The sequence below is a fragment of the Suillus bovinus genome (assembly GCF_016758785.1).
Source record: "Suillus bovinus strain UH-Sbo-P2 chromosome Unknown EDB93scaffold_67, whole genome shotgun sequence".
Classification (NCBI taxonomy): Eukaryota; Fungi; Basidiomycota; class Agaricomycetes; order Boletales; family Suillaceae; genus Suillus; species Suillus bovinus.
The window spans coordinates 43-117,785 of NW_024542123.1; the positions used below are offsets into that span (position 1 = coordinate 43).

Below are 117,743 nucleotides of genomic sequence, written 5' to 3' on the forward strand. Positions count from 1 at the left end.
TGTCTACCATTCTGCTCGATCGATTAGAATCGTGCCAATAAGTACTATATGCAGGATATGAAAGCTGGCCGTCGTCCTATAGTGTTCCTCATCTTTCGGGATATCAATCGAGATTCCCCTCCGAAGATTGCATATCACTTCGCACAGAAAATGCGTTTCCCCTTCCTCGCCATTGCTGTTGCTATGATAGCATCTATATCTATATCTGTCAGTGCATGTAGCGAAACACCTTGCAAATCAGATAAAGATCGCTGCAGATCCTGGCTTTGTAAATTTAATAACGTGAGTATGAGCAGTGCAACCAAGATTCAACAACACGACTCACCTGAGCGCCTTAGACTGTAAAGTTGACCTGCACATATGGGTCGAAAATGGAAATTTGAGCTGGCAGTTCAAGCGGTACGTCGCAACAGTGAGTCATGTTTCTAATTTTGCTTTGATATCATGGTTGATGATGCAATACCTAGTAGTCCAGAGTCGACCAGTTCTTCGTACTGCTCGAGTAACGTGTCTTGCTTGGTTCTATTTTGGGACTGCCATGGCGCGGCGTATCCCGCAATATGGTAGAAAATCGTGTCCAGGAGTATATGAAGCTGAACGTCGTCCTACAGCGTTCCCTCATCCTCAGAGATATCGTGCGAAGTTCCTTTCAGAAGATTCTATATCACTTTGCAACAGAAAATGCATTTCTCCTTCCTCATAACTGTCGTTGCTTTGACAGCATCTCTGTCCGTCAGCGCCGCATGTGAGGGAGCACCTTGCAGTTCAGATGAAGATTGCTGCCCAACCATACCTTGTGTGAGGATGAGCAGTGCAACTAGGATTCAACTGCGCGACTCACCTGCGCGCCTTAGAATAAGGCAGAGCGGATTTGTACAATGTGGGATGGAAATTGAAAATCGAGACGGCAGTTTGAGCGGGATGTGACAGTGAGTCATGTTTCTGATTTGCTTTGATATCATGGTTGATGGTGCAGTACCTAGTAGTCAGGAGTCGATTTTTTTCGCACTGCTCGAGCAATGTGCATATTTGAACTTATTGAAAAATTGTCGATAGTGCCTAATCTTGCTCGTGGCCCGCTAAACCTGAGTTCAAGAGGCTGTCGAGATGGGCGACCGTCGCCCAGGCTGTTGATTATCAATATTGGAAGTTCATACGAAGATGGAATGCACTGCGCAGCTTGAATGTGTTCTTCTAATGTTGCCCTCGAAGGCTAGCTCATTCGTCTCTCCCCCTCTATGCGATGGAGCCAACAAGACGCCACTTCATGTCTGATTGTGATTTCGTGACAGATGTGTTGTCTTCTAGTATGCAGTGGTCGAAGCCCAAGGCCATCATACGGGAGCGCGCATAGAAAGAACATTGATCTAGCTCATTTCTAGACTCGTTCCAAGGATGAACTATCGGTTCTTGTAGCGAAGAGTGTGAAACGAGTCTGAGTCCGGGATAGATAGATAAATGCGACATATACCCAGACACAGAACACGTCTAACTTTGCTGGTCTTTCCATCTACTCACACCACCACTTCTAGTCCTTCGCGGTTTGAGCCTGGGAGGTGGTTGTGCAGTGATGCGAAAGCGGTCGTGGATAGTGTAGGCAAGAGATCCGAACGTCTTTTTGTCGATGTTCGATTCCAGTAGCTCGCTGGTTCTTTTTGAGGGCCGTTTCAACTTGGGGCGCAAAGATTGAATAAATAACGTCTATGCATGGGCTTGGCACTTGGTTAATCTAAAAATAGCATCAACCCCGTCCAACTGCCACGAGCGTCTGAGCTTGTTCAATGATTCACACTCCCGCCGAGGTATGTTTGATATTGCCGCTGGTACAGCTACAGACACTATCCGACTACTAATAGTCTCTCTGTTCTAGGTAGTACTTAATGTCATAGTGTTCATTCACACTCCCGGGCCCAGTCTCTCTGTTCGAACGCATGTGAGCTTCCTTGATCCATGGAGATGCTACAACGAATTTGAAAATGCTGGGCCATTAGCAGATGAAATCAATGATGGTTGTAATGATGGCACTTCGCTCCCATATATACACAACTTGAGATATACCAATCCATTATCATCATGCCCTCTACATTCACTCACGAGTTCAACGCACCCGCTTTCAAGGGAAAAGTTTCCTTCAGCACCGGTCTCTTTATCAACGGCCAGTTCCTGGATGGATTGGAAAATACCACCATTGAGTATGCTCTACACCTGTCACTTCTTACTGATCTCAACAATTTTAGTGTCATCAATCCAAGTACGTTCCGTTGACATTGGCATCAATGATCTTACACGAACTCGATGCACAGCAAATGGAAAGGTAATAACGTCAGTGTCCGAGGGTACCCCTAAGGATGTCGACCTCGCTGTCGACGCTGCACATAAAGCTTTCGACACTACCTGGGGTCTTCATGCCCCCGGCGCTCAGCGTAGCGTTTTGATGTCAAAGCTTGTTGCCCTCATGGAGAAGAATGCCGATGAACTTGCCGCTCTGGAGGCATTAGACAATGGTCAGCATCCTTGCCGATTAGTAGCAATCTCACTCGTTGACCAAATAATCGCCAGGCAAGACCTTCAATTGGGCAAGAAATATCGATGTTGCCGGTTCCATCGATTGTATTCGCTACTATGCCGGTTGGGCTGATAAGGTCACTGGTCAAGTACAAGAGGTTTGAACCTTTTCATCGATCAATTTCGCTCATTCGCTCACAATTGGCCAGACCACCGAGGACAAGCTCACCTACAGTCGCCACGAGCCCATCGGTGTCGTTGTAAGCCCACTTATCTCAGCTCCCAGATCCCTTCTCTTATACTCGTGTAATAGGGTCAAATTATCCCATGGAATTTCCCATGTGCGTACACATCAGCCGCTTCTTTTGAAGTGTTATGTACTCACTCCTCGCTTCGCAGTGCTCATGGTGGCTTGGAAACTTGGCCCTGCTCTTGCATGCGGCAACACAGTCGTTCTAAAACCTTCAGAATTCACACCCCTGACCGCCATCCGAATGTGCCATCTTATCAACGAGGCTGGTTTCCCGCCCGGAGTAGTCAACGTCCTCACTGGTTACGGAAACACTACCGGGAATGCCATCTCTTCGCACATGAAGATAGACAAGGTCGCCTTCACTGGCTCAACCCTTGTTGGTCGCAAGATCATGGAGGCTGCTGCTAGGAGCAACCTCAAGAACGTCACCCTCGAACTTGGTGGAAAGAGTCCAAACATCATCTTTGACGATGCAGACATCGAACAAGCTGTCAACTGGGCTGTATTCGGTATTTTGTGAGTCCATTATGCTGTCATGCAGACTACACTTATATTTCACCAGTTGGAACCACGGTCAGACGTGTACCGCAGGTTCGCGAATCTACGTGCAAGAAGGTATCTATGATGAATTCTTCAAACGCTTCATGGAGAAAACTCGGTCGCTCAAGGTCGGCGACCCATTTGACCCTGAGACTTTCCAGGGTCCTCAGGTCTCCGAGATTCAATTCAATGTACGTCGTGACTTCCGTAACCAATCATCTGTCTAATGCACGTTCCAGCGTATCATGTCTTACATCGAGTCTGGAAAGGCGGCTGGTGCCAAGGTTGAGATTGGTGGCGAGCGTCATGGAAGCGAGGGTTACTTCATCAAGCCCACCATCTTCACCAATGTCGACCCATCGATGAAGATCGTCCAAGAGGAAATTTTCGGTCCTGTTTGTGTCGTAATCAAGTTCAAGGACGAGGAAGATGTGATTAAGCAGGCAAATGACACGCTCTACGGTCTTGCCGCTGCTGTTTTCACCCCAAACCTGAATCGTGCTATTAACACCGCGCACAGACTCAAGGCTGGAACTGCGTGGATTAACTGCGTGAACTCGTTTAACTCCAATGTACCATTCGGCGGTTTCAAGCAGAGCGGTATCGGTCGTGAATGTGGCGACTATGCCCTAGCTAAGTAAGTGTTGCGTCAATGGTATATTAGTACAAACTCATATGCTCTCAGTTACACTGCAGTGAAGGCTGTCCATGTCAACCTCGGCCACAGGATGTGAGCTGGAGGAAATGAAATATAACCGGGCGCAGGTGTGATCCTAATGCATGTGTAGTATTTTGTACTCTTATTGTATTTGCTGTCATGTGAATTTCAAAGTCTCGTTGATCAGGAGAACTGTGTAACAAGCGCATTCAAAGAACAAGAGCTCATTCGAGCACTCCTTTGATGTCGCCATTCCTGATTTGACTGACCGTTGTGATTTCAGACTTACGTCGAGACTTGGTCACACAACGATATCGACACTGCCATGGGCATCAGGGGAAACATTTGGGTAATTTCTGATAGCTCTTGATGATTGTTCCTAATTTCAGTGAAACCAACTTTCCCAACTCCAGTCGCAGTTGCTTCGAATTCAGTCAAGGTTACTAGTAGCACGTACGAAGTTCAATTATGTAATCTGCAGTCGAACAAGCACTCCCTGCCATCAGCAAACTTGAACATTCGTATCAATACTATGGTATTCACTAGATCGCGCACATCTTGTACAACTTGGTCCATGACGCTGTACTCTCTCGGGTACAAGCAACGGCGTTGGTGAAAGTCACGAAACTAATTACTAACAACCGCTAACGCTCTACCGAGTTTCTTTTCCTCATCGACTCGAACCGTCCCTTGTACCCAGGCTATCCATTGATTCAACAATCGCTAGAATAACTTTCAAGCTCCCCACGTTACTCTATGATGGGAAGTACTCAGTCAGTAATATTCATTCCTTTTAATCTTCACATCTGTCGCTGGGCCTCTTTTCCCACTTTCATCAGTGCACGCTCCAGTATGACCTTGGGCTTTGATTACACACCAGAAAATAACACATCTGTCACGAATCACGGAGACACCAGAGAGGGAGAGATCTATGGCTAGCCTTTGAGGCTAACGTTAGACGAACGGATTCAAGATTGTCTGTGACTTTGCGCGGTGCGTTCTATCTTCGTAACGACCTCCCAGTATTAATCATCAGCAGCGACGATCGTTCATTTCGACAGTCTTTTGAACTCAGGTTTAGCGGACCACGAGCAAGATTAGGCACTATCGACAATTCTCAACAAGTTCAAACATGCACGTTGCTCGAGCAGTACGAAAAAAATCGACTCCAGACTACTGGGTGCTGCACCATCAACCATGATATCAAAGCAAATCAGAAACACGACTCACTGTCGCGACATCCCGCTCAAACTGTCGTCTCGATTTTCAATTTCCATCCCATATTGAACAAATCCCCTTTGCCTTATTCTAAGGCGCGCAGGTGAGTCGCGTGGTTGAATCCTAGTTGCACTGCTCATACTCACACAAGGTATGGTTGGGCAGCAATCTTTATCTGATCTGCAAGGTGCTCCGTTACATGCGGCGCTGACAGACAGGGATGCTGTCAAAGCGACGACGACGACGAGGAAGGAGAAACGCATTTTCTGTGCTGAGTGATATATAATCTTCTGGAAGGAATCTCGAATGATATCTCTGAGGATGAGGGAACACTGTAGGACGATGTTCAGCTTTATATACTCATGGACACGATTTTACTTAATTTAATTAGGCAGAATCGTTATCACTATCAGATGGCACAAATTCCGGTAGAACCTGCAACTGTGACCCAATTCCATTTCTCATATCACCGCATCTCCTGGGATACGCCGCGTCATAGCAGTCCCGCAATAGAACCGAGCGAGTCGCGTTACTCGAGCAGTACGAAGGACTGATCGACTCTGGACTAGAAACATGACTCACTGTTGCGACGTACCGCTCAAACTGCTGACTCAATTTTCAATTTTCAACCCATATGTGCAGGTCGACTTCACAGTCTGCGGCGTTATACCAAACGTACAAGAGTGGAAACCAGTGAACCGTTTGGATGGACAAATATTACCTTGTATACATCGTAAATAATCACCAGCATCCTATGGGTTATATCACATTGACTTTATGGAATTCTTTCTCTTCGACGACAGAATAAAAGTACACAATCCCTAGTGAACCCTTGAAAGCTCGCTGATCGCTTGGTCGTAGAGCTTGTACAACTGCTCATAAGTGATCACCTTCCGCTCCTCCGAGCCAATCTTCCATTGCATCATCTGATCAATTTTCGCTCTACGTTCATTCGTAGAAACATTGGAGGACCGCTGGATTTGCAAAAGCCTCCAACATCCATAAAGTAGCTGTTCCGTTGGCGAGTCCAGGACATCTAAAAGATATACAGGGGGGTTTCTTGCATCGAGAAAGCAGGACCGTCCTAGTTTGATGAGCCGAATAGTATGGCCGCCGAACAAAGTACGGTAAAGTTCTCGTATCTCAAATTCTTCGTCTGGATTCTTGTGCCAAAGTCGGCGCTCCAGACCACGTTTCATGATCGAATAGAAAAGAACAAGAATGAATGACTCCAGGTCATGATGCACCTCGCGTTTGCTTTGGGCTGGTCGAATTTTCTTCTTGTCCGGGAGAAGCATCATGGATAGGAGTTCTTCAGCCATGAACAAAGCAGTACCCTGAAGATAATATTTATTGGAAGCAAGCAAGTTACAAAGTAGACGTACTGTGATCTCTGCGCCAGGAGCCTTTGAGCTCGAAGGAACGGTTTCCTCCAGAAATACACTTCCAGTGTTCAACTGGCCGGCAACGGGGGAGAGCGTATGCAATGAGACTACGGTTTGAGTCCCTGGGTGTGCCACCGAAGCAAGCTCGAGATCTGCGACAAACCCCTCCCATCCTTCAGCGCAATCCGGACCACCGACAAAGATATTGCCTGGATTCATGTCTCGATGAAGAATGTCTTGCTCCACTAGTCCTTGATGTCCTAAAAATGAGACGGTTCAGGAAAACGATCAGCGCTAATTGAATGATGCCGAACCTTTGAGCGCAGCAAGAGACCCTAAAATAAAATCTTTCGTTGTGTCGGCATCCCACAAGGGGCATCCCGCAGTTTCCAGCGCGAGACGATGGAGGACAGGATCATCGGGAACGCCAGCATCATCATTGAGAATGAGTGAACGGAGGGTGCCGATCGTAACACGAGCATTGGTCTCCATTCCTAGGGGAATGCAAACATCAGCCCCAAGACTGAATTCAGCGACGCCTGGCAAAGGTGACTTGATACGGCTATAAATGTTGGATTCGCTTTCCCGAGTTTGCGACCTCCATAAGGTTTTCAAGATAACAACAACTTCCTTCTTCCTTGGCTTGTTCTCGGCCAATACGGCTCTCCACGTGGCTGTACCGCGACCTAGTAAAGACAAGGAAGACCATATAGGGGGACCCTCGGTCTTCCACAGACGCGTGTCACCGGCTGCGCCCATGCTAACTAGGAAGGAGGGATACCTGAACTGGTAGTACGGGTGTCCTTCAAGCAAGCGAGCCGACCTGTCGTGTCCGATATGATAGGCAGTCATGTGTGTTGTGAGCTGAAGGATTACACTGACGAGGATATCAAGATTTTGGAGGATGTCGTAGTCATCACTCGGTCGGGTGGGACCTTCCCGGACGTGGGGTTTCACTTCAACAAACGCTGAAATCTGCCTCCACTTGACGCTGTCACGCCCCACATCAATGGCAGGAGTCAAGGGGCCCGAGGTCGGAGGTACTTCAGTCAGTACTTCAGTCAGGCTTGTTGTCAGGAAAGGACATATTTTCAGCATCAGGGATGTGATCGGCCATTGACACCAGCTGTCGAAACTGTGTTCGTTTATATCCTGTCACTTCTGCAGCTGCACCCTCGATCGTGCGAAATATGATTTGCTATGGAATGTCTCGATAATGAACGAAGGCCAACTTGAGTACTCACCAATGGCGAGTATAAATATTGTTCATCGACGCCATCCTTTACACTTTGGCGAAATTCAGCCAGATCAAGGCTCGCCCTGATGATGGTTTCTATTGGTTTGACGACGGTGTCAATATTGGCACTGAACCATTTTTCGTAAGCTTTGATAGGTTTGGTTGATCGATATTCGATGTTTCACAGGGAAAGTCAGGGGTAGTAACTATAGCTATAGGTGTTAGCCCTTATATAAAGGGAATACAAGACTTGATAGCAAAAATTGAATTTCAGTGATGAAGGCTTAGGTTCGACGTCTGACGCCACATGATCTCACATTGTCCTGTTTTAGGTTTAGACCGAGAACGTATTTGACCACGACATTAGTTGCAATTTGCTGCTCCGCATCCCCGAGTCGACGATGCTTGCAGTAACGTGTACGGTTACGAGGTATCCCGGAGTTTGCAGGCAGAAGAATGGAGCAGTCGAAATGAAGGAGGATGTCGATGATAGCCAAGGGCTAAATGGTCAAACCGAGTGTCACGGTAAGCCGCGCCCAATATCAACCTCTTCACGCTTAATGAAGAATCGTGTCTCGTATTGCTGCGCTTGCCAGACGCTTGTCCGTTTCCATTCGTTCTTCACATGTTTCGTATTCTTCTATGCCTTTACGTCTCAATGTTTTTGCACCCATCATTCTCATGGCACTAGCTCGTTATCGCCATACACATGTTGTATTGTACACAACGAACTGCTTTCCTTCCCGTTGACCCAGTCCCCTCAATATTTAAACCGTGCGTGTGCTGTGTGCCACGAAAACCAGACCACCCACAATATCCAAACACTTCTCCGCTATTGCCCTGCAATGTTCTTCACTTTCTGCAATCAACTTTGGGAGGTGCCGCTTTGAACATGCTATTCTCTCCATTGGTTTCCTCCACCGCACTATGATCGTTCCATGTTCTCAAAGATCTGTCACGACCTTTCGAACATCATGTTGTTCGCTCAAATGCAATACTGCGTATATATAATAGACGATGGACTAACTGTACACTGCATATCGTACTCGACAAAGTATATCTGACGTCTGCACAAATCAATTTAATCGTAATTAAGGGCTATAAGGATCGAATTGATTAGCTGCGAGGAATGTAAAACTTGAAGACTCACTCCCTGCGGCAGCGCTGCCAGTGTGTCCCATGTGCCATGAGACTCAGATCAAGCTCAACACCACCTCTGGGTATCACTAATACTGTCCGAGGATTATAAAACGGTTTTCGAGAAGCGGGTGGCACCCAGAATAAGAGCCGATCATTAGGTCCTAACACCCATCCATCGCCTCCCAGCGCAAATGTGTGATCGTCATGGGGGGTGCCTGCGAGTAGTTCAGCAGTGTCACGCAGTGCATGAGTCGGTTGTGATGAGAAGGAAATGAAGTCATCGTTCGCAGTATTGGGTGTGGGGATGAATGCTGTTGGATGTGGGATGCAACTGCCGTGCGGGGAGGATGATGAACAATCTTCTTCGGCATGGTTCTGCAATGACCTCCCAATGGCTGCGTGCCACACACGGACAGTCCCATCCCATGAACTAGAAATGATGCAAGTCCCATTGTGCGAGAAAGAGACCGAGCGGACAACACCCTTGTGCCCCAACAAGGGCTGACTGATTGGCTTCCTCGTTCTTGTATCCCACAGCCGGACAGTCCTGTCGTCCGAACCAGAGGCAATGCGAGTCCCATCCTGGGAGAATGAGACAGATCTAACGTAATCAGTGTGCCCTTCCAAAGGCTCACCAACTGGCCGTCCCGTTCCTGCATCCCAGAGCCGGACTGTCTTATCGTCCGAACCAGAAACAATGCATGTCCCATCCGGAGAGAATGACACTGAGGTAACCTCACCAGTGTGCCCGCAGAAAGGCTCACCCACTAACTGCCCTGTCCCTGCATCCCACACCCGTATAGTCTTATCTGCAGAACCAGTCGCAATGCGAGTTCCATCTGGCGAGAAAGAGACTGACCAGACATCATCAGTGTGCCCCCGCAAGGGCTCACCAACTGGCTGCCCTGTCCCCGCATCCCACAGCCGCACTGTCCAATCGTGCGAACCAGAGACGATGCGAGTCCCATCCGGAGAGAATGAGACTGAATTGACCCTTTCAGTGTGCCCTTCCAAAGGCTCACCAACTGGCTGTCGCGTTGCTACATCCCACAACCGGACAGTCTTATCTGCAGAACAACTTGCGATGCGAGTCCCATCCGGAGAGAATGAGACTGAGCGAACATAACCAGTGTGCCCCAACAAGGGCTCACCAACTGGGTGACCTGTTGCTGCATCCAACAGCCGGACAGTACCATCCCAAGAACCAGTGGCGAAGCGGGTCCCATCCGGCGATAGCGAGACTAAAGTGATGGGATCGGAATTGGAATTAGTGTGTCCTTGCAAAGGTTCACCGACTGGCTTCCCTGTAGATGTATCCCACAGTCGGACAGTGTTATCACTAGAAGCAGTCGCGATGCGAGTCCCATCCGGAGAGAACGAGACCGAGTTGACATAACCAGTGTGCCCCAGCAAGGCCTCACCGACTGGCTTCCCTGTTGCTGGATCCCACAGCCGGACAGTCCGATCGAACGAACCTGTCACAATGCGACTTCCGTCCGGCGAGAACGAAACTGACTTCACCCAACTGGTGTGCCCCTTCATGGGCTCACCAACACACTTCCCCGTCGCCACATCCCACATCCGGACAGTCATGTCGTACGAACTGGAGACGATGCAAGTCCCATCCGGAGAGAAAGAGACTGACCAGACCGTAGCAGTGTGCCCCTCTAAGGGCTCACAGACAGGCTGCCCCGTCGCCACATCCCACAGCCGGACAGTCCTGTCGAACGAACCAGAGACAATGCGGGTCCCATCCGGAGAGAACGAGACTGACCTAACCCGATCAGTGTGCCCTTTCAAGGGCTCACCAACTGGCTTTCGCGTTGCTACATCCCACAGCAGGATTGTATTATCGGCCGAACCTGTCACAATGCGACTTCCGTCTGGCGAGAATGCGACTGAGTTAACCGACCGAGTATGTCCTAATAAGGGTTCACCAATGGGCTGCCGCGTTGCTACATCCCACAACCGGATAGTGTTATCCTCCGAGGCAGACACGATGCGTGTCCCATCCGGTGAGAATGAAACTGAGGTAACTGAACCAGTGTGTCCCAGCAAGGGCTTGCCTATTGGCTGCCCTGTTGCTGCATCCCACAACCGCACAGTGCGATCCTTCGATCCAGTCGCGATGCGAGTCCCATCCGGCGAGAACGAGACTGAGTTAACTTCATCGGTGTGTCCGCTGATCACAGTCAGGGCAGCCATCCAGTTGATTTCACGTCCAGATGCTACACGAAGAGAGTTCGGAAACCGTGTAGAAAACGTTCCGGATAGTGCAGAGTTGAGAGGCGAGAATGGCAGTGCTGATACATAGAGATGAGGTGTGCTGTGCGAGATGATACGGCCGAAGAGTTGAATGAACCTCTGCACATCTATTGCAGCAGACGAGGCATCTTCATATCCTGTGCGACCCTATAATTGCGATCATGCGTCAGTGAGCATGTTAGCTGACGCTGATAAGCATGTGCTCACCTTCAACCACTTGGCAATAAGCGGAAGGGCGGGGACTGCGCCGCTGAGCGCATTGATGAGGCAGAGTACTTCGATCCAGAAGAACAGTCGCTCGTGGTCGAAGAATGATTTGATGTCTTTGGCGAGTTCTGGATCGAAGTGGGTGGCTTGTACGTGTGAAGGCCAGAATCGACAGGCATAGGATAGGTGTGGGGGGATGCGCTTTTCAACTCGTTCTTGTAGACCGGGATCTTCGGAGTTGGGGAGATAAGACGATTTTAAGTCGCATACATTGAACGAAAGTTTTTCTTTCATCACTCCAAGTGACGCGAAAGCAAGGTCTCGTTGAACCTTAGGCACGTCGACAAAAAACTCTTTATTGTGGGATTTGTCTGTGAGGAAATCGCGGAAGGAAGCGTGAAGAGGTCGAATTGGGGTGGATGAATTGGTGGTGCCGCTGAGCAGGGATCCCATGTGTTCTACTATGTCCTCCACTTTGTAACGCTCGGTTTCATCCGGAAAATGACTTCGCATGGCATTAAGGGAATCCAAAGGCAGGGGTTCGGCCGTGCTAAGAATTTGTCCCATCACGGAACGAAACATGGCTAACTGCGTCTGCTGAAATTCGGGGTCTGTGTATCTATCCTTTGGCATGATCTGCGTCAGAATGAAGTCGTACATATCGTATAACAAGTGCTCCCGTTGGACACCATCGCGGGATACTATGACATTGAAGGACTTAACAGGTGACAAGCCGAGAGGAGGTGCTTCTATGGATTCGCAAGCAAGACGTGCCCACTCGAAAAGACCATCAGCTTTCTTGGCCAGGGCTGTAAACTCTTTGCTCCCAAAATCCAAAAGCCCTTCCAGCTTCTTCGACACGTAAGCGTAGATATCGCGTTCCGCGACTTCAGGTAGAATGTCGTCCATAGAAATTTTTCGAATGTGTTGAGCACCCGCAAACGCATTTTGAATGTCGCGAAGCGGGCGAGAGGTGACGATAAACCGGAAGTTCTTTGGGAGCTCTGTGATTTGAGGAACAGCGGAGTTCTGGAGTTTACCGGAAAGAATGCGAAGAAGGTCGCTTCGTGTCTTGGCCGCGCCGCTCTCGTCCAGTGCGTCGATCACGATCACGACAGGGCCTGTGGTTGACTCTGAGAGCTTCTGTAGTGGTTCGACCAGAAGCTTCTGCCATTGCTGGAAGATGTCAGCTGTAGTCTTGAGCGCACTGGCATTCTGGACTGTATCTGCCAACGCTCGCCTCACCCCCCAATCGCGGTCAGCGAGATCCCGTGCGATGGTAGAAAATATCTTCTCGTGACGACGGTCGGCTTCTCGATCACGGTCGAAGCAATAACATGAACCAAGCCCTCCCGCATCGCTGAACCACTTTGCGACCGTGTGGGCGATGGCCGATTTGCCCTTGCCTGCAGGGCCAGATAGCCACAGCACGCGTTGAACGTCGTCTCCAGTGCTGTTCACCCAATCTGTGATCTGGGAGAGTATTTCAGTCCGCGTTCCTTGGAGACACTCTTTCCTGGTATCTAGCCCCGCGTTCGCTGCATATGTTATGCCACTGAGGTCCAGTAGTTCACCTGAAGAGAAATGTATAGCTGTTGCATCAGAAGCAAGTACAATCCTTACCTATACGGTGGGTGCGAATAACGACGTCCCGAGAAACTTGGTCCCGGAAGTTTTGCATAAGCGCATCCAACGCATCGCTGTACTGTTGAATTTCATTGTTGGTTTCGGTGAGAATGTTTTTCCCAAGTCTCGTCCCTGTTACAATAGAAGACTGAGCATGTGGAACGTGCAACGGCTTGAAGACTCACAAAAGTTCTTAGTCTCTGAATAATCTCTGATGAAGCGGGCGCATTCAAGGGTCTGCTGAGAGATCTGTCCAAGGATACCCCGCATCGGTGAAATCTGGCCAAGCATCTCGTCTTGCATCACGAAGTCATAAACTTGTTCCAACTTGTCAACAAGACGATTGACTGCTTGATCGCGGTCCGATTGGGCGATAACCATCTACACCGATGACTTCTGAGCGGACAAGAGAAACGAGAAAGGAGACAAACATACTTTTGAAGCGCAAGACAAGACGCCCAGTGCAATCTTTGCATATGGATGTACCTGCAGAGCGGGATTAGTTTGGTTCCAGCCAAGAGTAATGGACCCATACATCCGCGAGCTTCCCGATAACATTGTCGAATATCCTGAGGGGTTGAAGATATGTATCCTGGAAATTATATGCGTCCTCGAGATCCCCTGACGCGTTTTGGGTGGTAGATACTGCAGATTGCACTTGCTTCGAAAGTGGTTTCATCCCTTTGACAGCCTCCTTGGCGTGTTTAAGTTCCAATTTGGGATCAGCAGTTTGTTTTACGACAGATGGAGCATCCTGAACCTGTGCGACCATGAGAAGTTAAGAGAGAAAGCAGAAACTGAAAGGTGACCTACCTCAGGCTCGTTGCTGCGCAAATTCTTCATGTTCGAGCGCTTCTGTATGATCTCAGCCTGATCCCAATACAATTCGGTTGCTCGACTTACAGAAAACTTCTTCGCGACACCATCCTTGGCCTTCTTGAGAAACCGAGAAAATTTGCGTGGTGGTTGGACCTGGACAGATGGGTATCAGAGTCAGCGTTTGAGAGTGATGCACAGCAATTTACCGAGCTTCCTGCTGCGACGTCTGGAGGAACTGGGCTCGAGTCCCTCGATTGATTGCTGTCGCTCATGACGAATAGTGAAGGATCAGTCTGAGCGAGGTAGAACGGGCAGAGTAGGTAGCAACGTCGTTTGAATATGATCACAGGCCATACCTTTGACCGCAAGCCTCGAGGCGAGTATTTGCTGCTGTATTGACCGTGGGGCAAGGCACTACGGAACTCCGCGAAACGCCAGGAAATCGGACCGCGGACGGCTCAGCTGACAATCAATCTCAGATCTCACCCAGTACCACAAAAGTTCCGTCGACCGGGCCCTGGTCTTTAATTTGTATCGACTTGAAATCACCTAGCGCTGCTACAAGTCCCTAGTTTTATAAACCAACACCTATTAAAACAAAGGCTCATAACACGCGCTCCCATCTGACCTTGGGCTTTGCTCATTTCGACAGCTCTCAGTTTATCGGTGGACTCACCAACAAGACTAGACACAACCAATCATTCTAACATAAATTTAAACATCAACATTGCTCGAGCATCATGAACATTCGTCCAAATCCAACTGTAGTGATTGGCTGTGAACTAGGTATTGCACCTTCAACTTGCGGATCGACGTTAACCACGATACCAAAACGAAAGCAGAAACATGACTCACTGTCGCGACGTGCAGGCTCAATTTTTTGGAAAGCACAGCATGTCTGGAAGCTAAGGCGCGCAGGTGAGTCATGGTTGAATCCTGGTTGCACAGCGACCTGCTCATACTTACGTCTAGCCGAGTTTCACAAACGAAGCCAGCGCAGCAATCGCTAGCATGTAGGCAAAATCCGAACTCGCCCGCACATGGGCCAGTGGCAAACACAGGTGCTGTTAAGGCAATAACAATGGCGAACACAGATAAACGCATTTCCGTGCGAGGTTATATGCAATCTTCTGAGGAGGTTCTCTCTGAGGATGGGAAAACACTGTAGGACGATCACCAGCTTTTATAACCCGCATATACTTATTGTCACGGTTCTGATCGATTAGGCAGAACGTGCAGGAGCATCGTGTCATAATCTGCCGGCAAATCCTTCATACATGGTTTAATCATTTGAACATGAAGTGACGCTGCCAGCACAGCGACAAAGATGAGAACTTGATGCTCATTCTCGTCGTTACTTCCGATTTATACTCGGTCGACATCTTTCTCACTCGTTGCTCCCTTATACATGGCCGCACTTCAATATTTCAATTTCCAACCGACTATGACGCAGTTCCATCCTAAAGCGCGTATGTGGTTACAGCGAGCTGCTTATACAAACCAAGCCATGCCAGCAATCTTCATCTACGTACTACTGCATGTACGGCTGCGGGTAGAGTCCCGAAAGAGCCGACTTCTGGCCGGGCTCAAGGCCTAGACATAAGCTCGTGTCCGCGCTTTATTCTTTACCCTAAACCAGGTACGATTCAGTTAGTAAAGTGGCCCTACGTACGGTAAACTTCTGCATTTCCTTCCTAGCCCCAAAATACCTTGCGTCCTCTGATACCCAGTCCAACCTGCTTTGGTTCTATCCCCTTGGTCGATTGATAATCGCTCCGTCTAGTGGATGAGGAGATGCAAGATATTCGTTTTAGCCTGTAGACGTGCTTTCGCTGCGTCTTTCTTGCTCAATCCTTTCCCGACATCCAAAAGTAGGTGACCTCGGTTGTGTTGGCCCACGGAGGTAGTGCGAATATGCTGATGTAGTTTGAGGCCTGTGGCTAGCACTAGTACTTATGGCCCTGGGCAGCATGAGCATTTCCTACACTGATCATCAAACATAAGTCGACGACGCTTAAGCTTGAGATCTATTCTACGTGTAGGACCTCTGGCCCCAGACTCCGTGTGGAGGCAATCGAATTAACGCGCGCTCCATCTGAGCTTGCGCTTTGCTCATTTTCCCAGCTTATCGGTGGACTCACGAACCAGACTAGCTAGACACAGTCGATCATAAATTTAAACATTCCCATTGCTCGAGCAGCATGATCACTCGTCCAAATCCAACTGTAGTGATGGGCTGCGAACTAGGTATTGCACCATCAGCTTGCAGATCAACGTTAACCATGATACCAAAGCGAAAGTAGAAACATGACTCACCAGCTGTCGCGACGTGCCGGTTCAATTTCAATTTGCTGGAAAGCACTGCTTGTTTGGATCCTGAGGCGCGCAGGTGAGCCATGGTTGGATCCTAGTTGCACAGCGACTGCTCATACTCACGCCTTGCCAACTTGCACAAACCAAGTCAGGGCAGCATTCGCTAGTGTGTATGCAACCTAGTAACTCGGTCATACATGCACCGACAAACATAGGTGCTGTTAAAGCAATAACAATGGCGAACAAGGATGAACGCATTTCCGGGCGAGGTTATCTTCTGAGCAGTGAGGAGGTTCTGTCTGAGGATGGGGAAACGCTGTAGGGCGATGACTAGCTTTTATACCCTGCATATACTTATTGTCACGGTTCAGATCGATTTGGCAGAATCTTTATTACTGTCGGCTGGCACAAATTTGGTAGAACGTGCGAGAGCGTCGTGTCATATTCTGCTGGCAAATCTCCTACGTGGTTTTATCATTTGAACATGAAGTGGCGGCCATTGAAGTACGTGCAATTGCGTCCACGTCATGCTGTGTTGCTGCGCGTTCACGAAGACTGCGAATGAGATAAAAATGACTTAGAGGAGCTACTTTTCTCTAATAGCAAGGCGGCGCGCTATTTATTAGCCGAAATAAATTTGTGCATCCAATCCTCGGTAGTCATGTCTCGTCTTTTTTCTTCCCTTCGCGCTGCAGATGTCCGTAATAGCCATGCAAGGTTCTCGTATACAACAAAAGTGACGCAAGTTCCAGGAAGAACGCGCACGAGGTTCGTCCCCATCCCACGATAGAATCCGCGAATCCCTTCGCCTTGCCAAGTGCGTTTGATGGTGGTCGGTATATCAGGGTATAGGTGAGTGGTGGCATTGTTCTAAAATGGGGATGAAGATGTCATGCAGCGAACAAGATTCGTCTCACCTGTATTCGAGAGCGAATGACTTGGTATGGATAAGTAAGCGCTAGAGCCCAGAGCTTGCTCGCACCAGACATTAATGTGTATGATGTGTTTGACTAGTCAATGTCTTAGATGCGAAGCAAAGAAAAGGGTCACAGCTCACGAGTTTATCGTCCTCCGGTCCTATCACCTTTCCGGCCTTTGTAAACTGTTTTTGCTTTTGTTCAAAACCCCATCGTTTCATCTCTTCGTATGCCATGAATTGCACCGCACCATTGCTCACACCGACCAAAGCCAAACCAGTCCCTTTCCACAAGCCAGAGAAGCCCTCTTGCCTCCATATTGAAGCAATCCCGTCTGATACAACACGGTGTATTTAACAAACCAAATTGAAGAAAAGAAGACGGGCGTACCTGAGAGGCTACGATATGATGTTGGTGAATCGGCACGCGTCGTAAACATACGCACTTTTACAACCCATATAGGGTTGGTCATTATAGCTGTGACAGCACCTGATAGAATCCAAGTTGAGAGACCATCATAAAAACAAGAGGGAATGATAGGGCGAACTCGCTTGAGCGGAACAAAGTAGGTATGCTCCAGGGGACATTCTATGATTCGGGTCACCTCCGTATGCACGCTTTTTCAGCATGTCGTAGCTGGAGTATATTAGTACCCTGCAAAGAAAATTACAAAACTGATAAAATGTTACTCACAAAAGAAAGTAGAGTCCCCAACTTGACGCGTTCCCCGCAATATTTGGTCCTATGCCTCGGTACAGGCCTTTCCACCCTTCACTTGCATGTATTTCACGCAAAGAGTTCCATATTGCTTTTCCAATTCCACCTTGTGGGTTTTTTGTAGCTACCTGTAGCTTGACTTTGAGAAGATCGAGAGGGTGCATGCATAGGACGGTGGCGATGCCTGCTCCGAGACCTGCTGCTGCATGGTCCTACCGGACCTTTAAGCAGAGACAAATAGAAAGTCCGAAGGATTTGAACATACTATTGAAGTTGTCGGAAAGAAGCTTGGCTGACTCGGATGTAGGGACATGACTGCACTGTCAGCTGCTGAGATGACTTGAAAGTCTGACCAAATGCTGTCGGATGAGTTCGACGGACATGATCATAACATAATAACGCATTTGATCTCGTAGTCATTCTTGTTTACATAATAGAAAACTTGAACTTGAACTTTCAACCCAGAACCTAGCTTTAACCGAAGATTGCCTCTTCATCCCACTGGCATCTCAATGTTTCTGCGTGCACATGCACCAATTCCGAGCTTTCCTGGCATCGTACCCCATGTATGAGTATATGAACATACAACTCGATCGAACGGCCAATTAGCGCCAACTCGAGGATTTCATCCAAGTCATGCCATGTGCATCATGATACCTACATATAAAAACGCTCTCGTTGTGGGCTTGCTACTGCTTGCTACCATCGAAAAGCAGCAGATAAATCGGTGAGTATTGGTAAACTTTCGCCCCTCGTTTGATCATGAACTGTGTTGGAGAACAGTCTTACAGTAACGAGCCATGACTTCTAAATTCCTTGCGATCCTGATCATCGTGGAGCCTTAACTTGTCACTTGTGTGACGAAGAGAGACCCGTGTCAGGTTCCATATGAATTATTCAGCGTCGTGCTAGTACAGGTGCTTCAAGACCTTGCCTTTGATGATGGACTCTAGGCTAAATGCCATGAAGGGCATGTCCCTGCACGCTCTTGGCTCTCGGGAATATAAAGAGTCGATTATAAGGCGAAGTTGTTGAAGACAGGGTTCGGCATATTACAAGATTGCTAGGATTAGTGTTGCTGTCATGACACTATGTTCGGAGAGGATACGATGGCTGCTATTCCAACTAGCAAAGAAAACAAGGAGGAACGACACGCAAACGACGTGAACTGAGGAACTCGTCTCGTTCAGCGCTCCGATCAGAAGAAGTCTTCTGAATGCGATGATGAACGTCTGCTCGTTGAGCATCATCAATGCCTACGTCCTCCTGATTTTTTGACATAAATGCATTTTCGCAGTGAAAGCCTGTTGCTGGATTATCGCTCCACCAAGCCGGCATCAAGACATCTCCAGCCTGAGCGTTGGCCATGGTGAGGTACTAGTATTGAAAGTATACCGAAGTCAGTCATGTCACAAACAAGGTAGCTTCTGTTATGATGTAGACTCACCTAGTATTAAACTTTGCTGACTGCTGAGGGCGCAGGCCGCACATCCTGTTTGCAAGCCACGGTTTGGAATCAGATACATGGTCTTCAACAATCTCATAGTCTACAAACCCTCAAACATTGGTCAATATGTTGGGGTCCTCAACGACTTCGACTCAACACCAACTCTAGATAGTTCCTCGCGGCACTGTGAATATCGACTGACTTCGGCTTCAAACTGGCCTAGGAAAAGCGTTAACAATATTTAATAAGCTATGCAGCAAGCCAAGTGTCTCCATTCAACAGTATACCATTATTATGCACGAACAAAATCATTGTGTAGCACCAAAATAACGTCGGCACTTGCTTGAATAGGACGCAATAAGTATCAGTGAAGCTTGGCATCGAGAAGCGAGGAGCGTGTATCATGCGTGTACATCTAATTAGTACTTCCATAAGATGTACATATCAAAGGCGAGACCTCGGGACGGACACAGGGCAGCCTGCTGTTCCCTACACTTGAGCCATAGCCAGCCATGCGCGACGGGATAACAGTGTGTTTCCCTGGGCATACATCACCATCGCAGACCGTATATCGCATTCTGGAATAAACCGTACATTGACGCCATCGATGAGGAGGATGAGAAGATGGTACCAAGGTCGAACTTGTGAGCTGGGGTTGCGATAACTTCGAGGATATAGAGCTCGATTTTTCCTATAAAGGATATTCAACTTGTTACAATCGTCAACCGGAGGTAAAGTGACACCCGTATCTGGCCTGCCCCACGAGTGCAAATAGTCGCGAGAATGCAACACTACAGAGTCGCCCAAAAAGAAAGACACGCTTCGGGCGGGAAGTATGTTGGCAGCTGCACTGATATGATTCTGGGATCCCGTAGTAAGACTGCAAGCACTGAAATGAACCCTGATACCTGATGTGTGCGGCAGACGCTCCCCTATATCCTATATCGCTGACAACGTGCTCGATACCTGCCCAGTAGTGCGATGATTTCTCGGGCGTTAACAAAGAAATCGCTCCACTACTACCAATATAACGATCAAATGTCATTGCAAGCAACAGACAAGAGAAAAGAACCTACACAGCGCAGAGAATGTCGGTGTTGCTTGGAGACTTGCACTTGTCTTGACGAGCGCCTCATGGACAAAACAGCCCGCAACCGAGTGGCGATCAATAACACGTTTCGAAGGTGCGCTGCCGAGAATCTCCAAAAGACAAAAGTTCGTCTTCCCTTTCATACTCCTTCAAATTACAGCATACCAGCTTCCCTCAACATTCTGCAAATTCCTGATGATTACGCCTGTATTCTCTGCAGCACATGCTTCTCGATGGGAGAACGCAAGCAACGACAACCGTCGCCCGCGTCGTAAACGAACACGACTATCAGATGGATCGGAGGACCAGACAGAGACAGACGTGGACGTTGATTATGATCCTTCACCTGCACCGCGCAGAGTGAAGCCTTTGCCTGCCCATGTGCACGCTAATCATCGTCAACAATCCAACGGAGAGGTCCCTCAAGCTCCCACACACACATCCACAAAGGAAAGTTCACACGGTCAGTACTACATACGTGGCCACAGCTTGCGAGCTTGGACCTTCTCATATACCACCAGGTCCACCACATACACCAGATTTTGCAAGAATGGCAGTAAAAACCTACACTTGGGTTACTCTTTGGTTTATACTCACTGCGCCTGTCGTCCTCTGGGATGCAGGATACTGTTTCATGCGGTACGTATCCTTGCCCTTGTCGCATGCTCTCACGTTAAACAGAATCACACAAGTCCACGATCCATGCTTGGTGGAGACCTCCACTGGATCTGGAAACCGTACGAAATATACCAGAATATTGATTATGTGAGTACACTTCCCTAAACATCACATCTTCACATTGACGGTCTTTATCAGGTTTATGGTATTAAGGCCCTAGAGGACAATGACGGGTTCACGAACGCACAATGTGCGTACTTTTCGTTCTTGATTACTCCGACTGACTAACTTCCTTTAGCTCTTCTCAATATTATAGAGACATTCATCGATCTCTCATACGTGTACTTGGCACACGTCTCGAACTGGTCCCCTGCCCCCCTTCTTGGGTTTGCAGCAGCGACCATGACGTTGTCTAAAACAATTTTATACTGGTTACAGGAGTACTATTGCGGCTTCTGTGCCATCGGACACAATACCACGTCTGATCTTATCATATACTGGATCATACCCAACGGGTACGTGTGTTCCTTTTTTATCGGTTTAACACGTCATAATAGTTCGTTTTGGTGTAGATTATGGATCGTCGTCCCTAGTTTGATTGTCATGAGACTAGGGAAAGATATCGTTGCCTCGCTCCACGTCGCAGAGCGCGCTGCGACAAAGGCTGCTTCTGGAAAGCAGAAATGATGGATTCCCCAGAATACCGGATCCGGGACGAAAATAGTTTATTTACAGTTATAACCTATCAGTTTATGTGAATGTTGTATCTATTGCTTCGGAATGGACTTGGCTTATTGCTTGCGTTTTTTTTTTTTTGCTGTGATTCAGTCCGCAGTTTGTGGCGTGGATCACGCCAAGCGATCCGTGCTTGCCGATCAGGAGGATTTATCCTTCACGTCCCTGATGTGTCCTTTTGGATGGGGAATGTCTTCTCTGCACTGGCAGCACCACGGTTGCGGCCTTGTCATTTTTTTTATCATCCGTGCTTTATTAATATAACGACAGGCGTATGCAGTACGATATAATACTTACCGGTTAGTCCACCGCACCAGCTTGAAGTTGCTTATGCTGTTACGCGAGCGAAGTTCGCATCATCAGTGATGAGACGAGACGCGACCAAACGGATTCCACGGAATCGCCAGTGTACATGAAGATCCTTCGCTTAGTACTTGGGCTTCTCCCCGAGGATGAAAATTCCTACAGGATAATGCGTGTACAAGGATAATAATATTCCACGATTCATTCCACATTGTGTTACATCCAATAACTATACATACACCAAAGAAATAAAAAGTTCGGAGAGATATCTCACTAATATGTCACAACGAAAAATCGAATGGCGCAGTCTCAGAAATACAAGACAGCGACGATAACAACACAACAGGCAACAGCAAAGACGAAATAGCCCAATCTAGAAAGGTGAGCGTGGGGTATGCGGTGGGTTCAATGAGTACACAATGAGTCGACATCTGTTGTCGTTGTGAGAAACGAGGCGAAGAGAGTGAAATACATCGTTTGCGTGTCTGTTTTACTTCACTTGATGGCGCGTGGTCGATCGATGGCTTGCATTCCTGCGAGCCCATACCAGGAGGGAATCAATCCATCTCCATGTCCATTTCCATACCGTCCCATTGTTCTTGAGACTTCTTCACCATGCCTGGGCTAATGCCCTCCTCCTCAACCTCCTCAGGCACGCTGAATGACAATACAGCATCCTCTTCCTCGGATTTCCACCTGAACCGTGTGCCGCTCACCCGCCCGTGAATGTGCATATTCGCAGATGGAATATCGTCTTCTGCAAGCTCGCCGTCGTCGCTTGAATGAGAAGAAGCAGACATCGAACGCACGGAGGAGCGTGGATGTGACCATCCCGAACGCGAGAGGGATGCAGAGGCGGACGGGAATGACGAAACGCAGTAAAACGAGGATGAGGTTGGCGAGCTCCAAGACTCTGAGTGCACGCTCACAGAGCCAAGAGCCAACAGGTTCCTTGCGTCGGCATCTGTAGGAGCGGCGGGGACCGGCACTGGGGAGCTTGGCGTGCGCGAGTTCGGGGTAGTAGGTACGCCCAGGAGGCCTGGACGCAGCTGGGTGATGCCACCTGGGCCGGTGGCTTGGGAAATGGAGTAGTCGTGCAGACGTGGTCCGGCTGAGCCTGCGCGGCCCGAGCTGCTGAGGGCGGAGGATGCCGGAACAGAGCTGGATATCAGTTTCGAAGGAGATGAAGTGCCAGATCCTTCGTGAGCGCTCCCGGGAGCGGGAGGCGGGACTATTCCGCCAGAGAGAAAGGTAGGCCAAAGGGAGCGATCTTCGGGAAGTGATGTCCCGTTTGTAGAAGAGGGTGAAAGATGCGACAATATGGCAGCAGCCTAGGAAATTTTCATCAGCACCTTTGTCAGCTATCAAGTCAGGGGCAATGACCTCTAACAATTGGACTTGCTGATGTTTGCTAAGCACAAACTTAGAGGCTTCGCGCCACTGGGGTGTGTGTTCCCAGCGATGTTTAATGAGACACGAAGGGTGCCGGTAGACCTGGAGGCTCATGGTCACTTTCTACTCAAACAATTCAAGGTACGAAAAAGTCACCTTTGAACAGCTCTCACACGTAAATATTGTACCGCGTTTCTTTCCGCTCTTTGCGATACCGCCGTTTGTACCTAGACCACCATGAGCAGGAAGCGATGCCGACAATTCATTGTCGTCGAAACTCCCGCCGCGCATTGCAGCATCAGCCCCCTGCACTGCAGTAGTGGGGTCGGGTTCTTGTGTTTCAAGAACACTTCGGGACACCACATTCAGGGAAGTGCCATGATTGATATTACCGCTCGGGGGTGAAGAGGAAAGAGATAGGGTGGCAAGTGAGGACAAAGCTATGCTCTGCAGGGAGGCCGGTCTAGATGCCAGATTTGTAATGAAATTCGGATTAAAGCAGTGACAGCACATAAGGTGGGGGAGGGGAGAATTTAGGATATGGGGAAGCTAAATGCAGAACTTACGAAGGTCGTGTAGCTGCGTCTCGCGCATCGCTCAATCTCCTTCTGGTCTTGCCAGTTGATGACAGGCGACGATGCTTGGGACCAAAGTTGGTCCCAGATGCTTCCGAGACAAAGATTAGTAAGTACTTTGCACCGTAACCCCACATTATCATACCATGCAATGGTTGGACAGCTATGTCCGCAGACTTGGGAATGGATATTGGTGAAGCACTTGCGGCAGCGACAGACAGGGAAAGTAGACTCAGGTTTGAGCGATCATTCTGGTAGCATATGAGCAAGTTTTTCCCCGTGGAAACGACATAATAACGTCGAATGATGATTCACTCACAGAATTTGGGGAAATTGTTGGTGATGGAGAGCTGGAATCCGAGGTACAAGACATGATAGAATTTACAAGGACTAATACAAGCTCATGACAGAACAGAAACAAGGGAACACGATGTTCACAGATTGGCGCAATATTCGGTAGGCTCGCATATGTGCCACGAAATTTCAACGTCCGCCAAAATTTTGTTCCCAAAGGGTCTGGTACTCAACTACTGCGCAACAAAGCCTGAGGACACCGACAGTCCTTACAAAGTGCTCAAGTACCTTAATCGGTCACCTCTCTCAGTAGAAAGACGAGTCTCTATAAATTATATCCTGGGGTTGATCTGCCAACAAGTAGTAGTCGCCCATATCTGGCTCGAATCGGCAGTGCTTCCGACCCGCACCAAAATAGCGACCACGGAACTTTATTGCATAGAGACCCAAGTTTCTATGATACGCCATTCAAAGCCCAGGCGGACTCCAGGCTATCCAATTTCACCATGCAACGTGCACGATAAACGGTGAAACCCAGGCCATGTAAAATCAGGGTTGAACATAAGAATCTTGAGAGCCAAAATGGGAATCATTTGGTTGTGTTTTATTTGTCAACGGCTTTGAATGTTAACAAACCATAACAACGCCCGACCAAAACAACATTGGGCATGGGTCCCTTTGCTCGTGGCGGGGTCCCTGATTTGCTGGATATATCCGTGAATCTGCGTCCAAATGAGACAACCGAGGACAATGAGAGAACAAAAACAAAAGTATATCTTTAGCAGCAACTGGTTTCGATCCAGTGACCTCAGGGTTATGAGCCCTGCACGCTTCCACTGCGTCATGCTGCTGTTCCTTCGACTGCCAACAATGATCTAATTGATGGTCTGTGCGTATCTCCGAGTCAACGCGGCGACCTCGCCTTGAATTATTTGCAAATAGAATCTCGAAACGCCCATATACATACACTAGATTTCTGAATTACTCCTGCATGTAATGCAAAAACTTCACTCTTCTCCCGTAGTTCCAATATGCAATTCACAAACCTTGTCCTGACTTGGACAAACGTTATCTTGCAACTCGAGCTCGAACTCGATGTACAGCTATCTCGAAGATAGGGGATGGACTCGGCGGCGGGAGTTAGATACGCACGTTTTGAAAGAGTTCCTTTATGTATAGAACAATTGAAATGGAGGAATCACCTATAACAGCACCAAGACACTGCATTGACGGAGCGCTCATTGCATACTATTACAAATAAAGCTATCCCTGTTCTTCGTCACCGCAAGGGACTTCTATCAAGCTAGATAGCGCTATTGTGAGATACGGGCAACTCGAACCATGTTACAGCACTTGAAACCTTTGCAAGACTTCTCATTCGCACGGCACAGCACAAAGCCCTCAATCCAAGCCATCCAACATGATGGCAGTGGTACTAGATCGGAGGAATACAGAGCGAATAGCACCAAGAGCAGCAGGAACGACACACGCGACAAGGAACCATCAGTAGTGGAATGTCCAATGAACATCTACGAACAGTTCGACGACATTAAACACAGCAAAGAGAAAGGCACAAAGGAAAGGCACAAGAGCAAGCAATGCCTGAGCCTCATGTATGGGAGCGTAGGATGCACACATACGCACCCCGTTTCACAGGCTCCGAGATATCCGGATCACTGCAGTCTAAGCGCATCTCGCATCTTTGGTATACCCCGTTGCACCCACTCCGAGGGTGAAACGCGTTCCTCTGTGTTCAAGCTCGCGAAAAGGAGGTCGTTCTCCTCGGAGAACGCCCACACACCAGGGTCAGGTGTAGGCACCGTCATGATAGCGCGAAGCTCCTTGCCTACATGGGGATGTTAGTGGCAGTCCTGCTCGACTTGACAAGCATCTTTACGTATTATGTTGTGCACGAAGTGATCCATGTTCTAGAATTAAAGTTTGTCAATATCAAATTACTCGAGCATGTCCGAGGCAGCGATCGACCGGACAGCACTTACCAGATCATTTTTGTCATATCCTGGGTGGGTTAAACGCATTGAGTATGCCGGACACCCCCGTTATCATGGAACAGGACTTACCAAAGGGATCTGGGAAGGCACGCTGTCTGAGCGGATGATGCAAAGAAATGAAATTACATCACGCACTTTCGATCTCCTCTCCGGCAACGAGGAAGCCAAAGAAGATAAAACTCTATTTTATAAGATAAGCATGAATGATAGGGAGATGCGACTCCGGACAAGGCGTGTGATGGGATCGCAGTGATCCTGTCAGGACTTACCGCAATAACAGTGGCAGGGATCGTGACCCATTTCAACGTTGACCAGACCTGGAATGGCTATATTTGTAGAGGTCATCAATGGCCGCTGCATGGGAGAGGACAGATCCTCCGTACCAAAGCCAAACAATATACAACTGTTACCAGCCACAAATGAATAGAGTATCTATGCTGAAATGAGTTCCCCGCGAGAGCGATGATGTCAGGGCTTACGAAAATGGTATTGGGGTACTGAGAATCCGTTCTAGACCGGTTAGAGCATCTACAAGCTGGGTGATTGTAGCGAGTAGAACAGCTGCGGTTTCAATAGTAAGAATTCCGTAAAATTTGGGGACAGCGGCGAACGGACTGGTAGTTGGTGCATCAACAACCTTGCGAGATTGCAGGGCAGAGACGTAAGAACCCTAAGGTACCAGATTCAGATCTCGAAACATAGGTCGTTATGGAAAAACAGCAACCAGATACAATGAGATTTCCAGGGGAGTGTTGTACAAATTTTGACTGCGCATCGCAGCTCTCCGTCTCGCGGCCCTCCTTCCTTGAACAGCATGCCCGTCCTTGTGCAGCCCATCCTTTGTCAACAACCGAACCAGTAGCGAGAACGGGAATAGATCGAGCAGCGAGTACTTGGGCGGATTCATAGCAGGGGCTAACTTTACGCCCCTTTGTGGACGCTCGTCGGTGTGAAGCGTCTTTTCCGTCGTAAAAGTCGCGACCCGAAGGGAAGGTGTAGGTGCAGTAGTCGGGAGCGGAAGTTGACCCGGAGCCGGTGCTCTCCTCGTGAGTTCTGATTCATAGAAGTTCTCTGAACGTGGTGATGCAGGAACATCATCATTCGTGATACTTGTCCGATTAAGATCGACGGCGGAAGGGATTGTCGGCGGAAGCGGATACGTAGGAAGGAATTTAACGAGGTGATACAGATCCTCGTAGTAGATACCGTCTTCACCACGCAAATAATGCTTAACAGCAACGGCAAATGCTTCGAGCAAGTTTACGACGGTTTTCTTCTCAATCAAAGTCTTCGCCTTGTATTCCTCCTTTTGCTGGTCTGTGAGTGCCTGAGTACTCGGATACGCATTGTCTATAAGCAGGAGATCAACCATCATCGAAGGTAGCCACGAGGTTGATGCGTACCTGGTATGTGTAGCCACACGGTGCGAGCGAAGGTACGGCTTCCAAGCACAATCTGTGACCAAAGCCTTCGTCCCTCATTGTAACGTTCAAAACTAGAAGTGGTCCTGTAGGAAACGACGAAACCAAGGACAGTACCAAATCTAGAAAAAGGCTGTGAAGTACCCTGACATCTCATAAGGTGAGACATACACGGTGATAAGGGTTGGCTGTAATGCTAGGTTATGGCCGCTATGGTTGATCACACAGATAGCAGTTGACCAAGCACCAAAGAAGACTAGGATGTTCCAGCATCTGAAGAGCGCTGTAGCCAACAACGCATTTCCAAACTTGGACCAGGTAGACGGTCCTAGTACGTCCGGAGAACTTGGATTGTAAATCGGAGCGCCCTGGTAATTGAAGGACATGAGAACCTGTCAGTACACCCGCAGTGGGACAAGTAAAACAAGAGTGAGAAGGTGGCGCTACATCGGTATCGATGAGTCCTTCAGGGTGGTTACGTCGGCCCTACGGGGCCTTTACATCATATTGTTGCTTTTAGCGACGAAAATGATATAAGTTCTGCATATAATTGTCAATATAACTTTCTCACCAGCACTTGGACCTGACTTACTGACTGTACGTTGGAACTTGGAGCTCGGTGCGATAGAATGTAAATACTATGTACAAAATTGACACAGATGGAGGATGGGGTGAGAGGTACAAGTCGGGAGCGCTCACGCTTAGTATTAGCTGACCGCGTGCAGCTGGGAAAATATTTCTGTGCAACCAAAACCCAGACTCGTATAATTAGCAAGCCAGAATCCACAGTGTACATAATTTTAAGTCACAAGATGACCATTAACCGCTTCAACACAGTGCTCCGAGTCCGAGTCAGCCCGTTACATAAACATTTTCAACTTAAGACCAGCTCAGGTGATTGGTGGAGACCGTGACTGATCTGGCAGGAGATTATCTGACTCGGCGATCAACGTGACAGGCGGGTATGCGAGTCAGATCAATTGGTTTCTCCACTACAATCTGCACATATCTTAGAACTCCTCCAAATTTTCATCTGTTCGTATCAACGAAACGCTACAGTCATTCTGACATGTCGGTCGTCAATAAATCAACCCATCCGTTCGACAAGTCCCGCTTGGATGCTCTGCTGAATCGCAGATTTTTCTATGCACCAGCTTTTGAAATCTATGGCGGTATGCGACACGTTATTATCGTGATCTACAACAGTGATATAGACAACATGCATTCACAGGTGTTGCTGGCCTCTACGACTATGGTCCACCAGGCTCGTCATTACAAGCTAATATCATGGCGGAATGGAGAAAGCATTTTATCATCGAGGATCACATGCTGGAACTCGATACGACCATCATGACTCCTGCTCCCGTCTTTGAGACCTCCGGCCACGTCGCTAGGTTTGCAGACTGGATGGTCAAGGACACCAAGACTGGTGATGTCCTCCGTGCAGATCACCTCGTCAAAAACGTACTAGAAGCGCGTCTTGCTGGCGATCGGGAAGCTCGCGGGTTGGCTGCCCAACCGAAAGATGATGAGAAGGACAAAAAGAGGAAGAAAAAAGCGAAGACTGTTGCAGTCCAGCTTGCAGATGAGCTTGTCAAAGAGTTTGAGAGTATTCTTGCCCAGGTGAGCCATTAATCTCTCGTCTGATACTTCCTCATAACTCTCGAATAGCTAGATAACTATTCTGGTCCTGAAATCGGCGAGCTCTGCCGAAAATACGATATTCGCAACCCTGATACTGACAACGAGGTTGGCGAGCCTCAGCAATTCAATCTAATGTTTGCTAGTAGTATCGGTCCCACGGGCCAACATCCTGGGTAAGTCCACTCTCTATCCGTGTATCAGGAATTTTGAAATATGTCGTCCAAGTTACCTGCGGCCAGAAACCGCTCAAGGCCACTTCCTTAACTTCTCCCGTCTTCTCGAATTCAACAACGGTCGTGTGCCATTCGCATCTGCTCAAATTGGTCGTTCCTTTAGAAACGAAATCTCTCCCCGCGCTGGCTTGCTTCGTGTTCGAGAGTTCACCATGGGTGAAATCGAGCACTTCGTCGATCCCGAGGATAAGAGCCACGAGAAATTCCGCGAAGTGCGCGATACCGTGCTCAGCCTCCTCGATCGACATGTGCAAGTCAGTGGCAGCACTCAAGTCACCCAGATGACTATCGGCGAAGCCGTAGACAAGGGCATTGTAGCAAACGAGACACTTGGTTACTTCCTTGTTCGCATCCATCTTTTCCTTATCAAGATCGGTATCAACCCAAAACGCCTGCGGTTCCGACAGCACATGGGGAACGAGATGGCACACTATGCTGCAGATTGTTGGGATGCAGAGATAGAGAACGCGACAGGGTGGACTGAGTGCGTTGGTTGTGCGGACCGGGCTGCATATGACCTATCGGTGCACTCGGCAAGGACTGGTCAGCCTCTTGTTGTCAGACAAGCGCTGAAGGAGCCGATAGTGACCGAAAGGGAGGTACCAGAATTCAACAAAAAAGTCCTTGGCAAGACTTACGGGCGCGATGCTGGCCTCCTGCAAAAGGTCGTCGGTGAAATGGATGAATCCCAGCTTACCAAGATCAAGGGTCAACTTGCCCAAGGGTCTGTATCATCTTCTATCCTCACCTTCATAGATTCACCTGGGTTCTTTGTACAGCCAAGCGACAATTTCTGCCGAAGGGAAGGAGTTCATCATCACCCCCGATCTGCTGGCGATCGAACGCAAGACGTTTAAGCAATCGAGTACGCTTGCCTATTGTGCCATGGGTTCGCCCGATTTAACCTTTTGCGATTGCTTGCAGTTCGCGAATTCATACCAAATGTCATCGAGCCGTCATTCGGCTTCGGCCGCATCCTTTATACCTTGCTTGAACATAGTTTTTGGTGCAGAGAGCAAGATATAGAACGTGGGGTAAGTATATCTGTCAATATTTTAATTAAGTAGCCCGGGGCTGACTCCAGGATGCCCGAAGGTCCTGTCACTCCCTCCTGTCGTCGCTCCCACGAAAGTTCTCATCGTCCCTCTAAGTGCCAAGGAAGAATTCAATCCCCTCGTCCAGGAAGTTTGTGGGTCAAATCATGTTATCTGCAAAGGCACCCACAATGCTAACTGCGGCCCCCAGCAACCAAATTACGGAAAGCTGGCATCTTTTCTCGTGTAGATGATTCTAATACCTCGATTGGCAAACGCTACGCCCGCAATGACGAATTGGGGACACCATTTGGTGTTACACTCGACTTTGCCTGTGAGCATTTTTTTTTTCACGACCTCCGTTGACCCTGCAAACTCTAATTCGACCACAAACAGCTGTCCAGAACCGGACGATGACTCTCCGGTACGTCTGTGGCGGTCCGCGGCCGATGGACCGCTTCTTTCTGGTGACAGGTTTGACTAACTTTGCCTTCTTTATGTAGTGAGCGTGATACAACAGACCAACTCATTGGCCCCATCGACGACGTGATTGCAGTTGTCACTGAGCTGGTGCAGGGCACCATTGATTGGCCAGCTGCTTGCAAGCGCCTGCCTGTATACGATGGCGTACAGGCCGTCGACTAAATTGGGATGACCTGAAATTGATGTGTAACTATGTATTACGTTCATCAGCGTCATCAACGGGGTGTGGTGATGGGTGAAAATAGTCCGAGGAGAAGTGAATATAGAGGATGTCCTACTGATAAGTAGCTGATATCACGCGTGCATGCGTTATAGGTGAACGTTCGAATCTCAGAATACGACGCTCCGACTCCGTGAAGCGTTTCCATGTGATGCGCGGTGTAAGATACGAGGATTTTGTATCTTGTAATCTCAAACGGCGAGAGTTCTTTCAGGAGGAAGGGAAATGAACATTACGATCTTAATTTCCTGGAAAGAATTCGTTTATATGAACGTTGTGAGAGCGGGTGTGGCGTGCTTCGTCATATTCGGGAGAAATACGGTATCTGATGAATGCCCAGTTACACATGCATCGATGAAATCCATTCACGTGCAATTAGCTGCCGTAAAGTCGAACACGAGTTTGACATCCCTGCAGAGATTGGTGATAAAGAAAAGTGGTTTCGACTGTGGAACCAACAATAACATCGACCTTTGCTTTTACCAGAGGAGACGAGTCGAGAATCTCACACCCACACGTTCGGAGCCGTGACGCGACTTTTCGCGTTGATCTCGCACCTTGTCACCTGGGAGACGTCCGCAATTCCATTGGACTCGCAGGACCTACAACACCGTCGGAATCGTGTGAACGACGACAAAAAAGACTTGTCAATAGATCTGACAGAAGTCAAGTGACATCGTGATATCTGATAGGCGGCAATCAATGAGAGGGGGAGGGGGGGAGGTCCAAAAGTTTCGCCAAGATCGTGAGTAGGTCGGTTGGGTCTAGCCCTTCTGTTCATTAAGTATAAAGGAACGATCGGAGCTTCCAGCAATGACCCTGTGATGACGACATGTCGCTATTAGTGCCAATCTGTGAAGTTGCGCCAAACGGCCGGCTCCGTTGCATTGTTTGTGAAAATGAGGGCATGGGAAAATATAACGGAGCGCTTGTGCGAGTGGCCAGAAGAAGAAAATGAAGAACGGACATGGCCGATTGGTGCCATATGCAAATGGGCGAATAGTGTGGATTCGCTCCAGCCGCATAGTGGCGAAACTTTGCTATACGATAAGTGAACTCGTGGCTTTTTCACATTGAAAAGTTATTCTTGAACTCACATCAATTGAGTGTTGGGAAGACGATGAAGTTCGGGTTAATAAAGCACAGGATCTTGTTGTAAGAACTCGATTGTAATTCGTGGCAGTTGAGAAAATGAAAAACATGCTGATTCGCTGATTCCTGAGGAACGGGGAAAAAAAAGAACTTGGTATTTCCTAGGAGACCGCGCAATAGGAGACGAGTGAATTGTGTATTCGAAAAGAGTGAGGACAAGGCTAGCCATCGACTGACATAGATAGGACCCCCAAAATTTACGCGAAGCTTTTTGACGGGAGACATGGGTAAGATGCGCCTGCAGGCATTCGAAGCTTAGCTAAAAAGGTATGGTGAGAGTAAGCTTATCGTTCGTAAAGGGATGTTTATGTACCAGTCGAGTTTCTTCCATGTCCGCGCACGAAATAGGACCGAAAATAAGGGTCGTCCACACCGTAAGCAGATCTAGTACCTGCACATCCCTATGAGAACAATTTATGAGAGTAACCTCGAGATGTGACCGAGTGACTGCGGCATCCCGCGGGAAATGAATCCGGCTCTTAACGCGTTACTTTATATAAGTTCAACCTCAAATCCATCATATATTCCTCATCATCATCCTCCGGGCTTTCAGTCTCGCCTTTCATCTTTTAGCTTAGTACTGGCTTGCTTTGTCTTTCACGATGACAACACTTCAACAATCCAACTCTCGTGCAGAGAAACTCGTCGCTCTCCCAAGCTTGTCATGCGGTCTCTCTTCATTACCTCAAGCCAAAAGCATGGACAGCGTATCGCTACACCCAAACATGTACGCGCAGCGGGCAGCTGAAAGCGAAGCAAAGGTACTTTGTTCGCTTCTCCTCACTCGCCACTCGACATTCAACGCGTTTTTCTTCTCTCACAGCTCAAAAATGTCCTGTCCAAGACTGCGGCATCACACTCGCAGGCTCCTCCACCTATCCCTACATACATGAACCCGGTATGTGATATCAGACTGACCATTTGAGGTGATTTGTCCTGATTGCTGCCATTCTAGCCCCATCATAACCCAAATTCGCCGAATTCATCTCCGCCCTTGATGATGCGGAAAACTGTAAGTACCCGTCTCCAAGTTGTCCCACTCCATTCGTCTCATTCTGGAAACAGAAACCAAAATTCTCGGCCTAAGTGGCCAGCCTAGACTTTCCTTTTATATCTTCCTCTGCTGGGAACTATTGTAGATCTTGCATTACCACCATAACGCGGCACACCCTCTCATCGACCATCCTCATCACGTTATTGCATCGCATATAGACACATCGCATACCTATATTCATACCAGGGCATCTCTTTCATTCCCCGTGGTTTCTTTTTTTTTTTTTGTTGGTTTTGATTTGTCCCCACCGTCGGCCCAGCGCTTCAGGTGAAGATTGGATTTTTAATACGGGTGGGGAGCTTATACTTAGCCTGGGAGGTCCTTTACTCTGTCTAGTCATCATAATTTTATGGATATTGGGTTTGTTGGGCAACTGATATTGGTGTGTGAGGATTGGTGACGAGCCCTAAAAAATTTCTAGGCTGAGACTGTTTCAAGGGACGGTGACCCTGGGTGCTAGTGGACTGTAGACAACTTGGACCCACTTGTTGGGTAATACATGCACGTGCAAACTTAGACTCGAGTGTCCTGCCGCAGTCTATTACGCGATAGGCCAGCATATGGTAAGAATAATTCTTTATCGACACTTTGCAATTGATAGTGGTTTCTGATTCCCGATTCAGACGCAGTTTCATCCATCTTTTGAGATCAGGTTCTGCCGATCTGCAACGTTGCATGCATATGCACAAGTTGGCCAAGTCAGGCAGGTCAAAGTCAGGTTGGTCGCCGCTCCCAGGTTCGCTAATGTACGACTGTACAGCGTTATTTGATTATCCCAGGTTGATCACGAGTCTCGCGCCCCACGTTACTCCACGTCGCTATCGCGTTCTGTGTGGAGACATCGGAGTATCCCGCGTATGGTCTTATCGCCTTTGGTACATAGTTCTCTGAATCGCGCTCTGAAGTGAATAATAGCGATTAAGTATTCTTTAACTTTTACGTTTTGCGTTCTCAGAAGCGTCATTAGCTTGCCCAATAGATATCCTCTATGCTCCTCTCACGATTCGACGCGGGGTTAAGGGCGCCGAATGCCATTGCGACATTGAGTCCAGAACCTCGAAATACTTGTTCCGGTCATGAGAATGATAGTTCATGTCTTTCACCTTTCTCGGTCTGTGTGACAACTTAATCTTGTTTTCGTGGCACAGCACACGTAACTTCGTCCCAAGTCCCAGATAACATGTGGTTACAGTCGACGATAAGGCTATATCGACTCCCACATGCTTTGGACCAGCCCTGTGAGGTAACATGGTTTTCCTTCTTGCCACTGTCCCTGAGACATCCTTCGATGCTTTCCTTAATCCGTTGCACATCTCAGAAGACTTCGAGGACATCGTCGGCGAATCCCGACATGTCGCCACGGATCTTGCAGTAAGATTACCTCGGATGTTTTGACCGAGACCAATCACGATGAGTTTCCATGACCAAAAATAGTGATTCGAACTTGTAGTTGGAGTCACTAACAATATGAAGATAGTAGGGGAAGCTACTGGCAGGAAGATAGAAGGTCAGCGTTAGCATCTAAAAATGGAAAGAAGATCGCTTCAAACACTAATGGAGGGCTCGAGTGTCGGCATCGCGGCACACCCACATAAATTAATCGTGTTCTTTGTACCACCCTTGTCACTCCATAGATCCGATTCGTTTCACTATACGCACATGACATATCTAGATCTCCTATGAGAACCAGCAACCCAGTGAGAACCATCCTCTTTGCACGCAATCCGTTCCTGTGCTGCGAAATTTTAGCGAGTTCTCTTCTTGACATCCCATCCCCTTGCCTTATTCGCAATCTTGTCCAATTTAATCTTTCGTATGAAATCGGACGTTGGGGATGGCTCATACATCACGAGGAATCGTGCACGTCGCACGTTCGGCTACACTAGTTGGACAACGTCAAACCCCCCACTTCCCTTTGCAACTACTAACCGTCCCATTCCCTCGTCAAAATCTACATTGTCTCCATCTTCAATCTCATATATCGCCTTCCCCGTCTCGAACACAGGTCCAAACTGCATCTCGCACGGGAGGATATACAACAGACTGGGCTCGCACAGTCGCACTTCCCGTCCAAAGACGCATAGCCCGCGCCCAGACGATCCTATGCATATCTGCCTGCATGCTTGCCCCCTTGAACCCCTGTCTATATCTCCAAGCACCCCAGGAACAAATGGCGATAGTCGGAGAAGCTGATATCCGAAGCTCGTCACATGTTTTGCACCGTCATCGTTGTCTACCGGAATAAGCATCGACATAGCAATCCTCCCCAACTTGCCCTTTGGACGCGCAACGATCGTGAGCGAAGGCGTTTCCTGCGATGGTCGGTACGCAGGAGCATCTGTGCCAGTCCAACCTCGAGAAACACAAGTTGTGAAGGCCACAGGTAAGCCGATGGGCTCGGAAAACATGAACACTCTAGTATGGGCGACTACCATTCGTCCCTGGGCTGGAACCTCAGGCACCGGAAACACGCTGATGCACGTCTCCCATGCCACAAGTATATGTTCGGAGAAATGGACGAAGCCTAGAAATGGACCAAACTACCACACAATCTCACGGGTCTGTTATTTGAAGTCGCACTTGGCTTACTTACCAAATCGGGTATACGTGGGAGTAGGGCAGTGCCTTCCGTCTGAGCATGCCAATCTAGGAGCTCAAGACCGCCACCGTCCTTCTCTGAAGTGGTATCTAGAAAAAGGAGGTGTCGCGATATCCCTGCGACGATGCCAGGGACGACAGAGTAGTCGCATAATTTTCTGAGCGCAGGCTCCAAAGCGAGAGAAAATACAGCGGCATGTTTATTTGGTCTATCCACTGTCAACGACCCTTTCGTTTTCGTTTCAGAAGGGACTCACTGATCTCTGCAACCGATGGCAATGATCCCCTGTCCCTCCTTGTCCTTCACGACCATGCAAGTATCATCACTCGGTGACGACCACTCTCCAAGCCTTTGAAGCTTGCGTGTGGCACCTGTCTGCCCAGAGATGAGCCAGTATATCACTTTATTTCCATGGACGGTCAAGACTTGCGTTCCACCAGGGATAAGCAGGATCTGGTCGACCGTCTCTCGTTTTTTGCTCGAAACAATAACATCAGGCGTACATCGTGGCCAACGTTTCTGGAGGGAAAGAGCTAGTAATGTGCGATGCTCCAGGTCTGCGGAATGCAGTGCACGGAGAGAGCACGAAGGGCCAGGGGGCGGAAGGTGGCGGGCCAATACTTCAGTGCAGAATGCCGCATACCATACGCTGCGAAGTTTAGACAGTGAATAATAACGTTTGGAGGTCTGAGTAAAGGTGGAATGTGCGTGAAGTTTCCAAATGAAAAAAGTGCGATGGACTCACCCGTCTCAGTGTCAGTATTTCTTGCACAGACAAGGTCTGGAAGATTTTAATGAGAATATCGTTGACCAAGTTATCCAAGCTCGATGTGCGATGCATCATAGGCGGTAAGTGAGCTAGCTGCACGATGGCGCTGATCAAAGAACGAGTCTTATAGGATAGTCCGAGTCATGCCCGCTACAGCATGTTGGGATTCAGACCAGTACTATGCCGTTGAAGCTTGTCCCATTTAAGATCAAGATCTAGTAACATGCTTTTGAGGACAAAGAAAGCACAGACATCGAATAAAATGCGGACGATGCTTACGCTAATATTTGATATCCACATGGCTTCTTCCTGCACCGCGTTTTGGCGTTCGCCATTCGCAGACCCGACTCTCATTTGTAGGGTCATGCCTGGTTCTACGCAACCCAGAAGTTCTGACGGTCGCAGTCGCCTGCTGAGGTGGCTTCACGTCCCCTCGTGCTCGACTCGTATAGAGCACGACTTGAAGTCGAAGCTATGATCGAAGGCTAAGCTATGTAGAAAGGGTCACCGTGCTAGACTGAGGTTCACGTGACCGCGACGTAAACGGTCACGGTAGGTACCAGGGCAGGGTCGTTCTGAACTGTCATTTTCGTTATCGTTCCCCCAAAAAAATATCGTTTCACCAGTTATTATCATCAGACTCGTCTGTTTTGTTTAGCTCGAAGTGAATTCGTACCCCTGTACTACTTGGTTGAGCCATGGCTGGTGGCTGCGAGCTTATGTGAGCGTAGCCTAGATCGATGATCGGACTTGTCCGAGATTTCCTACGATTGATTTTCGTCTTTAATTTGCTGGGCTACCTGCCAACTCCCTCCTTGGCCATTCCACTGTGTTGTGAGGATCCCAATGATATCCATCTTTTGGGAATGTCCAATGACGAGCTTCCTAACTTTGAACGAAAGCAAGCCATTCTTGTCCACATTGCAACGAGCTTCAACCACTCTACGGAATGTTCCACACGACTAGTATGCATGCGCGTCCCACAGATTTGATGTTACACGTCTCCAAACTTGAAATGGGCCATAATCCGCATGTACCAGTTTTCTATTCTCGCTTCTCTTTCCAGGTTTGTGATCAGCCTGATGATTGGTTCTGCAGTGACACTTGCAGTAGTGGCCCTCAGAAGACGACAACGATTTTTCAAAATCTAAAAGTCGTATATACTCCGAGGCTCGTCTGTGGGATACCCAAGATGTTCGGCAATACTCGTCTGTTGCCACCTCAGAAATTAGCATGCCCCCTAGGCGCGGGAAATTTCTGCGGGAGGTTGCCTCATAGTAGAGCGGGACTCAGGCTTCAGCGGGTACCCGTTGGTCTGCCATTGTGAGAAAATCGTTGCACCAAGACCCTAGAAGAGGGTCCTGGAATACTTTGGTGACCCTTGCATTTTGTAACAAACTCGTCATAATTTTCTGCGTCGACCCTGCTTCTCACGCTCAAGCCACCAAGATGCTCTGCACTACTTCTACGAATGTACATTCTCTGGCTCTTACGGAGGTGTGACCATTCATTCATCTTTGACCTTCAACTGACAAACATTTATTGTGGTGGTCTAATGTTGCAAGTGTGAAGACATCATGAATTTTGAGTGCTTCTATCACACGATTAACAAATAAGTACTCCACAGCAACTCCACAGGGTTGAAAATGTTGATGTGGGAGACTTGTATGTATGTACCTAGTACTCCACATTTTGTCCTAATTAAACCGAAGATTTTCTAATGAACAGGCTGTCATTCCCCCGACGCCCTCAACACATATCTACCATATCTACCCAATTCTCGCTATGGTGGACTGGAACGATCCTGACCTCGAAGCGAAATTGGTGGTACTTTCAATACAGTCGTTGTATGCCATCCTCGGCTTATATAGGTGAGTGTTGCACGCTGCAATGCCTCAAATATGGTATCAACTAGCTTGCGTTTGTGTCTGTAGCTGGGAATATATACGCTCTTCACATGTGGAGATAGCACTGCTTCGGAGGCAACTTCCATTTCGATGGCCTTTAGTGCGCATTCTCGAAGATGCGGTGAACGCTTGCCACTTACAAATGCCCAGTTCTCGTACACTGCAGCCAGATTCAGCTTCCTGATCGCGACAGTCTTACTGTGAGTCGACATGCAGAAAGTGACAAGCATACTAACGGCCTTTGTCAGTGCGGCGCAATTTAGTCCCTTTCGCACAAGCGTTAATTGTCAGAGTGAGTGTTTTGAATGTGTTGATCTTTGTCGAGGAGGTTTACCTCGATTCAGGCATGAATTCCATCACCATAGTGAGCACGGGAGCACCCGCGAGGTTGCTGATTTACCGTCATAATGCCTAGTTTGCGAAAAACGCCGCCATCGGTTTCTCCACAACAAATCTGATGATCAGGACGTAAGCCTTTCATTGATCTCCCATATCATACTCGATCTCATGGTATATACATATAGATGGATCATCTGGAAAACTAGTTACTTGCTGCGCCTCTTGTTAGTGCTATTCTCACTAGGTCATTGGACAATGCTCACTCTCTGTACGTATTTGCTGCCCTCTGGTGTTCCTTATCCAATTATTTTCTAGTCCTTGCAACCACTCATGCATCCACCAGCAATGGGGTGTGTATAATCAGTTTTGTCAAACGCGCATATACTAGTGCAGTGGTCATATATGGTACGCATGTCGCGTTGATGATCAATGTATACGTCATAATCACTATCTCGGGTGTAGGCATGTTGTATGGTTTGGCCCTTTTGGTTCTTACCGTTATTGGACTTTTGAGGATGCCATCATCTTCTACGCTATGGAAGACACTTGTGAAACAAGGGGTGATATATTTCATCCTCAATTTAATAGCAAACCTTACACTACTGGTATGTTTCTTGTTGCTCCAAAGCGTTGTCGCAGACTAAAATTTGTAGACCCTGAATCGTTTAAGCCTGAATCGTAAGACTGTTTCACTGCATTGGCAAACACCTACTCACTCTGTATCGTCAGCTATCATGGATGCTGTTTTCTCAACGCCTGGTATGTGCCCATGGTTTGACCGAGTTTATGTGGCTGACCTGTTGAAAGCCGCATGCATCTGGTCAGGACTCGTTATGGCTTCAGCTTTGGACGCATGACCTACTTTCATTTGCAGCACGATTGCATCTAGCCAAGTGGTCCTCTCGCTCATCCGTCCTTCGGTCGATTTTGAAAGGTTTTTCTTTTCTTCATCTTCATCTGTATGAGTCACCAGTCTCATTCGTTGTGAACAGTGACAGCCCCTCGTCGGCTAAAGTGCCTCCGCTGACGAGTGAGTTCGCCCTTTCAGGGTAAATCTTTTTTGTCCGAGATGCGTGTACCGCGATTCATCCTGCGTTCAGGTTCCAGTCCACGGCTGAAGCCTAAGAATGTATTTGTTTAGAATTAGTTCTCAGTTACTATGCCGGCCCTATATAATTTCATGAGAGGATTCATACTTCAGCTTCGACGTATGGTGGTGCATCTTGAACCTATCTATTTATCTTGTCCCTATGATGCACAACTCAGAGTTTTCGTTGTGCCAGCGCTGAGCGTTCGCAAGTTCAATGGAATCTTCATGCGTGATTAGACCTTGTGGAGGCATAAAACGCGATCTTGAATACATAGATTGAACATTTAGGTGCATCCCTTGGTTTTGTTGATGATACGCTGCGTATTCCACGTACAAGTTACACACTTTGGGCGTCGACTGCGCGTGGATATTACGAACGGGGACGCTAATCAAAACTGGAATCCCCCTACGAGACAATCTAGAAACAATAACACGACAGGCTATTTCCATGTTCTCAGAAGAAAAAGTGCGATTGTGACTGGGGTGCTGCCATCAAGTGCCAAGTCTTTGACACAAGGCCAGGATCACCCGCTGCAACGTTGCGCTGTAAGTGATCAATGAATCAGGTCCATCTATTTAGCCCTTGCAGGAACCTCTACAACACTGGACGTCGCTGCATGATATGTGTGAACTTGCCGCCTGGTCGATGATTGTTTAAGAAATACATAATAAGTTTGAGTTCGAGAGGCCGTCGGAACGAGTGATCGTTACATATTCGAAGCCCAAGGTCAGACGGGGGCGCACTTTATGATAAAAGTGAAAAGCTTTGGGCCTGGTCTCTTCGAGTAGCGTAGGGAACTCGGGAGTGATTCTCTTCATATAGCAAGTGTTGTATGAGGTGCAATGAGTCATCAGCGAACTTACACAACTACGTACATCTCCGGGACCTACCTAACAGGCTACCCAACCTACGAATACCATATAGGCTCGCGTAGGCAGCGTGGTTTTTCCTGATGAAAGCAATAGTACCTATCCCTTGTCCATAGCATGCACAAGACCAGTGACGTCAAATTATCCACAAACAACGATTGTACTGCTCCGATCCCATCAATCAGCGCACCCCACGTCTCGTTCTGCACTTGCATGTCGTAAAATTCTTGGCCTTCGCTCCTCGCGGAGAAGATCTGCCGCAGACTGTGGCCAAGAGTATCCAAATCCTTGGCGTTATGCAGATAGCAACAATAATTCTGCCAAATCGATCAGAGTCGTACCCAAAAGTATAGTAAGCAGGGTATAAAAGCTTGCTGTCATTCTACAGTCACTATTCCCCCATCCTCAAAGATATCATTCGAGATCACACACAATGCGTTTCTCCCTCCTTGCTGTTGTTGTTACTTCGATAGCATCTATGTCTGTCAGTGCATGCAAAAGCACTGGAGAAATTTGCTATGCAGATGCAGAATGTTGTGAGATGTTTAGTTGTCAACCGAAGGAGGTGAGTATAAGCAGGTTGCTGTGTGACCAAGATTCAACCATAGAACTCACCTGCATGCCTTAGGGTTATAACTTTCCATTGAAGCTCTGCCAATATAAAGATCCTGGCAAGTAAAAATTGAGCTGGTAGCCCGAATGGCACATCCGACAGTGAGTCATGCTTTTGTGTTTGCTTTGGTGTCATGGCTGATGCTGTAATACCTAGTTAATCAATACAGTTGTTTTGGACACATTTTTGTACTGCTTGAGTAATGCAGATGTTTGAACTTATCTGAAAATGATTGGCCCACCTGCTCCTGGCAGTATTACGGATAACCAAGTCTCATTAGAGACCACTGGTTATGCTTCCTTGTCATGGATTGCTGATGCTTGACAGATTATCCATTACCACTCCCACAATGGATAATTTGCCAGACAGCTCAATTTGGTATGTTTCTGCTCATTCTGGCTCAATTCCTCATGTCAGGACCCCCCACAATAATACTACACCGCATTTTTGGCCACACAGCGTGGGAATTACCCCACAACACCCAAAACATCGCCCATTTTGGTATTCTCCACAATATCAATTATTCCCACACCCTTCCCACCTCACTGCAGCTTTACCACTGCACCACAATAGGTCCCCCCATGTATCTAAGTAGTAGTTCAGTATATATATGTATCACATAATATAATAGACCACTTTTTTTGCTCATTTGTATGCCTGCTCCTCCTCCAGGGGCAATTCAACATATGGTAGGATATAAAACACTTTTGCACTTTTGCCCCTTTGGCAGGGAAGTATCCTGGAGCATTCAGAACATGTTTAGTAGTATATATGAATATATTACCATCTTTATTTGACCCCCTGAAGCGCCCTATATCAACACATACAATATATGTACAGAAAACACAAAGCATTCACTCTCTCCTGGTGGTATACCCCCTGTAAATTTTTTTCCTGTAGGACCGGACCTTAATTGAAGCAGGGAGTTTATTTCTATGTATATTTGGGGTATATTCATCATATAGCTAGCCCAGGACACACATAGGATCTCTCTACAGGAACAAAAACATCAAACATCACATTTTTGACATTTTTGATCTTTTTCAGTATCTTACCCTTGCACATCTGGTCAGCCATGTTCATATATAATCAGTAGTACATCCAAATATGTGTTTCATGTTAAGGATCAGCTAGATATATGGTAGAAAGGTGACATATAATGTAAAGGGGGCTTTCTATTGATTAGATGCCTATATGATAGCAAAGCCTGTGATAAGTGAATTAGAGATCAGGGATACCTCTAATATATGTCCCTCATGATATGATTAAAATTTTAGAATGATCCATGAAAGATTGACTGCATGATAGGCAAAAGACCATATGAGTGAAAAGTGATAATTGTCATTTTTGACACAAAGTTACATTTATAGCTCATACAGGTCGAAGATTTCCTGAAAATTATGTAGGAATGATAGTAAACTACCTAAGGAACCTATACTACATATTGCCCTGAGGGTAGAGAATGGGTGGAAGGGATGTAGTGTAAACATGAGTTGATCTAGGATTAAAGTCTGAGTGCAGTTCGAGCTTCAAAGGAGCCATGCGACTGAGAAGCACGAACAGAGGCTTACTAAGCAATTCGCACATCAAGACATAGTGCAACACATGGAACATGCGTTCTTTCAAGTAATTCACGCGTCAAGATACAGTATAGCGCATGGTACGCTGGAATTACTAAGCATTATTGTGCATATTAAACATACGGCACATGGATTGTGCATTCCTTGCTTTCTTACTATCATCTTTACCATTTTGCCCTTTTTCTCAATTGAGGGTTTAGCGCATACATCTATTCATACCCTCGTATTTTCATCCTCACTATGACTGACACCTCAAACCCTGGACCACCGAGAGGGGCTGGCAGTAAAAGCACCGAGGCTTTTAACTCCGCAAACAACCGAGTTTTGTCGGATGGTGAGATCAATTGAGTTGTTGATTCTGTAGGAAGACATTTGGTTGTTGCTGTTGATCTCGAGGATCAAGAAGCAGTTGCGGTAGAAAACTCAGCACATTCTGAAAGGAACATTTGTTACGACTGGGATAGTTCTGCTGTCGAGGATCAAAGATAGATCGCTCAGTCGACAGTTCGTCGGCCTTCCTAGTACAAGGAAGGTTTCTGGTTCAAAGGGTTCACGCTGCACGAGCCGCGGCTTCTGTGCAGGATCAGTGGCGAGTGGTTTTAGCACTTCTACTGCAGTCAAGGGTTCAGGCTAAGACAGTGAGTGACTGTCTTAGAATCAGGTATCAGGCTACAAGGGTGGAGACCTTGTAGATCAGGTTTCAAGGGGAAAACCCAGTAGATTAAGTTAAGGAATACATCTATGGTACATGGGGTTTATATAGGTAAAAGGAAGCAGCGCAGCCGCGACAGGAAAGGTAACAAAGATAGGAAAAAGAGTACAACCTATCAAGATAGCAAAGATAGGTGAAACCGCCATGCAGTCCAAGATAGTATCTATGTTACAATCAGAAAGAAGAGGAGTGCGGACAGCCCGCTTGATAAGAGAATAGCCGAGTCTAGAGTCAGCAGGCATGGTTACAAAGGAAAAATGAAATAGGAGTAAATGTTATTGTAACAACATTGTTAGAGAAGCCAAGTGCAACGACCCTAACTTTATTGAAGAAATCTCTGACGACGAGTCTTTACTTGATGAACCTTCCCCACAACCTTTCACACCCTTACCTAAACCCTTCCCGGGGAACAAAATTACTAGAGCCTTTAGTTTCCTTAATTCCTTAATCCCGAATACAGCGAAAAGAGTTGTTGGTGCCCTTTCAAACACAGATACATCTTCTAGTGTTACAACACCTTCTGTACCTACATCTTCGTCTGCTTCAGATACTATAGTGTTCAAGGACTCTGATACTGTAATTACACAAACAGAAGACACAGGAATGGAAATCCCGAGGCCTATCATCAACCTTGCGAAGGCACAGATCCACGTTCCTCTCATGCTTCTTACACTCGCATCACTCCGGAAGATACACCTGGACCCTTCTTGCATCAAGATGAAGAAAGGTCTTGTTTTAGATGATCCCAAGATGGGCGTTATGGACACTTCAACATTCCCAGCAGAATTGGCACTTCCAGCTGATCGCTTCTACGAAGCTTATAATAATTTCCTCAAAATGATGACTCTGGTTGCTGACGAGGCAACTATAAAGTGTTTCATAGAACATCGTGACTTCTGCTTGTCATGCGACAAGTTTAGCGACGACTGGAATGCAGTCCTAAACTTCGATATAGAAATTTGCAGGAAGTTCTTCAATGCTCAATCTTTTCATGATCCGAGCGCATATATGCAGTGTTGGAACGAAATAAAGATTAACACCTCACTTTCGTCAAATAATGCGCACACTTCAGGGAGTAGTTCTCGTTTCAACCCCTACCCTCAGTGAAAAGCCGAAGGCCAATCATCCGTCGGTTTTTCGAACGATGGGAAGCCCTTTCGGAAGGACAAAGGGCTGCAAGTATCCGACATGACCCTTTGCATCATCTGTGGTGGGTACGGACATAGAGCCAGTGGATGCACCCACACACACACAACAAAAGACGTCCCTGTCATTCGCTCCTGGCAAGGGAAACTCGTTCAAAAATCCTCCTCCAGTCCCATCTGCATTTCTTTCAATCTTGGACATTGCTTCGCCCCCAAACACTCAGCTGATGTCATTCACCTCTGTTCTATCTGCGGAGACAGGAATCATGGAGCTGCTTCGAAGTCTTGCCTCTGATATCCATGAGCGTATCACCACACCGTATGATGCCGATGCGTACAACAATCTCTTGCACCAATATAACTTGCAACATGTTTATCCGACCTTGACATTCAATATGTGCCATGGGTTTCCCATTGGGGACATTCTGCCACTCACCCACACTTATACACCAAAAAATCATAAATCTGCTTTAGATCATCTTGACGTCATTCGCGCTTATTGTAACGACGAAGTTTCTCTTGGTCCCATGTCAGGCCCATTCTTGGAAGATGAGGTCCACAACATCTTGGGAGGTTATTTCGCCTCATCACCACTTGGGGTGGTGGAGAAAGCAGGAGAGCGAGGAAAATTTAGGGTTGTTCGTGACTTATCTCATTGCAATGCAGATGGTTTCTTGGTCAATGGGTTTCTTGATTCTGACGACTTCCCCACCGAATGGGGTACAGCGGCACATGTCGCAGAAATTGTACGTTCTATGATTCTGGGCTTGTGCAGCCCATTTGGCCGTGTTCACCCTGTTTAGTTGCAAGGGGTGGGTGGGGTGTTCAACCCTGTCCTTCATTCAATTCTCCTTCAGGCCTTTTGAGCTCTTCTGACCACGTTCAGTCTTAGTTGCTCAGCTTCTCGTACCTTCGGGTACTAGTCGTGCATGCACACTTATCGTGCTCTCGAGCATCTTGTGCATTCACTTTGGCACGTCTCACGTGTATTCATTCTTCTTCGTCTTCTCCTTCATCACTATTCTCCATTCCATTCCTCATTCATACATTTGTAGGTCGCCACAGTACCTCTGGGGACACAAGCAGCCACTCTTGATATAGAGGCAGCTTATTGAACCATGCCTGTCTGGCCACCACATAAATGTTTTCTGGTTGTGGAGGTTGACGGCTGATACTTTATAGATCACATGTTTCCTTTTGGATTATCTACAGCAGGAGGTGTCCAAGGCAATGTCGCAGACACAACCATCGACATTCTGCACAGAATGGAATTGGGACCAATCAAGAAGTGGGTCAACGACCACTTGTTCTTTTGTTTTGCCTTGGGTGGAGGGAAGCTGTTATTGGCACCCAACCAAATGGACTGACTTCGCCTACATTTTCATTTACCTCAGATTCCTGTGGGACCTAGTCCTGTGCACCGTCACACTACCGGAGGTAAAACATTTGAAGTACCGCGACAAGCTTTTCGCATTGCTTGACATTTTGGCAAGCGGAAGGCGTATTTCGTGCAAAGACGCTATGAGCATTAATGGAACCTTGTCGCACGTCGCCTTTGTCATACCACATGGCTGGGTGTACCTAGCAAACCTTTCAGCATTCATAGCTGAGTACCCCTCCATTCATGCCTCTTGCTTCCCACACACATCAGTAGTGACAGATTTGAAATGGTGGTTAGATGTTCTTAATTACCCACCTCCTCCTCGTTTACTCACTTCAAGGGGCGACCCATGCGATATTGATCTATGGGTGGATGCTTTGACCGATTGGGGAATAGGAATCATCTTGGGTGAAAGATGGAACACGTGGACTTTGCACATAGGATGGAAAGGTCAGGGTAGAGACATTGGGTGGCTTGAGGCCATCGCCATCAAACTTGCTGTTAGGACACTTTTCAAGTCAGGATGGCGCAACACCACAGTACTTATCCATTCTGACAACCAAGGCATCATTGGCGCATTCAGACACGGGAGAAGTAGAAATTTTCAAGTCAACTTATGCATTCGCAGGGTAGAATCTATTGCAATGGCCATGAACGTGGCACACGCTCTTGTTTATGTAGAATCTGAACAGAACAGAGTGGACAAGACCTCTCGCGGTGAGGTCAGTCCACCTGCTCTTCGCCTCCCTTCAATTGAGCTCCCAGAAGAGCTTTGCTCCTTCATTTCAGATTATGTCTAGCACACCTCCATTCCAGACGTCAGCCCGTGCAGGCGTCGTGGGGGATTTGGCCTTACTTAGGGAGTCTTTGGTAAGACAACCCGTGGTAGGGGAACCGCCCACATCCGTTCGCAAATTGCTGAAGCCACAAAAACCTAAAAAGAATAATATTTTGGCACGTTCCACCCTTCATCCTCACATTCTTACACTGCGATCGTGTTCGCATTTGGTCCGCTTCTCACTCTACATCTTTCCATTCCTCAGTTCTCTCACACCTTCCTTTCGACGATGTTCTCAAACTCCTCGACGTTATGTTGATCTCTATTGAGGTCAAGACACACGAGAACTATGGAGCTGGACTCCTTAGATTTCATCAATATTGTGACTCGAGGAGGATCCTGGAGCAGTTATGCATGCCGGCACCAGACCACCTCTTGGCCTCATTCATTGCATCATGGGCCAGGAAAGTTGCAAGCTTGACCATCCACAACTGGCTTGCCGGTATCCACTTCTGGCATAACCTCCATGGTGCACCTTGGCATGGTAGAGTACTACTGCGTACAGCAACTTCCGGTCTTGCTAAGGTGGTTCTGCCATCTTCAAAGAGACCATGTAGACCTCCAGTTACCCTAGAACACATGCACACTCTCGTTCGCCTTCTTGACTTATCCAATGCTTTTGATGTGGCTGTTCTTGCTGTCACTTCCACCGCTTTTTGGTCTTGCTGCAGGTACCTTTGTTGATTATCAATTTGGCCTTCTTCTAATGTTCTGATGTCAGACTTGGGGAGTTGTTAATTGACTCTGCTAATTCCTTTGATTCTACGCGTCATGCACCACGAAATGTGCCTTTATGACATGGTCAAACTCCAATGGGTGTACCTTACATTGTTCTGATGATACCAGTGGACTAAGACAACACATGGTGAAGGCACAAACCTTATTGCTTCAGGGGTGGAGGACCCCTCAAATCTGGTTTCAGCGATCATGCATCACCTCTCAGCCAATGCTTCAGTACCTGATTCAGCTCCCTTCTTCGCATTCGAAACAGATCAAGGCAGCTGGGCGCCCATGATATGGACTTGGTTCGTTAACCGCTGTAATGAAATCTGGAAGATCGCTGGCCTCCCTGGGTTATCGGGACATTGTTTTAGGATTGGTGGAGCCACAGAACTGCTCTTGAGAGAAACACCACCTGATGTAGTTGCAATGCAAGGGAGATGGAAGTCTAGAGCCTTCCTCGAGTATTGGAGAAAGACTGATTTGATTTTGCCAGTTTTTATAACTTCATCCTTTTCAGATTCCCGTATTGCAATGATAAATTCTTCTATGAACGCCTTTTCTCGTCGTTACCAGTAGCACATCATTTGTCGTTTTACCTTTGTAAAATCACTGCCACTATAATTCAATTAGTCACTCACAGTCTCATTTTGGGGGGTCTTTTCACCGTTGACACAACTGTTGTGAGCCTTGCTCGTTATGGGTTGTGTCGTGCCCTCGGCAAAAAACTCCCTTTATCTACCTTACACTTGAGGTTCTTGGTTTTGCTCATTTGGGTTTGCTCTTGCCTCCGTTTGTCATTAGTCTTTCAGCACCTTCATGCCTCTTCCTTGTCAATTAACAGTGGATGTGCAAGTCACGTGATTCAAACACCAACCGCATGTCAGAAGTATTCTACATAGGCTTCAGAGACACTGCAAACACCTTCAGCACGCAAAAACCAAAACCCCCCCCCCAAAAAAAAAAAAAAAAAAAAAAAAACCTCTCGTTTTGACTTACTACCACATTTGAAAGTGAAAAGGTTCTATCGTTGAACTAACATTGTTACATCAGAACGGTGCGTTTTCAAGGCATGATTGGTCATACTTGCATGTGACTCAGTGCCTTGAAAACACATGTTCTGGTCTTCAGCTGAGAGCATATAGTAAGCCTACTTCTCAACTGACCATTTTCGATGTTTTGGGTCTTTCAATTTTCCCACACTCAATTTCTTATCTATGTCATTCCCTCAGCACTTAGTTATTATTGGATTGGTCTGTAACTTTAGATATATGGTACTTGATATATATGAGTTCTGCTCCAGGTTTCTGATCATTAAATTTTGATGCTTTGAAGTTGTAGTCTCCTTATCAGTAGCAATGGCCAGCATACAGCCTAGCTCAAATCACTGGCCTATTTTGAGCTGATCTTGGTAATTCAAGTCAATATATATTCTATGGTAATAATATATGGACATGTTGGATCATGGATACAAGGGTAAGGTACTGAAAAAGATTAAAAATGTCAAAAATGCGATGTTTGATGTTTTTGTTCCTGTAGAGAGATCCTATGTGTGTCCTGGGCTAGCTATATGATGAATATACCCCAAATATACATAGAAATAAACCCCCTGCTTCAATTAAGGTCCGGTCCTACAGGAAAACTTTTTACAGGGGGTATACCACCAGGAGAGAGTGAATGCTTTGTGTTTTCTGTACATATATTGTATGTGTTGATATAGGGCGCTTCAGGGGGTCAAATAAAGATGGTAATATATTCATATATACTACTAAACATGTTCTGAATGCTCCAGGATACTTCCCTGCCAAAGGGGCAAAAGTGCAAAAGTGTTTTATATCCTACCATATGTTGAATTGCCCCTGGAGGAGGAGCAGGCATACAAATGAGCAAAAAAAGTGGTCTATTATATTATGTGATACATATATATACTGAACTACTACTTAGATACATGGGGGGACCTATTGTGGTGCAGTGGTAAAGCTGCAGTGAGGTGGGAAGGGTGTGGGAATAATTGATATTGTGGAGAATACCAAAATGGGCGATGTTTTGGGTGTTGTGGGGTAATTCCCACTGCTGTGTGGCCAAAAATGCGGTGTAGTATTATTGTGGGGGGTCCTGACATGAGGAATTGAGCCAGAATGAGCAGAAACATACCAAATTGAGCTGTCTGGCAAATTATCCATTGTGGGAGCGGTAATGGATAATCTGTCAAGCATCAGCAATCCATGACAAGGAAGCATAACCAGTGGTCTCTAATGAGACTTGGTTATCCATAATAATGACACTATAGCCTGATCGGCCATGCCTAGTCTTGCTTGTGGTCCACTAATAATCTAGAGTTTGATAGGCTGTCGAAACGAATGATCATTGCTGTTGATGATTAATATTTGGAAGCTGTACAAAGATGAAACACACTGTACAAGTTGAGTCTGTCCTTCCGAGTCTAACATTGGCCTCAGGCCATCAGTGCTAGTGAACCTGTGAACATATGAGATATTAGTATTCATGTTTGAACAAGGTAAAACTAATGACCACTTTCACATGAGGGCATCTGACAATCGAAACATGAATGTCCGTCTGTCCAGGGCTGTCCTGCGCACAAACATTACATAGTACAAATCATGCATGCATGAAGTACAATTCCAAGACAAATATAATGATTAGCTTTGCATGTAGTCATCATGATATGGCTGATACATACTACTTAGTACAACTAGTTACTCACCTCGTGTTGGTCCCTTTATCTAAATAACACTTTGCAATTCGCACGGCAACTTTGACTGGTGTGGCACCATGTGGAATTATTTTGTGCAAGTCTGTTTTGGGCAATGGTCAATCCGCTTTTCAAACAACGCTCGCCTGACTGTTTCTTTATGCAGGATGAGTTGACCAGGAGGCAGGAAATCAACAGAACATGTCAACTCTTCCTTGGGACTATCATGATTTTTTGGAAAATAATCCTTGGGTGTTTCCCACTCTGAGATCTTGTCATCACTGCCACTGAGGACTCAGAGGTGTTTGCAACCTGCGAAGTAGGCGACGCAACACACCAACTTGGTGAAGTTGTTTGATGCGAGTGACACCAGTCTCAATCTCTGTTTGCTGTTTGTTTATCCTGACAAAGTGTCTATTGTTGAATACGAGATAGCTTTAGATGCAAAATATCTGGTGACGTAGCGTAAATATGTCAAGAATTTTCATTTTCATTTCCCATGCACATTTGACAAAGTACTACCTCAAACCACTCTCTCGAAGCATTGCAAAGTATGTATTCCATCTGTCTGTCCCTTCCCTCCTCAATTTATTTCATTTCATTTTATCTTATTTTATTTAGCAACCTGCCACATGTATAGCTCAAGTGCCGTAGTATACAGTGACTTGGTTTGTATACTAAGCAGCTCGCTGTAACCACATGCATGCTTTAGGATGGAACTGTGTCAATAGAGAAGTCCAGCCATATATACAAGGGAGTAACGAGTGAGAAATTTGAGATATCGACCAGGTACAAATCGGAAGTAACGACGAGAATGAGCATCAACTCCTCACCTCTATCGCTGTCCTGGCAGTGTCACATCATGTTCAAATGATAAAACCATGTATGAGAGATCTGCCAGCAGATTATGACACGATGGCCATAATCAACTGAATATGCTCCTGCAGGTTCTATCAAATTTGTGCCATCAGACAGTAATAAAAACTCTGCCAGATCAATTGGAACGGTGACAATAAGTATAAAGCAGGGTATGAAAGCTAGTTATCATCCTACAGTGTTTTTTCATCCTTAGAGAAAACCTCCTCAAAAGATTGGATATAACCTCGCATGAAAAATGTGGTGTTTATCCTTCTTCACCATTGTTATTGCCTTAACAGCACCTATGTTTGTCGATGCATGTCTGACCGCAGAACTAGATTGCATACATAATAGCGATTGCTGCCCTGGCTTGGCTTGTAAAAGAGATTGGGTAGGCGTGAGTATGAGCAGGTCGTTGTGTAACCAGGATTCAACTATGGCTCACCTGCGCATCTTAGGTCCTAGCCAACTTTGCAGTGCCATCCGAGCCGGCATGTCGCGACAGTGAGTTATATTCCTGCTTTCGCTTTGGTATCATGGTTAACGTTGATGTGCAAGTCAATGGTGCAATACCTAGTTCAGGACCAATCACTACAGTTGGATTTGGACATATGTCCATACTGCCTGAGCAATGTTGATGTTTGGATTCATCTTAAAATGACCGACCATCAGGCTAGTCTTGTTCATGGGTCCATTAATAAGCCTGAGTTCGAGAGGCTGTAGGAACAAGTGATCATTGCATAGCGAAGCCCAAGGTCAGATGGGCGCGCGCACTATGATAAAAGTCCACATGGTCCCGGTCTTTTGGAGTAGCATAAGGAACTCGGGAGTGATTTTCTTCATAGAGCAAGTGTTGTATGCTCTGGTCGCTATATATAAAACTGTCTTACAAGTATGCAAAATTTAACACAAGACTCACACTTTGCTGAAACATAGCCCACACTTTATCCTGGTTGGCACTGCTGTAGTACCAGGTCCATTTTTGGTATGGTAAACCTCTTCACGGTGTCTTTGGAGTTGTGCACACCCATCCAGTAGATAGTGCTAGACCGATTCATCGAACACTTTTCAAGCATCTTATTTTGTTGAACTTGATCTGGAATTCAGTTTCTGACTATCAACGACCATGGACCAAGGCCTGCAATGGGCAATTTCCAATAGCCACTCAGTGACCATGACTGGTGCTCTGGATTCTTCGTCATCATATGCTAGCGTGTGTGCTCACACCAATCAGCACACCCCACGTCTTGTTCTTCATTTGCATGTCATAAATTATTTGTCTTCGCTCCTCGCTGAGAAGACTATGATCGAGTGTCCAAATCCCTGGTGTTATGCTAAGAGCAACAACAACTCTGCCAAATCGATAAGAATCATACCCAAAAGCATATGCAGGGTATAAAAGCTGGCTGTCGTTCTACAGTCACTGTTCCCCCATTCCCAGAGATATCATTCAAGATCACAGAAAATGTGTTTCTCCCTCCTCGCCGTTGTTGTTACTTTGATAGCATCTATGTCTGTCAGTGCATGCGGGCTCGAGCATCACCCTTGCAAAAGTGATGCAGATTGCTACACTTACTTTTATTGTGTAAAGGATATCGTGAGTATAAGCAGATTTCTGTGCAACCAGGATTCAACCACATGACTCACCTGCATGCCTTAGTATATATCTTTGGCTAAAACCTGCGAAGCAGGACTAGCAAGTAGAAATTGAGCCGGCAGACCGTACGGCACATCTGACAGTGAGTCATGCTTCTGCTTTTGCTTTGGTATCATAGCTGATGGTGTAATACCTAGTCAATCAATACAGTTGTTTTTGGACAAATTTTCGTACTGCTCGAGTAATGTGGATGTTTGAACTCATCGGAAAATGATCAACTGTGCCTAGTCTTGCTTGTGATCCACTAATAATCTTGAGTCTGAGAGGCTGTCGAAACAAATGATCATTGCTGTTGATGATTAATATCCAGAAGCTGTACAAAGATGGAATGCACTGTACAAGTTGAGTCTGTCCCTCTAACTCATTAGCCTTGAGCCATCAGTTCTAGTGAACCTCTGAACATATGGAATATTGGTATTCATGTTTGAACAAGGTAAACTCACGCACCTATTAGTGGGGGAAGGATATATCTAACTGGCTTATAAGCCAAAAACCCCCATACATCTTTCTGTTTAGCCATCCATGCATAGATACATAATTCCTGTGCAATTATCCATTGGAGGCTGTGCCCGGTGAGCATTTCTCTATCGGAGGCAGCACCAGGCGAGGTAAGTATTTGTCTGCCCCCATCAACAATCACCATAAATCGCTGAGTAGATCTAAGGTACTTGGCACTGGGTCAAACAAAGGTCAAGTTCATAACTCAGGTACCAACAAAAGAAGTTGTATTAGTAGTCTATCAACAAAATTAATAATGATCATCGTGTACTAAATCTTCTTGAGGAGGGATGTCAAGGCACAGATGTTTATCCTCGTCGTTGCCCGTCAAATCGATACCCATCCCAGTGGCCACCAATGCTGGAACATCCTTCCACTTCTCTCTGAATGATGCTGACAGCCTGCGTCGAATAAATGCTTGCCACTTCACATATGCAATTAAGCCCTCAGTCTCCTCCAACCTAGCCAGTGTTCGCAAACTGATACAGTCCTCCCACCATTGCACCTGCCAGTTGAAAAAGCAAGAACTCGCCGCATCTCTTCCAACAAAAGTTGAACTTCCTCGGACCAATGGTTTTGATGTGCCCTGGCCTTGCACCATTCAACACGAAGCGCTGTAGTCCCAATTAGATATGAACATATTTAAATGACAGCAGACTTACCATCTTGCAAACTCTCAGCATCATCATTAGAGATTCCGTGCATCAACCAGATCCAGGACATGATGGTCCTGCCTTGTGATTGCCCTGCAAAGTCTCCTATAGGACAGAGGTGAGATCTTGTGAGCGGCTGTAGTTTTTATTCCCAACCAATGTGGTCAAGGTGATTGGATAGAGCAATGAGTGCCTTGCGTGCACATGAGTATTTTGCATGGCTCATAACCAGACGTTCTTCCACAGCATCAAGTGTCTTCCTTGCACGAGTGTTGGGATTCTGACCGTGTATGTGATGTTTTTTGAATTGCACTAGCTGCTGACGAAGGCGAATGTGAGTGCGACACTCGTTGAGTGCATTGTGAGCTTGTGCGAGTCAGAGAGACCATTCTATTTCAAGGAGTTTGTGATCACATGGTACGTGATCACAGATCTCAGAAGGCAGGAGGAGTTGCGAGTCTTTGGCCTTTCCGGAGTTGGGATTTGGCTTGGGACAGCCACTGTCATTGTCGTTGTCACTCGACAAATCAATCAACCTGTTGGCGCGTAGGTTCGCGACTGATTGCATGTACAAAGTCTGGATCATTGTCCAAGCGTCTATGCGGCAGAGGAGGGCATTGCTATGGGTCAAAATGCTCGTCGTTGAGTGTCAGTTGGATGTTGACCGAGTAATCCCGCATCTGCATGTAGTCGACATCTGAAGAAATAAAATAAGTGCATATTCATCATGTCATCCACTTGGGACACTCACTGGGCATGTTCAAGATCAATGCCGGTGCTGATGAGGATACTGCAAGATACCTCAGAGTGAAGAGACACAGCAGTGCCATCCTCCAACTCCTTGGTATCTTGTTTGGTGAGCTCCAGCCGAACAGCTGCCTGTGTCATAGCTAGAAGAGTATGAGTTAGTGCGCCAATCCATGTAAAAAGAAACACATACTATCAACATGTCTCTCAAAAGGATTAGGTTTCGTATGGTCAACCTCCCAAGTCTCTATCTCTTCTCTCCATTTTGTGAGCAAGGAGGCACCTAGTTCAGACTCTCGGATAGAGTCTTCAAGTTCAGAGTCTTCAAGTTCAGACTCTCGGATAGAGTCTTCAAGTTCAGACTCTCGGATAGAGTCTTCAAGTTCAGACTCTCGGATAGAGTCTTCAAGTTCAGACAGTGCAATACAATGCTCTTGCTCGCTCTGATGGCTTCGGTGACCTTCCGTAACAACACTCGACCTGAAGACAAGATGTGAGCCAACCATGTCAGCAGCGAAGACCAGACAAATACCTAGGGATGTGATCTTCTTCCAATTCCAGTCTCCGAAATGGTCGTCCAGCGTGTCTTGACGTGCTCCAAGGCCCATCTCCTTAGTGCTCGTAGCAACATGATTGATATTTGCCCAGCCACGCTCGGGGGCTTCTTCATCTGTTTGACCAATGCTGGGTAACCAATTAAGTGAGAACATTGTTTGACAAGCTTCGATGTGTGCTGTGAGATGAAACTTCGGTACAAAATACCGGAATGTCTTGCCAACAGGATCTGGTTGAAGGCGAAGAGGAAGCGAAGGGACACGGCCCCAAAGATTCTTGTGCCATTGGCATGTGATATCATAAGAGAAGTTGATGACTTTGAGGCTCAAAAATGTCGACAAAGCTGAAAACACGAGGTAATCCATATTTACATATCTAAAGCATAATGCCATGAGTACGCAAAAGATGCAGACTGAATACAGTACACATACCTTTCACCTTTCTGCAAGTCCCCGACACCATTCGCTAGCTTCATGTCATGGCAGGCACAGTCAACAGTGCCGACGCCTGTAGCAGCAAGTCCCTTTGAAATTTTCATATCTGCCATGTTCACAGCATTATGGCTCACACAAGTGCTCCTCTGTTGACACTACTTTAGTTTGTGAGAATGGATATAATGAATAGCACAAACCTCTTGTGTGATGGCGGAACTGTTAGCTATGTAGGCCTTGTAATGATTCTCATTGATGAAATAGCCCCAGCCACTGCTGAGACCTGGATCTTTGGTGTTGGAGGAGATGGCTTGGTGCTTGAGATGGAAATTTGCATCGATTGCAAGAGATACACTATACATCCACCTGAAATATGTTAGCATCAATCCTACCACCGACAATAGAAAAATGCACTGTTGATTTGAAGCTTCCCACCCATCAGGTAAATTTTTTCCAGGGTGTGGGCATGCTGGGCACAGAAGAGTGAGTTCTCCTTCCTGAGTTGCATTGACACCAGCTGGATCATGGCCACGGCCAGCGCATTTCAAGGAATGAAGGTTTCTCCACTCATGCACGATCCTAAGAAATGTTGAGTAGCGATCCTAGAGAAAAGTATGAGCCTAGCTGCATAACAACATGGACAATATGACACACACGTATTGGTGTGATTCCGGTATTGTCGCTCTGGCGCGCCAGACTATGATAGAACTCATATGCTGATACTTTCGACTTGAAAGAAAGTAGGTGAAAGAACTTCAAGACCGCAAATGTTGCAGCGGTTCTAGGGTCAGTGGCTGTTGCAGGGAATAGATGTGCCTGAAGCAACTGTTTATAGTGAGAAGCCTCATGTTTTCAACCACAGAAGTCTAGGCTGACTTCATGGATTCCTGTGAGTGTCAATAACAATGAAGTTGTCATGAAAGGCAGGGCTCAGATGACGGCAAGTTTCTCCTGCATTGTGACCAAGTTGAATATGTAGCCCTAAAGATTTGAGGGTCACGGCATGGAAAAAACCATCCCACCATTCCTAAAGCACAACAAAATTAAATACAGATACATTACGAATGATAATTACTCCACCTTGATTCTATGGAATGGCATTCTGAGGTGCGACTGCAAGAGGCATGCGTGACAAGATAGCAGAGGGTACAAACAGTCTTGACATCTGAAAGACGGCGAAAATTCCCTGCACGAGCATGGTTCACTGGCACTTTTGCCTCACCCTTCAAGACAAATGAGTTTGTCTAAGTATATCTCACGTTCAGGCAGCCAAAGGGCGATGGGATCATCCTAAAAGATAATCAAAAGAGTAATACAAAAAAACAACATAGAGACTCACCCCTGGTGTTCTCCGGCGCCGTGCTTGAGTTGGCCCATCCAAATGAGACTGCAGATCTTCTATTTCCTGGCTGAACTGAGTCTCATTCCAAGGGTCTGAGTCCACACCAATATCTTGTTGAGATAGCGCTTGCTCCTCTTCTATTGCAGGTCTGGAAGCAGACAGGTATGATGTCCGGAGACTGAAATTTCCATTTGCCTGCAGGCTGAAGTTGCAATGTCTGGTGTTGACCTGGTCAACAGTTTTGCTATGGATATGGTGGATAAGTTTTGGGTGTTTGGATGGGCGACCTCCAGCTAACATGACTAAGAGATTGTAAACTGAAAGACAGTACTAAATGACATGCTGATGCAACAAGGAGCTGGAAGTTGCAGGGATATATCCCAATGGCTGATAGTATGATGACATTTGTGATACTAGAGCTTCAAAGAAAGTGGGCTCACCAAATGAAGCATCAGGCATGTGACCAATCATGTGATATTCGTGCTAGTAGAAACAGTACATGGATGTATTGAAAAGTGGACAACAAAATGCATGAATGTAAGCCCTAGATACAGATACCCTTCTGGTACATCAGCTCTCCCATTGAGTGAGCAATCGTCAACTCAGTGAGTCCTTCAATATCCAAAAAATACTGGACATTGTCTATATAAGCAAGTGTAGTGCTTAAGAACCAGGAGACTGATTCAGTAGCACGAGACTCAGTCGAGACTCCACAGAAAATTATGATTTGATCCTGCACTTGAGTTGCATGGTGGAGTAAGTGTTCGACCTCAGTTTTCGCATTTTGAATGATTGAGGTGTCGCCCTTGCCATGCACATCATCTGGCAAGCTTTTGACATACTGAAGGAGGAGACTCTCCATAAATGTGCAGGGTTCTCCAATTAGCACCAACATCTCATCCTTGATAATTTTGAAGGCGAGTAGGCATGATGGGAGATCTAGTGATCTGTAGATATTTAAATTATGTTTCGCTATTTATAAAATAAAAAAAGTCATGACATACAGTGCGTCATTCTCATCATCACTTGTCTCCAGCTCAGATGGATCTTCATCATAGCCCAAGGCTACAGCAAGTGCTCTTTGGATCTCCAGTACCTCCTGTGATGGCTTTGTGAGGCGAAGCTCTCGTCGCCTTTTCAATATACCATCTCTGTGTCTTTGTACGTCAGTTGAACTGCCGTCTGTAAAAGACAATTAATAAAACTCAAACTTACTTTTCGTAATGATGTCGGCATCTCTCGTGACTTGCTGCAAGTTTTGCTTGTTCTGTTTTGTGAATGGGGGGATGCAGCATGATGATTGTGCAGACTGGGAAAATAGACGAGTCAACGAGGATGTGAGGAACCGGCAGGGGGATGTATTCCAGTGTATGGTCCATCACAGATCCATTAAATGACAGCCTGAGGGCCCGGATACGAGACCCAGAAAGGGATAGAAGTTTCTGTGTTGAGAGGGAATGGAGAATCAACTGTAATACAACATGCATCAGCCACCAATAGCGACTTCATTGACTTGTCTAATAGGATTACGGACATACACAGATACTGTCAGAATATTGGTGATAAATCTCCCCCTTTTCGTACGCTTCATCCAAGGCATCCATATCAATCCTAACCCACGCAATTATATCTTGTAGTGACACCCTGACCTCTCGCACATGTGTGAGTACCGCACTTCCTACCTTGTGTGCCTCTAGTTCTAGATCCTCGATTATATCAAGCGCTGCGAGGATATCAATGAGCGCATTCAGCACTTCAGACTCCTCACACTGAATCAATGCGCAACAGAGAGTTTCTGTGAAATCACGGGATGAGTTGCCAATTACTGTGAATAGCTTTTGGTCTATAGATTTCATGTTCCTACACAGAAATTTTATGAGTGGAGTTACAGTAGTTAGTCGATGACATACCTGTTTTTATATGCCTGTCTGTACATATGAGCAGCTCTTGCCTTTTCTTCGGGTGAGTTGTACAATTGAGGTCGGCCCATAGTGAGTGTGCCAGAGAGTTATATATGTTGGTTGGTATGCAAGGGAGATTTACTGCGTGTTCTGAATGCTCAGGTTGAATTCATTCAAATATAATACTAGAACATACCTGAGTTTGTGTATGCACCCTGGTTGGTGTGCAAAGGAGATTTACACCTGGTTGGAATGTGAGAGAGATTTACACGTGAGGCCTTGGTTGGTGTGCAAGGGAGATTTACATGTGAGGCCCTAGTTGGTGCACGAGGGAGATTTACTGATCTGTGTGTGGGATAATGATGGCACGCCAATAACACACAGCTCTCTTGAAATTTTCATTTCGGTTACCCCAGCAAAACATATCAAGTCAGTTTAATGTATGTGGAACACGTCACATGTGAATATTACTAAAACCAAAAACAGCATGGCCCCTCCTAGGTGGACATCAGTTGAACAAGAGGCATGGTTGCAACCTTGGTATGAAAAATTCAAGGTAAAGCAGAGTGAAAAAAGCAAGAATTACAAGAATTTCTTTGCCAACCTTTGTGAACAATGGTTTGCAGAGTTCCCAGAACCAAGGCCAGGTCACATCACACAGGTAGGACCCCTGACGTCAATGGAGATGGGCACGGCTCATGACGCACGTAAGGCAGTGAGTATTCGCCCATTAGGCTTTGGATAACGATGTGACTAATATATACGACAAAGAAATTACATACTCAATTCAAAAATAGTCTAGGAGGTTCGAGATCAGGCAGAAAGGCAAAGACAGATACAACAAGGGTGATCAATGCTGTGATTTGAAGCATTACTGAGTGTGCCGAAAAGCCCATGCGCATGCTCCAGGAACAGGAGGCATACTCCAAACTTTTCTACACAACTTGTGTTCAGCCAACTGTTAAAGGATCCCTGGAGAAAGCTGCTCAAGAACACAGGTCACTTACCAATGGCGAACATGTCGCTCTTGTGAAGAAGGAGACTGTGATGTTATATGCCCAGGAGTTGCCTGATATCAAGGACCAAGTGAAGCAGTATCTCGAAGACCAGAAGCAGCAGAAAATCCAAGATAAGCAAATCAGACGCAGGCAGATGCCTGATTACTCATGGTGAGCTCGAGTCTGAGTGACTCATATTACGTTCAGTGGCACCATATCACCAACTTACCTCCACTTCAAAAAGAAACCTCGACAAACTTGTGGCAGTCGCCAACTCATTCTTGAAAGGGCTGGCAGAAGCAACTGGGATGTTGTTCTCCCTCCTTGCTGGGGGTCTGTCTCCAGAAGCACATGGGGCAATTGATATCTATTATAATAAAATCGCTCAGTCACGTGTAGTAGAGACAAACTTGACAGACATTCTCATTGGCTGGCTACCTTCTCACATGCCTCACATCTCACATGACTGACACGCTGGCACCAACCAACGGTACTCGGCGCTCGCCAATCACCTTATTAGCCAAAGCCCCAAGGCCTTATACCTAATGCACGCACATGCAGATCTCGAATCCACAAGGTATGTGATTTCAGTGAACTTTGAAGTGGCTTTTGTGACTCCTTCATCAGTTCTGCAACCAGTGCTCAATCCATCAGTGGACATGCATCCTCGCAGGAGTATGACACTCTCCAGGTAACGTGACATTTAACTCATTGCTATTTCATTCTTACAAGATCATCCTTCAGCAAAGTTTATTTAAGCCGTTCAATGACTCCTTGAACACGCTGCCAAATGTGGCTGTAGCCCCCACACTGGGTCCGAAAATGAGCTGTCGCAAACGGGCGCGGGAGAATTCTGATGAGAATATCCCATGTATAGAGTCGGAAACTCTTGAAGCACGGAAGCGATGTGCTACATCTAGCTTATTTAGCGACTCGGTGAGTTATGTTTCATTCTCTCGCTTCATAGTATGCTGAAGCTGTGGGTGCTGGCTATTTGAATCTCAGAGTCGCACTCAAATTAATTCTGAATTCTTGCAGGGTTCTTCCTGCCATGAACTTCAATTCCAAATTCCATGGCTCAAAGACTATATTCAGGATGCGTCCCCACAGTCGATCCCCCCCCGTTACCACATTCAATCGAGAACACGAGCGTTCAGAGCATGATCCTGTGCTCCCTCCTGCTGAGGTGAATAAGTGCTTGCTTGCGCAGCAGTGACGTTGTGCACGTGAACATGTTGAGAAGGAAGCTATGCACCATGCTCCTACAGAGTCAGTAAATAAGCGCTCACTTGGTCAGCAGCGCCGTCGTGCACGTGAACGTGCAGAAAAGGAGCGCAGCCGCCAGGTAGCCACACCAATTGCATCCAATGAACCACGTGTGCTATCTGTACCAAGGGCGGAGCCACAGACTCCAGGAGTGCATATGGATGTAGATATTCCCTTCCACTCGCAATTGGAGCATGAACATGCTGAAGAGCAGATCGAGCATGGGCAACCTCATCATCATGAGCATGAGCCCCTCGAACAGCACCCTTTATGTGGGGCAGATGTCCTTGCTCGACCTCACCCACCACTGTGAGATGACCAAAATACAGTTGTGTGGAGGGATCCTGTTAATCTTCCTATTGCACGGTGTCCATATGTAGACCCACGCTCTCGCCATGACCTGGGTCAAATGACAGTAGTCTGCCCTTATTGCCATGCGCTACACTGGATGGATGAACACCTCTCTTCATCATCGAAATTAAGACCACTATTTGGAATTTGCTGTGACCAGGATCAGGTTCGAGTGCCTCGGCTGCGACACCCACCATCTTACCTCCAGCAGCTCTTCGAAACCCATACACCTGAAGCTATTGAGTTTCAGTCGAATATTCGCCAGTACAACACTGCCCTTGCATTCACCTCCTTGGGAGTTAACGTAGATCATGCAATCAATGCAGGAAGGGGACCTTACTGTGTTTCGCATTCATGGGCAATTGTGCCACCATATTGGACACATCATACCATCAGAAGGCTGTCATCCAGTGTATGCACAGTTGTATATCTATGATCCATGTATGGCTCTTGATGAATGCATGCAGCGCAATGAAAATCTTTGTTGACGTACCATGGAACAGCTCCAGACGCTCTTGCTTCAAAATCACCGATATGCTGCAATATTTCGACATGCACATGAGATTCTCTCCGCTCAGTCTGATGATTCACCTATCACTATTCGCCTACTTGCAGATCCGAACCGTGATCACCGACGGTATAATTTACCCACTGTTAGCAAAATTGCTGCAGTCATTCCTGGAGATGGAACTGCAACCACAGAGTCACGCGACATCATCCTTCACCTGATGTGAGGGTCCACTGCAGAGAATCAATGATGGGCACCGGTCATTGTTACAAGAACATCTAGACGCTTGGGCCCCTACCATTTTTCTCCTCATCCTTCTCGTATCAGCCCTCGCATCATACCCTTACCCTGACCTCACCCTCGTTATCCTTGTCATCCTCGCATTCCCTTTTGCCCTCTACCTGTCGCTTCAGCAGAGCCAGTACATCTGGCTGGATCCTTTCGCTGACGAAGCATACCCATGCTCTGTTTCACCACCTGACTGATCCTGTGGACAGTCCCTTTGCCCTTACTGTCCGGACAGTAACCTATGATATGATTCACAACACATCCCCTTTGCCCTTTTCCCTTTTTCGATCTCTGACTCAGTGCGCAGTCGCACATGTTACTTATACTTAGATCCGCAGTTGCACGATCGTGCCCCTGCGTGTTTCACTTCTTATTTTGACCGTTGACTCACCTTCTTATCAAGCACGTTCTGGTTCACCTGTGTCTCACCCCGAACATGCCTTCCTTTTATGGTTATGCCCTTTATCATTTACTTCACTTGGTAGTACAAGTTATCACCCACTAATATGCCTCCTGTCCTCTATATAAACTCGCTACCATGTACTATATTCCTTAACTTGAATCTACTTGGTTCTTGACCTCCTACTCTCACCAGAGTGATCCTTTCTGCCTAGCCAGCAGTCTATATTCTATCTTCTTATCTGCTCTTCGCGGATAAGCCTATAGTCTCGATCTTTACTCATCGACTTCGTCGATGAGCAAAGCCCCTGTTAACTAGTCGGACTTCTGTCCTTCTAATTAATGACGATCTTACGATTAACCTTCGGGTGTCGTAAGCCTTGGCAGATACAGCTCATCGTCTAGCATCCGCTTGACGTAAGCTACCCGATTTGGACATAGGCGTCAAATCTCACTTGCCGAAGCCTCACCAAGTAAGACCCCTAACCTTGGGCCAGCCCAAGGACGTCCTCGACCGTTGACAACACACACTCTGTTTGAGCGTCGCCAACAGATACCATCCAAGTCGTAACAAAAGATTCAAGTTACCTTCTAGCCCTCGACACCTATCAAGGACAGAAACAGATACAAGACGACCACTCCCTGGACACGCAAGTTCTCTTGGGAGCGTGACCCGAATCAGGAAGATCCTGATGAAGAAGAGGTAGACGGACAGTTTAGCTCTCCCACCTCACTGACAGAGCAGTACCACTCAGACGAGGGACTGAACGACGAAGAAGATCTAGGAAACACTCCGACTTCTGAAGAGGACTTTCCAGACGAAGTACCTCCCCGAAACACTAGCACCAATCCGAAGACAAGAATGTCTAACCCATCATCCTCCTCCACTGCTGTCGTCGTCCATGCCCCTGAACTCAAAGCAGGAGCACCATCGGACTTCGATGGTGATACCGACGACGCACAACGATGGCTCTACAGCTTAAAGGCGTATTTTCTCATCAATTATACCATCTATAACAGCGAGCAGACCATGGTCTCAGTCGCCCTGTCATTAATGACAAAGAACAGTGCTAAAGCATGGGCTGATAACTTCTATCGCGAAGCTTTCAGCACCAACCTTCCGAAATTCAGAACCTTCGCCGAATTTGAGAAAGGATTCAACCTTGCATTTCAACCCATTGATAAGCAGGTGAATGCCCTCACCGAAATCGCCAAACTCAGAATGGGAAACAACGTTACAGACTACATCTCGAAGTTCAAAATGTTGGCTACCATCGCCAATATCAAGGAAGGCGTGACACTCTCACACTTCTTTGAGAAAGGCCTGAACCCAAGCCTTCACGAAGCAATCTACAGGAAGGAGACACTTCCTGACACTATCGAAAAGTGGTACACTTCTGCAGTTCAGCTCGATGCTAACTACCGCAGGAGCAAGGCCGTCTCTGCCAACTCCCGAAACCAACACTCCCAATACGCCCCTCGCGGTTCCAAGCACTACCCCAAGCCCAATGTCTCATCGTCCAGAAACCCTAACACTATGGACGTAGATCGCACCCTCTCTTAGGCAGAGAAAGACGAATGCTACAAGAAGGGCCTTTGCTTCTCATGCAAAGAGCATGGCCGCAGAGCCAACGATCCCAGATTCCACCTGAAGATACGACGTGGAGAGAAGAAAGATACCAAAGGAAAGACTCCGGTAATGACTGGTAGAGACCAGTGTGATGACGAAAGCTCCGGAGACGACATGGAGACCAACCGGCTCCAAGAAGAAAAGGATTTTTAAAGCAGAGGACAGCAAGAGCAATGTGCGTCCCCTCCTTAGATATTCTGTGTACTCATACTGTAGGAAAAGAAAATGAATTCCATGTCCTGGTGACACTTTTCTCTTCCACAAGTACGAAAACCGTTGCAACAACAGCCATCATCGACTCAGGGGCTGGGGGAACATTTATTTGTGATACCTTCGTAAAGAAGCACAATATTAGAACCCACCTCCTGAAGAAACCCTTCCGCATCACTACGGTAGATGGAAGCCAATCCACTGCTGGGAAGGTCACCTGATACTGCATGCTCTTCGCCCGACTCGACGGACGAACCATGTGGGGAAAGTTTAACGTCACCAGACTTTCCGAACGAGACAAAATTCTGCTAGGGAAACCCTGGCTATCCGCCATGAAACCGGATATTGATTGGGGACGCAACGAAATCACAATGCTCCCCACACCCAGATCCAGATACATTGAGGAACGACTCAACAAAATTTGAAGGAAGAACGGGGTAACCCCTTATCAATTCGAAGGTCTTCGACCAATTGTTGAGGATGAAGAAGAAGCCCCTTTCAAACCTCTCAAATCACTTCCCTTGGGTACGGAGCACATACTCGAAGAAATTCGACGCAAGAAGAAGAAAAAGAAAACGAAGAAGGCAAAACCTGCCAAGGAGGTACCCACCGAAGAAAAGCATTTCGAAATGCCTCAAGAAACCAACGTCATGGAAGACGTCTGGGTAGGGAAGATCGACCCCCTACCCGAAGTCAAGGAAGTTGCGACTTACCCTTTGACTGACGACAAGATTCTTATAGAATACTCGGCCGATGGTTCTTCGGTCAGACTGATTGAGAACCTCACCTTCGACACTCCCCTAACAAGGGATGGGACCTCCAAGACAGAGACCACAAAGACAAGAAAGACTCCCCTTCGCAATATTTGGATCCTTGCTACGGCGAAGGAGGAGTACACAAAGACCAGTAACAAGGCGCAGGAATTCGCCAAGGACAAAGCTCAGGAAACGAAGAAGAAACCATTCGAAGAGCTTGTCCCCGAATACCTTCACGACTTCGCAGATATATTTGCGAAGGATGGGCTTAACAAGCTCCCGCCATCGAGACCAGGTGTAGACCACCGGATCGAAACAAAGGAAGGTTTTATCCCAAAATCTTCCCGTGCTTACCCGCTCTCTCCAAAAGAAACAGAAGCGGTTAAAGTGTTTCTGGATGAACATATCCAGAAAGATTTTATCCAACCATCGAAGTCGCCTCAAGCCTCAGGCTTCTTCTTTGTAGGAAAGAAGGACGGCTCCCTTCGCCCCTGTCAAGACTACCGGTACATTAATGAATGGACTGTAAGGATCGCACATCCTCTACACCCCGACCGCATCTTCAAATCAAGGTTCAAGGACGCAAGTCCAGAACCATCCATGTGACTCATGGATGCGAAGAAGCGCATGCTTCGCATCCGAGTTATGCGGACACATTCCTTTTTCCTTAACCCTTACTCTCTCGTTACTCTCAACGACCAGCTCACTCTTTTTTACCCTCATTCATACTATACCCTGGAATTATCACCAAACTATTTCTCGTCACTCCCTTTTAGTTTCATTCCTTCGCCCAAAAGCAGTCAGATACCCAACGATTCTTGTCATTCCTGTGCATGGCGAGCTACCTAATACCACCTCCATTCAAAAACTGTCGTACTCTCACTCATTCCCGCTACTCTACCCTGGCAGGCTCAGTGCCACCATTCTCCATTTCACATAACTCTCGTTTTCCGTAACGTCAAGGACCCCTTTTACCTTACAACTTAAAATACGCCATGTACATTGACAAGAGTCAGTCTTTTGCCCTCCCGCTAGATTCACGCACTCAGTCCGTCAGCAAAGTCCTCTCGTTCTAAGCACAATCTGTCTCATCGAAACTCTATCATTTAAAAAGCACGATCTCTTCTACTCTCATTTAAGTACGACAATCCTCGTCAGACTCACTATCAGCCTTACAGGACTATCAAGAATGCATACCCACTTCCCCTCATTCCGCCTCTTATCGCCAAACTCAAAGACGCGAAATACTTCACCAAAGTGGATGTCCGTTCAGGATACAACAACATTTTAATCCACCCCAACGACAGATGGAAGGCAGCCTTCTCGACATCTTTTGGGCTCTTTGAGCCAAAAGTAATGTTCTTTGGGCTCTGCAACTCGCCAGTGACATTCCAGGCCTACATGAACCAGACATTCAGCAAGGAGATAGATGAAGGATGGCTCATCATCTATATGGACAACATCCTAATATTCTCTTCTGACCTTGCAGAACACCAGATGCGCACCCGTAGGGTTTTAGAGAAGCTCCGTCAGGAGAAGCTCTTCCTCAAACCCGAAAAGTGCACCTTTGACTCCCAAGAGGTGGAGTACCTTGGGATGATCATCCGACCCAGACAGGTTGCCATGGACCCAGCAAAACTCAAGGGGATCAGCGAATGGCAGACTCCATCGACGGTAAAAGAAGTCAGATCCTTTGCAATTTCTACCGTCATTTCATCTCCCATTATTCCGACCTCGCTCGCCCCCTCCTCGACCTCACAAAGAAAGACACCGTGTTTTCTTGGTCCGCCGACTGCGAAGCTTCGTTCCAGAAGCTAAAGCAGTGTTTCACCACCGAACCTGTACTCCGGAACCCCGATCCCTCTCGCCAATTTGCATTGGCCACAGATGCATCGCTATTTGCGACAGGAGCAGTCCTCCTGCAAACTGACGACAATGGGTCTTACCACCCATGTGGATATCTCTCGCAGTCTCTCAATGCTGCAGAACGGAATTATCAGATCTACGACCGAGAGCTTCTTGCAGTTATCCGTGCCCTGAAGGCATGGAGACACTTCCTTGAAGGCAATCCCCATCCGGTGATCATCTTCACCGACCACAAGAATCTCCTATACTTCTGTTCCTCTCAGACGCTGACACGCCGGCAAGCCTGCTGGCAGCTCACCCTCTGTGAGTATGACCTTCAATTCCATCATGTCCCGGGCAGCAAGCTTGCTGCACCCGATGCCCTCTCCCGACGACCAGATCATGACAATTCGGATCATGATAACGAGGATGTTATCCTCCTCCCAGATTCGCTCTTTGTTAAACTTATTGACCCTGCCCTAGCGTCAAAGTTCAAAGCAGCGAATGATAACCCTGCTGATCTCACTATACAGACAGCAGCTGACGCCTTAAACGGCCTCTGCGCTCCCCCCATGAAGTCTGCCTTATCAGACTGGCGCATGGATGAAGGCATCCTTTATTTTAAGGACCGAGCCTATGTCCCCCCTGACCTCCGGAAGCGCATTCTGGAGCTCCACCATGATCACCCGACTGCCAGGCACCCCGGGCGTTCCAACACCGAATGGAACATCAAGAAAAGCTATTGGTGGCCCGGCATGGGCACCTTCATCCGACAATACATTGATGGCTGCACTATGTGCCAGCAGATGAAATCCGACACTCATCCCACCACACCTCCCCTTATGCCCATTCCCTCCACCTGTACTCGACCGTTCTCCCAAGTATCAGTCGATCTTATCACTGATCTTCTGGAGAGCAATGGCTATGACTCTATTATGGTCGTGGTCGACCATGGGCTTACGAAGGGGGTAATTTTCTCGCCTTGCAAGAAAACCATCACTGCAGAAGGTGTTACTGAATTATTTTACAAAAAGGTGTTTATGCGATTCGGACTATACGACAAGATCATCTCCGATCGAGGCCCACAATTCGCCTCGAAGCTAGCAAAAGAACTCGGATGGCTCCTGGACTACCAGGTAGCCCTCTCCACTGCCTATCATCCCCAGACGGATGGGGAGACAGAACGAATGAACTAAGAGCTGGAAACATACCTTCGGATCTATTGTAGGACGACTCCTAATGATTGGGCCAAACACCTCCCCATGGCCGAATTCGTCCACAATTCCAGATGATACTCCGCTCGGAACGCATCCCTGTTCTACCTCATGATGGGTTACGAACCCAAAGGCATACCCTACGCCTTCCCTGACTCAGCTCTGCCAGCAGCAGAGGATCAAGTCAAGAAACTCGCGAAGATCCGTGAAGAAGCCCTTGCATGCCACAGCCTTGCGCAGCAACGCATGGCAGAACGCACATTCGGGCGAAAAGTACCAACCTTGGAAGGTTGGGGACAAGGTGTGGCTATCTGCTGCACATTTGATCACCCACTTCCCTTCAAAGAAACTCACACCAAAACGATATGGACCCTTTACCGTTAAACAGGTCCTCTCCCCTATCACGTTCACCCTCAAACTCCCTGCCACCTGGCGTGTTCATCCCACGTTCCATGCATCAGAATGCTTCCTATCAGGAGACAGACGTGCATGGCCAAAACTATACTGAACCGCCACCAGACCTGATCAACGGGGAAGAACATTACGAAATAGAAGCGATCCTCCAACACAGGGGTATCGGAACAAAATGCCGATACCTGGTCTCCTGGGTTGGCTATCCACCCTCCGAACGAACGTGGATCCCAGAGAAGGAACTAAAGTCCGCAGCGGAGATGCTCAAGGACTATAAGAAGAGACTCAAGCTGACAACAAAGCTCCTCAGTTGTTAACCAGCTACCACCATCCCCATGTCTACCACTTCGTCCAATGCCTCCTCCCTCTCCCTCGGATCCACAGCCTCTATCGTCGAACTCATCCACGAGTCCACTATTTCTTTCACGCAGACCCTGGACTCTCAGAAGGCATTCTGGGAGGCCGTTATTCTCGACGCGCAGTATGCGCTTCGACTCGACAGCTTTATTGACCGTACCAAAGACACGGTTCTCCTGGAGATTGTCAATGCCTTTCGGGCAGTTGACACTATCGCTTTCACAGCCGGACCACCTGGTATCCGTCCCCCTCACCTGATCACCCGATACTCAGTCATGAAGGCCAAGAGGTCCCTCTTGAACCTTCTAGCATCTAGAAACTTTGGCGACACAGTCGCCAAGATCGAAGAAGAAGTCGCATACAACCAACCACCTATACAGGCATCCGTTGTCGAGCGTACTGCTGAGTGCAGTGCTCCAACTCCCCCTTCCGAAAGATCCAACCTCATTCCCACCAACCTCACATCAGAAGAAATCGACAGACTGTTCACAGAACACGAAGAAGAGCAGTATAGGATGATGACTAGCGACAAGCTCAAGGAACTCCGAGCTGCCATCATCAATGACGAGGTCGTAGCCAACAACCTGTTACCTGCTCCATACAAAGGGAAGAAGAAGCACGAAGAAGAAAAGTCAAGTAAGGAAACTTGCACACCACCTTGGAGAAAGACAAACGAAGAAGACAAACCGAGCTTGGAAGCTCGTCTTACAACTCCCCCTCCAGGATTCACCTCTACCGACGACATACCGATATTATCTATCGGATCACCTATTGTGAGGGACGACACCCCTATTCCTGTCCCTCCACCTATGTGCACCCCTCGACGAAGCCGCCAATTGAACACCAAGCGCATCCTTGCACTCGGATTACCCATCACTCGACACGTACCAGGCCAGGACTCCACCAGGCAACAGATACTTAACGATACGCACACTAGGACGACCCCACAACCCTACCAGTGCAACTTTAAGTGCAGGGTCTGCCACCAGTACGGCCACAAACAGAAACAATGCGAGCAATATTTTTGCCGCATTTGTGGATGGTTTGCCCCCGGACATCTCACCCCCTTCTGCCCTCGCCTTCACGGCAAGAAGATCCTTCGTCGAGGAATATCCTCCAAAATGTTCTACACTGACATGCGTCAGTTAGAAGCAGCATATGATCACGATGCCGCGCGACTTGAACAAGATAGAGAAGAGAACACGTTAGAGGCCATGGATGCACTCCGTGACCTCGATTGTGACCCCTCCTGGTATGACAACATGGATAACTGAACTCGTTGATTTCAGTCCTAGAAACCGGGGTAATGTTACAAGAACATCTAGACGCTTGGGCCCCTACCATTTTTCTCCTCATCCTTCTCGTATCAGCCCTCGCATCATACCCTTACCCCAATCTCACCCTCGTTATCCTTATCATCCTCGCATTCCCTTTCGCCCTCTACCTGTCGCTTCAGCAGAGCCAGTACATCTTGTTACAAGAACATCTAGACGCTTGGGCCCCTACCATTTTTCTCCTAATCCTCCTCGTATCAGCCCTTGCATCATACCCTTACCCCGACCTTACCCTGGTCATCCTTGTCATCCTCGCATTCCCTTTTGCCCTCTACCTGTCGCTTCAGCAAAGCCAGTACATCTGGCTGGATCCTTTCGCTGATGAAGCATACCCATGCTCCGTTCCTCCACCTGACTGATCCTGTGGACAGTCTCCTTGCCCTTACCGTCTGGACGGTAACCTATGATATAATGCACGACGCATTCCCTTTGCCCTTTTCCCTTTCTTGATCTCTGACTCAGTGCGCAGTTGCACATGCGATTTATAGATAGCTCCGCAGCTGCACGATCGTGCCCCTGCGCGTTTCACTTCTTATCTCGACCTTTGACTCACTTTCTTAGCCAGCACATTCTGCCTCACCCGTGTCTCAACACGAACGTGCTTTCCTTTTACGGTTATGCCCTTTACCGATTGCCTCTCTTGGTAGTACGAGTTATCACCCACTAATATGTCTCCTGTCCTCTATATAAACTCGCTACCATGTACTATATTCCCTAACTTGAATCTACTTGGTTCTTGACCTCCTACTCTCATCAGAGTGATCCCTTCTGCCTAGCCAGCAGTCTATATTCTATCTTCTTATCTGCTCTTCGCGGATAAGCCTATAGTCTCGATCTTTACTCATCAACTCCGTCGACGAGCAAAGCCCCTGTTAACTAGTCGGACTTCCGTCCTTCTAATTAACGACGATCTTACGATTAACCTTCGGGTGTCGTAAGCCTTGGCAGATACAGCTCATCGTCTAGCATCCGCTTGACGTAAGCTACCCGATTTGGACATAGGCATCAAATCTCACTTGCCGAAGCCTCGCCAAGTAAGACCCCTAACCTTGGGCCAGCCCAAGGACATCCTCGACCGTTGACGACACACGCTCTGTTTGAGCGTCGCCAACAGATACCATCCAAGTCGTAACAGTCATATGCATGTTTGCATTATGTGCTGTTGTTTCCATATGGTGAAGATGGTTGGCATTATGACCTACAGATGCATCAACCTGGCAAAGAGACACCTAGCCGTCTTTCCCAGATTCGTTACACAGCATTCTGGCTCTTTCCACATCAAAATGAATTTTCTACGATACTCCGAGGCAGTACTCTTTTTCAGCAGTGGACTGTTGACATGTTCGCAAGTGCTGAACAGAATCGGCTTATGTACCTTCGTATGCATCAGCCACAACTTAGAGCATCACTTTACAGTGGTCTAGAGGATGCTGCTTCCAGTGACCATGATTTGAATCTCCATGACCTTGGTCAGCGTGTTGTACTTTCGTCGTCATACACTGGTGGTCCACGGTATATGTATCAGTGCTATCAAGATGGCCTGGTGCTAGCTTGCTACTTTTGAAATCGAGCGTGAGCTCCTGCCAGGTCAAAGAGCTGTGGACCGTCCTGATTTAGTGGCACAAGTTTTTCACATAAAAAAATGAGCAATTCTGGATTATGTCTACAAGAAAGGAGTGTTTGGGTGGACAGTCGCTTGGATATACACCATCGAGTTTCAAAAGTGTGGTCTTCCCCATATGCACATGCTGATTTTCCTCGATCAGCCACACAAGCTTTTGACGCCAGCTGACATCGACACTGCGATCTGGGCAAGATGGCCAGACCCTGAAGTACATCCACTACTCTTTGAGACTGTCAAAGCCTGCATGGTACATGGACCGTGTGGTGCTCTCAATCCCAATGCTCTGTGCATGGACAATGGTCGGTGCATGAAGAATTATCCTAAGCCATTCCAAGCACAGACTATGATTGATCAAGAAGGCTATCCACAATACTTTCGACCCAATGACCAATGCACCTTCAAGGTTGGTCAATGTGACCTTGACAACCGCTGGATTGTGCCTTTCAACCCATTTATGTCAGCAACATTTGACTGTCACATAAATGTTGAATGTGCAGTCTCCTTTAGCTCGGTCAAGTATGTTAATAAATACATGTGCAAAGGACAGGACTGTGCTTCAATGGCAGTTGACTCCCATGACGAGATCCATCAATTTGTTGATGGCAGATATCTTTCTGCTCCAGAATCAGTATGGAGGATCTTCCAGTTTCATATTCACGAGCAGTCTCCTTCGATCACACGCTTGCAGGTCCATTTGCCTGGACAACACTTAGTGATGTTCGATCCTAATGAAAACCCAGAGACAGTGCTTGAAAGAGCAGCTGGTGAATGCACAACTCTGACGGCATTTTTCAATGCAAATGCTGATCCAAATCTTCAAATTGAACCACGGAGATACACATACCAAGAATTTCCACAACACTTCACATGGAAGGCCACAACGAAGTCATGGAAACTACGGGAGAAAGGATTTGCCTTGGGACACATGTACTACGTTAGTCCAACAGCAGGCGAACACTTCTATTTGCGCACTCTTCTGACAGTCATCAAGGGTCCAACATCCTTCAAAGACCTCCGAACCTTCAATGGCACCACATATCCAACATTTCATGATGCATGTCTCACACGTGGCCTGCTGGAGGGCGATGGAGAGTGGAGGCAATGCCTAGAAGAGGCATCAATAATGCAGACTGGAACACAGCTACGGCGACTTTTTGCAACTCTCCTTTTGTTTTGCTCCCCTGCAAACCCAACAGCTCTTTGGAATCAATTTCAGCAACACATCTGTGATGACCTGCAACATCGGCTCACCTCTATCCTGCACCATGACCATCCAAGTGATGAAGATGTCTACGACTATGGCCTGTATTGTCTCAATGACATTCTGAGACAGTCAGGGACCTCACTGGAAAATTTCAATATGCCTAAACCTCATCAGAACTGGGCTGCTCGAGCTGAAAATTGCTTGATTGCTGATCAGCTCGCATATGACAGACACGCGGAACAGGAACAGGAACATACACAACTTCCTCTTCTGAATGCTGAGCAGAGAGATGCATTTTCATGCATCGTGGAGTCTATCGAGCATGAACAGGGCGAAGTTTTCTTCCTTAATGGCCCTGGTGGGACTGGAAAGACCTTTGTTTACAAAGTTTTATGTCATCATGTGCGAGCAGCGGGCTCCATTGTCTTATGTGTTGCCTCATCTGGTATTGCTGCACTGCTCCTGAGTGGTGGATGGACAGCCCATTCGATGTTTAAAATCCCAGTGGACAGTCTTCACGAAGACTCCTTCTGCAATATTCCAAAGGATGGGATGTTAGCAGGTCTTATTTAGATGACCAAACTTATCATATGGGATGAGGCTGCAATGCAGCATCGAAATGCGGCAGAGGCTGTAGACAGGTCCTGTCATGACATTCGAAACAAGTACAACACTCCATTTGGTGGAATTACAGTTGTGTTTGGTGGCAATTTTCTACAGACTCTTCCGGTGATTCCAAAAGGTTTGTATATGGTACATGTTGTCTTGACCAAATTGCTTACTGCTTTAACACTCAATGCTGTTTAGGATCTCGGGAGGACATTATCGCAGCAACAATTCAATGTTCTCCTCTCTGGAAACACGTACAAATTCTCCAGCTTAAACAAAACATGCGCCTTCAAATTGATCGAGACAATCAGGCCTTTGCAAAATGGATTCTCGAAATTGGCAATGCACGAAATTTGTATCCAGATGGTATGGTCAAGTTTCTGGAAAGCATGGTTACACAGGACCTTAGCACACTCATCGACACAATTTATGGTGGAATCTCGAATGACTCACAGGGCCCTCCTCCCGCAGAATTTTTCCAAAATCGGACAATACTTGCACCACACAACAGTGATGTTGATGAGATCAACAGGGAGATCCTAGCTCGAATGACGGGAGATGAGCACACATACTTTAGTGCTGACAAAGTCATTCATGAGCAAGGTTCTGACAGGAATAATGCCAACGATTACCCTATCGAATTCTTGCGCACGCTCTGTGCATCTGGTTTGCCCTCAGGTGAACTATCATTGAAGATTGGTTGTCCGCTTATCCTACTTCTAAATCTTGATCCAAGGCTTGGGCTGTGCAATGGCACATGCATGGTGCTCTTGCGCATGTCAGAGCGAGTGCTTGACGTTAAAATATTGGGTGGTGATCACAATGGACAGACAGCTTTCATCCCACGCATTTCCCTCATTCCATCCTCAAAAACCGCTGATCTCAATTTTATTCTAAAGTGCTGCCAATTCCCTGTCTGGCTTGCTTTTGCAATGACTATCAATAAGGCACAAGGCCAGTCTGTGAAGTATGTTGGATTGGACCTGCGCATACCTGTTTTTAGTCATGGTCAACTGTATGTTGCCCTTTCACGTGCTACATCAGGCCGCAATGTTAAAGTACTGCTTTCCCCCAACGAAGCCTCAAAGACGCCAAATATTGTCTACCCAGAAGTTTTAATTTGGTTGGTTTGCTTCTGCCCATGATTTCCAATCTTGCTAACTCACTGACCTTGCTTATCAGAAGTCAAACGAACATCCGCAACTCGGTGAGGAAGTGCTATGGATGGGATCATAGGGCAGCAACACTGGGAAGTTGCTTCATTCCGACATTTTCTCAATGACAATGATTTCTAATATGATGTGTGACGTCTGTTTTTGCTTAGAGATTCATCCCTGGCCTGGTACAATCATACAAAGTCGGTGTTGGCAATCCTGGCAGTCCGACACTACTCACTTCCATTGCAGGGTAGTGATATCAAGTTCCATCACTGTCACAGGTAACATCCTGAACCTTCAATGTCATTCTGCTACCCTATTGTCAGCTCCGAGCCTCAACAGTATAAAGCCTACATGACCTGCAATCCAATGGGTGTATCAAGCTCAGTCAATCTTCCTCTCTTCTGATTAATTTCACTGCCATGACCAATTCTAGCGCTAGCTCAGCCACTATCATTGCTGTTGCTGTTTTTGAAAATGGCCGAGTTGCGGAGGGGCATGGTATGACTCTCATTTTTGATGCCCAGATTTACTTGGGTGAAGACTGTCCACCGCTGTTGGCAGCATTGCGGTACTTCAACTCAACCAATTGTGCATTCAACGAGATTGGATTCTACTTTGTTATTGCAAAGGTGAGTCCAACGGTTACTGATAGCAATACCAGAATACTGAATCCATTCTTAAGGTGGCGAAAATGGAATCTGGTGCGTGCCTCGGGCTTCTTCCGGGTATGGAGAAAATGGACTATGATATTGTTGGAGATATCATCAGGGCACATCTTCCTTCATTTCAAAGTTTGTGATTGTTAGTACTTACTCGATGATGTTGATCTTTTTAGTTGATTCCTGCCGGTCAAGGCATTGAGGCCACATTCACCCCATATGTTGAAATCTGTGGCACAGTCAGCACTGTTGATGACCTTGCATGGTCATTCTGCATTGATGCTCATCAGTATGTCACTGCGCTTAAACCAGAACCATCGAGCACCAACTTTAGGTCACTAATGCCGGTTGAGTGTACCTTCCCTGACACTGCTAGATGGAAGAAATCACTATCGGGGAATAGATTTATTGTCCAACCCAATAGATATGTTAGTATTGAGGGATTCATCATTGGCCGCAAAACTTTCAAAGCCAGGTGACAAAAATGAGACAGAGCGCTTCCGTATCGAAGTGGATAGTATTACATTTCTTGGCCATCCTGTTGTAGCGTCAACTGGTTCAAGTTTGCATGGTGAGTATCAAATTTACATCTCCTTGCCATCTAAATCTAACTTTACATGGAAAGGTGCTACTTCTACAACCCCAACTCCAGGCCGTTCAAAGTTGAAATTCAGCTTCTCAGACCGCACGCCATTGAATAAGCACTCTTTACCTGATGATAACTCGGAGGATGGTACACCATCAAAATGTAGTCGCACCTGCCAGTGATTTCAGAGCTGAATGCAAGTGCTGATCACAGTTGCTATCTTTCGAACAGTTTTTGTATTTACTGCACTACTAACTCATACATGTATACGAGCATTTGGTTTTCTTCTTCGGACCATTTCTTACGTGCTTTCTTCTGCTGAATTATAAAAGTGCGAACTTTACTCAGACAGCCGTGGCAAAGCCACAGGTTACTGCTAGTCTACAGGTAAGCTTGCATTTTACTAAAGAAATAAAACCATATCTTACTTGTTCAGTTTTCATGTTGGTCAAACGAAGCTAGGTAACAACTTTAGCACCGCATACCCTGGGTTTGATGCCGGCATCATGGAACCCTTTCGAGACTTTTTACATCGAGTACACCATGAGTTTTTCTGAGCAATTGAATTCATTGAACTGACTGGGCGTTAAATTTAATAGCTGAGGCTGGCGCATTGAGCCATTCGAGCCCACAACAGCAAGAGGGTAGTAGTGGAACTGGTAGCATCTCTAATGCCTTGTCCACTGGGGATGTATCACTACAGTGGTCTGATATACAATCAATGCAACACAATACATCCCTTGATGGACTCCCCTTACAATCTTCCATCCTTCCAGAATCACTCACAATGGCGCCTTTGCCCCCTTTTCCCCCTTCACACGGCACCTGCGATGACTGGACGACCCCAGACTTAGATATATTCCTCTCCAATCTGGATGTTCAGATGGGTTGGAGCCGCAAGCTGGTGCATCAGAAATCACTACTCTTACCATGGCCCCACTTCCCCCTGCATCACCATTCACAGCTAGTACTGCCACCCTGCCTGACACCAGCTCAAGCATACTGCCCACGGTCTCTCACACCCCTCAACTGGACACTACTTCCACTCCCCCTCCAGGCACCATCTTGAACACACTGCCCGCCATCTCTCACATCCCTCAACCGGTCACTACTTCTGACCACCCTCCAGATACCAGCTCAAGCGCCGAGTCACTCATTAGCAAACTTCCTCTCATTTTGACAACTCCTTCCTTTGATGTGGATCCATTGGCACCTACCCCAGGAAGTGACCATCTTGATGACATAGACATCAATGATGGAACAGTGCTTGAAACACGCAGGACCAAGCACATCCCCAAGCCATCAACATGCAATGATGCCGCAAACATGATCAGTGCTTCTCAGAAGGAAAACAAGCGCCCCCGGGCTGAGATGTCTTCAGACCACGCATCCAAGTGAGTTGCCGCTATATCCAATATTTGTTCTTAACTTGATTCAATACAATGAACAGGAGGGCAAAAGTGTGATGGGTCCTGAGTCACTGGCTCAACATATCTTGCTAATTCTGTTATCATCATTTGGCTGCGCTGTTTTAATTTTTGGTAATGCAAGCATAGTAAAGTACTTGTAATAAGGACATGTCCTCCCTAAAAAGACGCAATATATTGTTTTCTTGCATGATATAGTTGGGCACAGTTTGAACATAACAAATGAGACGCTACACACTACTAAAGGTCATGCAGCAATTAACACTCGCGAAACTACAATAAAACTTAAATTTCCTTCATGTGCACACCTCCACTCTTGACTGAATCTCGTACTGAGATGACCTTGTCCGCTTGACGACGTTGTGGCCGAATTTGCAGTTCTAGATGAAGTTGAGGTGGTCAGTTAAAATGGTGAGGATGATAAATGCAATGAAGCATAAACTTAATGATGTTAAAGCACTGGAGCAAAATACTTTGCTTAGACAAGCCAGATCGAGTTGAACATTTTGTAGATGAAGTTGAAGTGGTGAGTTACGTGGCGAGAATGATGGATAGGGTGAAGCATAACCTGGCAAAATGCAAGCACATGAGAATGGTGCATCTAGGAGAAAGAAAAAAAAAAAGGATGTGAACTGAGAAATCGGAGGAATTCAACAAAACAAGTGGATGTGCAAAGAAAAACATACCAAGCGCGGGAAGTTCCTCATAGGCACTAGGTGAAGTCAAAAAGATGGATGAAAATACTATAAAGACAAGATCATAAGCAGGTACAGGCAGGTACAGGCACTCACCTCAGATTCAAGAGAGATCTGCCCTCAATGGACCTGCTCATTGAAAGATCAAGTCAATGGAAGCCGATGCAGAAGAACCAAATATTGGGTCCTACGGGAGGCAAGGGTCAACAGGTGGACAACGTCCATATATAGCATTAAACCTCCGTTTTTATGATTAGTAAGCCCATAAAGCGGCTGCCCTAGGGATACATCCTGTTTGGATAGTGGATGATTAAACTGGATGATGTATTGGAGTTTTTGGTTTATAGTCCAGTATAGATACATCTTTATAACAGTATAGGCTGACTCACGACGACTTTCCGAGGACCCCATTTCATATACCTATGACGAAAAGTGTCCTGTGACTTCATTTTACATGCACCAGCGGTAGGCTTGTTCATTTGGAAAGTGCTATGAGTTGGTAGATTATGTAAGTCGCCAGTTGGAGTTGAGTTGAGTTGAGTTGAGTTGAGTTGAGTTGAGTTGAGTTGAGTTGCAGGTGAGTTGAGTTGATATAAAGGAGTTGATAGGGTTTTGGCCGAGTTATATTTTGTCCGCCACGGTCCGTCATAGTTTCGGGCAACGTTGCCAACTTGCATTTTTCAAACACCGCTCGCCTGACCGTTTCTTCAGATGTACGCGTGACGCTTTTATTCCCGCAATGCGCACAGCACCTTTGACTGGAAGGACATCTTTTTGGGGAGTTAGCCTTTTGGAAGTTTCGTTAATATCACACGTACAACTGGTAGGTTCGTTCACTTTATCAGTATGTTCATTGTTCTCCATGCATGTTCTATGCACCTGATGTTATACAGTCTTATACTTCCTCAGGTAGCCATATTCCGCATGTACCGGTCTTCCATCTTTGTCTCTCTTTCCAGGTTGTGATGACCAGCACGAGTGGGACATTTTCCTCGCAGAGAAATTCGAAGAATAACGGGCCATAGCTGCTCTGCATGGTTGCCGTGACTCTGCATCCAAGTTCTTTCAAAGTGTTGATGGGGCGGTATGCATCAGAAATTTTGGAGAGGTACTCTGCGGTTTGTAGATGGGGGGGCTTTTTGAATTTGAGGCTGACCGTATCAAACACCTTGTATCGAGTCCCATTCTCGAAGGTTATTTGGTACTCTGTCCAATACGGACTCGGAGTCCAGCGGCGAGAGTTGGGCGATACGTGCGGAATCTGTTGGCCAATCATCAGGTTGATGACAGAGCTTTTGCCTGCTCCTGTTTATCCAAGGTTAACGAGGTTGCGAGTCAACACTAGTGACATGTTAGACTTGTGGCCAATGATATTCGACCCTTCAAGCTTCAAGTTGGATATGGCTAGTCGTACTTGTGTACAGTGGCGATTCTGTGCTGTAACTGATAGATATATATATGATGCAAATGGCGTTGGAACTACGCCCCATCAGTGCGTTTTGCATAATTTTTTCATCATCCTTTTGTCTCAAATTTTAAGCGCCTACAGGGGGGCACCGAGCTTCTGACTAGCCAGCTTCCTTGTTAGATCTTTCGGCGAGTCTGCCGCGACACTCAATATTGTAATGAAACTACAGCGAATGCCAGAGTCTAGACGGGCCTCACAAGCACCATACGATTCCGAAGAGGAATCTAGCCATTTCCATGCTTGCCACATTTTGATAGGTCCTTATGTGGTCCTTCATCGCACGCTCCCGCGGCAGTGCAGCCCTCATAGCTGTGGTACCACAGGATGCAACACGTTGGTTCTGGCTTTCGGCACTTGTCACGGAGGCAATTGCGTGAATGCCTAGCAGATCCATCTCTCCAATGGACTTACCAGATCGCAAGGAAAGTAGGTTTGTGCTCATCTCTTTTTGCAAAACAATTGGGTCTACGGAGAAGATGTCTGACAATCACGATTTCACAACAGGTTCGTGATCTGCGAGATCGGTCAACGGATACGATTGATGTCTCCTGCAGGGGTATCAAAGTCGACCGCGTAACGTAATATCTATAGCATAGGGCTCATGAACCTTATCATGGCCCATGGGTCGTGATATAGAGTTACTTAACAGCTATAATGTAGAACAAGTGTAATACTAGAACTTCGTCGCCGCCATGAGATGAAAAGGGTCACTTCTAGTATTACTGCAATAATCGTCATTATAATAGAGGCATGTTTTTTTTTGTTTGCCATATAGGTATATTCCATCATACTGGGCAGGAACCTCCAAGCTTCCCGTTTTTCAAACCCCGCTCGCCCGATTTTTTCTCTACACGTTGCTCCCCGCAAGGCTGGGGAAGCACTTCTTTTGGGAAGTTTACCAGGTTTACCCCTTGTAAAATTTCCTACCATACGTATACCTGGTAGGCCTGTTCGCTTTATTAGTATGTTGATCGTTCTCGAAATCTGATTCATATCAACGCGAATTGAAGGGTTGACGGAGGTCCAGCTTCGTCCGACCGGACTCCGACGCAAGGCAATGAGGTCAAGCTAACAGTGGTTAGGCTGGGACCTCGGTTCGGACGCTTGCGAGATTGCCGCTGCGTGGACGGGAAAAATAATACTCGATAAGCGGGCTGTTGGGTGACCTCAGATTGCAAAATAGATAGGTGGCTATGTACTCTAGATTTAACGAAGAGAAATTATTGATTTTGATAGGCATCAGTGGGGTGGATTGTGCTACAGAATGCTACAGAGTACTCTGTAACAAATCATGTTTTCCTGATCCGGGCCTACTGGGTGAGACACATCGAATGACAAAGAGAAATCGGAGACGCTTCCGCTCGCCGGGCCTGAGGGTCACGTCAAGCAGCTGCCGGAGAGGGTCACCCATTATCATCATCTAGGTTGATGTGACTAGAACAGGACTGTGGTCGGGCCGAGATAAGTTAAGTTAAGTTACGAGTTTCTGGGGTGCCGTGAGGATCATTAGCTTTCCAACTTGAAGGACTCGGGAACCGGCACATTTCACATGCTAACGTTAACGTTACAAGTTCACGTTGCGACTGGGAGTCCTAGTCAACGTTCTTTCGAATTCCGTCAATTTTTAATTCCGGGTCGGGTATCAACTTGAATCAGATCGATCAAAATATAATGAACGGAAGAAAGAGATAGCCAAACACACTGCTAATATCCCCACTTCACGATCACTCTGGTCTCCCCACACGGCGGAAGGAAGAGTCGTTCCTTCAACTTCAACTTCATAGCCCAGGATGGATGACTATGTAGTTCTCATGGAGCGTGAAACTACTATTGCAGTACGTCCTCTGCGCTCGCACCGTGTGCCAGTGACCTGTCGGCTTTGTACTTCATTTGCTCACTCAAAGTCAGTATGTTGAAGGTAGTTCGACTACACTCATATTTCGTTCTGCATAACTGATTTCCTGGGACAGCCGCATCTACGGCAGCTCTGGTAAGGAGGAACGAATACGACAAGTAACGTCATAACCATTTCCCCCTAGCTTTTTGACTATTGCCTCACTTTCGACTCAGAGGTCAGTTTGATTCGATGGCTATGTGCAAAACTGACTTCATATCAGGTTCGTTGGACATGGGGGAGAAAATGGGGGATCGTGAGGATAGCCTTTGTTATCTCTCGCTATGTACCGATTGCAACCTGTATTATGTACCTATATTGTGAGTACTCGGGACTATCTATCTATTCTAGTTCCTCGCTGATGTGACCTTCGAATAGACATGCTGGAGTCACCTCGCGGGAGAATCGTACGTCTAAATTCTTGACAGTAATCATGTATCCCCTGATCATATTCCAGCCAGATCCCGGGAGGTATATTGCTATAAATGGCAGTTGCGTATACAATCTCACTCAAACCGCCTTGTGTTCTCAATACTTTTGCTAGCCATGAGCACCTTCAATGCTGCTGCTGCTGACGGTCAGAATCAATTCAACGTCAAGTCGCTTCCCTCATAATGACTTCCTCTTTAGTCATGCTCTTGGCTAGGGCACAAGCATTCTGTGGATGGGGAATTAAGGTCTTATTCGCGACAGTATTGCTCAGCACTGTAACCTTGGTCTTTCCTCTTAGCCATCTTGTCGTCGCTCAAATGTTACACATCATTTTAGGCCATAATAGCAGTTGCGCTAACATTTATATACGTCGTTACGAGCAAACCTAGCGGTCCGTATCTCCGCCTTCAAATTTCTTCTGCTCACACTATATTCCAGATGCGTATGGAAACTTTGAGGGGGAAAAATACCTGAGCATCGCTTATGGGTTACTCATGGTCTATCAGCTTGGTACGTAACATATCTATGTTTGTGCCAAGCGGCCATTAACTCCCGTCAGTATTGATGTCCTTGATACTACACAAACGCTTCAAATTTTACCGACGGGAAAGTACACCATTAGTCACTAATGTATATCGGGATGGTGTGATTTATGTGCTGTGCATTGCTCGTGAGTCTTGTAGATTCTTGTGAAGAACACCGCCTTAATTTTTGCAGTGGCCTCGATGGTGAATTGCATTGGCATCGCTGTGCTTCCTGTGAGCAGCTTGCTTCTGGTCGCAAGATAGCCTCTGATTAGGTTGTTCAGCAACCATATACTTTTCTTTTTTATAGGTAAATAATCCCATGGCACACTATATTTAAAGCTGAATCAGAAAAGCCCGCAGGCAGTCGTGCACAGCGTTCTTTCTTCACGCATACTGTTTAATCTACGAGAAACAAGCGAATGGTGGGATGACGTTGAAATCAGCTTTGGGACGATTTTTTCTCGACCAATCCGATTCCCATCCTCAGTGGATCATGTAGAGCTGGATATTATTGATACTGCATACTTGTGACTCAATTTTAATTATGCTCCCTTTGTTGGATATAGCCCGCTGCATTACATAACATGCTCGGCGTCCATCCCATCATCCTATGCTGCTTATTCGCAAACCATTTGCGAGCTTTCCCCTACGTTTTACCTCCATGTTGCTCTCCTACAGTAGATCGTGTGGTGCTTTATGTATGGCATCTAAAAATCGCAAGGAGAGACCGAGCATGCAATAGAAGAGTGCACCATGGGATAGGTAAAATTCTACATTGACTGATTCAGGAGGGATAAACGCTACAATATGTATATTAGAATATCATATTACGGACAAGCATATAGAAGATAATTAGGATATCTACGTAAGGCACAAATGACGATCATTTTGATTTCTACACACACCAAGCACCCACGACCACCGGCATGGTGCAGTACTGCATGCAAGGAAAGAGCTCAGAGAACAGCTTTCCGTTCCCAACAAGAATCACCACAACCTTGCATCCAGAAACAGAATCCAATAACGGTCTACTAATGGTGAGAGGAAATCACGGTTTCTATGTCGATCCTAGTGGTAAGGATAGGGAGGCTGGGACCGTCGTCCTGAGCGGGAGTGGAGAAAATACCAGTGTCGATAGTCTGGTGCAGGTTAAGCATCAGCCGAGAGATGAGAGTGACAGACATGCTGAAGGTCATCTTTAAAATCGGTCCGTGTTCATCGCATTAATCACTCACCAACCAGTGAATGTGGAAAGACTGCCTCTGAGGCCAACCTTGCCGATCATCAGAAAACAGTCAAACTAAATGCAAGGTGTGGGGTTTGTATGCTCACTGAACCAATCTTATATAAGCCGTGAGCGCTTTGTAAAACCATCAGTATTCATGCAGCGACTCACGTAGTACGTCAGGGTGTTCAGTATATTAGTTAGTGTCATCGCTCTGGAGGAATGTGGGTCAGAATCACTCGAATCACGATATCGCTAGCAAGTTCACCCGAAAAACATCGCACCTGCGTTCAGTTGATTCAGTGTTCGTAATACAGATTGGCAGCGAAAGATTTACCATCGCGAAATATGATATCAATGATATTTTTCCTGGTGACTAAAGAGAATCGCAGCAAACTGTTTATTTTGCAGATCCTGTACACTGTCAAGACGAAGATGAGTAAATCGAAGACAGATAATGCCACATATGCTAGCCCGATTCCTGCAATTGAACAAGATCAAGTTGTATGCGAATGTAATTTAGAATTCACTGACGGGCAGCTCTGCAACGACTTTTGAGTAGGCGCACAGAACACGGATGAGCACGACTTACACCATTTTTGAAAATGTCTCATCGCAGCCAGTGTCTGACACAAGTTCTATATCGCCTGAAAATTTTCCAAGGGTGCCAGCCTAAAAATGGTTAGCACACTCCCAGGCCTAGCATTTTAAAAACGCACACAAGCTAGTCCCGTAAGAGCAATCATGACAACTGCCATCCAAGTAAGCAGGCGCTTGCTACAGCCGTAGAGAACATAAGTGCGAATGGCCGTTATGACTAAAAATTTTAGTGACTTTCCCGCAACGAAGATGACTTTCACTCACTGCAAACGATTAGTGTTTGAAGGAAAACGGATAGTTGTCTGTATAGCGCATATTTCGAGCAGCTAAGTCTTTGTTGAGCAAACAATATATATTCAAGAACCAGAGTATGACAAACCTCTACAGAAATAAGTTGTAAGCATGTCAAACGTTGACTACAAGCATAATAAAATTGTAGAACCTTGTCTGAAACAGGCACAAAATCCATAACTAAGGCGCAGATATTGCTGAGGAGGGCGACATAGCGATTGAGTAGAAATAATATTGCAGATAGTGCTTTTGGACGACGCCAAATAAAGGCGATTTCTTCTGGTAGAGTCACCATATGGTCGTATATCAGTATACCTATATTCAGAAAAATGCGTTATTGTCCTGGTACCAAGGATAAAACTAAGCTGTAGTACTGTTTCCCGCCAAAACTGCGTAGATGCAGAGCAAACTATAAATATTCAGTATATGCAGTCAATCTATGTGTTATCACTCACATTTGCTGCACCTCCAGATCGCTGGCATACATCATGATAAGGTAATATTCAACTGAAGGAAGATGTTGAGACAAGTTAAGTGTGCCAGCCGCATTTAATGGTACTTCCTGCAATCAAAATGTAAATATAATTCCTGTACATGGATATTCCAAGTCAGCATCACTGATCAACTTGTTAGAGGCTAGCCTTACGTGGGTGGGTGAGTCATGGGCTGTGCCATCACAAGGCTGATGTTAATCCGTTTCTCGCTAGAACACATGGATTATGGCTTCCATGACGATCAAGGCTTGCATTGTCAGAGCAAGTTATTGCGAGATGAGCTAGATAGATTTGATCAAGTCTTGTATAATGTATCAGCAGACCGGTCGATATCGAATAGACGAAATTCTTTTATAAGATAACCCGTGGAGCGACATATGCCTACTCACGCTAGACAAACCCTCAAGGGAAGGATGAACGTTAACGTTGCTCTGTGGCTACCGTGACTTAGTACATTGAGCGACTCTGACCTGTCTCTGAATAAAGTCAAACACCGCCGCTACTCCGCCCGGTAACGTTGATGTAACGCACAAGCTACCTCGTTGGCATGCTAAGTAGAAGTGTAAGGGTGCAGTGCACGCCTGAGGCTACTGCATGCCATTACATAATAATGTTAATCACCACTTGGTTCAGACTCCGACCGAAGCTGAGGAACGTTAATAACGCTGTGCAGTGTGCTTTGAGTTTGGTAGCATATGGTTCACCAGTTTACGTCCATCTAGTAACACAGCTTCCTTTCGAATAACTTTAACCTTCCTCGACGATGGCGATGCAGAAGGGGATGCAGTCATCTCTCTCCACATTACAGTCGTTTGCATTAAAAAGTTCACCCCTTGATTTGGACGCAACGTCTTTGTATGTATTTGTGCCCACAAAAAAACCTCGAATATTATTCTCAAATGTGTTTGCCGGGTGACCTGTCACACGAGAACTATACGATGTAACGATATCATGTCTCCACACCTCACGGAACAGTTAAGGGAGAGGATTATTGTCTGGCATTCTAAGACAATTGCTGAAATAGCTCAACTTGCTGGGTGCAGTCGGCGAAGTATCTACAAAATTCTGACACTTCACCGAGATTTTGGATAGACAAGAAATCCATTTGTTCGTCGTCGTGGCAAGCCTCGTGCTCTCAACCAACAGGACCTGTCATTTATCACATCCATTCTCGATGCCAACCCATCCCTACCCTATTTCCTTGATGAAATTTTTAAGAGCAGCTGCTTGAAGCACGAAATGTTGAAGTCTCAATTCCCACGCTCTCGCGCAGCCTTCATCGGCTTGCAATCACGCACAAACGGACATCAAATTTGCAAAGGCAGCAGCAGAGCGAAATGAGTTGCTGCGTGCAATGGCTGGCAGAATTTGCCAAAGAAAAATGAAGACTGTTATCAATCAGCTTAAAACGAGGCTTGGTGTCCGATGGATACTGCGCAGTGTGACAGTGGCCGTTGTGGTTAGGGTTAGAGTGTACCATTCAAATTTACACCCACCAAATACATACAAAGACGTTGCGTCCAAATCAAGGGGTGAACTTTTTGATGCAAACGACTGTATATTTGCGAAATCAAGCGACAGACATACTTCGTGAATCATCCGGAAACATCGCTCGTGCAAACCTTCCTCCACAACGTCACTGGGTTTTGAACACACCAGAAACAAAGAACATTACGTCCAGCTGAGAGCATGTAATCTCAAACGCATGGTTTGACTGGGTTTGAAAATTCGCAGGTAAATTTTTATAGAGTTGGCCCATCGGTGGCGAGGGACATGGCGCAGGAGTGTTGATGTAATTGTTTGGATTGGAGAAACACTGCCGCCAGAGATGGGGTGACAGACGCTCTGCTGCAAGTCGCGTCTTACCTTTTAGCTTCCTACTCGATTCACTTCTCATGAATGATTAAATGTCAATCCAGTAACTAGTTTACGGAAATAGAGGAATCTTGTCTGGCGATAGCAGGAGTATGTTGGCAGTAACCTGGCGAGTGTTGAATCAAAGAAACAGCCTCTCAAGCTGAATTTTCAGAATCAGCCATTCCCGATAACCGCTGGCTCATGCCTTGCAAGCGGGTTCAGGGAGGGTCACGACCTGTACCTCTGGATCCGAATCTGATCATGAGGTGAGTACTTAAATTATAAGCGAAGACACACTGATCTAGATATAGAATGAAGCATATCGCGCCTTTTGTATCTGGATCGTGGGATCCATACATTACATTAAGCTTATCACTCTGAGGTTTTGTGGGATGTATTCGATGAACGGTCTGCCTGCTAATTCACCAGCTTGTGTTACTGGCCTCGACCAGACGAACTCTGCACGTGAGGGTACGGGCTCCAATTTTCCCTTGTGACCGGGAATTCCTCCACTCTTGACCTGACTTGCTGTTGCAGGCAATCTTGACCATTACCGACGGGTTTGATACTCATGATGGAGATGAGGACCATCTGATCAACATGTCGCCATCCAATCTCATGGATGCGGCCGATAAATGTCCGAACGTTTATATTGCCATATCGACACACCAATCTAATCATATCAGTATGTCAATCACGCGTCAATCGATTCTGACTTTTTGAAATTCGTCCTCAGAATTTCACATCAATCGGTGCCGCCCAAACCTTCGTAAGTGTGCGCCTGTATGCGCCCACCGTTCTTCAACAATTATCTTCTATCTAAGATCGGACGATCATCAAGATCTACCAGTATGCCGTCGAGCATGTGCCCAATGTTCTTTGATTGTTATCTAGCTTCTACCTAACATTGGACGATCATAGACACCTAATATAAGAGTACACACACTACTGAGTTCCAGACGCGCCTTCTCTGCCAATTCGCTTTACGCCGGTATGGGTCCGTTGATAGTGCGGAGACATGAATTTATCACTGGCGTTAACGTGATTCTATACGTACAAAGCGTTGAGAATCTTCTCCTTCCCCTTGTCAACCCAGGCCTGCGGTGTTTTGTCCGAGTTGTCCTTCGAATATTTCTCAACTTGAAGAAAATTGTTCTCTTTCGAGAACGCCCATATCGCTATGTTTGGGGCCGGCGTTGATGTAATAGCACGAAGTTCCTTCCCTGGATAGAGAGTGAGACGGATGCACCCCCGGACAAAAATAAGACTCGCGTATGATATTCTCCACCAAATATCTCAGGTTCTACGTTCTTGGGTGAGCAAATACATCCCGAGATGCAAAAAAATAAGACGCACCAAGTCATTCTTGCCATAGCCTATCAGATAGATGGTGGTAAGATCGTATCGGTCATTCGGGATGAGAAAACTTGCCAAACGGATCTAAGACGATGCATTAAATGAATGAGCGTAATATCTTAGCTTCAGAACTTACTTTCAATTTCTTCCCCGGCCACAAGAAAGCTGTAGAAAGCCCAACTCTTGGTAGTCAAATGAGACAATATGAGACAAGGAAGTGTGTAATGCGCCTTACAGCAATTACAGTCGCTGGAATAGTAAACCACCTAAGTGTGGTCCATAGCTGGAAGGGCTATCACATATAACGACGATATCAACTAGCTGTAGGCGGAAAAATACTCCTGCATACCAAGCTGCAAGGTAAAGCATTGTAATCATCCATAGGTGCGAGGAGTAACTGAGTGAAAAGTTAGGAGTAACAGAGGCAACAGGCGTCTAGCGATCACGCACGAAAACGGAATCGGAGTAGCAAGGATCCTTTCTAACCCAGTCAAGGCACCCACGAGCTGATTGAGCGTCGCAGTAAGCACATCTTCGAGGAGAATTATCAGTGACATGGAAAACGACTGCAATAAAACACACCTAAAGTTGGATCGCTCACAGTTTTGCGGGTTTGGAGTGCGCAAATGTAAGATGTCTTTGAGGCTCAAAAATCAGACCTTGTTAATTTCCGTACATGATGAGATATACATACCAAGTACAAAGATATCTCCAAAGGACGTTATTTTTGCTGGGACGGAAATTTCGACAGTGCGTCATCTGTTCCAGGCTTACAGAAATGTTTCTTCATAATTTTCCATACCCAAAAGAAGACCGGAAATGGGGAAGCTGATCGCCAGCTGCGCCTAGGAGGTAGTTCGGCGGGCAGAAGAGACTCTGGATCATAATAAGGGGGTGCGATGGTTTTGGCGGTGTCCCTCCAAAGTGATCGATTAACGGGTCTTGACAAAGACTCAGGCACTGCCACTTCGTGTGTTTGGACGGCTGCATCCCCAGAGAGATTCGGTGTGTCGTGATTCGGGTTATGTGTATGCCTACTGCGTAACTTCCGAATTTCGTCATTTTTAAAAGGGATAATGGCGGGAAACGAGTAATGGGATGAAGAGAGGAAGGGAACAAGCGGGTAAAGATCTTTGTAGTGAATTCCTTCTTCCCCTCGCAGGTAGTGCTTGGTGGCGACAGCATACGCCTCGAGTAAATTCACTACCGTCTTCTTCTCAATCAGGGTCATAGCGTGTTCCTTCTGGGTCTTCGCTAAGTCCTGATTGGTTATTTCATCAGCAACCGTATGGTGACAATCCTTTGGGGGAACAGAAATAGCGTTATCTATAACATTTGAGTGACCCTTGCGAAGAAGAAAAGAGCCTGTGCACCTGGGACATGAAACCACACTGTCCGAGCAAAGATGCGGCAGTTCAACACAAGATCAGACCATAGTTTGGCGCCCTCATTATAACGCTCGAAACTGGACGATGTCCGAAAGGATATTATGAAACCGAGGACGGTACCGAACCTGCGATAAAAATTAGGCAAAGATGGTCTTACTGGGACTGAGGACTCCCTACACGGTGATGACAGTCGGCTGAATCGACCATATTCCGTGCGTATAATAGTTAAGCACGCATATTGAGGACGACCAGATGATAGTGCCAATCAATGCAGGCCAGCACCTAGTTAGGGCAGTAGTCGAAACTGTGCCCCAGAGGATCGAAAATGTTTTGCACCATGTGAGGGGTTTGTCACGGTGGACGGCCAGTGTGGACTCGAATGAGTCATAGGTAGTGGTTTCAATCTTGGACATTGGTGAACAAGGCGTCAAAAGATAGTCGGAGAGAGGTTTAAAAGCCTCTCGGAAGTCCTTGGCGAAGAAAGGCGCGCGTGAGGGCATAATTGAAATACCAACTCAAAAGCGCCCATATGCATGCTTACCCGCCTTTAGCAGGCTATTTATGGTATCCTGTTATCAGTCCCTGTCGCGTTCCCTCCGCCCATCTCACCCTACATTATGTCACGGGACACGCCGTTACAGAGTTCTTCAACATCGATGCAACCGTGGACCAGCAATGATGATTTCGAGGTGTTGCCCGTTTCTGGATCCTTCGTCTTGTACGAGCGTTGAACATAGATATCCGAAGGAACCTAGTAAATTCCGGCTAGTAAGAATACGATGAGTTCGGACAACTGTGATCAAGACGCATCATATGATACATGATCTCCGCAGCGCTTCCATGTGTCAAAGATGCACGCATTTAATGTGATAGCGGTATGGCGTAATTATAACGATGCCTCGTTCCAACCTCATGCCATCCCACATGATGTTGAATTCCAACGATTATAACGCTGGGGAGTTGCAATTGTTAGGAGATCTCCTTTAGTTCAAGTTTGTTTGGAGCTGTTGAAAATGGAAGATGTAAGGTTAGTTGTACTGTAAATAGATGTTTGAATGCAAGACAAGTACAAGAATCAATGACCTTGAGAGAGGGAGTAGTGGGTGGGTGCAAACAAGAACGAGGCGGCTTTGCGGCGTGTACAGAGTGTAAGCCAAGTCAATGCGCTACCATTGAGCGCTGAAGCGCTGATGCATGATGCATGATGACCGGATGGGAGCAAAGAGCGCTGCGCCACATCGCTTACACATAGCAGGCTTCGTACTTCGGGCCGGGCTCGCTTACTAGAAAACCATTCTGAGTAAAATTTATCCTTGACCGTCACATGAACTCCCTCCGTTGATGGGCAGTCCCAAGAATTAGTAGACCAACACTGCTCGATAAACGGTCAGTATTTTTCAGGGAGCTCAGCATAAATTCGAGCTCGGGAAGACTTTTCCCGACCTCGCTATGCGAGTACTCCAGGGGTACCTGCAACGTGATACTGCCGAATGAAAAGACGTCGCTCTGCTTGCTTGGACGAGTCAGAGATCCGTCTTCAAGCAGCTGCTGCAGCTCAGAAGCCATCCATTGCATGTTTCCTTTGCGCGTGGACGTCCAGGAATTCGAAGCCCGACGAGCTTATGACCTCGGAATACATCAAGCTGAAAGACCGAAGTCAGCAACACATGTAGTGCCATCACCACGGATGAGCACATGTCTCAATGAAATTGGGACTATGTATTACCCCAGTGAAGCTCCGGATTTGAATGTTCCGAGATCTGATCTGAGATGGTTGATCATGATCGATGTCAAATTCCATCTAAACTACAATACACCCGAGTCTTGGGACAACTTGAACACTTCTTCCCCGATTTCTTCTTTCACTCCCTCTCGAAAACATACATATACGCCAATTTCTTCAGATCCCTGACGCTCGTTTCATCCGCTCGCACAACCTTCTCGTCGTTGAAAAGCACCCAATCATTAACAGCACCATCTACATCCATCGCATCGCGTCTCGGCATACGAATATGTGCGACAGTAATGACCAGAATGAACACTGGGACCTTTGTGTGATATGAAGGCCTTCAGCCTGTATCGAGCAGGCAAGCGCGATGAACCAGGTGGCGCTTTTTTGGCTTCTGATGAGGCAGCGGGTGAGTTGTCTTCGCCAGTGTCCTCGGGATGGCTGAATAGCCATTCAACGGCGCGTTCTACATTTCCATCCTATAATCTTATCAGAACGAGAGCCACGATGAATCAGAAGAAACTCACGGTCTCCCTCAATGCCTTCTTTGCTTGCGCATTTGTGAAGCCCATGTCAGCAAGCATCGCTACCTGCTCCGCAGGTGGTTCTGGTGCATTACCACTTCCTGATCCTGCTGTTTGAATGGGTACATTGATGTCTAGAAAATTCTGTCAACTGAAATTTCGAGTGGATTCATTTCAGCACACCTGGGTCCTCCAGGTGCATGATTAACCATTCCATTGCGACTTCAGCCCCAGCGTTACCAGTCGAAATCAGAGCGTTCCGACAACTGACAGTCGGGAAGCCCATAGCCTCAAGCTGAGAGAGTGCTTCGGCGTCAACTTCGGGCTGCGAAGGACCTGAACTGCTAGAACTATCTGGTAACTCCACTTCGCCAGGCTGAAGTCCATGCCCGAGGTAGGTATCAAGATTCAGCTCATCATTCTCTGGAAGGATCACAGGTATATCTGTGATTCGGGGATGTTAGAATAGTATCGGACATCGAGGTTGCATAAGCTCACCTAGCTTCGTCGGGACCCAGTTCACGAGCTGAAACTTCTTTGCATGCAACACCAGAACATCAGGGAAAGTAGCAAATTGCATCTGCCTAAGTCCAGCATCAGTCAGCCTTTGAGTAGACCAAGCAGCATATGCATACCTGACAGCATTCACTTTCCCGCAACCTCCTTCACATTGGTACTCTAGAGCCTCTCGTCCACTCGGTCCGAGCAATAGGTTCAAGCACTGCTCCAAAGAAACGGAGCGGTACCGCTTCTTTCCAGGACCACTTTCGTCTGGCACACCGACAGCTTCCTCTCCTTGTGCTCCCGCTCCCGTATCCGCTTCGCCATCAGCGAGTTCGTGAGCAGGTATACCAAGACTAAGGACATCCATCGCGTCCACGCGATACCTGACCCTGTGGCAGGACTGACATTGGAGACGTTGCTCGAGACCAAAGGCAAATGATTCGGTCGGTTGACCTATGGAAGATTAGCGCGAGTGATACGTGAGACAGCCCTCTGGTACCTGGTACGCCACGAGTATCTGGGTGGTTGAATCGTCTAAGTACCGTTAATAGATGACTGAAGAATTCTTCCGCATCCTGCTGGCGCATAGTGGAGAACTCAGCGTGGCCTTTACCAACAAGTGCCTTGAATCCTGTTGGCTTCAAGCCTGTTTGCCAAGGAGTATGTTCCGGTGTTGGGTGTGCAAGCGCGTCAGTCGGAGCTGCAAGACGTACGTCAGATGGCATTATACATAGTCTATAATATGGTCGATCTCGTCTTTCAACATACCCTGTTCATGATCTGAGTGAGGCTTAGAGTATCGTCCGCTGAGTAAGCCATCAGCGAGCTTGTGCATCTGACATTCCAGGCAATCTGCAGGGAGGGCCTGAGTGCAAATCTCCCAGTGAGCAGCTGCTGTCGGAGAGATATAGGCAGAACTTGTGCTGGAAGGTCCTTTACCATAATAACGCATTTGGAAACAAGGGAGTGAGAACAGTGTCTGAATAACGGAGGCCATATAGCAGCTGTGAGGATCCTTCATCATAAACATAATCGCTTAAAAGATGGAAAACATGCCTATTTCCGAGGTTGCTAAGACCCGTAGCACCAGGACCAAAGATCGGCTGAAGTGCAGAACCATCCTCGGCCGTAAGGGAGAAGTCAAATAGGAGGTTTTGCTCGATTTGCTGGATTGAAGGTCAGATTTGAGACGATAGCATTATTTGTCTTCAATAACGCACAAGCTCAGTCATGCTTTTCTCGGTCTTCTTCTGTGCCGCGACATTGATGCCAAAGGTACTGAGGTGGGTCACAAGCTCTGGGTCAACACGGGCGTCATTACATGCGTAGCAGTATATATCTTGGATATTGGGTCAGATGCATGTTAGAAGGGTGAGAAATAACGACCGACCAGCACCGCCCTCGGGTGTGATGGTTCCAAGTTTTACGCATACAGGGTGCTGGGTCGTATTAAAATGTGCTAGTGCGTGGCCGTTGCCGCCAGTGCCACCGAATTGTGCACGACCGCATCCAAGGGCACCACAAGTAAGGCAAAGCCAGAGATTTGAGGTAAGCTCGCAAGAGGCGCAATGAGCTAGACCTAGTATTGGAATGATAAAGCATTCTTGATAAGAATGCTTAGTTATCACCTTCTTGTGGAATAGTTCCGCTCTGGAGCTGTTCCAAGCAAAGCGTGTGCTCGCAAGCCGTTATCTCTTCTTCCCAAGCTTTGACTTCAGATTGACGTGCCGATGACAGCGACAGCATGACGCCATCAGTTAGACGCTTTGTCTGCGGCGGTGATATCAGATGCCGATCAGACGAGTAGCAGATGAGTCTGCTTACATTTACAACATCAATCGCCACTTCTTTTCCGTTTTGCAGATCACACTTCCAACACTTGATTACAGTAGTATGCTCGTAGTTGTCTTCTTCGCGTTCCTCATGAATGGCAAGCTTCTTCATTTTAGCCGGTGGCTCCTCTCCATCGACCTAGCAGAGTTCAAGTGTACGTTGAACATAAATGCGTTGCCACTCACGCGATTCGAAACCTTCTTCTTTGGTGTGCGCTTGACATTCAGAGTGAATGCGTGTCCTAATCGGAGGGTATGATGACGCGTATGATTACGATCTGGGTCGAGACATGATCCATTAAAGCATACTAAGCAAACGTCGATGCCCATAGGGCCATCCTGCATAAGCGTGAACTCCGGAATTGTGCATCAGCCTCCTTAATCGACCTACCTGATTATCAAAGCATTGCGTGCATTCTTCCCTATGGACTGACTGGCTTAGTTTTGGTTCTCTCAAGACAGATATTTCGTGTGCATGGGGACAAGTTGCAGACATCGACATAGTAGAAATGCTCGATTGGTTGTGGTGGAATTGAAAGTTCAGAAGTTCAGGTAAGGAGCGCGGAGATTGTCACGTGGCCATTATGCAAACACTTGAGACGACTTCTGACATTTTCACAATCCGACGGTTCTATTTTGTTTTGCTCCACAGGACCACAGGAAAAAAATCTATTGCTGGGCTCTATTCACTATCCCATGTCGGTTCCAGTTTGCTCTATTTACAGGGTGTTCTGTTACCAACAATACGCATCATTGTCACAGCAAGTCCAGCCTGAAGAAACGCTCTCTGGGAACGCAGACGAGTGCAGAGCGCTTATAGGGAAAGTCAAACACCTAGACCTAGACTTCAGCAGACAGACGCAACATAATTTATACTCCACTTACTGTTGTGATTTGCATGGCAGAGCCAAGTTCCACTTTAATGACAGAGGAATTATCGGCTCTGGGCTCACTCATCACATTTTCGGTGCGGGGATCCGCCAAGAAGCAGTAGTGTATCAGAGAACGATGCCACAGATTTGCTACGGGATTGATTTTGGTAAGACACGGCTTGCATGCAATAATACATAACTTACTTCGTGCAAAACCACGGAACTTTTCCTCTCCGACAAGGATATGGAGGCCCCTGTCCCAGTCTCTAGGACCACCGGGAATGTAGGGCGCCACATGATTTTCCTTGCATACCATTTTAACCTATTTTCAAGAAAGCCCAAGATGCTCACCTTCAAATATGTTATTTCTGCATACCCCATGGGCTTGCCATTCCAGCTCATTATTATAGGCAAAACAGCAGGGTCGTTCGTCACTTCCGTGACATATGCTCTGTGTTTCTCCAGTGAACCGCGTTCTCCCCACCATTTGTTCACTCGCTCTGAATTATGCCAACGATGAAACGCGTCTAGATGCTTTGAAGTATTGGATCCGTCACCGAGATCAAAGTACGTGAACTCTAGAGTCTCCCCTATGGATGGACAAAATCGCCTAAATAGCGTTTCTCCCGGGTTAGGTTTCGGTGGACGCAGAGGGTGCGCAGAAATGACAGTGGGTGTACGGGTGAATGACTGGATGTGGGGAAAAGACGCCACTGAAAATGGCGATGGGGGTAGCCAGCCGCGAGTATGGTATCCTTGTGTTCCCGCACCCTGCCAAAACGTGGCTCTGTGCAGGTATATCTCCTTTGTGGCTGGCGCCGTACGCCCGAGGCCAGATCGAAGTAAATATGAGCGTAGCTCCTCGATATTGTTGATTGTCTGAGACAGGACAACCGGGATGGTTTCTTGATTGTGGTACAGCGTGAAGAGTGCGTACACAGCCGCCCACATATCTTTCAGGGATATGTCGTTGCTAGACGCCTGTGGAGGGCCAGTCCGGGAGGGAGGAAGGATCTCGATGACCTGAAAGCTTGGTACATGTGAAGCGGTATTTTCGAACTCTGTGCCGACGGCTGAAAGGACGAGCTGTGCGGTCTGATCGAGTAAATGATACTCGCACACAACCAGTTCATCGATGTAAATGAAATTCACCGACGATGCAGAGTCTGCCTTGGCGGTCATGACAGCACCATCTGGTAAGACGAAGTTGTCCACCTTCTGATCATCGCTGACAGAAAAGTCTGTGAGTGTATTTTGTATGGTTAGTAGGCGTTGGACAACAGGAGCCATCTGTTGGAACTCGAGCGGGCGACAATGAGAGCTAGAAAATATAATTTCAGTCTTTTGGACTGGTAGTAGTAGAACAATTATATACCTAGAAAATATACTAATAACGAGTCAGTAAAATCTGCGTCTCACATGAAAAAATACTCACATCCGCAGTACTGAGATGTGAGTTCGGTCATCTATCTTTTATATAGGATCCGTGTGTGCTGACTGATGCTGATATATTATCTTGATCTGGACTCCAGATAACATTGACAGGCTATGCATATCATTATCTAGTACGGGTACCTAAGAAAATGACACTAGTTACAAGCTCACAAAGATAAGAATCATTCACCAGCGGACATTTGGCATTTACGGAGATTCAAAACCTAACGGAACGGAAAGTCCCGGGCCGGCCACTTCAGAACATGGGGAGCTCAACTGTTCTATTTATTTCAGCTTTTGATGAGCACCTTTTTATTTCCCTCGACTCGTCTTGCTGCCCAACTCCCCAAGTTATGGCGGCTTTAATCCCTTATAGACATCCTTGACTAGCTCGTCCAGTAACTCCTTACCACTGGTCGGTCAAGACTCAACAACATTCTATTTTTAATCGCCAACCTCCGCGCACTGAATGGACTGAACGATTGCCACCATCTCCGCATGGTGTTTGATGACGGCGCGACGCGCGACAGCGCGCCTAGAATTCTTGGCGAATACTCAGCATATTAAATGTGAGTATTCTATTATGTGTGACAATTGCAGCAGGTCAATAGCAACTCTGTAGAAATTTGTTTCCCCGCTCCATATTGTCCTACTAGTACATGGGCATTGCATATCTGTACATGCTACCGGTGTCAATGTCAGTGAACATGGAATTAGGTACACGTGAAAGTGGGACGACAGCGTCTAGTTTCAAAATATAATGTATCATCATGACACTTGACAAAATTCGATGACTTACGATCTAGTGATAGTCGCGACGTGCCACTCGGGCTGCTGGATTAATTTCTAACCCGGTTCCGCCTTGCAAGGTCCGGTATGCAGACCATATTGTTAGCCTAGGGTGCGCAGGTGAGTGAATCCTAATTGCACAGCGACCTGCTCATACTCACCCCATTAAGGCCACACTTAAATTGCGAGCAGCAATCGTGATCTTTTGAGCAAGGTTGTGCTTCATTATTGCATCCAGTAACAAAATGAGATGCTGTGAAAGCAATAACAATGGCGATGAAGGATAAACGCATTTTCTCTGCGAGATCTATGGGATTTTCTGAGGGGAATCTCGAACGATATCTCTGAAGATGGGAAACCACTATAGGACGACAGCCAGATTTTATACCCTGCATATACTAATCGGCACGGTTTTTGATCGATTTGGCAGAATCGTTGTTACTATCTACATGGCAGAAAATTCGGCAGAACCTACAGGAGCGACCTACCTGCAGGCATCGACAATTCTCTTCTTCGTAACCATAGAACGCTGGCTCGAATCACTGGTATCTCGATTCTCATACCAATACATAGCTTCCTTATTTGAACCTGCAGTGACCTTGCCAGCGCAGCGACAAACCCCATAAGTTGATGCTAGTTCTCATCGATACTTCTGATATGTACTCGGTCGATATCTCATGTCAGTTTTCTCTCACTCCGAGTCACTCGCTCGTTGCTCCCTTGTATACAGTACCTGCAATTTGCCCATGCTATTAGTATGCCAATGACCCCGCAACTGCTGCGCAGATATAATCAGGTATCTTTCGGAAATTCAAACTCTTTCTTTCTTGGCATGCGCCTGATCAAAGATCCCTGGTACTTATCGCGGTCCAGCATTCACAACTTCCTCTACAGTTTTAGACATTCACGACGATATCAAGTTATCCCGTGGCATACCGCGACGACTTTGTACTCAGAAAGAAGGAACAGCGTTGCACAAAAATAGTCACTATCCCCAATGAAAATCGACAATAAAAAAGCAGATAAGTAGCAATAGACGTCCAAGTACAAACTGAGGCAGACTAAAATCTAAGAAATTCGCAAAGTTTTTAAAAAATACAAGCATATCAGGCTTGGATCGCATAGTTTGAAAAATTGTTAGTATTGTTGGCAGAGTTTCAGGATATCAAACTCACAGATGTAATTTAGGACGTTATAACATAGTTTGAATCCAATAGAACATGAAAACCGACATCCCTTTAAAAGATGGTATATGCTGTAAGGACTTCCTCGCGTCATTGTTCCGATCAATTTCGAAATCCACCTACTCAAGGTTTTTGCTGTGATGATCCTCTCAATCGCAGAGGGCATGCAGCGCACATTCTCGGATCTCAGCATGACGTTACATCATGTCTATATCACTATGCCCATTGCTGCGTTTGTATTCGCTGTGAAAAAATTACATTTTAGTGATCAACGTCAGAGTCTACCTTTGTTTCTTGATAGTATACATTATCAACATCATACCTGAGGAGCGCAGCCCCTTTTGTAATTTGGATCATCGTGTCCTCGGGTTCTTCCACCTTGTAATAGAATACCAGGGACAGCTGCAGGGTAAATTGAGATCTGCTGGCATTACGGACATAATCTGTTTGAAGGCGGATTTAAGACTCGAATGGATAGGGCCTACGCAGAACAGCATCCAGTACATAAAAAGCAAGCCGTCTTCCTATCGCATATCACATCTCACATATAATGTGTGTCTCTCTCCGAGTCATCCTCGCCGTTATTTCTGTTTTGACGGTGTCTCTGGCTGTCAGTGCTGACGATGGATGTCAATCGGTTGGCAAGACTTGCACCCCAGGTTCACTGGATTGCTGCAAATGCTATATATGCACACCAGTCACTAAAGAAAACCCTCACGTGAGTATGAGTACTTTTATACAGAATATATTGTCTCACCGACATGCTAGCCTGTGCACCTACATCTGTGCGAGCCCCAGGCCAAAGCCAACTAAGGGTCCAGATAGGTCACCGACAGAGACTCAACTTCGAGAAAGGCTCTGCTAATGAAGTGGACGGCGTCGACTCGTACTTAGCCATCTGCAACGAAAGTTATGGAGAAGTTTCAGAGCTGAATGGAATGAGGCAACATTGATGTTATCGGTAGGGATGTTATACCGCATATGATAACTTAGTCTAGTGACAATGGATATGTACATAACCCTAGAGTTTTGTCTAGGGGACTACAAATATTCACACGTGACTGATTTTTTTCCGCACTGGAACCTTCAAGTTTTGATCAGATCGTCCTCATACCCTCTAAACCTCCACAGACCATGGTGCCCAACGGACCTATCCCGAATGGAACTGCAGAGGCTCCGATTGAAGTCTCTGCAGTACCCTCCATTGTTGGCATCAACTTTGGTAACTCATTTGCATCTATCGCAATCTTAACAAAAGTGCGTTTGTTACTGGTGTCGATCTCATAAAATCTCATATACAATTTTTTTTTCGGATCACAGGAAGGCATTGCTGAGTGCATAGCAAATGAGGATGGAGAGCGTCAGATCGCTTGTGCTATCGCGTTTCATGGGGAGGAGATGGTACGTGGTAAGCTACTTCGCGTTCATGCCACTCACCCAAGTTTTGTTTTTTCAGTATATCGGAAACCAAGCAAGCCACCAGCTAGTCAAAAATTCTCAAAATACTATCACCGGATTCCGTAACCTTCTAGGCAAGAAGTGCGTTGTCTGGTGACATTCATCATTGCATCTGGTCTGAAAGCATATAACAGGTTCTCAGAAGTTCCACAGGCAGCTTTGTCTGTCTCTGCACCCGTCATACAACATCCTTCACTACCCGACACACCAGCTTACAAGGTCAAGGTCCTGCAACCCGCGCCTTCGCCTCTTAAAATTACCGCTACCAACACACCTGCGGCATCACAAGTTGCCACTCCACGCTCAGAGCCCATCGAGGCTGAGCGCATCCTAACTGTTTCCGAAGTGACCACAATATTTCTCGGTTCTCTCGTGCAATCTGCTGAGGACTTCCTTGGGAGAAAAGTACAGGGTGCCGTAATCAGCTTGCCCTCATGGTTCGATGACGCCCAAAGAGAAGCAGTGATAAAAGCTGCAGAGGATGCTGGAATCCACGTCCTTCAATTGCTTGATGATGCAGGTGCAGTTTCTGTCTGTACTGCCGCAGGATCAGAGGAGATCCCCTCTGACCGAACACAGCTCATTGTCGATCTCGGCGCATCGTCCCTCGAATTGTCTCTCCTTTCAATCCGCGAGGGCCTTGCATACTCACTCGCAACTATCTCCGACTCGTCTGTTGGTGGCGATGAGATCGATTCCAAGTTGATCAAATTCTTTGCAAAAGAATTCACCAAAAAAACCAAAACACCATTAACTGTCGCGCCTGCTTCTGATCCCCTTGATAAGCGCGCTGAGGCCAAACTCAGACTCGCAGTTGAGCACACGAAGCGCACGCTTAGCGCGAGTCCTGGTGCTGCTACGTGTTCCGTAGAGTCACTCAAAGATGGTCTCGACTACACCGGTTCTATTAACCGGCTCCGATTTGACATGGAAGTGCGCTCGGTATATGACAAGGTTTACGCAAAGGTGAAGGAGCTTGTCGCGAGCGCAGGGATGGATTTATATGACGTTGACGAAATTGTGTATATCGGCGGTTGCGCGTGCTTGCCTGGTCTGGATGAGACCTTGGCTGAAGGTTTTACCGAAAACGTCATTACGCCCTTCAAGGCTGGCACAGTCGCTGGTGGTGGCATTGGTGACCCAACCACTATTCTGGCACGCGGCTGTGCCCTCCAAGCACAACTTCTTGTTGGCCTTGCTGGAGAAACTGAAGAAGTTCGCCAGGCATTCATCAAGGGCAATGGAATTAGCAGCGTCAGCGCTACGAGCCGTACTATCGGCCTTCTGGTTCCTCAGGTGTCTGCAGAGGGCGGCTTGGGTGGAGTGTGGGTTCCTCTCATTTTGAAGGAGACACCTTTGCCATGCAGGCGCACTGTCACTGTGGAGGTGGATGTCAGTGGGTCTGAAGATCGTGTCGGCTTCGAGCTCTGGGAAGTTAGCGAAGGAGTCAGGGTCGATCATGTCAAGCCCCCAAAATTCGAAGACGAAGAAGACGAGGAGGAAGAAGAATTAGAGGAGGTAAAGGAGAAGACGATCTCAAAAGAAGCATTCTTGGCTTCATTATCACTTTCGCGTACCAACACTTCCAAGGGCAAGACAAAGGTGCAGGTTCAGGCAATCATTAGCAGCAATGGTGCTGTAGATCTCAGCATAAGGGAGGTGACGAAGAACGGATTGGGGGAAGCTGTGACGGTGACAGTTGGATCTTCATGATGCACCTTGTGACATGGACGTATGCATTTTACCAGGCAGGTGTAGACAGACTTTTCTACTGGATCTCACCGATATCCTCGTTCCACTCCTGCACATAGATCGTCAATTATCACAAATATGCTATCCGTAATAGACCATGATGACAACGCACCTCCGGTTTTTCGACAATGAATTTCTTCATGAGCTCCTTGCATTCCGCATTATCAACCACTATGACCTCGACGCCTTGGCCTTTCAGCAGCTCTTCTCCTCCCACCCAGTTCTCATTCTCTCCGATGACGACACGTGGAATCTTGTAAAGTAAAATTGCACCTGTGCACATCATACAAGGACTATTCATGCGGTGAGTTGTGAACAATTGGTAGGATCAGCGACGGATAATGATCACTCCCACCTCAAGGTCGTGTACTTCGTTCATGATAAGCACCGAATATGAGATACCATCGAACCCATTCACATCGCTCAGAGTCTCACCATCGTGGATCCTCTATACACTTGTGCCTTGAGTCTCCCAGCATCCTCTAAGGCAGCTATCTCTCCGTGCAACGTCGCTGATGACTTCTGAATGCGTGAGTTGTGCGAGCATCCTAGAACGACTGCATCTTTGGGGTCTGTTGAAGACCCGTGATACACAAGGGCGGCGCCAATCGGGATCCCTCCTTCTTGGTAACTCTTACGTGCCTTTGCTAAAGCTGTGGAGAGTCCGAGTTTATCTATGCCGTCCATGGAGTGGTTTTGGAGCAAGCTATCCGCATCCGTGTCCCACGTTCTGATAGAAGGATTCATGGATCATGGGACTGATGCCAAGGGCTTGTAGTGATAGGAGGTGATATATTTTACTCACGATAGAATTGCACAGCCCTGATGGCTCAGTTGGTTAGAGCGCAGGTCTCATATGTAATATATGACCGAGTAAATTCGGGCAATCCTGAGGTCGCAAGTTCGAACCTTGCTCAGGGCAATTTTTTGGTTTGTATTTGATCGATATTTTTGACTGTAACACATCGGAGGTTTCAACATTTTTCCTGAAGATAAGCAGATCTGTACCTGGATAGCGCTTTCCAAACCTAAGCTAGCCTATTCCAAACACTCTAGAACACCTTTTGGAATGTAATTTCACCAGTGGCAAAAGGTCGCCGTGAAATGTCAGTTTCCTCGCTGTGCAACGCGCCCTTGGTTGCATCAAAATATAGCACAATCTGATGCCGCTAGGAAGTTCACGTTTCCAACATCAGGTCGAGGCGCTTTGTTGTCCTATACCTTGTTGGCGGTCTGTCTTTCACTGATCATGCGTGAACCTTATTCTCGACTCGGAAGCTATTACATGTTTTAACTTCGATATCGATTATCACCTCCAACTTACAAGGACCCACCTTCGGTCAGTTATCTCAATCTCTAATGCTATGAAGATGATGAACAAGCCTATTATTAGGACGGAACTTGAATGGAAGCAAGGTGCCTCCGCCTGAGCTCCACTAGTAGTTCGATGTGATTACCGTTGGCAAGGCACACTGTCGGACATTTGACTTGAAGCCAGGCTATGTGCAAGACCCAGAGTTCCAACAGTTTTAGACAAAGGCATGCTTGGCAACCGCTCGCTCGCATTCGTTTTCAATGTCAGTGATGGGCTAAATACCTGTCACACTGCATAATGCGCTGTCGAACTAGAACTTGTTTGCGCGCTTCAGGGGAGACTCACGAATATATAAAGGACCGCAGTGGGTTGCTTCTTGCCTACAACCAGCATCATGGCCCACGCAGAACTTGATCGTCTTCAAGTATGTTTGAACTTCGCACTCGACACCCTCCGCAAGGAGATGGACAACTCGCAACTTCCTCCCCTGAGTCAACACAGCTCAGTAGAACACCCGTTGGATGACCCAACGACTTACCTCCCCAGCGCGGCATTGTTCGATGCTCGCTGCCTCTCTCTAGGCAAGCCGTTATGCTTTACACTCACAAATGCCTAACCTTCATGAATCATCCTCTAGCATGCCTGGTTGGTTATTGCCTAGCCCTGCCTTTCATTCGTCTCACCGCCTTTTCTAGGGAGAACTAAAGAACCTCATCCAGTCGCCTTTGGATAAGCGCATGGATGATATATTCTCGGCGTATAGTTCTGCCTGCATGGATACCCTTATCAAGACCAGTATCATCGACCACTTGTCTGAATCGTCAAATCCCTCCGAAGGAATCGCAGTCGCAGAACTGGCCTCAACATTCGAACTTGATTCTCAAAAGCTCGTTCCCATTCTTCGCTTCTGTGCAGCCAACGGTTGGGTGCGGGAGACCCGTGATTCTTCATTTGCTTTGAACAGATGCTCGCGCATTTTTATCAAAGGTCGCACAGGTCGGAGACTGAATCTTTCGTACGTTTTCACTCTATGGGCGGCCCGCTGAGAGGCTAAGTCAAGTAGTACGCCTAGGTTTCTGTCCATAGTCAGAGTCATGCCAGCTTGGGTAACGGAATCGGATTGGAAATTGTCGCGTTCTCCAGCGCAGACTAGTTTCCAGATCGCGTTTAATACTCCTTTGCAGCAATTCTCCTGGATCCAACAGAATCCACAGGCTCTTATTCCACTGGCGGATCATCTCCAAGTGAGCATGTCCGTGAAAGTTACACACCGTTTACTGAAAAATTTTCTTCTAGGTCCTTGGTGACATGTCTACACCGAGCATTGTGGCAGACTACCCATGGGAACGACTGGAAACACCCGTCATCGTTGATTGCGGAGGAGGAAAAGGTGGTCTAGTTACAGCCATCCTAGACGCGTAAGTTCCACGTCATATTCCTAACATTTCTGAATACTCAATCATGGCAGGCATCCTTCCTTCCAAGCTATCGTGCAAGACATGGAGAATGTCGTCGTAATGACAGGTTCACTTATGAAAGAACGTCGCCCTCATGATATAGAGAGTGGTATACTCAAGGTGGAAGCCCACGACCTTTTCCAGTCTCAACCACGGATCGGGAACGAGTACAGTTTCATCTTGCGTCACATACTGTGAGTGCTGGTTCCCCTCGGCGCTGATTTTATTCACACTTGTCTATGTAACAAAGGCATGATTGGCCTGACAAAGAAGCGGTTGGTGTTGCTCGTCCTACTTAAGTGGCACAGCTGACTTTTCCTCAGGCGGCGATATTGGGAAACGTAGCTCGTGCACTGGGCCCCAAGGTCGATAACCGAATCCATATATCGATGTGCTATATCTGACATGTTTCACAGTCCAAAATTCTCATCATCGAAATGGTAGCTGTCCCGAACGTAGATTCTACTGCTACAAGGAGTGCCAAGTCATTCTTACTGGACAGCGATGATAAACGCCCCAACTATTGTATTCCATCGCACTTTGGTGCGGCGTCCAAACTAGTCAATGCGTTCTCGGTGAACATGCTGAGCTTGATGAACGGCTGCGAAAGGTCTTTGGTACGTCCCTAACAAGATTTGACCGATGCGTCGCTGATGATTCAACAGCGCGAGTGGGAGAGCCTTGTCAACGGGTGCGGGCTTCGTATCACGAACGTCTATCCGCTGAGAGCTCACACTTCTGTTATCGAGTGTGCGCTTGATGTATAAACGTTCCTGTAATAATAGAGAATTTTGGATCGTATAGCAATGTTGATTTTCCTGTACATGAGATAAATGTTCTCGATATCAGACTCTGTCTCGTCGTATATTGTCCCACAAATGAAACTTAACAAGTTCCAAGACTTTAAGTAGTAGATTGCCCGTAGGTACTTGACGCGCTTGAGTGCTCGTTCGATCTAAAGATCAATCCGAAAGAATTCCGGAATCAGAACAACCCAGAATGAATTTCCATCGTGTTCGTCAACTATTTTTATAGCGATAGACCAGAATCTCAAAAAATCACTTAGCTGCTTTTGTTTATCATATGTTGGAGCGGCACCAAATAGATCTAGGACCTCCGAGTCCATATTCGCAAGCTACGTTTATAAGTCGTACGTCCATGAACCTGACTTGTGGGGCTTGTGCCTGTCAAAGATGATGTTTGGACTCTTTCCACCAAGTTCGAGAGTGACGTTCTTGAGGTTGCTCCTAGCAGCAGCCTCCATGATCTTGCGACCAGCAAGGGTTGAGCTGGTGAAGGCGACCTTGTCTATCTTCGAAATTTGGCTCATTTTTGAACGTAAACGAGTTATGAGGTCTTGAAGCGGTAATTAAGAAGCGTAAGACGAGTCCAGTGGTTCAGGGATGTTGAAGTGATACCTATACAATGACTTTAATGCTGTTGCGGTCGTCATGTATGCATTCAGCTCGCTGTAAAATGATAAGAATGCAGGGAGATGAAAATTTGTGCAGCAAGAATCAGAATATGGACTGGCTCCGAGTTTACTTTGAAATGCCGAACGAAGAGTCATCACTTGAAAGGTAATGATCGGTGGAAAGGCAAATAGAAAAGAGAACAAATGGTATGCATCATTCGCGGTCACGGGAATTTGCGCAGTCTTTGCATGATAGCGTGTGGGTCCCGAGCCTAGTCGTAAGCGTGGTCTTATCATTTGAGTACTCAAGGACGATCGAGGAATGGATGAACTACTCAACTGTCTCCAATTGAAGACTAAATCTCTAGTCGGCTTGTCGCCAGACAATAGAAATACTATGACCTGGTCAGAGGATATGCGTGGTTGGAACTAACAGCCATGTCTGCTACCACTGTGACGAGTCCAAACCAGAAAGAATTAGATATAGAGGAAGGGCATGAGCTCACCAAAGGAGTCAGATCTGATCGAGATTGATCGATCGATGATCGCTTTCGGGCAAAAACAAATTTGAAAGGCTTTGAAGCAGGCAGTTCAAAGTTGAGTAGTTCGATTATCTTCAATCATTCAATGAAAGATACAAGCCGCATTCTTATATTTAGCGCTTGATGTCAACACAACAGCAAATAGGTATCAGTGCCTCAAGGCTTGCCACGGTGAAGGGTATTGACCCACTCATCCTGTTCAACGCCTACTTCGCGCACACCTATCCTTCATGAGCGACAGCACACAGTTGAGGGACAGGGACTCGACCCCAGTTCCTTCAGGAAGCTCGGTACGTTGCTCATGTGTAGAGTCACTCTCAAACGCTGACTCTGATACCCATCTGTCCAGGTCCAACCACCACGCAAATTTCGCCGGTTTCTCAGAAAGGTCCAAGATGGTGTAACAAGGAAGATTTCTGTAAGTCGAGCAACCGAGTTGTATTGGAATCAGGCTGAGATCATACAGAAGCGCTCGAACATTAATAATTTGCGCAGCGACGAGCCTGAGGTAGGTCACCTTTTAGTTTCTACTTTCTCTCTCAACTTCTGATGGTCGCATAGGTTCAGGATGCTCCATCTGGCATGGAAAAAGCTGCTGATCCCAAATCGGCACTTCAACGCGCCAAAGAGGCTGTCAAAGGGATGAAATTACTTTCGAAGCCTGTGCAATCTGCAGTATCTACCACCCAAAATGCGTCGGGGGATCTCGAGGATGCATATAATTTCCAGGACACATATCTCAAACCCCTCAGGATATTCGACAATGTTATCGGGAAGCTCGCGGATGTATGTGCCCATTGCTCTTGGCTGGAACCAAACTAATCCCGTTCCGCAGGTACATCCATATGCAAAGATTGCACTGGGCATCTTGTCTTGCGCTTCAAAAGTATGTTTGGTTCCTTTTCTCGTTCCTCTCACCCGCTCAGCAGTCATCGGTGTAGATGGTCATCGCCCAAGCGGATCGTGATCAAGCGGTCCATCGTCTCATCGACAAGTTGGACCAAGTTTATAAATTCATGATGCAGGACGAGACACTTCGCCATATTTCATCGATGCGTGGTATAGTTGGTCAGATTTCTCAGCAGACCCTCGAATGCGCCCGCTTCATCAGAGATTATTCAGAGACCAAGAACTTTTGTGAGTCTTCAAGCTGTCGCACGTTCCACATGCTCAGTCTTCTATTGTAACAGGGAAGAGACTCGGGAAAGACATTCTCACCGAAACCAACAATGAAATTCAACAGTACAGTGATGCGTTGGATGCGCTCATGCAAAACTTCAGGGACCAAGTTTCTCGGGACGTCGCTATTCACACCCACCATATAGGTAAGGATTGTACTTGCTTCTAACGCAACAGCTATACATTTCTCTTCAGGCGAACTACTGGACCTCAGTGGCATAACATATGCAACGAACGCAGGGCTAGATACCAGGAAAGAGTGCCTCCAAGGGACACGCACGGAAATACTCTCAGAGATCACAGAGTGGGTGAACAGCACTGGCGACGACGTTCCACGCGTGCTGTGGTTATCCGGTCCTGCAGGCAAGGGCAAATCAGCCATCGCCCACACGATTGCCAAGTGGTTCAGCGATGCGGGAGGGCTTGGTTCATGCTACTGCTTCGACCGTGATCGAGAAGCGGATCGTCGCAACGAAAAGATATTTTCTACCATCGCGCGCGATCTCGCCGACCGTGATTGGGGGGTGAGGCGAGCGTTGGCAAATACAGTCCAGAATGCCAGTGCGCTCAAGACCACAGCTGATATCATCCAGCAATGGCAGAAGCTTGTGATGGAACCACTACAGAAGCTCTCAGAGTCAACCACAGGCCCTGTCGTGATCGTGATAGACGCCCTGGACGAGAGCGGCGCAGCTGAGACACGATGCGACCTTCTTCGCATTCTTTCCGGTAAACTCCAGAACTCTGCTGTTCCTTCAATCTCGGAGCTTCCAAAGAACTTCCGGTTCATCGTCACCTCTCGCCCACTTCGCGACATTCAGAATGCGTTTTCGGGCGCTCGACACATTCGAAGGATTTCTATGGATGATATTCCACCCGAAGTCGCGGAACGCGATATCTACGCTTACGTGTCGAAGAAGCTGGAAGGGCTTTCGGATTTTGGGAGCAAAGAGTTTACGGCTCTCGCGAAAAAAGCTGATGGTCTTTTTGAGTGGGCACGTCTTGCTTGCAAATCCATCGAAGACCCTCCTGTTGGCATATCTTCCGATCAGTCGTTCAATGTCATGGTGTCCCGTGATCCCGTTGAACGGGAGCACTTGTTGTACGATATGTATGATTTCATTCTCACACAGATCATGCCGAAGGATAAACACACAAGCTCCAAGTTTCAGCAAGCACAGCTAGCGAGGTTTCGTTCCGTAATGGGACAAATTCTTGGCACGGCCGAACCCCTCCCTTTGAATTCCCTTAATGCCATGCGAAGTCGTTTTCCAGATGAAAGCGAGCGTTACAAAGTGGAGGTCATTGTAGAACACATGGGATCCCTGCTCAGCGGCACCACCAACTCATCCACCCCGATCCGACCTCTTCACGCATCCTTCCGCGATTTCCTGACAGACGAATCCCACAGTAAAGAGTTTTTTGTCGACGTGTGTAAGGTTCAACGAGACCTCGCTTTCGCGTCACTCGGAGTGATGAAAGATGAACTCTCCTTCAATATATGCGACTTAAAATCGTCTTATCTCCCCAACTCCGAAGATTCCCATCTACAAGAACGAGTAAAAACATGCATCCCCACACACCTATCATACGCCTGTCGATTCTGGCCTTCACACGTACGAGCCACCGACTTCGATTCAGAACTCGCGAAAGACATCAAATCATTCTTCGACCATGAGCGACTGTTCTTCTGGCTTGAAGTGCTCTGCCTCATCAATGCGCTCAGCGGCGCAGTCCCCGCCCTTCCGCTTATTGCCAAGTGGTTGAAGGTGAGTACATGGCTACTAGCGTCAGATAACATGTTCACTAACGTGTGATCGCAATTATAGGGTCGCACTGGATACGAAGATGCCTCATCCGCTGCAATAGATGTGCAGAGATTCATTCAACTCTTCGGCCGTATAATCTTGCACAGCACACCTCATCTCTATGTATCAGCACTGCCATTCTCGCCTCTCAACTCTGCACTATCCGGGACGTTTTCTACACGGTTTCCGAACTCTCTTCGTGTAGCACCTGGACGTGATATCAACTGGACGGCTGTCCTGGCTGTGATCAGCGGACACACTGATGCCGTTAACTCAGCCTCGTTCTCGCCGGATGGGAATCGCATTGCGACTGGATCGGCCGATTGTAGTGTGCGGTTGTGGGATACGGCGACGGGGCAGCCAGTAGGCAAGCCCTTGCTGGGACACACTCATTCAGTTACCTCAGTTTCATTCTCACCGGATGGGACACGCATCGCGTCTGCCTCGGCGGATAACACTATCCGGTTGTGGGATGCAGCAACGCGGCAGCCCATTGGTGAACCCTTAGTGGGACATACTTTGTGGGTTAACTCAGTCGCATTCTCGCCAGACGGAAGTCGCATCGTGACAGGTTCGGCCGATAAGACAATCCTGCTGTGGGATGTAGCAACGCGAAAGCCTGTCGGTGAGCCCTTGAAAGGGCACACTGCTTGGGTTAGGTCAGTCTCGTTCTCTCTGGATGGGACTCGCATCGTCTCTGGTTCGGATGACACGACTGTCCGGCTGTGGGATGTGGCGACGGGGCAGCCTGTCTGTGCCCCCTTGGAGGGGCACAATGGTTTCGTTTTGTCAGTCTCGTTCTCTCCGGATGGGACTCGCATCGTCTCCGGTTCGGACGATTCGACTGTCTGGCTGTGGGATGTGGCGACGGGGAAGTCTGTTGGTGAGCCCATGGAGGGGCACACTGGTTTCGTGACGTCAGTTTCGTTCTCGCCGGACGGAAGTCGCATTGTGACATGTTCGAACGATTACACTGTCTGGCTGTGGGATCCAGTAACAGGGAAGCTAGCCAGTGAGCCCTTGCTGGGGCACACTGGTCGGATCAACTCAGTTTCGTTCTCTCCGGATGGGACTCGCATCGCGACTGCTTCTACGGATAAGACTGTCCGACTGTGGGATACATCTACAGGGCAGCCAGTTGGTGAACCCTTGCAAGGACGCACCAATTACAATTTCATTACCTCAGTCTCGCTATCGCCGGATGGGACCCGCTTCGCCACTGGTTCTGAGGATGGTACTGTCCAGCTGTTGGATGCAGCAACAGGTCACCCAGTTGGTGAGCCCTTGTTGGGCCACACTGCTAAGGTCTGGTCAGTCTCATTCTCTCCGGATGGGACTCGCATCGCAAGTGGTTCTGCAGATAACACTGTCCGGTTGTGGGATGTAGCAACACGACAGCCAATTGGTGAGCCCTTGGAAGGGCACACTGAAGAGGTCAATTCCGTCTCATTCTCTCCGGATGGGACTCGCATCGTCTCTGGTTCGGACGATAGGACAGTGCGGCTGTGGGATGCAGGGACAGGGCAGCCAGTTGGTGAGCCCTTGCAGGGGCACGCTGCTAGTGTCTGGTCAGTCTCTTTCTCGCCGGATGGAACTCGCATCGCGACTGGTTCTCTAGATGAGACTGTACGGCTGTGGGATGCAGGGACAGGGCAGTTAGTGGGCGATCCTTTCTGCGGGCACACTGGTGCGGTTACCTCAGTGTCATTATCTCCGGATGGGACTTGCATAGTTTCTGGTTCCGCCGATAAGACAGTCCGGCTGTGGAATGCAGCAACGGGGCAGCCTGTTGGGGAGCCCTTGGAAGGGCACGCTGATTGGGTTAGGTCTGTCTCATTCTCTCAGGATGGGACTCGCATTGTATCTGGTTCGGACGACATGACTATCCGGCTGTGGGATACAGGGACGATGAAGCCAATCTGTCAGCCCTTGTTGGGGCACTCTGGTTGGGTCCGCTCAGTCTCTTTCTCGCAAAATGGGACTCGCATCATTTCTGGTTCATCTGATGGGATTGTCCGTGTGTGGCATACAGCGATTGGGAAGTCATTCCAGGATCATGCTGAAGAAGATTGTTCAGCACCCTCCCCGCACGGCAGTTGCATCCTACTTTCGACAACAACCATCCCCACACCCCATACTACCAACGATAACCTCATTTGCTTCTCATCCAACCCGACACATGCACTGTGCGATACTGCTGAGCTACTCGCAGGCACCCCCCATGAAGATCACACATTTGCGCTGAGAGGCGATGGATGGGTGTTAGGACCAAATGATCAGCTCCTATTCTGGGTGCCACCCGCTTCTCGAGAACCGTTTTATAATCCTTGGACTGCATTAGTGATACCCAGAGGTGGTGTTGAGCTTGATCTGAGTCTCATGGCGCATGGGACACGCTGGCAGCGCTGCCGCAAGGAGTGAGTCTTCAGTGTTTTCCATTCCTCGCAGCTAATCAATTTGATCCTTATAGCTCTCGATTACGATTGAATTGATTTGCACATTATAGCGAGTGTTGGACCCACGGATAGCCTGGGAACAAGGGACAGTCCGAGTCGGTGAGCAAAAGGAGCTTGGTAGAGCGTTAGATGATAGTCATTAGTTTCGTGGCTTTCGCTAATGTCATTGCGTGTCTCCAAGGGAGTATAGCGTCATGGAACAACTTGTACGAGATGTGCACGAATTAATGAATACCATAGTGTTGATACCAATGTTTAGTTCGAGTTTGCTGATCTTTTCACGTCTTTTGGTGACGATGAGTGGTATATTTTTATTCGATTACAGATTACAAAGTAATTTATTTATTCAATCTTTGTACCCCAAGTTGACTGAAAAAAATGAACGGCCATCAAAAAGAACCAGGGAAGTACTGGAATTTCTGGTCTGAAGTTCCCATCACTGCACAACCACCTCCCAGGCTCAAACCGCGAAAGACTAGAAGTGGCGAGTACATGGAAAGACGAGCAAAGTTAGACGTGTGTAGTATATGCATTTATCTAACTATCCCGGACGCCAGACTCGGACTCGTCTCACACTCTTCGCTACCGCTTCAAGAACCGATAGTTCATCCTCGGAACGAGTTCAGAAATGAGCTAGATCAACGTTCTTTATATTCCCATATGATGGCCTTGGGCTTCGACCACTGCATACTAGAAGACAACACATCTGTCACGAAATCACAATCAGACATGAAGTAGGCGTCTTGTTGGCTCCATCACACAGAGAGACGAATGAGCTGGCCTTCGAGGGCAACATCAGAAGAACACATTCAAGCTGCGCAGTATGTTCCATCTTCGTACGACCTTAATTCACGATTGTCTGCTTAGTGTATTCCATCTTCGTACAACCTCCCAATGTTAATCATCAACAGCCTGAGCGACGGTCACTCATTTCAACAACCTCTTGAACCCAGGCTTAGCGGACCACGAGCAAGATTAGGCACTGTCGACAATTTTCATTGAGTTCAAACATGCACATCGCTTGAACAGTACGAAAAAAAATCGCCTTCGGACTACTAGGTACTACACCATCAACCATGATATCAAAGCAAATGAGAAAGATGACTTACTGTCGCGACATCCCGCTCAAACTGCCGTCTCGATTTTCAATTTTCATGCCATATCGAGCAAGTCCCTTGTGCTTTATTCTAAGGCGCGTAGGTGAGTCGCGTGGTTGAATCCTAGTTGCACTGCTCATACTCACACAAGACATGGTTGGGCAGCAATCGTTATCTGATGTGCAAGGTGTTTTTTCCCTACATACGGCGCTGACAGACAGAGATGCTGTCAAAGCAACGACGATGGCGAGGAAGGAGAAACGCATTTCTGTGCGAAGTGATATATAATCTTTTGAAAGGAGTTTCGAAAACTCGATCGAACGATATCTCTGAGGGTGAGGGAACACTGTAAGACGACGCTCAGCTTTGTATACTCATGGACACGATTCTAATTCATCAGGCAGAATCGTTATTGCTATCAAATGGCGGACATTCCGGTAGAACCTGCAGGAACGTGTTCAGCTATGACCCGATTCAATATTTCTGCCATATTGCGGGATACGCTGCGCCATGGCAATTACAAAATCGAACCAAGTAAGACACGTCACTCGAGCAGTACGAAGAACTGATCGACTCTGGACTACTAGGTATTGCATCATCGACCATGATATCAAAGCAAAATTAGAAACACGACTCACTGTTGCGACGTACCCGTCGAACTTCTGGGTCAAGTTTTCATTTTCAACCCATATGTGCAGGTCAACTTTACAGTCTAAGGCGCTCGGGCGAGTTGTGTGGGTGGTTGAATCCTGGTTGCACTGTTCATACTCACGTCATTGAGTTTGCAAAACCAGGATCTGCAGCAATCTTTATCTGATTTGCAAGGTGTTTCGCTACATGCACTGACAGATATAGATATAGATGCTATCATAGCAACAGCAATGGCGAGGAAGGGGAAATGCATTTTCTGTGCGAAGTGATACGGAATCTTCGGAGGGGAACCTGGACTGATATCCCCGAAGATGTGGAACACTATAGGATGACGACCAGCTTTTACATCCTGCATATACTTATAGGCATGATTCTAATTGATTGAGCAGAATGGTCGACACGTCACCAGCATTTGTGCGTCAGATGTTCATGTGTGTCCGTACCATCCACTTTGACTTCACCCCTGCAGTGCCAGGAGCATGTTTCATTGATTACGACCATTGTATCAAAACCTGCCTTTACCAGGATCCTATTGTGTCGGGGGTACAGTTTATGATATGTGAGTCCTACTGCATGGATTATCGGCTGGAACCGTCTTGAATATCTTCGCAGCGCCCCACTCTTTGCAATTTTGAACTCCAAGTTGCTCAACTTATAATACTATTCGCGCACTACTATACTATCTCATTCTGTGACCTGGCGTCCGCTTCCTCATGTCTGTCAACTGTGCTTGTCACGGCTATTCCACCGCTAGCTTCACTAAAGACTGATCTTTGTACTCAGTTGTACTTCTGGCTAGCTTCGCTGATCGAGATTCGAGGTGACCCAAGGCCGCATCAGCGACTGGCAGTCTTTGTAGGGCTACGATCTGATCGAAACTTGGTACGCAAAAGCCAATGAGACGCCACTTCGTTCCCCGCCATGGCTCGAGTGTTGGATAAGCTGCAAGGGACACGGACACGGTTGAAAAGGAAGAGAGGTGCTGGCCATTACTCGATAGTAGTTTTGTGCATACCGGTCCTTGCCTCCAAACGACTACATGGTATGCAACAGATTATTTGATATTGTCGTAATTGTCGGATTGGAGACTAAAACTCTAAAGGAAGCTGTGGTGGCAGATGACAACGACAAGTACTACTCAGGGATTTTGACCAAGCGCATCGAGGTTGTGCCACGCACTACTAGACAAAAATGAGCATCGATTAAGTTTAAATGATGGAGAGAGATTCCAGCGAGTGCTCAAGTTGGAAGTTTGGGGTCGCAGAACGAAACAGTTGTCAGCAGCATGCAAATAGCAGCATTTGGACGGAGTCAGATCTGATCAATATTGATCAATCGATGATAGTTTTCGGGCAAAAACAAATTTGAAAACAGGTCAAAATCTCAATTACTTCGAAGATACAAGCCGCATTAATATTCTTGAGTATTAGCGCTTGATGTCAACACAACAGCAAATAGGTGTCAGTGCCTCACTGTCATGGGGTTGCCTCAAGGTTGCCTTCTGAGGTTTGCGGTCAAGGGTATAAACCCACTCTTCCTGTTCAACGCCTACTTCACTCAAATTTATCCTTCATGAGCGGCAGCAATCAATTGAGGGACTCGAGCCCAGTTCCTCCAGACATCACACCAGGAAGCTCGGTACATTGCTCATGTACATCACTATCAAACGCTGACTCTCATACCCGTCTGTCCAGGTCCAACCACCACGCAAATTTCGCCGGTTTTTCAGAAATGTCAAGGATGGTGTAACAAAGAAGATTTCTGTAAGTCGAGCAACTGAGTTGTATTGAAATCAGGCTGAAATCATGCAGAAGCGCTCGAACATCAATAATTTGCGCAGCGACGAACCTCAGGTAGGTCACATTTCAGTTTCTACTTTCTCTTTTAACTTCTGATGGTCGCATAGGTTCAGGATGCTCCGTCTGGCATGGAACCAGCTGTTGATCCTAAATCGGCACTTCAACACGCCAAGGAGGCTGTCAAAGGGATGAAATCCCTTTCGAAGCCTGTGCGATCTGTAGTATCTACCACCCAAAATGCACCAGCGGGTCTCGAAGACGCATATAATTTCCAGGATACATATCTCAAACCCCTCAAGATATTCGACAGTGTGATCGAGAAGCTCGCGGATGTATGGTCCCATTGCTCTTGGCTGGAACGAAACTAATCCCGTTCCGCAGGTACATCCATATGCAAAGATTGCACTGGGCGCCTTGTCTTGCGCTTCAAAAGTATGTTTGGCTCCTTTCTCCTTTCTCTCGCCCGCTCACCAGTCATCGGTGTAGATGGTCATCGCCCAAGCGGACCGCGATCAAGCGGACCATCGTCTTGTCGACAAGTTGGAACAAGTTTATGACTTCATGATGCAAGACGAGACGCTTGGCCATATTTCATCGATGCGTGGTATCGTTGGTCAGATTTCTCAGCAGACCCTCGAATGTGCCCGCTTCATCAGAGATTATTCAGAGACCAAGAACTTTTGTGAGTCTTCAAGCTGTTGCACGTTCCACATGCTCAGTCTTCTATTGTAACAGGGAAGAGACTCGGGAAAGACATTCTCACCGAAACCAACAATGAAATTCAACAGTACAGTGATGCGTTGGATGCGCTCATGCAGAACTTCCGGGACCAAGTTTCTCGGGACGTCGCTATTCACACCCACCGTATAGGTAAAGATTGTACTTGCTTCTGACGCAACAGTTATTCATTTCTGTTCAGGCGACCTACTGGACCTCAGTGGCATAACATATGCAGCGAACGCAGGCCTAGATACCAGGAAACAATGTCTCGCAGGGACACGGACTGAAATACTCTCCCAGATCACAGATTGGGTGAACAGCACTGGCGACGACGTTCCACGCGTGCTATGGTTGTCTGGCCCTGCAGGCAAGGGCAAATCAGCCATCACCCACACGATTGCCAAGTGGTTCAGCGATGCGGGAGGGCTTGGTTCATGCTACTGCTTCGACCGTGATCGAGAAGCGGACCGTCGCCACGAGAAGATATTTTCTACCATCGCGCGCGATCTCGCCGACCGTGATTGGGGGGTGAGGCGAGCGTTGGCGGATACAGTCCAGAATGCCAGTGCGCTCAAGACCACAGCTGACATCGTCCAGCAATGGCAGAAGCTTCTGATAGAACCACTACAGAAGCTCTCAGATTCAACCTCAGGCCCTGTCGTGATCGTGATCGACGCCCTGGACGAGAGCGGCGCGGTCAGGACACGATGCGACCTTCTTCGCATTCTTTCCTGTAAACT

General features: G+C 47.1%; 30 protein-coding genes and 2 non-coding genes across 32 annotated transcripts; 16 read left to right on the top strand and 16 right to left on the bottom strand.

Moving 5' to 3' along the window:
• The first annotated feature begins 1,749 nt into the window (after window positions 1-1,749).
• On the top strand, window positions 1,750-4,043 carry EDB93DRAFT_1211243 (aldehyde dehydrogenase domain-containing protein). The gene is made up of 12 exons (XM_041451046.1): window positions 1,750-1,802; window positions 1,857-1,933; window positions 1,992-2,192; window positions 2,238-2,251; window positions 2,304-2,504; window positions 2,560-2,663; window positions 2,715-2,765; window positions 2,819-2,846; window positions 2,905-3,274; window positions 3,321-3,489; window positions 3,538-3,935; window positions 3,984-4,043. The coding sequence occupies exons 3-12, from the start codon at window positions 2,074-2,076 to the stop codon at window positions 4,030-4,032; spliced, it is 1,503 nt and encodes a 500-aa protein (XP_041303950.1). The 5' UTR covers window positions 1,750-1,802; window positions 1,857-1,933; window positions 1,992-2,073; the 3' UTR covers window positions 4,033-4,043.
• A 1,549-nt stretch (window positions 4,044-5,592) lies between these two features.
• On the bottom strand, window positions 5,593-7,657 carry EDB93DRAFT_1303348 (uncharacterized protein; the record flags this gene model as incomplete). Its single annotated transcript, XM_041454717.1, has 3 exons — window positions 5,593-6,511; window positions 6,560-6,819; window positions 6,874-7,657. 3 exons carry the CDS (start codon window positions 7,655-7,657, stop codon window positions 5,996-5,998), a joined length of 1,560 nt encoding a protein of 519 aa, XP_041303951.1. The 3' UTR covers window positions 5,593-5,995.
• A 1,285-nt stretch (window positions 7,658-8,942) lies between these two features.
• Window positions 8,943-9,209, bottom strand: EDB93DRAFT_1091829 (uncharacterized protein; the record flags this gene model as incomplete). The annotated part of the gene is made up of 1 exon (XM_041446387.1): window positions 8,943-9,209. A coding segment is annotated over one exon (267 nt), but the record flags the coding sequence as incomplete, so codon positions are not given.
• Window positions 9,210-15,972: 6,763 nt separating this feature from the next.
• Window positions 15,973-16,684, top strand: EDB93DRAFT_784001 (uncharacterized protein). The gene is made up of 4 exons (XM_041457464.1): window positions 15,973-16,100; window positions 16,148-16,242; window positions 16,319-16,484; window positions 16,538-16,684. Exons 2-4 carry the CDS (start codon window positions 16,161-16,163, stop codon window positions 16,584-16,586), a joined length of 297 nt encoding a protein of 98 aa, XP_041303953.1. The 5' UTR covers window positions 15,973-16,100; window positions 16,148-16,160; the 3' UTR covers window positions 16,587-16,684.
• A 97-nt stretch (window positions 16,685-16,781) lies between these two features.
• Window positions 16,782-18,113, bottom strand: EDB93DRAFT_1169182 (mitochondrial carrier domain-containing protein; the record flags this gene model as incomplete). Its single annotated transcript, XM_041450291.1, has 7 exons — window positions 16,782-17,036; window positions 17,084-17,176; window positions 17,224-17,417; window positions 17,474-17,572; window positions 17,631-17,719; window positions 17,777-18,012; window positions 18,066-18,113. The coding sequence occupies 7 exons, from the start codon at window positions 18,111-18,113 to the stop codon at window positions 16,782-16,784; spliced, it is 1,014 nt and encodes a 337-aa protein (XP_041303954.1).
• Window positions 18,114-20,887: 2,774 nt separating this feature from the next.
• On the top strand, window positions 20,888-21,642 carry EDB93DRAFT_1242400 (uncharacterized protein; the record flags this gene model as incomplete). The annotated part of the gene is made up of 5 exons (XM_041452007.1): window positions 20,888-20,976; window positions 21,030-21,102; window positions 21,154-21,205; window positions 21,254-21,470; window positions 21,528-21,642. 5 exons carry the CDS (start codon window positions 20,888-20,890, stop codon window positions 21,640-21,642), a joined length of 546 nt encoding a protein of 181 aa, XP_041303955.1.
• A 519-nt stretch (window positions 21,643-22,161) lies between these two features.
• Window positions 22,162-24,424, bottom strand: EDB93DRAFT_1169214 (uncharacterized protein). Its single transcript, XM_041450292.1, has 6 exons — window positions 24,280-24,424; window positions 24,106-24,211; window positions 23,952-24,051; window positions 23,542-23,848; window positions 23,377-23,487; window positions 22,162-23,324 (listed from the first exon to the last, which is right to left on the bottom strand). The coding sequence occupies exons 1-6, from the start codon at window positions 24,331-24,333 to the stop codon at window positions 22,551-22,553; spliced, it is 1,452 nt and encodes a 483-aa protein (XP_041303956.1). The 5' UTR covers window positions 24,334-24,424; the 3' UTR covers window positions 22,162-22,550.
• A 609-nt stretch (window positions 24,425-25,033) lies between these two features.
• Window positions 25,034-25,105, bottom strand: EDB93DRAFT_t95. The gene has a single exon. It is a non-coding gene; the product is annotated as a tRNA-Met (tRNA).
• A 343-nt stretch (window positions 25,106-25,448) lies between these two features.
• Window positions 25,449-26,100, bottom strand: EDB93DRAFT_1169218 (uncharacterized protein). Its single transcript, XM_041450293.1, has one exon. The coding sequence runs from the start codon at window positions 25,781-25,783 to the stop codon at window positions 25,568-25,570; it is 216 nt and encodes a 71-aa protein (XP_041303957.1). The 5' UTR covers window positions 25,784-26,100; the 3' UTR covers window positions 25,449-25,567.
• On the bottom strand, window positions 25,899-28,450 carry EDB93DRAFT_1169227 (Bestrophin, RFP-TM, chloride channel-domain-containing protein). Its single transcript, XM_041450294.1, has 13 exons — window positions 28,280-28,450; window positions 27,859-28,227; window positions 27,670-27,809; window positions 26,991-27,616; window positions 26,882-26,936; window positions 26,746-26,827; window positions 26,650-26,698; window positions 26,536-26,592; window positions 26,402-26,447; window positions 26,336-26,344; window positions 26,255-26,274; window positions 26,152-26,182; window positions 25,899-26,100 (listed from the first exon to the last, which is right to left on the bottom strand). Exons 2-13 carry the CDS (start codon window positions 28,071-28,073, stop codon window positions 25,928-25,930), a joined length of 1,503 nt encoding a protein of 500 aa, XP_041303958.1. The 5' UTR covers window positions 28,074-28,227; window positions 28,280-28,450; the 3' UTR covers window positions 25,899-25,927.
• Window positions 28,451-28,651: 201 nt separating this feature from the next.
• On the top strand, window positions 28,652-31,243 carry EDB93DRAFT_1091796 (uncharacterized protein; the record flags this gene model as incomplete). The annotated part of the gene is made up of 10 exons (XM_041446385.1): window positions 28,652-28,859; window positions 28,919-29,310; window positions 29,359-29,504; window positions 29,557-30,288; window positions 30,344-30,429; window positions 30,489-30,598; window positions 30,660-30,753; window positions 30,810-30,932; window positions 30,995-31,022; window positions 31,102-31,243. The coding sequence occupies 10 exons, from the start codon at window positions 28,652-28,654 to the stop codon at window positions 31,241-31,243; spliced, it is 2,061 nt and encodes a 686-aa protein (XP_041303959.1).
• Window positions 31,244-32,839: 1,596 nt separating this feature from the next.
• EDB93DRAFT_784529 (uncharacterized protein) lies at window positions 32,840-33,693 on the top strand. The gene is made up of 4 exons (XM_041457465.1): window positions 32,840-33,214; window positions 33,277-33,351; window positions 33,409-33,465; window positions 33,519-33,693. The coding sequence occupies exons 1-4, from the start codon at window positions 33,056-33,058 to the stop codon at window positions 33,537-33,539; spliced, it is 312 nt and encodes a 103-aa protein (XP_041303960.1). The 5' UTR covers window positions 32,840-33,055; the 3' UTR covers window positions 33,540-33,693.
• Window positions 33,694-35,346: 1,653 nt separating this feature from the next.
• Window positions 35,347-36,947, bottom strand: EDB93DRAFT_1254000 (uncharacterized protein; the record flags this gene model as incomplete). The annotated part of the gene is made up of 5 exons (XM_041453547.1): window positions 35,347-35,389; window positions 35,437-36,047; window positions 36,101-36,314; window positions 36,363-36,793; window positions 36,852-36,947. 5 exons carry the CDS (start codon window positions 36,945-36,947, stop codon window positions 35,347-35,349), a joined length of 1,395 nt encoding a protein of 464 aa, XP_041303961.1.
• Window positions 36,948-38,193: 1,246 nt separating this feature from the next.
• On the top strand, window positions 38,194-40,431 carry EDB93DRAFT_784624 (uncharacterized protein). The gene is made up of 17 exons (XM_041457466.1): window positions 38,194-38,372; window positions 38,441-38,544; window positions 38,588-38,746; window positions 38,810-38,882; window positions 38,933-38,982; window positions 39,031-39,074; window positions 39,127-39,146; window positions 39,198-39,250; window positions 39,307-39,389; window positions 39,437-39,526; window positions 39,584-39,726; window positions 39,775-39,799; window positions 39,851-39,880; window positions 39,929-39,941; window positions 39,996-40,055; window positions 40,114-40,170; window positions 40,222-40,431. The coding sequence occupies exons 2-17, from the start codon at window positions 38,522-38,524 to the stop codon at window positions 40,244-40,246; spliced, it is 948 nt and encodes a 315-aa protein (XP_041303962.1). The 5' UTR covers window positions 38,194-38,372; window positions 38,441-38,521; the 3' UTR covers window positions 40,247-40,431.
• A 7,171-nt stretch (window positions 40,432-47,602) lies between these two features.
• Window positions 47,603-48,649, top strand: EDB93DRAFT_1242404 (uncharacterized protein; the record flags this gene model as incomplete). The annotated part of the gene is made up of 3 exons (XM_041452008.1): window positions 47,603-48,021; window positions 48,072-48,135; window positions 48,197-48,649. The coding sequence occupies 3 exons, from the start codon at window positions 47,603-47,605 to the stop codon at window positions 48,647-48,649; spliced, it is 936 nt and encodes a 311-aa protein (XP_041303963.1).
• A 5,397-nt stretch (window positions 48,650-54,046) lies between these two features.
• EDB93DRAFT_1254002 (uncharacterized protein) lies at window positions 54,047-57,824 on the bottom strand (the record flags this gene model as incomplete). Its single annotated transcript, XM_041453548.1, has 15 exons — window positions 54,047-54,301; window positions 54,355-54,410; window positions 54,459-54,554; window positions 54,606-54,815; window positions 54,864-55,046; window positions 55,115-55,146; window positions 55,201-55,339; window positions 55,390-56,126; window positions 56,183-56,331; window positions 56,383-56,548; window positions 56,597-56,784; window positions 56,837-57,007; window positions 57,059-57,069; window positions 57,442-57,472; window positions 57,522-57,824. The coding sequence occupies 15 exons, from the start codon at window positions 57,822-57,824 to the stop codon at window positions 54,047-54,049; spliced, it is 2,727 nt and encodes a 908-aa protein (XP_041303964.1).
• Window positions 57,825-58,068: 244 nt separating this feature from the next.
• EDB93DRAFT_1254003 (uncharacterized protein) lies at window positions 58,069-59,514 on the bottom strand (the record flags this gene model as incomplete). Its single annotated transcript, XM_041453549.1, has 5 exons — window positions 58,069-58,471; window positions 58,529-58,675; window positions 58,740-58,993; window positions 59,063-59,384; window positions 59,435-59,514. The coding sequence occupies 5 exons, from the start codon at window positions 59,512-59,514 to the stop codon at window positions 58,069-58,071; spliced, it is 1,206 nt and encodes a 401-aa protein (XP_041303965.1).
• An 805-nt stretch (window positions 59,515-60,319) lies between these two features.
• On the top strand, window positions 60,320-62,002 carry EDB93DRAFT_1254004 (uncharacterized protein; the record flags this gene model as incomplete). The annotated part of the gene is made up of 6 exons (XM_041453550.1): window positions 60,320-60,594; window positions 60,944-61,000; window positions 61,051-61,114; window positions 61,168-61,359; window positions 61,391-61,609; window positions 61,667-62,002. 6 exons carry the CDS (start codon window positions 60,320-60,322, stop codon window positions 62,000-62,002), a joined length of 1,143 nt encoding a protein of 380 aa, XP_041303966.1.
• Window positions 62,003-77,763: 15,761 nt separating this feature from the next.
• On the top strand, window positions 77,764-78,299 carry EDB93DRAFT_1254011 (uncharacterized protein; the record flags this gene model as incomplete). Its single annotated transcript, XM_041453551.1, has 2 exons — window positions 77,764-78,227; window positions 78,284-78,299. The coding sequence occupies 2 exons, from the start codon at window positions 77,764-77,766 to the stop codon at window positions 78,297-78,299; spliced, it is 480 nt and encodes a 159-aa protein (XP_041303967.1).
• Window positions 78,300-79,850: 1,551 nt separating this feature from the next.
• Window positions 79,851-80,264, bottom strand: EDB93DRAFT_1091774 (uncharacterized protein; the record flags this gene model as incomplete). Its single annotated transcript, XM_041446382.1, has 1 exon — window positions 79,851-80,264. A coding segment is annotated over one exon (414 nt), but the record flags the coding sequence as incomplete, so codon positions are not given.
• A 1,653-nt stretch (window positions 80,265-81,917) lies between these two features.
• On the top strand, window positions 81,918-84,005 carry EDB93DRAFT_784782 (uncharacterized protein). Its single transcript, XM_041457467.1, has 15 exons — window positions 81,918-82,258; window positions 82,332-82,341; window positions 82,394-82,413; window positions 82,463-82,495; window positions 82,541-82,637; window positions 82,696-82,724; window positions 82,775-82,808; window positions 82,862-82,894; window positions 82,948-83,024; window positions 83,086-83,140; window positions 83,188-83,259; window positions 83,309-83,419; window positions 83,467-83,507; window positions 83,558-83,583; window positions 83,630-84,005. Exons 1-15 carry the CDS (start codon window positions 82,214-82,216, stop codon window positions 83,805-83,807), a joined length of 861 nt encoding a protein of 286 aa, XP_041303969.1. The 5' UTR covers window positions 81,918-82,213; the 3' UTR covers window positions 83,808-84,005.
• A 357-nt stretch (window positions 84,006-84,362) lies between these two features.
• Window positions 84,363-85,988, bottom strand: EDB93DRAFT_784974 (uncharacterized protein). The gene is made up of 13 exons (XM_041457468.1): window positions 85,848-85,988; window positions 85,767-85,801; window positions 85,481-85,707; window positions 85,366-85,427; window positions 85,221-85,278; window positions 85,094-85,173; window positions 85,036-85,043; window positions 84,839-84,922; window positions 84,770-84,785; window positions 84,673-84,715; window positions 84,609-84,617; window positions 84,512-84,549; window positions 84,363-84,415 (listed from the first exon to the last, which is right to left on the bottom strand). Coding segments are annotated over exons 1-13 (696 nt in total). The 5' UTR covers window positions 85,883-85,988; the 3' UTR covers window positions 84,363-84,414.
• Window positions 85,989-88,790: 2,802 nt separating this feature from the next.
• EDB93DRAFT_1330907 (Bestrophin, RFP-TM, chloride channel-domain-containing protein) lies at window positions 88,791-91,111 on the bottom strand (the record flags this gene model as incomplete). Its single annotated transcript, XM_041455183.1, has 11 exons — window positions 91,029-91,111; window positions 90,665-90,957; window positions 90,473-90,612; window positions 89,902-90,425; window positions 89,682-89,736; window positions 89,550-89,631; window positions 89,344-89,496; window positions 89,236-89,281; window positions 89,100-89,183; window positions 89,001-89,046; window positions 88,791-88,966 (listed from the first exon to the last, which is right to left on the bottom strand). Exons 2-11 carry the CDS (start codon window positions 90,898-90,900, stop codon window positions 88,791-88,793), a joined length of 1,542 nt encoding a protein of 513 aa, XP_041303971.1. The 5' UTR covers window positions 90,901-90,957; window positions 91,029-91,111.
• Window positions 91,112-92,107: 996 nt separating this feature from the next.
• On the bottom strand, window positions 92,108-95,629 carry EDB93DRAFT_1169370 (uncharacterized protein). Its single transcript, XM_041450295.1, has 15 exons — window positions 95,468-95,629; window positions 95,263-95,415; window positions 95,069-95,215; window positions 94,873-95,014; window positions 94,635-94,823; window positions 94,465-94,583; window positions 94,301-94,410; window positions 94,013-94,248; window positions 93,744-93,944; window positions 93,376-93,697; window positions 93,239-93,324; window positions 92,924-93,184; window positions 92,744-92,874; window positions 92,509-92,695; window positions 92,108-92,465 (listed from the first exon to the last, which is right to left on the bottom strand). The coding sequence occupies exons 1-15, from the start codon at window positions 95,576-95,578 to the stop codon at window positions 92,350-92,352; spliced, it is 2,511 nt and encodes an 836-aa protein (XP_041303972.1). The 5' UTR covers window positions 95,579-95,629; the 3' UTR covers window positions 92,108-92,349.
• Window positions 95,630-95,701: 72 nt separating this feature from the next.
• EDB93DRAFT_1169374 (acyl-CoA N-acyltransferase) lies at window positions 95,702-97,406 on the bottom strand. The gene is made up of 4 exons (XM_041450296.1): window positions 96,300-97,406; window positions 96,153-96,252; window positions 95,962-96,098; window positions 95,702-95,910 (listed from the first exon to the last, which is right to left on the bottom strand). The coding sequence occupies exons 1-4, from the start codon at window positions 97,236-97,238 to the stop codon at window positions 95,833-95,835; spliced, it is 1,254 nt and encodes a 417-aa protein (XP_041303973.1). The 5' UTR covers window positions 97,239-97,406; the 3' UTR covers window positions 95,702-95,832.
• Window positions 97,407-100,489: 3,083 nt separating this feature from the next.
• On the top strand, window positions 100,490-102,526 carry EDB93DRAFT_1091791 (Hsp70 protein-domain-containing protein; the record flags this gene model as incomplete). The annotated part of the gene is made up of 4 exons (XM_041446384.1): window positions 100,490-100,612; window positions 100,676-100,756; window positions 100,812-100,894; window positions 100,948-102,526. 4 exons carry the CDS (start codon window positions 100,490-100,492, stop codon window positions 102,524-102,526), a joined length of 1,866 nt encoding a protein of 621 aa, XP_041303974.1.
• Window positions 102,527-102,581: 55 nt separating this feature from the next.
• On the bottom strand, window positions 102,582-103,252 carry EDB93DRAFT_1091775 (cytidine deaminase-like protein; the record flags this gene model as incomplete). The annotated part of the gene is made up of 4 exons (XM_041446383.1): window positions 102,582-102,614; window positions 102,678-102,858; window positions 102,921-102,934; window positions 103,001-103,252. The coding sequence occupies 4 exons, from the start codon at window positions 103,250-103,252 to the stop codon at window positions 102,582-102,584; spliced, it is 480 nt and encodes a 159-aa protein (XP_041303975.1).
• Window positions 103,253-103,384: 132 nt separating this feature from the next.
• EDB93DRAFT_t94 lies at window positions 103,385-103,487 on the top strand. The gene has a single exon. It is a non-coding gene; the product is annotated as a tRNA-Met (tRNA).
• Window positions 103,488-104,274: 787 nt separating this feature from the next.
• EDB93DRAFT_1254018 (O-methyltransferase-domain-containing protein) lies at window positions 104,275-106,104 on the top strand (the record flags this gene model as incomplete). Its single annotated transcript, XM_041453552.1, has 10 exons — window positions 104,275-104,396; window positions 104,462-104,525; window positions 104,576-104,895; window positions 104,953-105,124; window positions 105,177-105,298; window positions 105,349-105,531; window positions 105,588-105,612; window positions 105,661-105,702; window positions 105,754-105,954; window positions 106,003-106,104. The coding sequence occupies 10 exons, from the start codon at window positions 104,275-104,277 to the stop codon at window positions 106,102-106,104; spliced, it is 1,353 nt and encodes a 450-aa protein (XP_041303976.1).
• A 1,419-nt stretch (window positions 106,105-107,523) lies between these two features.
• Window positions 107,524-108,480, top strand: EDB93DRAFT_1106911 (uncharacterized protein; the record flags this gene model as incomplete). The annotated part of the gene is made up of 6 exons (XM_041447665.1): window positions 107,524-107,583; window positions 107,643-107,711; window positions 107,745-107,801; window positions 107,855-108,079; window positions 108,129-108,179; window positions 108,235-108,480. 6 exons carry the CDS (start codon window positions 107,524-107,526, stop codon window positions 108,478-108,480), a joined length of 708 nt encoding a protein of 235 aa, XP_041303977.1.
• Window positions 108,481-112,179: 3,699 nt separating this feature from the next.
• On the top strand, window positions 112,180-113,056 carry EDB93DRAFT_1211271 (uncharacterized protein). Its single transcript, XM_041451047.1, has 2 exons — window positions 112,180-112,697; window positions 112,751-113,056. The coding sequence occupies exons 1-2, from the start codon at window positions 112,189-112,191 to the stop codon at window positions 112,770-112,772; spliced, it is 531 nt and encodes a 176-aa protein (XP_041303978.1). The 5' UTR covers window positions 112,180-112,188; the 3' UTR covers window positions 112,773-113,056.
• A 3,256-nt stretch (window positions 113,057-116,312) lies between these two features.
• EDB93DRAFT_1231725 (uncharacterized protein) lies at window positions 116,313-117,147 on the top strand (the record flags this gene model as incomplete). Its single annotated transcript, XM_041451294.1, has 5 exons — window positions 116,313-116,337; window positions 116,397-116,615; window positions 116,665-116,715; window positions 116,770-116,965; window positions 117,019-117,147. Coding segments are annotated over exons 2-5 (579 nt in total), but the record flags the coding sequence as incomplete, so codon positions are not given.
• Window positions 117,148-117,743: the final 596 nt, after the last annotated feature.

Excerpts from the sequence above, each read along its gene's own strand:
- EDB93DRAFT_1169214 (XM_041450292.1), bottom strand. The coding sequence starts at position 24,333 with ATGTCTTGTACCTCGGATTCCAGCTCTCCATCACCAACAATTTCCCCA. Across the intron at positions 23,849-23,951 it reads GACGCAGCTACACGACCTTC|ACCGGCCTCCCTGCAGAGCA; the intron begins GTAAGTTCTGCA and ends TCTGGCATCTAG. Across the intron at positions 23,488-23,541 it reads CGTGTGAGAGCTGTTCAAAG|GTCTACCGGCACCCTTCGTG; the intron begins GTGACTTTTTCG and ends ATGAGCCTCCAG.
- EDB93DRAFT_1211243 (XM_041451046.1), top strand. The coding sequence starts at position 2,074 with ATGCCCTCTACATTCACTCACGAGTTCAACGCACCCGCTTTCAAGGGA. Across the intron at positions 2,505-2,559 it reads TCTGGAGGCATTAGACAATG|GCAAGACCTTCAATTGGGCA; the intron begins GTCAGCATCCTT and ends AATAATCGCCAG. Across the intron at positions 3,275-3,320 it reads TGGGCTGTATTCGGTATTTT|TTGGAACCACGGTCAGACGT; the intron begins GTGAGTCCATTA and ends ATATTTCACCAG.
- EDB93DRAFT_1169227 (XM_041450294.1), bottom strand. The coding sequence starts at position 28,073 with ATGTCCTTCAATTACCAGGGCGCTCCGATTTACAATCCAAGTTCTCCG. Across the intron at positions 26,828-26,881 it reads TGTTGATGCACCAACTACCA|CTGTTCTACTCGCTACAATC; the intron begins GTCCGTTCGCCG and ends TTGAAACCGCAG. Across the intron at positions 26,593-26,649 it reads TTGTATATTGTTTGGCTTTG|CCATTCCAGGTCTGGTCAAC; the intron begins GTACGGAGGATC and ends CTACAAATATAG.
- EDB93DRAFT_784624 (XM_041457466.1), top strand. The coding sequence starts at position 38,522 with ATGTTGATGTGGGAGACTTGTAT. Across the intron at positions 38,747-38,809 it reads GCCATCCTCGGCTTATATAG|CTGGGAATATATACGCTCTT; the intron begins GTGAGTGTTGCA and ends TTGTGTCTGTAG. Across the intron at positions 40,056-40,113 it reads CCTTCGGTCGATTTTGAAAG|TGACAGCCCCTCGTCGGCTA; the intron begins GTTTTTCTTTTC and ends CGTTGTGAACAG.
- EDB93DRAFT_784529 (XM_041457465.1), top strand. The coding sequence starts at position 33,056 with ATGACAACACTTCAACAATCCAACTCTCGTGCAGAGAAACTCGTCGCT. Across the intron at positions 33,352-33,408 it reads TCCCTACATACATGAACCCG|CCCCATCATAACCCAAATTC; the intron begins GTATGTGATATC and ends CTGCCATTCTAG. Across the intron at positions 33,466-33,518 it reads CCTTGATGATGCGGAAAACT|AAACCAAAATTCTCGGCCTA; the intron begins GTAAGTACCCGT and ends TTCTGGAAACAG.
- EDB93DRAFT_1169374 (XM_041450296.1), bottom strand. The coding sequence starts at position 97,238 with ATGGCTCCTGTTGTCCAACGCCTACTAACCATACAAAATACACTCACA. Across the intron at positions 96,253-96,299 it reads CAGAAATAACATATTTGAAG|GAAAATCATGTGGCGCCCTA; the intron begins GTGAGCATCTTG and ends ATGGTATGCAAG. Across the intron at positions 96,099-96,152 it reads GTTCCGTGGTTTTGCACGAA|CAAATCTGTGGCATCGTTCT; the intron begins GTAAGTTATGTA and ends TCAATCCCGTAG.
- EDB93DRAFT_1169370 (XM_041450295.1), bottom strand. The coding sequence starts at position 95,578 with ATGTCGATGTCTGCAACTTGTCCCCATGCACACGAAATATCTGTCTTG. Across the intron at positions 95,015-95,068 it reads TGGCGATTGATGTTGTAAAT|ACAAAGCGTCTAACTGATGG; the intron begins GTAAGCAGACTC and ends TCACCGCCGCAG. Across the intron at positions 92,875-92,923 it reads CATGCACCTGGAGGACCCAG|ACATCAATGTACCCATTCAA; the intron begins GTGTGCTGAAAT and ends AGAATTTTCTAG.
- EDB93DRAFT_1211271 (XM_041451047.1), top strand. The coding sequence starts at position 112,189 with ATGAAGCCAATCTGTCAGCCCTTGTTGGGGCACTCTGGTTGGGTCCGC. Across the intron at positions 112,698-112,750 it reads TGGCAGCGCTGCCGCAAGGA|CTCTCGATTACGATTGAATT; the intron begins GTGAGTCTTCAG and ends TGATCCTTATAG.
- EDB93DRAFT_784001 (XM_041457464.1), top strand. The coding sequence starts at position 16,161 with ATGACTCACCAGCTGTCGCGACGTGCCGGTTCAATTTCAATTTGCTGG. Across the intron at positions 16,243-16,318 it reads TTGGATCCTGAGGCGCGCAG|GGCAGCATTCGCTAGTGTGT; the intron begins GTGAGCCATGGT and ends AAACCAAGTCAG. Across the intron at positions 16,485-16,537 it reads TCTGAGGATGGGGAAACGCT|ATCGATTTGGCAGAATCTTT; the intron begins GTAGGGCGATGA and ends GTCACGGTTCAG.
- EDB93DRAFT_1169218 (XM_041450293.1), bottom strand. The coding sequence starts at position 25,783 with ATGTTCATTGGACATTCCACTACTGATGGTTCCTTGTCGCGTGTGTCG.
- EDB93DRAFT_784782 (XM_041457467.1), top strand. The coding sequence starts at position 82,214 with ATGGATGACTATGTAGTTCTCATGGAGCGTGAAACTACTATTGCA. Across the intron at positions 82,809-82,861 it reads GTATATTGCTATAAATGGCA|CCATGAGCACCTTCAATGCT; the intron begins GTTGCGTATACA and ends TACTTTTGCTAG. Across the intron at positions 83,508-83,557 it reads TTGGCATCGCTGTGCTTCCT|CAACCATATACTTTTCTTTT; the intron begins GTGAGCAGCTTG and ends TAGGTTGTTCAG.
- EDB93DRAFT_784974 (XM_041457468.1), bottom strand. The coding sequence starts at position 85,882 with ATGATGTATGCCAGCGATCTGGAGGTGCAGCAAAT. Across the intron at positions 85,802-85,847 it reads GATCTGGAGGTGCAGCAAAT|TTTGCTCTGCATCTACGCAG; the intron begins GTGAGTGATAAC and ends GAATATTTATAG. Across the intron at positions 85,428-85,480 it reads TACAACTTATTTCTGTAGAG|CTGCTCGAAATATGCGCTAT; the intron begins GTTTGTCATACT and ends ACAAAGACTTAG.